The sequence below is a fragment of the Canis aureus genome, chromosome 23 (assembly GCF_053574225.1).
Source record: "Canis aureus isolate CA01 chromosome 23, VMU_Caureus_v.1.0, whole genome shotgun sequence".
NCBI lineage: Eukaryota > Metazoa > Chordata > Mammalia > Carnivora > Canidae > Canis > Canis aureus.
This window is the reverse complement of record NC_135633.1, coordinates 21964786-22082822: the sequence shown is the minus strand read 5'-3', so window position 1 is coordinate 22082822 and position 118037 is coordinate 21964786. Positions and strand designations below refer to the sequence as shown.

General features: G+C 37.6%; 9 protein-coding genes and 1 pseudogene across 14 annotated transcripts; 5 read left to right on the top strand and 5 right to left on the bottom strand.

Annotated features, from left to right (window-relative positions):
- Positions 1-3993: 3993 nt before the first annotated feature.
- On the bottom strand, positions 3994-69684 carry LOC144294780 (olfactory receptor 52E8-like). Of its 6 annotated transcripts, none has more exons than XM_077866732.1 (4): positions 69368-69684; positions 20219-20372; positions 6266-6298; positions 3994-6171 (listed from the first exon to the last, which is right to left on the bottom strand). In XM_077866732.1, exon 4 carries the CDS (start codon positions 5236-5238, stop codon positions 4300-4302), a length of 939 nt encoding a protein of 312 aa, XP_077722858.1. In that variant the 5' UTR covers positions 5239-6171; positions 6266-6298; positions 20219-20372; positions 69368-69684; the 3' UTR covers positions 3994-4299. The 6 variants fall into 6 exon arrangements, 5 of the variants coding, with proteins under 5 accessions (XP_077722858.1, XP_077722860.1, XP_077722857.1 ...); XM_077866734.1 differs by having other exon boundaries at positions 20297-20372; XM_077866731.1 differs by lacking the exon at positions 69368-69684 and adding an exon at positions 67086-67142.
- Positions 15603-16891, bottom strand: LOC144295340 (olfactory receptor 52E8-like). Its single transcript, XM_077867723.1, has one exon. The coding sequence runs from the start codon at positions 16779-16781 to the stop codon at positions 15828-15830; it is 954 nt and encodes a 317-aa protein (XP_077723849.1). The 5' UTR covers positions 16782-16891; the 3' UTR covers positions 15603-15827.
- On the bottom strand, positions 26335-27279 carry LOC144295339 (olfactory receptor 52E8). Its single transcript, XM_077867722.1, has one exon. It carries the CDS (start codon positions 27274-27276, stop codon positions 26335-26337), a length of 942 nt encoding a protein of 313 aa, XP_077723848.1. The 5' UTR covers positions 27277-27279.
- On the bottom strand, positions 39227-40233 carry LOC144295338 (olfactory receptor 52E4-like). The gene is given in 1 exon segment (XM_077867721.1): positions 39227-40233. A coding segment is annotated over 1 exon segment (936 nt). The 5' UTR covers positions 40163-40233.
- LOC144295336 (olfactory receptor 52E8-like) lies at positions 44906-52451 on the top strand. The gene is made up of 3 exons (XM_077867719.1): positions 44906-45814; positions 49381-49487; positions 52426-52451. Exons 1-2 carry the CDS (start codon positions 44906-44908, stop codon positions 49399-49401), a joined length of 930 nt encoding a protein of 309 aa, XP_077723845.1. The 3' UTR covers positions 49402-49487; positions 52426-52451.
- On the top strand, positions 52503-53470 carry LOC144295337 (olfactory receptor 52E4). The gene has a single exon (XM_077867720.1). It carries the CDS (start codon positions 52503-52505, stop codon positions 53436-53438), a length of 936 nt encoding a protein of 311 aa, XP_077723846.1. The 3' UTR covers positions 53439-53470.
- LOC144294779 (olfactory receptor 52E5) lies at positions 65344-66285 on the top strand. Its single transcript, XM_077866730.1, has one exon. The coding sequence runs from the start codon at positions 65344-65346 to the stop codon at positions 66283-66285; it is 942 nt and encodes a 313-aa protein (XP_077722856.1).
- Positions 69685-82600: 12916 nt separating the features above from the next.
- On the top strand, positions 82601-83554 carry LOC144295335 (olfactory receptor 56A4). The gene has a single exon (XM_077867718.1). The coding sequence runs from the start codon at positions 82613-82615 to the stop codon at positions 83552-83554; it is 942 nt and encodes a 313-aa protein (XP_077723844.1). The 5' UTR covers positions 82601-82612.
- Positions 83555-90282: 6728 nt separating this feature from the next.
- On the bottom strand, positions 90283-91241 carry LOC144295334 (olfactory receptor 56A3-like; annotated as a pseudogene).
- A 15282-nt stretch (positions 91242-106523) lies between these two features.
- On the top strand, positions 106524-107483 carry LOC144295333 (olfactory receptor 56A3-like). The gene has a single exon (XM_077867716.1). The coding sequence runs from the start codon at positions 106524-106526 to the stop codon at positions 107481-107483; it is 960 nt and encodes a 319-aa protein (XP_077723842.1).
- The last annotated feature ends 10554 nt before the right edge of the window (positions 107484-118037 follow it).

Genomic DNA, 118037 nt, shown 5'->3' with positions numbered 1-118037 from the left:
CCCTTGCCACCTCCCCTTAGTTTGTTTCCCAGAGTTAGGAGTCTCTCATGTAACTCTTAAGGAAAAAAAAATTTTATTTATTAAGTTTTTGTTTTAATTCCAGTATAGTTAACATTTAGTGTTATATTAGTTTCAGGTGTACAGTATAGTGTTTCAAAACTTCCATACATCACCTGGTGCAATTCACAAATGCACTCCTTAATGCCCATCATCTATTCCATCCATCCTCCCCCACCTCCCTTCTGGTATCCATCAATTTGTTCTTTACAGTTAAGAGTCTGTTTCTTGGTTTCTCTCTCTCTCTCTCTCTCTCTCTCTCTGTCTCTCTCATGAATAAATAAATAAAATCTTTTTAAAAATTCTATATGTAGAGAATCCTAAAATTGCCACCAAAAACTACTATAACTGATAACTGAATTCAGTAAGATAGATTGGTAAGAAAGAAGTAATGTTTTCATTATTTTCGAATGATATAATACTATGCATAGAAAACCCTTAAAGATTCCACCAAAAATCTACTATAACTGATAGCTGAATTCAGTAAGATAGCAAAATCAGCATACAAAAATCTGTTGCATTTCTATATACTAATAATGAAGCACCAGAAAGTGAAATTAAGAAAACAATTTCATTTTTAACTGCACCAAAAAATGATAAAGTACATAGGAATACACCTAACCAAAGAATTTAAAGACGTATACTCTGAAAACTATGAAACAGTGATGAAAGAAATTAAAGGTGACACAAAGAAATGAAAAAGCATTACATGCTCATGGATTGGAGGAACAAATATTGTTAAAATATCCATTTTTTTTTCTCTTGCACTCTTGGTGGCTCAGGAAAAACAATTGCTCTAATTAATTTCTATTGTAAGTTTACTAGTAACTAGACATCCTGGTAAGGATAAGTCACTGCTATTGGTTTATATGAATCTACTTTGACACTTCCGCCCTTGTAGTAACACTCTATTCTTGAAGTTTAAAAGATGCACGTGTATAGATGTAGGTAGATACATGTGTGTATATTTTATTCTACTTGACTTATTTGTTGTTTATACTCACAGTTTTCATTCTCATTGGTACATAGTATTTCACTGTTTGAATATATCACACTTTCTTTATACATTCTAGTATTAATGTACATTTGAGCTGTCTCAATTGCTTATTGTTACATATAGTGCTTCTATGATCATTGATGTACATGTCTTCCAGTGAATTTATGTAATACTTTTATTGGGTATTATTTTAGGAGTGGAAGTTTGGGATCATGGCATATGCACATGACTAGTTTTCTGTGATTCTGCCAATTTTCAAAACTTTTTTAAAGATTTTATTTATTCGAGAGAGAGAGAGAAAGAAAGGCAGAGAGAGAAGCAGGCTCCATGCAGGGAACCCAACGTCGGACTTGATCCTGGGTCTCCAGGACTGGGCCCTGGGCTGAAGGCAGAGCTAAACCACTGAGCCACCCGGGCCATCCCTAGTTTTCTAAATTGATTTTACCAATTTACCTTCTCACTAGCAATGTCTGAAGATTCTAGTTGCTCTGGATGTGTACTGCTACTTAACATTTCTAATTTTATCCATTCTGGTCATCCATAGTAGACCTAGTTGGTAACTTTAAATGCATTTACTTTATGTTTAAGGAAGTAGACCATCATTTTGTGTTCACTGGCATATCCTCCTTTATGAAATCCTATACAAGTCTTTTACTAATTTTTCTATGTGGTGATGTTCTTTTTCTTTTCTATCTATAGAGGAGTCCTCTATATATTCTTTATTTTTTTTCCTTTTTTTTTATTTTTTTTATTTTTTATTGGTGTTCAATTTACTAACATACAGAATAATACCCAGTGCCCGTCACCCATTCACTCCCACCCCCCGCCCTCCTCCCCTTCTACCACCCCTAGTTCGTTTATTCTTTAAAACAAGTCATCTGGTTTGCCTACTTTCTCTGTTAATAGTGTCTTTGATGAAAGATAATCTTAATTTGAACATACACTGACTAGTCAATATGTTCCCAATATTGTTAATATATCTGTATGTATGTGTGTCTTATTTTAGTATCTTTCCTTATTGTAAGGTTCTGAAGATATTCTCTCCTTTTTTTTCCTAGAGGCTCCATTGTTTTTTCCTTTCAAGCTTACACCTACAATTCATTTGGGAAGGATGTTTGTGTGATAAATATCAAGATTCATTATTTTTTCATGACTCTCCAATCAATCCAGTATCTTTTGTTGATACTATATTTTGTCATGGTAGTGCCATGTTATCTCTGCCATAATTCAAATAAATATGTATCTTGGGGTCTGTTTCTGGACTCTGCACAACCTCACTGGACTGGTTTTCTACAATTGAGTCAAAAGCAAACTATTCAATTACTTTAGCTTTGCTATTGGTCTTTATCGCCTTTCAGCAGGTCTTGTGTTCTGTCAGAATAAATCTTCTAACTTTGTTCTTCAGGAAAAACTTAGTTAATCTTAGCTAAGCATATATATTTGGGCTCTTTCTTGTCCATGAGTGTGATATCATTCCAGATACTCTTGATTATGCTGAGGTAACACCCATCGTCTCCCAAATTTCAGTGTGCTAAACAATCAAAGGTTTAATTCTTGTTTAGATTACACAACTAATAGAGATTTTGGGGTGGGGGAAAGATTCTATTGTAGTCACTCAAGGATCTATTCTGATGAAGGCACCAGAATTTTTAATAAAGCATATTAACAAAAGCCTTCAGGGTACACAAGAGTAGGGGGAGGGAAATGGAGAAGTACATAATCACTCTTAAATGGTTCCTCTCATAATATATATATGTCACTGATATAACAAGTCGCATGGCCAAGTGTAACTGCAAGAATTTGGACACATGTAATCCACTCATGTTCCTGGAAGATAAAGAAAGCTGGAAATATCAGTAAACACCAGTCATGTCTAACCTAGATGTGCCAAGCAAATATTTTTAACCTTTATCCTCTTATTACTAAAAAAAAAAAAAAATTGTAAGCTAGATGTCCTTCCTCAAAGGAAGAGAGGCACCCGAGTGTCTCACTCAGTTAAGTCCCTAACTCTTGACTTTGGCTGAAGTCATGATCTCAGGGTCTTGAGATGGAGCCACACGTCTGGGGTCCTCACCCAATGGAAAGTCTACCAGAGATTTTCTCTCCTTCTCCCTCTGCCCCTTCCCACCACGTGCATCCCTTCCCTCTCTCTAAGGAAAGAAATCAAAATGAAACAAACAAAAAATAAAACCTCCTTTATGACTAGGGCAATAATTTTCCATATGACTATTTTAGAAATTGAAAAAAAGTCAAATACAGTTCTAGTTTCATGTGGCTATTTTTAATATATTAGCCCAGCTTCTGAATATTTATTTAATATTATTACAAAGTTTCTATAAAGCGCCTCCCAAATATAGGTTAATATGTAATCCTATAGCATGATGTTCTTTGCCTTAGTAGCCTAACTGCCATCATTGGTTTCTTAGAATATTGGATCCTGTCTTTCCAACTGTCTATCACCAACCAGCCACGTATCATTCAGCACATGCAGAAGTTAATAAATATTCACTTAATGAATGTATCTTTCATAATCATGTACCATTATTTCCTGCTCTCTTTATTTCATTTCTAAATGCATGCCTTCTATTTCTCTAGATGCCTGGGGCCAAAATATCAATCATACCTTTTTATGGAGAAGTTTTTCATCTACAGTTTATTTATATGAAAATACAAATATTAAGTGATTACATCATAGGATTCACATAAGAAATAGGTGTCTTACTGTAAGTAGATTATTTAGAACAGTAAATCATAGTAAGTTAAATAATGTCATTAGTGTTTTAGAATTCTGTCACCAAAATTATGTATAATCCTTGAACAAATTTCATTCTGTTGCTTTCATATTTCTTCTGGTGATTCAGAAACTAGTATAATTCTAAAACTACCTGACTTAAGAATCTATTCCTTTTTTTTTTAAGAATCTATTCCTAACAGCTGAATTTTCAGATGAATAATTTAGCAATACTCAGCATCAAACTCTCACTTGAAAGCTTGTGAATATAGTAATGACTTTATAGGACTACCTTGATTATCAAATAGTATAAGTATAAGCATTTTGTAAAAGATGCAATACTTAAAAATTGTAATATTATCACCAATAAATTTATTATTATCTGTAAACTCAATGGATTACAGAGAAAGAAATGTTCATATTCACCTTTGCTACTTCTATCTTTTAAAATGATAACCCCCTTCTAATGAGTGAATGGAGCAAATATGAACTGTAATTCTAGGACTACCAATGGTTAAATGTCTTTAAAAAAAATCCTCAAAACCCGCTCTCTAATCTGCTTGGTCCTGACCCCGTAGATTGCAGGATTGAGAGCTGGTGGAACAACGATGTATAGATTGGCTAAAAAAATGTGGATATACTGGGGGATGTTGTGGCCAAAACGATGTGTCAAGAAAGAGAAAAATGCTGGAGTAAAAAAGGCTGAAATAACACCAATGTGGGAGCCACAGGTGTTGAGAGCTTTGAGTCGAGCTTCCTTGGAGGGCAAGCAGAAGACAGCATGGAGGATCCTGACATAGGAAAGAGTAATAAGAAGCACATCCAATAATAAAATAGACATATCCCCAAGACCAAATATTATGTTGACTTTGATGCTGGCACAAGCCAGACGGGCAATGCCCATGTGTTCACAATAGGTATGAGGGATGATGTGGTGCCCACAGAAGGGCAGCCTCAGGAGGAGAAACACCAGTGGGATCACCATGCAAAGACTCCTCAGAATAGCAATGCCTGCAATGATGATGATGATTCTGTTGGTGAGGATCATGGTGTACCGAAGAGGTTTACAAATGGCAATGTAGCGGTCAAAGGCCATGGCCACCAACACAATGCTCTCCATGGCAGTGAAGAAATGGATGAAGAACATCTGGGAAAGACAGCTTTCAAAAGATATATCTCTGAGGCTGAACCAGAAGATGCCCAACATTTTGGGGATGGTGGCTGTGGATAAGCCCAGGTCAATGGAGTCCAATATGGCCAGAAAGTAGTACATGGGCTCATGGAGATTATGCTCAGTCAGGATCACAAATAGGACAGCAGTATTCCCCAGGAGTGCAACAAGATACACAAAGAAAAAGGGAAATCCGATCCAGAAATGCACATCTTCTAGCCCTGGTATACCCAAGAGTAGGAATGAAGAAGGGTGAAATTGGGTATCATTAAGAGTGGACATTGTCTCTGTTATTGTTGGTGACTGGATATAACCATGTTAGATGTCAACTTCCCATTAGTGACTCTTGCTCCAATTTCATCTTTTTCCTGACTCTTGGTTAAATGCAAAATGAGTGTGCAGTATTCATTTTCTCCCATTTCTTCCAATATTATCAAAACTTATCTGTCATCCTTAGCAGAACATCAGAGGGCTCTAGGAATAGAGCAAGTCTCTCTATTCCTCAGATCATTCCCCTATATTAAAGATTGAACAAGAGAGGGAAGAAGAATATCCATCTATCAGGTAGATATTCAAGGCAGGGTTTTGTTCTTTGTATTTCATGGAGTTACAGGCACTGCATTTAATTTATATGAAAAATGCTTTACTATATGTAATTCAACCCATTCTCTTATTGGGGAATTTGAGGACTATTAATGTGAGTTTTGTGTGTGCTTATGTATATGTATGTTATACATATATATGTATATGTGTGTGTTTGTGCATATACCTCTCTTTGATTCTGAAACAGAGACAACAAATTTAGTTTTGTTTACTCATGCACCTGAAACTATTGTATGTGTAATACAAATTCTCAGGGAAAAAAAAGTTTAAGTGAAAGTCAGAGGAAAGTCATAAAAACAACCAGCACTCAAGTGAACTAGATTGTAAGATTGTAGAATTGTAGATTGATATTTACATCCAAAGAAGGAAACCAATCTCATTCCCACCCCTAATTTTCTGGGAGCATTAACCTCCTATGAGTATGTATCCTCCTGAGTGCTTCAACAGCCACATTTCCAAATCAGTTAACCAATAGTCATTTATTCATTCCGTAAGTTTGTGTATACTGATATATTCCATCAATATATATTGACATATCCTCAAATATTTGCCAGGTAGAGTGATGTGACTGGGCCCCAGCCTCTCCTCCTGGGGACCATGATTTCTACCTTCCTGAAACAAATTGTACAAGACAATCATTTTCTCAATTCCACATCATGTTACTCATTACTTTACCATATTCCACGGCCTCCACCTACCCACTTACCTTGCCCCACATACATAAATACCATTTCATGTCCTGTAAATGATAAAAGGAGAAATGATTATTCCAGTGTTTTTCAACCAGTGGTCATTTTCTCCCTAGGGTATACTTGTTAATGTCTGGAAATATCTCTGACTGTCAGAATTTGAGGGAAGTGTTACCAGTATCTATTGGGTAGGTGCCAGAAATGCTGCTAAACATCCCACAGTTCATGGAACAGCCCCCACTCCCAGAACAAAGAATGATATGCCCCCAAATATCAATAGTGCCAAAGTTGAGAAACTCTACTGTGCACCTTTTCATCTTATCCATCCCTAATTCCCAGTCCCATGGTATATGCTACTCCGAAATAACCAGAACTACCCACGTGCTATCCCATGACTCAGCTACCTTTTCACCTTGGTTTTGGACCCTATTCAAGATAAGACAAGACAAAATGAAACAAACTCTACCAGCATTCATAGTTATCCTTCATGATGTTTCATCCATGAATTTCACTGTTAAAAAACATACCTGTTTATCTAATTTATTAGGCCTGGAAATGTGTCAGTTACCAAGGAAATGTGGTCATTGATCTCTTAATATTCACATTAGTTTCCTAGTATATAAGGTAAGAAAAAGTAGCTGAGATGATACAGAATTTCATTCTGCATGTCACCTGGGGCTGCATGGATGAGACTAAAAAGGCAAAGAGATATATATACTCATAGGAATATCTGTGACCATGATTGTTTATGAGTATAAAATTTGGTAATGCCCAAATCTTGTTTGTGTATTCTCTTTACCTTTTTCCCTATATTTATGCATTTCCTGCATTTATCTGTATTATGTCCTTACTTTCCTTCCCTCTCCCTATTCTGGGTAAGCCTGAACTCATTTCCCATTTCTCATGCTATTTCCCACAGCCCTAACCAAGGACAACACAGCCTTACCTAGCTTTCCAAATGTCTCTGAGAGGATGGACTTTGGAAACATTGTCCGACATTTCTCTGGATCCACACTTTCCTATGCAAGGAGTAGGCATTTATATTGATGCAGCTGCCCTGCTTCCAGTGGGATCCGGCTGTAGTCTCCCCTGTTTCTTAGCATCAACTGTGATATTCACTGGAGGGTTCTAAAAGACCTCCCCATCCTCACTGGAACTACAGGGCAAGAACCATCTACTCTTTCCTTTCAATTGAGATTCTGTATCTTTTCTGCTTTCAAAATTAAAAGTCTAAGCTCCTGATTAATACTTGAGCTGTCAAGATGTTTATCAGCTACCTTCGCCAATGTTATATTCCATCAGTCTGCCCTTGCTCTTTTGGTTCTACATCATCTGTGTTATAGCCTAAATCGATGTTTCTATAATTCCTTTGCCCCACTCCTCATGACCTATTCTTGTGAAAGACAAGATAAAGCAAAAATATATGAGGAGACAAGATCCTGTAAAGAAGGAAGCTCAAAAGTTGAGCTAAACTTCTTACTTATCATTACCCCCACTAATTGTTTAATGATTACAGGAGCAAGGAAAGGGACTGATGATCAGGGTAGAGGAAAGCCACTCAGACACAAGGAAATTTACAGAGCTTAGCTCCATATAAGAGTGTTAGCTGAGCCCATCTATCCACTTTCCTAGCCTGGACCCCAGACATCAAAGTGAAGAGACTAGTTTAGGGTGACCTACTCCACCTATTGAAGTTCTTTAAAACAACTTTATCCATTTCAGCTACCCTAACTTATACTCTTAACTTTTGTAGAGAAAATAAAGAACTTTCCTCAGTATGTTTTTTTTTAATTCCTGAACTATACAATATGTGAGCCTCGGTGTCCATCGAAAGATGAGTGGATAAAGAAGATGTGTTTTATGTATACAATGGAATATTACTCAGCCATTGGAAATGACAAATACCCACCATTTGCTTCAACGTGAGTGGAACTGGAGGGTATTATGCTGAGTGAAATGAGTCAATCAGAGAAGGACAAACATTATATGCTCTCATTCATTTGGGGAATATAAATAATAGTGAAAGGAAATAGAAGGGAAGGGAGAAGAAATGGGTAGGAAATATCAGAGAGGGAGACAGAACATGAAGACTCCTAACTCTGGGAAATGAACTAGGGGTGGTGGAAGGGGAGGAGGGTGGGGGTGGGGGTGACTGGGTGACGGGCACTGAGGGGGGCACTTGACGGGATGAGCACTGGGTGCTATTCTGTATGTTGGCAAATTGAACACCAATAAAAAATAAATTTATTATTAAAAATATGTGAACATAATAAAATATATATCTGTTGACTGTATACCATTAAGTTTCAGGATGATACATACAAAAGAATAGAAAACCAGAAGAAACTTGGCTACCTTAAACCTGGTTCCATCTTATTAAAACCTAAAACATGTGTCATTGATTTGACAGCTGTGCATAGAGATGAAGACTGATGGGCATTTCTTTTTTTAATTTTTATTTATTTATGATAGGCACACAGTGAGAGAGAGAGAGAGGCAGAGACACAGGCAGAGGGAGAAGCAGGCTCCATGCACCGGGAGCCCGACGTGGTATTCCATCCCGGATCTCCAGGATCGCGCCCTGGGCCAAAGGCAGGTGCTAAACCGCTGAGCCACCCAGGGATCCCAAGACTGATGGGCCTTAATAGGACTGCCAATGGGGGCAGAAGAAAGGTGAGGAAGACAGAATTGCAAGCTAAGGTAAAAAGGATCTTTTCTATATAGAGATATAAAATTTGGCCAAGCTATTGCATTCAATAACTGGAAAAAAATACTTAAAATGAACTGGTGGATTTGGCCAAAGAGATTTCCAGGCAGGGTGTCAGAAGTACTAGGTAGTTTCTTTTAGCTATGTATAATAAAATTTGGATAGATAAAGAAGAGTTAAAGATTAGATTATTTGGCTTTCAAACAAAATTTAGAGAAAATAGAGATGTACTGCTTTTTAAAATCAAGTCTATTTCCATTCTCATCTTCTCTTCACTGCAAACCATTCTCAAAACAAGAAACAGCTCCAAGGCAAAGATCATACCAAGACTGTGACTATAAAATCTTTAAGATCTCAAAGACTTAAGGTACTTTCTCATACATCATTTCTGACAGAATGTTAAGGGCATGCCTCACAGACTCTATTAATCTAAAGCTACTAAGAATCTTAATGACATTACTCCTAAGGAAGCCTCACAGAAGGAGTGAAGTAGAGAAAGATGTATCTTAAAGGGAATTCTAACTGTGGCTTTTGTTTAATAGTCCAGATTTGTAAACTGACACATAAGAAACCCCACAAAACTTTAAGGAACTTATATCAGCTTGGAATGAAAGAGACAGATACAATACAAAAGGAAAAGAAGACTTTGAACAACTTAATTTTGACAGGCAAGAAGGAAGTGGAGAACAATTGCCAAGGGGCAATATAACCTGCTTTCTATTAAAAAGGAAGTATGTCTCCCTCTGCCTGCCTCTCTCTCTCTCTCTCTCTCTCTCTCTCTGCCTCTCATGAATAAATAAATAAAATCTTTAAAAAAAAAAAAAAAAAAAAGGGCAGCCCCGGTGGCCCAGCAGTTTAGCACCGCCTTCAGCCCAGGGTGTGATCCTGGAGACCCGGGATTGAGTCCCAAGTTGGGCTCCCTGCATGGAGCCTGCTTCTCCCTCTGCCTGTGTCTCTGTCTCTGTGTGTGTGTGTGTGTGCCTCTCATGAATAAATAAATAAAACATATAAATAAATGAATAAATAAATAAATAAATAAATAAATAAATAATAAAAAGTATGACTTAGGTGGTAGAACCAAGACTACAGAAGGCAAAACCAAGAGCAATAGGGATCACTTCCAGAGCAATAATCAGCAATTATGTTCTCCATGGCCATGGGCCAATGATCACTGTGTCCCTCTCATTTTCCTCTTTTGAATTGAAATGTCTTGTATACTTGTGCTGCGCCTGTTTCATTATTTTATGTTGGATGTGTGTGGGCCAGGATACTTTCTGCATGAGATCAGAGGTCTCTATACAAAGATAAATCATACTCAATGAAACAAACACACAGTCTCATGTGCACCTGAAACTGATTTAGATAGTGAGATAATGTCTCTTGAGACTAAGCATTAGAGTATAACAGGATAGGAACTTCTGTATGTATGTTTGATTTACATGAAGGAGGAAGGTAAATAAATGTAGGCAGAATAAATGTGATATTATTTTTAATTTTTTTAATTGTGGGAAAATATACATAAAGTTTACCATTAGTGACATTTAGAGCATATATAATGTTTTGCTACCATCACCACTATCTAGTTCCAGAGTATTTTTATCACTTCAAAGGAAAACCCTATATTCATGAAGCAACCACTGCACATTTCCCCCTTTCCTCAGACCCTGGAAACCATCAATTTGCTTTCTGTCACTGTGGATTTCCCCAGCCTGAGTTTCATACAACCTGCAGCCTTTTGTACGTGACTTCTTTCACTTTCCATAATGTTTTAAGTTTCAGACATGTAGCAGCATGTGCCAGTATTTCATTGTTTTTATGGAGGAATATTATTCAATTCTATGGTTATGCTACATGTTGTTTATCCATTCCTTAAAGGATGAACACTTGAGTTGCTTCCACTTTTCATCTAATGTAAAACATCTATGTATACAATGGAATATTACTCAGCCATTAGAAATGACAAATACATTTGCTTCAACGTGGGTGGAATTGGAGGGTATTATGCTGAGTGAAATGAGTCAATCGGAGAAAGACAAACATTATATGCTCTCATTCATTTGGGGAATATAAATAATAGTGAAAGGGAATAGAAGGGAAGGGAGAAGAAATGGGTAGGAAATATCAGAAAGGGAGACAGAACATGAAGACTCCTAACTCTGGGAAATGAACTAGGGGTGGTGGAAGGAGAGGAGGGTGGGGGGTGGGGGTGACTGGGTGACGGGCACTGAGGGGGGCACTTGAAGGGATGAGCACTGGGTGTTATTCTGTACGTTGGCAAATTGAACACCAATAAAAAATAAATTTATTAAAATAAATTAATGTGCCATTAAAAATGGTAGCATAGGAGTTTTTGTTTGGACACCTATTTTCACTTCTTCCAAGTATATATCTAGGAATAGAATTATTGGGTCATATATAAGTCTAGTTTTGAATTTTAGAGGAACCACTCATTTGTTTTCTACAGCACTTGCACTATTTTATGTTTCAAACAAAAATATATGAGGAATCCCATTTCACATTCTCATCAATACTTGCTTGTCTTTTAAAAAATTATTACAGCTTTCATTGTATGTATTATGATATCTCATGAATTTGATTTGCATTTCACTAATGACTAATGCTGTGGAGCACATTTTCAAGGGCATGTTGGCCATTTACATTATCTATTTAAAGAAATGTCTACTCAAGTTCCTTGCCCATTTTCTGATTGAGTTGTGTTTGATTGTTGACTTGTTTGTATATTCTGGGTACTATACCCTTTTTAAATATATGGTTTGCAAACATTTTTTTCCCATTTTACAGGTTCTTTTTTCACTCTTGAGGTGTCACTTGATGCACTTTTTAAATTTTGATGAGGTCCAATTTATCAATTTTTCTCTTGTTACATAATTGGTATTATACCTAAATAATTATTGCCAAATTCAAGGTCACAAAGATTTACTCCTTTGTATTCTTCCAATATTTTCATATTTATTGTTTTTGTATTTAAACCTTTGATTCATTTTCATTCCCTTTGTGTGTGTATGTGTGTGATATGAGGCAAAGATCCAACTTAATTCTTTTGCAGTGGATATCTGGCTGTTCCATTGTCATTTCATTTTTTTTATTTTTTCAAGATTTTCTTTATTTGAGAGAGAGAGAGAGTGAGCACAAATTGGAGGGAGGGAGGCAGAGGAAGAAACAGACTCCCCACTGAGCAGGGAGCTGAATGCAGGGCTGGATCCCAGGATCATGAGATCATGATCTGAGCCTATGGCAAACACAAACAACTGAACCACCCAGGCACTCCTCCATTACTATTTTTAAAGAAACTTTTTGTTCCTCTTTTGAATAGTCATGAACATAGATATTTGACTATATATACTTGAGTTTATTTCTTGAATTTCATCCCTATTCCATTTATCTATATGTCTATCCTTATGCCAGCATCATAGTGTATTAATTACCATAACTTTGTAAGAGGTATGAGTCTTTTAACCTTGGTGGGGTTTTTTAAGATCATTTTGACTATTTGGCAATCCTTGAAATTTAGTATGAATTTTAAGATCTAGGTTTCTATTTCTGCAAAGTCTATTGAAATTTTAATAACAATTGCATTAAATCTATAGAATGCCATGGAGAATATTAACCATATTATTAACCATATTATTAACCATAATATTAACCATTAACCATTAGCCATTTTAACAATATAAAGTCTTCAATCTATGGACAAAGGATGTATTTTCATTTACTTAGTTCTTTCAAAATATCATCAATGTTTTATAATTTTTGTTGTGCAAATTTTGTTTAAATGTGTTTCTGGGTATGTTATTCTTTTAAGATAGTATAAAAAGAATTGTTTTAACTTACTTTTCATATTTTTCATTGAGAGTTTATAGAAATATATTGTTGTTGTGTGTTTCCTTTTTTCCCTGCAACTTTGCTGAATATTTTATTATAAATAAATATGAAAATATTAATATATTCATTAAGTCCAGTAGTTTTTTTTATGTGTATTGCTAATTCCTCTGGTTAGAACTTTCAATACTGTGTTGAATACCAAGAATGAGAACAGGAAGTATTGTCCTATTCCTTATTTTAGGGGAAAACTGTTCAGTCTTTTATCATTAAATATAATGTTAGTGTGGATTTTTCAAAAATGTCCTTTGTGGTGAGAAGTTCTCTTCCATTCCTAATTTGCTGAGTGTTTTATTTTGAAAGAGTAGCTTGTATTCTTTAAAAAGTATTGACACTTCACTCATCAAAAAGTGTGGTTTTTCTGTGTGTTTGAGGAGGCAAGTGGCTATTTAAAACAGTACAGTATGGTCAAAGTAGTGCTATATAATTTCCCAGAATTGGTTTTAATAGACCATGCAACTCCCATCTTATACTGCTGGGACGACTATTTGTTAGGGCCTTTGTAAGAAGCTTGATCCTAAGACCACCATACTGGAAAAATCACATGCAGATTCCAGATAAGGGTCCGAGGTCAGTCCTTCAGCTATGCCTAGAAACTAGACATGAAAGTAGAAATTAGTTGAATGCCCACTAGTTACAGCCACCAGTCATACGGGTCACTCTCAGCAATTTGAATGATTATACCTCAGGTCTTAAACATTATGAAGCAGAGAAAAGTAGTTTTTGCTTAACCTTTCTAAATTTCCAGTCAATAAAATTTATGAGATGAATTAGTTTGTTTTATGCCTTCATGCCTCTAAACAACAAGTTGACAAAACAGTAATAAATAATCAAGCCACTTACATTTAACTAGAATTTAACATGAGCAAGGAGATAGAAAATGACATAGAAGCAATATTTTAAAGGATTTCTGCTCTTTATATTTTTTATAAAACTGCAGAAAGACATAATTTCATCTAAAAAGAAATACATTTCACTATACAAAAGCTTTTTATTTTGATGCAACATTTTGTTTTTGCTTTTGTTTCTCTTCTCTTAAGAGACATACCTAGAAAAATGCTGCTATAGCCAATGTCAAAGAAATTATTGCATATGTTATGGTTTCAAGTCTCACATTTACGTGTTTATCCATTTTGAGTTTAAAAGAAACCATGAACAAAACAAAAAGCAACCTACTGGATGAGAGAATATATTTGCAAATGACATATCCAATAAGGAGTTAATATCCAAAATATAAAGAATTTATGCAATTCAACACCAAAAATAATCCAATTAAAAAATGGATAGAAGACACAAGTACATTTCTAAAAAGAGGAAGATATACAAATAGGCAACAACCACGTGAAAAGATGCTCACTATAACTAATCATCAGAAAAATTCAAAGGAAAACCACAATGAGATGTCACCTCACACCTGCCACAATGGTTAGAATAAAAAAGACAAGAAATACAAGTGTTAGCAAGGATGTAAGGAAAAAGAAACCTTCATGCATTGTTGATGGGAATGTAAATTGGTGCAGCCATGTGGAAAACAGCACAGAGTTTTCTCAAAAAATTAAAAATAGAAATACCATATGATACAATAATTCCACTACTGGGTATTTACCCAAAGAAAATGAAAACATTAATTTGAAAATATATATGTATCCCTATGTTTATTGAGTATTATTTACAATAACCAAGATATGGAAGTGTTAAATCACTATATTGTATACCTGAAACTAATATTAGACTGTATGTTAACTAATCATAATTTAAGTAAAAACTTATAAACATATAAATAAAATAAATTTACCAAAAAAAATGATACAAGGTTTTGTAAACTTTTGTGTAGTAACATGTGGGAGTAGCCTTATGCTTACCTCTGTAAAACTGCAGTGTGTATTAAAAAAGAAGAAAAAAGGGCATCTGGGTGACTCAGTGGTTGAGCCCCTGCCTTCGACTCAGGTTGTGATCCCAGGGTCCTGTGATTGAGTCCCGACTGGGCTCTCCACTGGGAGCCCGCTTCTCCCTTTGCCTATTTTTCTGTCTCTCTCTGTGTCTCTCATGAATAAACAAATAAAATCTTTTAAAAAATAAAAAAGTCCAGAAACAAACAAACAAACAAAAACTTAAAGTAAAAATATAAAGCATGACACAAAAATGGTGAAAATACATCATAAAGAAAGAAAACCATTGTCAACTTTGTTCTATAGAAATAGTTTCTGAGATAGAGAGGTTCATGTAGAAGATAAACTGAGAAGTATTCTCAGTAAGTAGACCTTTAAGGAAGTTTGTATTGGACAGAGAGAGGGGTTGACATTCAACACTATAGTTTTAATATGCGTTATCCATAGTGATGAATTATAAAGATCATTTATATGCTCCTAATGACTAGTTATTTAGGTTTTAACAAATGTATGTATGCTACTTTTCTATTTTAATTAATTTGATTCTTCATAATTGAATTACAAGAATTCTTTATTTTTTATATAACCCCTTTATTGTACACATGAGGTATAAATATTTTCTCTCAGATTATGACTTCCTTTTTCATTTTATTACTAGTATCTCCTGAAGAAAAATATATATATTAAGTTTAGTGAAGTCTAATCAATCATTTAAATATATTTCTTGCTATTATTGTCATAAATATAAAATTTTATGTGAGAAATATTACAAATAATTTTAACACTGGATTTTATACTTTACCAGAGACCTAGTCCATTGCACGTTAATTTTTTCTATGATGTGAAGTAAGGATCTAAATTAACTTATTTTGCAAGTGGATATCAAATTTTCCCAATCTGATATCATCAATGATACATAACTTTAAATATAAAATTCCACTCAAAGATAATTAATGTTACTGGTCACAATATTCCCCCTCTCAATTCTTCCTCTTTTCTTTTGGGTTAGACATAAGGTAACTCTACTTTTTATAATGCAGGACACATGAAATATAACACAGACCTTCCAAGACCTCTGACTGATTAGCTCTCTGTCCTAAAGAAAACCCTCAGGACTCGCTCCCTGATCTGCTTGGTCCTGACCCCATAAATTACAGGATTGAAAGCTGGTGGAACAACTACATACAGATTAGCCAAGAAAATGTGAATATATTGAGGAATATTGTGGCCAAATCGATGTGTCAAGAAAGAGAAAAAGGCTGGAGTGAAAAAGGCTAAGATAACACCAATGTGGGAGCCACAGGTGTTGAGAGCTTTGAGTCGAGCCTCCCTGGAGGGCAAACAGAAGACAGCATGGAGGATCCTGACATAGGAGAGAATTATAAGGAGCACATCCAATAATAAGAGAGAAATGTTGCCAAGGCCAAATAGAATGTTGACTTTGATGCTGGCACAAGCCAGACGGGCAATGCCCATGTGTTCACAATAGGTATGAGGGATGATATGGTGCCCACAGAAGGGCAGCCTCAGGAGGAGAAACACCAGTGGGATCACCATGCAAAGACTCCTCAGAATAGCAATGCCTGCAATGATGATGATGATTTTGCTGGTGAGGATCATGGTGTACCGAAGAGGTTTACAAATGGCAATGTAGCGGTCAAAGGCCATGGCCACCAACACAATGCTCTCCATGGCAGTGAAGAAATGGATGAAGAACATCTGGGAAAGACAGCTTTCAAAAGATATATCTCTGAGGCTGAACCAGAAGATGCCCAACATTTTGGGGATGGTGGCTGTGGACAAGCCCAGGTCAATGGAGTCCAACATGGCTAGAAAGTAGTACATGGGCTCATGGAGACTATGCTCAGTCTGGATCACAAACAGGACAGCAGTATTCCCCAGGAGTGCAACAAGATACACAAAGAAAAAGGGAAATCCGATCCAGAACTGCACATCTTCTAGTTCTGGGATACCCAGGAGGAGGAACGAAGAGGGATGGAACTGGGTATCATTAGGTGTAGCCATTCTTTCTGGCATAACTTTTGCACAATTCTGTTGTGCATATAATCATTGACTTCTCATTGGTGAATTCTTCTCCTCTTTTCCCTTTATTCAGATTCCTGGTAAAATGTAAAACAGCAAGGTAACCTTTCTTTGTTTCTACTCAGAATTAACATAAACTATTTTCCTCATATTCTGCTAGCCCCACTTAAGTGTAAAACAGCCTCAGAATCAACCTGACTCTGCAGCCACTTCCCATACTAGAAAATGTTAGACATGAAGAAGGAATAGGAGAAAACCATCTCTCTGCTATACAGAAGTTCATAATCAGAAATTTATATAAAATCAGGTTGGAAAATAAAGTTCCAGGCTCTGCATATCTGGTACTTTTAAACACACTTAAAGTGCATGGTGATTTTTTTTAGTATTTATAATCTCAACTATTCCCTTATTAGGTACATGCAAACAATAAAGGTAAAATTTATTTTACCTTATTTATTTTACCAGGGCAGCAGCTCTTCCAGCCCATGGGTCCTGTCACCATGCTTTAGTAAAACCACTATTTTTCACCAAAGACATCTCAAGAATTCTTTCTTGGTCATTGGCTCCAGACCTCACCTATATTCCAAAACTTCATCATATGGACTCTTCAGTGCTCATTATCTCTTACTTACTTTTAGAGCTGCATAAAATACAAACAAAAAATAAAATAGACCATATCCCATATCCCTAGAAAATCAATTTATTCCACTTATAATTGTGGATTTTCCAAAAGATTTTTTAAATATTTATTTGAGAGAGAGAGAGAGGAAGGGGCAGAGGAAGAGAATCCTCAAGCAGACTCCTGCTGAGTGCAGAGCCTGATGACTTGGGCTTGATCTCATAACCGTGAGAGATCATGATCTGAGCCAAAACCAAGAGTCGGATGTTTAACCAACTGAGCCCCCCAAAAGATTCCTTGTAAATAGACCTTCTTTTCTTCAGAGAAAACATCATTTCTAAGTCTACAAATATTTCTGAAAGCACCCAGTCACTTAATTCTACAACTGTGTACATATCTATTATTTCAACGTTTATTTATATAACCTACAGCCTGGATTGTGTTCAGAAAGAAGACTAGATTCCAGTCCTTCCTCTCTGATTTTTTTTTCTTTAATCATGAGAGACACAGAGAGAGAGAGGCAGAGACACAGACAGAGGGAGAAGGGAAGAAGACACAGACAGAGGGCCCCATGCGGGAAGCCGGACGTGGGACTCTACCCCCGGGGTCTCAGAATCATGCCCTGGGCCAAAGGCAGTGCTAAACCACTGAGCCACCAAGGCTGCCCTTCCTCTGTAAATTCTTAATTCTAAGGCCCTCCCTGTAATTCTCCAGCAGTCATTTCCTCAACCTTAAATCTTCTTTTTCTACCATATTCCATTTATCTCCACCACAGTCCACATAAATGCTTCCTTCCTTGTCACATATCTGAAGAGGGTGAGAAGAGATAATATGGATGCTCTCATTTAATCTCTACTAAACCCTTAATCTCATGGTCATCATTCCCTTTATAACCTTAATCTTGGGTTCTGTTTTTACAAAAGTATCCCTTAAGTCCATGCTTCATAAATAACTTCACAAATTTTTGCATTCAAATATATATTTGATATTCTTTAGTTACTTAGTACTTTTTAGAAGAAATATAGTAGTCCCTTTCCCTTTTGCTATCATATTTGACACTTATAGATGGATTCAGAAACAATAGCTAAATGGATACAGGATATATCAGTGCATTTTATTCCTCATTGGCTTTGCAGTCATATTGGTTTTGCCTATGAGACTTTAGTTGGTCATAGGTATACACATATTTAGGAAAACTATTTTATTTATTTAGAAAATCATGAGTGTAGTCCTGGGAAGTCATGAGTGTGATTGTGCTTTACATCTTCATACTTTGACCTGACTTCCATCTATCTATACATATTTGGCATAGCCCTTTACCCATCTCTTCCACTGTATTCCACACTTTAATCTTGATATGACTTACCTTGATGTCTAAATCTCTAAGAAGCAACACTTTGTAACACCACATGGTGTCTTTGCGGAGCACACTACTTAATATGCTGAAGAGAAAGTATTTATGTTTTTATTAAAGCCCTGCTTCCCTTGTGATAGGTATTATTGTATCTTTGAGACTTTAACATGGTTTAATTAATAGCCACTAGGGAATCTCTTTTGCAAACTCTTTATCTCTACATTGAGACTACAGGACAAGATTTTTCCATTGATTCTGTATTTTCCTAATTAATCAATCCTTTTGCCAAGATGATATAATTGTATGATTTCTTCTTTCAAAATTACATTTTCTGCTGAGTGAAATAAGTCAATTGGAGAAGGACAAACATTATATGGTCTCATTCATTTGGGGAATATAAAAAATAGTGAAAGGGAATAAAGGGGAAAGGAGAAAAAATGAGTGGGAAATCTCAGAAAGGGAGACAGAACATGAAAGACTCCTAACTCTGGGAAACGAAGTAGGGGTGGTGGAAGGGGAGGTGGGCGGGGGATGGGGGTGACTGGGTGATGGGCACTGAGGTGGGCACTTGATGGGATGAGCACTGGGTGTTATTCTATATGTTGGCAAATTGAACACCAATAAAAAATAAATTTATTTAAAAAAAAGAAAGAAAAGTTACATTTTCAAAGCCACTATTAGAAATCTAGTTTATTAGCCTTGATCTTTTCTTATATTCTTCATTATCATGTCCACCAATCCTTTCTCTCTCTCCTCCTCAGTTCATCAGTCTCTCTCTTTCCTTTGCTCTCTCACTCCTCCTTATAATAATATTCATGCTTTTACCATTTAAACAATCTCCCTGATACAGTTACTCCATTGGATGAAACTCTGCTAATCTATTCATCCTCTTCCTTCTTTATTCACATAACCCAGTCTAAACTTCTTCGGATGGCCAGTTGGCCTTTGAAGTGTTCTTCAAAGCCACCTCCCACCACTCACTCCTTCCTTCATTTCATTCTAGCCACAGGATACTTGGTACCTTTCCTCAAATATTATTAGGTCATTTTCATCCCAGTTTTTTTTTTCTTTTCTGTTTACACAACCTGGAACACCCTTTTCTAATGCTTTCAAAAGTCTTATTCTCTCTTTTCATTCAATTTGTCCTCAAATACACCTGCCTCAAAGAAGCCCTTCATGAAATTTGTATTTAGAACTCTATTTCTTTACTTAGCCTGCTAATTTTGCTAGAATACATTTGTACCTATGTAAGACTATATTTTATTCATTCCTTTTTTTCTTATTCTCACAAGGTTATTGGTTCCTAGAAGGCAGAGACCATGAATATCATCATAGTTGTATGCTCAGTCACTAGAGGAGTATCTGGAACATAGCGATAACAAAATAATATTCCTCAATGAATAAATAATAAAACAATGCCAAAGAGGGGAATGTTAACATATTGGAATATACTCTTACTACTTGCTGTCTTCTCAATGTTTTAATGGGACACCTATTCTCATAACTGAGTATGAAATGATCCTTTATTCTTCTCACTCTTTTTCGTGACTTCTCTTGCATGTCACAATATTGATCACTCTCTCCTTCATAATATTGCATCCTCACCAAATTTCTGAAAGGAAATTTTATAAGATGGACAGTGTTAAGGAGATAGATGGTGGTGTTGGTTGCAAAACATTAAAAATGTATTTAGTAACACTAAATTGTACACTTAAAAATGGTTATGTGCATTTTTCCAAAATAAAAATGAAGGGATAAAAGGTAAGAAGTATGAGACAGTGAGAGCCATAGTCATCTCAGTGTTCATTGGGGGACACGCACCACAAAGAAGCCACATGGCCATTGAAAAGCCTCATGCACTCTCAAGCTCTTGGTCCATATGTACTTTCCTTGCCTTGTGAGTATATCTAGGAAACAGCTAACATTGTTAGCCCTTCTCAGGGGGAGTGGACTAGAGAGAGCAAAATAAGTTGCTCAAAATAAAAGCTGTCACATTAATAAACAAACTTGGCTTTTATAAGAAGCAGATAACCATGTCCAGAATCAGGTGCAGCTAAAATGAGCTTTACAAAGAAGTCACACTGTCACTTTATCATTAATCAAATCTAGCATCATTAATAAGGGAATAATGAAATTTTCTGTATATCCTAATGTAACTCAATATTGAGCTCAGAGCACCACTTATAGAGTATTCTTAATAAGAGCTCCTTAATCCATATATAATAAAAAATATAAAAAATGATTTAATACACAGAAAACTACCTAGTGCCTTCAACAATTTCACATAGATACACAAAGACACATACATATACAGAGGCACATATAGAGGAATAATGGCTATATTGCAAAAATATGTTTTATAGATAAGTCTACTAAAGTATTTAGGGGTGCAGTATCATAATATTATTTACTTTAAAATGTTTCAGAAATTACATGCATATTCACATGTGCATGTGTGAAACATACATGTGAAAATACTAATAACTCTTGAATGTGGGTATATGGTTGTTTGACTCCCTATTTTTCAACTCTGTATGTATGACAAATGTTTTATAAAACATTTTTATTTAAAAAAAGATTTTAATTATTTATTCATGAGAGACACATAGAAAGGCAGAGACACAAGCAGAGGGAGAAGCAGGTTCCCTGTGGGGAGCCTAATATGGGACTTGACACCAGGACCTTGGGATCATGACCTGAGCCAAAGGCAGATGCTCAACCACTGAGCCACCCAAGTGTCCTTTTTTTCTTTTTAAAGATTTTGTTTATTTATTCATGAGAGACATACACAGAGAGAAGCAGAGACATAGGCAGAGGGAGATATAAAACATTTTTAAATGACAAAGCACTACTAATTTTTTTTGAGATACTGAGAAAATAAAATAAGAAAAATTATGGTGTATTAGTAGACCTGTTATGAAACAACGGAATCAAGTTAACAATTATTAAAAGGAAGAGACATAAGATACATAAAAATCAAGAATATCCACTTCAAAATATAACTTCAAAAACATTTGAAGCAAAAAGTAATCAACAGACAGAATGACTAAAACAAGTGTGGATGAGTATGCTGAGAAAGGGGAACACTCTTGCAGTGTGGTGGGAATGCAAACTGGTTCAACCACTCTGGAAAACAGTATGGTGGTTCCTTAAAAAGTTAAAAATAGAGGGCACCGGAATGGCAGAGTCGGTTGAGCATCTGACTCTTGGTTTTTGGCTCAGGTCTTGATTTGAGGGTCATGAGATCCTGCCCTAGATTGGATCTTAAGACTTTCCCTCTTTCTCTGCCCCTCCCTCTGGGCATGTGCTCTCTCTCTCCCTCTTTCCCTCTTGCTCTAAAATAAATAAATAAATCTTTTTTAAAAAATTAAAACTTGGACTACCTTACAATCCAGCAATTGCACTACTGGGTATTTAACCTAAAGAATACAAAAATACAAAAAATAAATTAATTTAAAAAAAGAATACAAAAATACTAATTCAAAGGGATACATACATCCTGATGTTTATAGCAGCATTATCAACAATAGCCAAATTGTGGAAAGAGCACAAGTGTCCCTTAACAAATGAATGGATACAATGGAATATTACCCATAAAAAAGAATGAAATCTTGCATTTATAACAACATGGATGGAGCTAGAGAACATAATGCTACGTTAAATAAGAGAGACAAACACCATATGATTTCACTTATATGTGGAATTTAAGAAATAAAACAAAGGGGAAAAAGAAAAAGAGGCAAACCAAGAAATGGACTTTTAACTACAGAGAACAGATTGATGGTTAACAGAGGGGAGGTAGGTGAGGGAGTTGGGTTAAATGGGTGATGGAGATTAAGGAGTGCACTTGTGATGAGTACCGGTTGATATATGGAATTGCTGAATCTCTATATTGTACACCTGAAACTACTATTACACTGTATGGTAAATAATGAATTTAAATAAAAACTTAAATCAATAAATAACAAATTTAAAACAAAATAGATGAAAAATAATAAATATGAAATTCACCTTAATGAAATCAAAAATACAAAATAATCTGCGGATTGAGATTAAATATACAAAGTATTATAAAAAATGAAGATCTCAGAAATATGTTTTTCTTACTTCCTTTCTTCCACCCATTTCTATACAACTAATCTCTTCTTGCACTCTAAAATTCACTTGAAGATATAAAATAATGTCAATTTCTGAGGAAGAAGAGCTTTATGTTCATCTTCAGAGACACTGTAGTGAGGAGACAGATGATTGTTTTAGATGAAAGCACAAAATGCAAAGGATAAGGTACCTGATCTCACATAAATAAATAATTAAGGAATTTCTTCACAGTCAGGGGTTTCCCAAATAGAAAAACACTGCCAGAATTCTGGAACTGACATAGTAATTCAGGCTCAAGTATCTGAGTATCAATCCCTCTCTAGCCAAAATAATTTTCTAAAATTTAGGTCAAATTACCTTTGCTCTCTGCTTAAAGGGATTGTTAGGCCTATATCATCCACAGGGATAGGTACAGTTCAAATTTATCAGCTTTGCTTGTAAAGGTATCTATCCTTTGGCCAATGCCAGCATCTAAAAACTCAACTGAGAGAATTTATCTTTTACATCAATCGATCCATTAGAAAAATCCTTGAATCTGCAGTGTTATTTCATGTTTCCTCAGCCTGGAGCACCCCTATCCTGCCAAACTTTCTCTGTTCCTCATTACCACCATTAGAATGTTTAGTGACCATTTATTTATAATTTTACCAGAATGGTCATAATGTCCAAGAATGCTTCTCAATGACTCCTAATAAACTCTCCCCCCCCATTAATAAATGTTGTGTCCCAATAAATCCCATGGGTTTAGAATTATTTTGGAGAAATAATTCATTCAGAGAAAAATCTTGTTCGTCACAATTTAGATGTGCTGGTTGAATGGCTGAGACATAATTAATATACATTCAATCCACACCAGTCAATTTAAACACCATCTGCTCTTTCTATGAACACATCAACAGAATCATTCTTAAAGACACACATAAGCACTCATACACGTACAGAGAACACACATTTTTAAACTGTTATAACTAGCAATTCTGAGAGAGAAAGACAAAACAAAACCAGAGGAAGATACAGAGACAAAAACAATAATGAAAATGTATTTGGGATCTCTGGGACTTTTCTCTGAATGTGATTGAGAAAGAATACGTATCTACCAATTCACTCTTGCAATCCTTTTTATTTATCCATTTTACTTTTCACCAGGTGATTTCTTTCTCTTTTTTTAATAATAAATTTATTTTTTATTGGTGTTCAATTTACCAACATACAGAATAACACCCAGGGCTCATCCCGTCAAGTGCCCCCCTCAGTGCCCGTCACCCAGTCACCCCCACCCCCCACCCACCTCCCCTTCCACCACCCCTACTTCGTTTCCCAGAGTTAGGAATCTCTCATGTTCTGTCTCCCTTTCTAATATTTCCCACCCATTTCTTCTCCCTTCCCCTCTATTCCCTTTCACTATTATTTATATTCCCCAAATGAATGAGACCATATAATGTTTGTCCTTCTCCGATTGACTTATTTCACTCAGCATAATACCCTCCAGTTCCGTCCACGTCGAAGCAAATGGTGGGTATTTGTCATTTCTAATGGCTGAATAATATTCCATTGTATACATAAACCACATCTTTATCCATTCACTATCCACATGCCTTGATAACTCTTCTCTCTGTACCCTCCCCCACCAGGCTGAGCTCTATCTTTCTCCAAATTCCTCTGTAGCTGCCACTTCCACATAGGTTCCTTTGGAGTAGACTCAGTCACATTACCATGGTCTGAGAATATTCTCTAAGAATGGAACCATCAAGTACTTCTACAATCTCCCAGCCTAAACTTCATCAATAACTGCCTGTTCTGTGTCACTGAGCCAGCTCTAAGGAGAGAAGATTCACATAACACTTAGAGCCAAAAGAGTGAGGTGCCATGTCATCACTCCCTGAAACCTACCACAGGAAAAGGACAGAAACTGAGCCTAAATACTCAGAAGTCTTTGGACAGAGGACAGGATGCAATGATCTAAAAATGCCTTCTAGTCTCCCCGTTCCTCACACTAGCCTCAGCATTGGTCTCTGCCAATTCCATTAGTGTTTATCTTACTTCCCCCTCAGGTAGCCAATTTGTGATTTGGAATTTTTGACAACTGTACCAAGTCTGGTTTGGCACACATTACTATTAAGGACACTCAAAAGCAAAGAGACATAAATGAAGCTGTTTTTTCAACTTCCCATTTGTGAATTAAAGCCTTGGGGCTTCTGTGCTTCCAGGGCAGAGAGTGCTCTATTATTTTATAGTGTCTATGGTTAGAAGGCACAGATATTTCTGCATAGTGCATCCTGCTTTCATCTGGTCATCTAATAATTGACATAATGACTGACTGCTCCAGGAGATCACTGAATCATAGTTGAATTAAGTATTTTACTTTATATATTCCTCAGCATGCCACCAGTATAGTCTACTGCCTGTTTCTTTATCTTAACTATATAAAAGGCATAGAAAGTAGATATAAAGAGCATTTACTCAAGATATTCTTAAAACAGTCTTCCTCCAAAATCTTACAGCCTTCCATGAATGGAACAGTTAATGACCACACCTTTCAAAAAGTTTATTTCTCTGAAATTTTTATTTCTCTAAACTAATTCAGAACTAACTTTCCTAATATAAGTACTTAAAGACAATAGATTGTGTCCTTACCTGTTTTAATGTTTTAAAATAGACACATGCAGCATTCCAAAATTTAATATAGATGGATAGATACATATAATGATTATATTAACTAAATATCATTTATAGAAATAGTTCAATAAATTAAATATATTAATTTAAGAATGCATAAGCCAGTCTAAGTCCCCATTATTTTCTTTTTCTTTTATTTAATTTCTAAATTCATGATTATGCTGGCTTCCCTATATACATGAGGAAAATGATATAACTACTGAGGATTGTAGTGAGCACTATATGCATATACGTTTATAAAATAATGACATCTACCTCTATATATACTGCATTCACAATGCATAGGTATGTTATATTAGTGTAAGATATTATTATTTTTTATACTTCTAGCTACCACATTACTTCTTTATAACCTATTAGATATTATCAATGGTAACCTACATTTTGTTCAATTAATAAACCCCTTGAAATATAGGAGGGTTGCAACTTGAAAACATCCCTTTGGCTTATATGACAACTTCCTACTAATGATGGAATGAATTTGAATAAATCACTTATGGTTTTTAAACATAAATATATTCATCTCAAAAGTGGAGGAAGTGCTATATATTTTAAAGTACTATCTTGAGAATCCAACAATATAAATGGAAATACTTATAAACTAGATTTGTATAAATTTTAATATCATCACCAACATTCTATTATTACTATTAAAGAAAGTTTCAGTTTCTGGATAAATAATATTATTGGTCTTAATATTCCCCTATAATTCATCTCTTTCCTACTGGGTTAGAATTAAGGTAACTTTACTTTTTATAATGCAGGACACATGAAATATAACACAGACCTTCCAAGACTGATTAGCTATCTGTCCTAAAGAAAACCCTCAGGACTCGCTCCCTGATCTGCTTGGTCCTGACCCCATAAATTACAGGATTGAAAGCTGGTGGAACAACTACATACAGATTAGCCAAGAAAATGTGAATATATTGAGGAATATTGTGGCCAAATCGATGTGTCAAGAAAGAGAAAAAGGCTGGAGTGAAAAAGGCTAAGATAACACCAATGTGGGAGCCACAGGTGTTGAGAGCTTTGAGTCGAGCCTCCCTGGAGGGCAAACAGAAGACAGCATGGAGGATCCTGACATAGGAGAGAATTATAAGGAGCACATCCAATAATAAGAGAGAAATGTTGCCAAGGCCAAATAGAATGTTGACTTTGATGCTGGCACAAGCCAGACGGGCAATGCCCATGTGTTCACAATAGGTATGAGGGATGATATGGTGCCCACAGAAGGGCAGCCTCAGGAGGAGAAACACCAGTGGGATCACCATGCAAAGACTCCTCAGAATAGCAATGCCTGCAATGATGATGATGATTTTGCTGGTGAGGATCATGGTGTACCGAAGAGGTTTACAAATGGCAATGTAGCGGTCAAAGGCCATGGCCACCAACACAATGCTCTCCATGGCAGTGAAGAAATGGATGAAGAACATCTGGGAAAGACAGCTTTCAAAAGATATATCTCTGAGGCTGAACCAGAAGATGCCCAACATTTTGGGGATGGTGGCTGTGGACAAGCCCAGGTCAATGGAGTCCAACATGGCCAGAAAGTAGTACATGGGCTCATGGAGACTATGCTCAGTCTGGATCACAAACAGGACAGCAGCATTCCCCAGGAGTGCAACAAGATACACAAAGAAAAAGGGAAATCCGATCCAGAAATGCACATCTTCTAGCCCTGGAATACCCAGGAGAAGGAAGGAAGAGGGATGGAACTGGGTGTCATTAGGAGTAGCCATTCTTTCTGGCGAACTTTTGCACAATTCTGTTGTGCATATAATTATTGACTTCTCATTAGTGAATTCTTCTCCTCTTATTCCTTTGACCAGATTATGGCAAAATGCAAAAGAACATTTTGATCTTCTCTCATTCTAATTCAGAAAGGAATTAAGTAATTATTTTAGTCAATGATACCATATTATATACTTCAAAATTGCTCAAAGACTATATCTTAAATGTTCTCACCAAAACAAGCAATTGATAATTAAGTGATATGATAGGAGTGATAGCTAAATCTATGGTTGTAATCATACTGCAATATATAAATCCATTGAATCAACACACTATGCACCTTGAATTTACATAGTTTTTTTATGTCAATTATATTTCAATTTTTTTAAGAATGAAAGGAGATTAAAGACACTTCACTTTGTGCTCTTCTCTCCTGAGCATCACACATTACCAGGAACAAAACCAGTCTTAATCTGCTGCCACTATCCCTAATAAGAAAAACAACATAAAGACAAGAGGGCAGAAGAACATCCTCTGTACAGTTGAAATTCAAACTCTGGAGTGTAATCAGAAATAAACAGGAAAGGTTAAATTCCATAGATTATGTATTTGATCGAGTCCACATATTTTTACTTAATGTAGATAGTGCTTTCTTTGGTAATTATAGTCCCAATCATTCCCCTATTTGGGAATCTAAAAACCCCAAAATGTAGTGTACATGATTCTGTGTTTATGTGTGCATATGTGTGTTTATACATTTTATGGGTGCTTGTGAATATTAGGTGGTCTAGTTTTTAGAGCAGAAGAAACCATTTGTTTGTTCATATGCTTGAAAAAAATTCTACCACATAAAAGTTCTTAATTTAAGAAATTCATAAAAGAGGAACTAATTAAGAAGAGACAGGACAGCAAATAATTTCAATGTCATATTTTAGAAAACAACTCAGTTGTTCTTGAAAAAAAGTTACCTATTGGATTTAAAAAATAAACAATGACTAAGAGGAGATATTTGACAAAAAGTATTTTGTAATGATGATGAAACTAAATTGAGAGATTATTTTGATCTAGAAAAACTTATCATAAGTAAAAGTATCCAATAAATAACATGTCTAGATATAGGCCATCTGGGGGAAGGAAGATGAAATATTCCGGGCTTTCAAATTATCTCTCCCATATATCCATGGGGGGAGATCAGGAGCATCTTAGACATCCTAAAATTCAATTTCTACCAAGATTCTACCCTGCCACTCATGTCTTTACAGATGTCTCCCTTAAAGTAACATTGAAAGAGGAAGTATCAAGTGATTTTGTTTTATAGCACTCATTCAGAATATGTGGGAATTCTGAATTTATTTATAGTAAATTAAAAATTTTAAACAAACAAGGAAGAGTTTCATTACTTCACAGTTTATTTGGGAAAAACTAGTCATATAGAAAATTTAGAACTGATTGTGACGTGTCTAACTGCAGAAAGCTTTGATTCAACTTTAGGATTACTTGGGTGTTGGTATAAGTCAGAAATGACAGACATCCATTACAGACAAATGCATATAAAGGTCAGTACATTCTATTTTAAACCCATGCCAAGATAAATACCTTTCTAACTGCACCTAATTGAAATCTATGAAGAGTAGTAAAGAAAGAGAGAGAGAGAGAGAGAGAGAGAATTTCAAAATTGGGGAAGTTTTCTCAGGAAATAGATATCTGTATGTGTATACATGTGTAAGTAAACTTAGGGCTAGGGAGGAGATAATTGAAGTTCTCAATTTTGTAATGTGTAACTATCAGAGGCAGTTTTCTGTCTTCCATTAGTGGAGAATATACAGGTTAAGTGAAGAAGTGTTCTTCACAGTTTATTCCAACAAATATTTAGGAGATCCTTTATGCACCATCATTGATTAGGAAACTTGTCACAAGCCCTCAAGGAGGCCATTAAGTGGTAAGGGAGATAAAATTCTAAAGATGAAATTTAAAAATTGGATAGCAAGTGCTATGTTAGAAGTGTGTACAGAATGTTGTGGGTGTGGAGGTGGACCAAGAAAAATTCCATAAAGAAGATTAGACTAATGCTAAGACTCACAGAACAATTATTCAGCTAACAAAGAACATAAATTTTGTTCTAGATGGGGTGAAGAGCAAGGAGAAAGTGGAAATACAACCAGAGTGGCCAGTGGAGGCACAAAAAAAGGAATCTGTTATCATCTTGATGACCTTTTCCAGAAATTCAGTAGGTTGATGAGCAAACTCTGAATTGGAGTCCTGGGGCTCCCTACAATAGAAACTAAGAATATAAAATAGGGCTACATCCCTAGGAAAACCTATCCCAAGTATTTCGTTAGATTTTCTAGGAAAGCTTGAAAATTAGTCCTTCTGAGAAAACCTCATTTTCAGTCAGTAAACATTGATCAAAGCAACCAATCACTTATCATTCTGTAACTATTTCATTATCTATCCATATATCTTCCAATCTCTCCCGGATTTAGAAATAAGACTCCATCTCAGTCCCTCATTTAACCTCTTAACTCTAAGGTACTACATGGCATTATATCCACCTAACCAGCAGCCATTTCCTCCATGTGTCATCTTCTTACTTGATGTTATTCCATCAAGCTCCACCACATCCTAGTATCCACATTTTACCATTTCCTGGAATTGTCAGCAGAAGGAGGAGAGATGGTGGACACCTGCTTCCCTATCCTTGCCTAATCTTGTAGTCTCGTGGCCATCCTGCTTTCCTGCATCTTATCCTTCTTTCCTTAGACACTTCATTTTCCTAGGTGTTATTTTCAAAAAAAAAAAAAGTCTATCCTTCAGGGCCATTCTTCATTATTCACTTATTCACCAATTTATTAATTCAAAAACACTTATTAGTTACCTTTACTATACCTGACAGAGCTTTAGTCAATTTAATCATGATATGACTTACATTGGTCTCTAAATCTCTAAGTAACATTCCAAGGTATCTTCTTAGGACATGTCTCTTATTATGCTGAATAGAAGATATTTATATTTTTCTTACAGCCCTACTTCCTCTGGGGTTGGGATAAATAATATCCTGGAGATCTACTCCCAGAGGACTGTAATTATTTGACCTGCCTGGCAGTTGCAGGAAGCATCCCCTTAGAGGGTGCATATTTATTTGACCTGAATTGAAGCTCTTTTCCTATGAACAGTCTTTTCCCTGGGCTATTAGTCAAAAAGAAGAAATAGAAATTATTTAACACTGCAGCTTCCTGAAGCAAAAATATTAGTTCGAGCTAAAAGGAGATTGACTTAAAAGGAAAAGGTGGGGAATGAATTGATCTACAGGGTTTTTCGAAGTTCTGAAATATTCCTAAACAATAAAGCCATGAACATGTACATGACTATGCGCATGCCCAGGAAGAAATCCCTAATCTGTCATCTTTGGGTGACTGAGGAAATAATATTAAAATGCAGAATGCAGTTCATTACGATAGAAAATATCTGGTATACTCAAGAAGTCATTTCTCTCTCTCTCTCTCTCTCTCTCTCACACACACACACACACACACACACATCACGGGATGGGTGAGGTTGTTGTTACTTTGCAGATTGTACATATTTTTAATTTAAAAAATTATACAAAAATATTCCTATGAATATAGATTTTAAAATCTTCAACAAACTACAGCAAACCAAATGCAACAGCGTAATAAAAGGATAATCTAGCTTGGTTTATCACAAAAATGCAAGGTGATTCAAGATAAGAGAATCAATAAATATATTACCTAACATTAACGGTATAAAGGAAAAAGAAACATGACTCTCTCAATGATGCAGAAAGAACATTTGATAAAATCTAGAAACCTTTCATAATAAAATTCCTCAACAAACTAAGAATATAAGGAAATTCCTCGACATGAAAAAGGGTATTCATTGGGGAGGAAAAAACCAGAAAACTATAGTTTGTATCATACTCAATGGTGAAAGACTAAAAACATTCTCCCTAAGTTCATACACAAGAATGCTTCCTTTCAACATTGCTATCTAAAAATTTTCTGGGAGTTCTAACTACAGCAATTAGGCAAGAAAAACTCATTAAAATATAAAAGGAAAGAGTAAACTATCTCTACTCGTGATATAATCTTATGTAAAGGATTTTATTAAAGCTAATAAATGAATTCAGCAAAGTTACACAATACAATTTCAACATACAAGAATCAGATATATTTCCATATACTAGCAATGAATAATCTAAAAAAACAGATTAAGAATAAAATTCCATTTACAACAGCAATTAAAAATAATAACATACATACTTATGAAAATTGAAACCAAGGAAGTATATGTTTTTTGGTCTTGGGTTTTTTTTTAAGATTTTATTTATTTATTCATGGCAGACACACAGAGAGAGGCAGAGACATAGGCAGAGGAAGAAGCAGGCTGCCTACAAGGAGAATGATGAGGGACTCCATCCCAGGACCCAGATCACTCCCTGAGCCCAAGGCAGATGCTCAACCACTGAGCCATCCAGATATTCTGTAAGTATGATATTTATATATTAAAAGCTATAAAACCCTGCTATAGGAGGAAACTGTATTCTCTAGCTATATCCAGAGTTTAGGAATAGGACTATATTTTGGAAATCTACAGGATTAATAAATTACACTGAGATTATTCTGAGTTTAATACCAAGACTGCCTTTGTGTTTAAATCATATAATGATCCTAATTTCCTTTTCCAAACTTTCCAAAATCTTGAATATAAATTGTAGCAAACAAGGGAAATTTTAGGTATAATTCAATTGGAACTAGACACAGAACTCATACAATTATTCAAATTTAATATGACTTAGCTTCAAGTGAGAAAATAATATTATGTATCCTTAATCCTAAACTGTAGTCTCTTACATTCCTCGATCCAAAAGGCTGAATATATTGGATAGAGTGAGGAATAGAAAGAAAGAAAGAAAGAAAGAAAGAAAGAAAGAAAGAAAGAGAAAAAGAAAGAGAAAAAGAGGGAGAAAAAAACGGAAAGAGGAAAATTGGAAGAATCATATTACAAAGAAAAAGGGAGCAAGAATGCCAATAAGAACAAGATGGGAACATTTAAATAAAAATGAGGAATGATATTTTTAAAAATGAGTAATAGAGGGGAGGGGCAAGATGGCGGAAGAGTAGGGTCCCCAAATCACCTGTCTCCACCAAATTACCTAGAAAACCTTCCAATCATCCTGAAAATCTATGAATTCGGCCTAAGAATTAAAGAGAGACCAGCTGGAATGCAACAGTGAGAAGAGTTCGCGCATCTATCAAGGTAGGAAGACGGGGAAAAAGAAATAAAGGAACAAAGGCCTCCAAGGGGGAGGGGCCCCGCGAGGAGCCGGGCTGAGGCCGGGGCGAGTGTCCCCAGGACAGGAGAGCCCCGTCCCGGAGGAGCAGGAGCTGCACCGACCTTCCCGGGCGGAAAGGGGCTCGCGGGGAGGTGGAGCAGGACCCAGGAGGGCGGGGATGCCCTCGGGCTCCCGGGGACAGTAACAGCAACTGCGCACCCAGGAGAGTGCGCCGAGCTCCCTAAGGGCTGCAGCGCGCACGGCGGGACCCGGCGGGACCCGGAGCAGCTGAAGGGGCTCGGGCGGCGGCTCCGCGGAGGGGGCTGCGCGGCCCCGGGAGCAGCTCGGAGGGGCTCGGGCAGAGGAAGAGGCTCCGTGCGGAGGGGGCTGCGCGGTTCCAGGAGCAGCTCGGAGGGGCTCGGGCAGAAGAAGAGGCTCCGTGCGGAGGGGGCTGCGCGGTTCCAGGAGCAGCTCAGAGGGGCTCGGGCGGCGGCTCCGCGGAGGGGGCTGCGGCCCGGGAGCGCGAATCCACCAGCGCAGGCTCCGGAGCACAGGGCGCCGGGACACAGCCCAGGATCCCGCCTCCCCCTGGACAGGCAGAGGCCGGAAGGGCCCAGGACAGCAAGGACGCTCCTGCCCCAGCTGAGCAGATCAGCAGCCCCGCCCGGAGCCTCCAGGCCCTGCAGACGGAGTTCCTGCCGGAGCTGAATCCAGGTTTCCAGAGCTGCCCCGCCACTGGGGCTGTTCCTCCTGCGGCCTCACGGGGTAAACAACCCCCACTGAGCCCTGCACCAGGCAGGGGCACAGCAGCTCCCCCAACTGCTAACACCTGAAAATCAGCACAACAGGCCCCTCCCCCAGAACACCAGCTAGACGGACAACTTCCAGGAGAAGCCAAGGGACTTAAAGAACACAGAATCAGAAGATACTCCCCGGTGGTTCTTCCTTTTTTTTTTTTTTTGTTTTGTTTTGTTTTGTTTTGCTTTTTGATTTGTTTCCTTCCCCCACCCCCTTTTTTTCTCCTTTCTTTTTCTTTATCTTTTTCTTCTCTTTTTTTTTCTTTTCGTTTTTTTTTCTTCCCTTTTTTTCTCTTTCTCTTTTCTTTCCTTCTTTCTCTCCTCTCTTTTTCTCTTTTTCCCAATACAACTTGCTTTTGGCCACTCTTCACTGAGCAAAATGACTAGAAGGAAAACCTCACCTCAAAAGAAAGAATCAGAAACAGTCCTCTCTCCCACAGAGTTACAAAATCTGGATTACAATTCAATGTCAGAAAGCCAATTCAGAAGCACTATTATACAGCTACTGGTGGCTCTAGAAAAAAGTATAAAGGACTCAAGAGACTTCATGACTGCAGAATTTAGAGCTAATCAGGCAGAAATTAAAAATCAATTGAATGAGATGCAATCCAAACTAGAAGTCCTAACGACGAGGGTTAACGAGGTGGAAGAACGAGTGAGTGGCATAGAAGACAAGTTGATAGCAAAGAGGGAAACTGAGGAAAAAAGAGACAAACAATTAAAAGACCATGAGGATAGATTAAGGGAAATAAACGACAGCCTGAGAAAGAAAAACCTACGTTTAATTGGGGTTCCCGAGGGCGCCGAAAGGGACAGAGGGCCAGAATATGTATTTGAACAAATTCTACCTGAAAACTTTCCTAATCTGGGAAGGGAAACAGGCATTCAGATCCAGGAAATAGAGAGATCCCCCCCTAAAATCAATAAAAACCGTTCAACACCTCGACATTTAATAGTGAAGCTTGCAAATTCCAAAGATAAAGAGATGATCCTTAAAGCAGCAAGAGACAAGAAATCCCTGACTTTTATGGGGAGGAGTATTAAGGTAACAGCAGACCTCTCCACAGAGACCTGGCAGGCCAGAAAGGGCTGGCAGGATATATTCAGGGTCCTAAATGAGAAGAACATGCAACCAAGAATACTTTATCCAGCAAGGCTCTCATTCAAAATGGAAGGAGAGATAAAGAGCTTCCAAGACAGGCAGCAACTAAAAGAATATGTGACCTCCAAACCAGCTCTGCAAGAAATTTTAAGGGGGACTCTTAAAATTCCCCTTTAAGAAGAAGTTCAGTGGAACAGTCCACAAAAACAAGGACTGAATAGATATCATGATGACAATAAACTCATATCTCTCAATAGTAACTCTGAATGTGAACGGGCTTAATGACCCCATCAAAAGGCGCAGGGTTTCAGACTGGATAAAAAAGCAGGACCCATCTATTTGCTGTCTACAAGAGACTCATTTTAGACAGAAGGACACCTACAGCCTGAAAATAAAAGGTTGGAGAACCATTTACCATTCGAATGGTCCTCAAAAGAAAGCAGGGGTAGCCATCCTTATATCAGATAAACTAAAATTTACCCCAAAGACTGTAGTGAGAGATGAAGAGGGACACTATATCATACTTCAAGGATCTATTCAACAAGAGGACTTAACAATCCTCAATATATATGCCCCGAATGTGGGAGCTGCCAAATATATAAATCAATTATTAACCAAAGTGAAGAAATACTTAGATAATAATACACTTATACTTGGTGACTTCAATCTAGCTCTTTCTATACTCGATAGGTCTTCTAAGCACAACATCTCCAAAGAAACGAGAGCTTTAAATGATACACTGGACCAGATGGATTTCACAGATATCTACAGAACTTTACATCCAAACTCAACTGAATACACATTCTTCTCAAGCGCACATGGAACTTTCTCCAGAATAGACCACATATTGGGTCACAAATCGGGTCTGAACCGATACCAAAAGATTGGGATTGTCCCCTGCATATTCTCAGACCATAATGCCTTGAAATTAGAACTAAATCACAACAAGAAGTTTGGAAGGACCTCAAACACGTGGAGGTTAAGGACCATCCTGCTAAAAGATAAAAGGGTCAACCAGGAAATTAAGGAAGAATTAAAAAGATTCATGGAAACTAATGAGAATGAAGATACAACCGTTCAAAATCTTTGGGATGCAGCAAAAGCAGTCCTAAGGGGGAAATACATCGCAATACAAGCATCCATTCAAAAACTGGAAATAACTCAAATACAAAAGCTAACCTTACACATAAAGGAGCTAGAGAAAAAACAGCAAATAGATCCTACACCCAAGAGAAGAAGGGAGTTAATAAAGATTCGAGCAGAACTCAACGAAATCGAGACCAGAAGAACTGTGGAACAGATCAACAAAACCAGGAGTTGGTTCTTTGAAAGAATTAACAAGATAGATAAACCATTAGCCAGCCTTATTAAAAAGAAGAGAGAGAAGACTCAAATTAATAAAATCATGAATGAGAAAGGAGAGATCACTACCAACACCAAGGAAATACAAACAATTTTAAAAACATATTATGAACAGCTATACGCCAATAAATTAGGCAATCTAGAAGAAATGGACGCATTCCTGGAAAGCCACAAACTACCAAAACTGGAACAGGAAGAAATAGAAAACCTGAACAGGCCAATAACCAGGGAGGAAATTGAAGCAGTCATCAAAAACCTCCCAAGACACAAGAGTCCAGGGCCAGATGGCTTCCCAGGGGAATTCTATCAAACATTTAAAGAAGAAATCATACCTATTCTCCTAAAGCTGTTTGGAAAGATAGAAAGAGATGGAGTACTTCCAAATTCGTTCTATGAGGCCAGCATCACCTTAATTCCAAAACCAGACAAAGACCCCACCAAAAAGGAGAATTACAGACCAATATCCCTGATGAACATGGATGCAAAAATTCTCAACAAGATACTGGCCAATAGGATCCAACAATACATTAAAAAAATTATTCACCATGACCAAGTAGGATTTATCCCTGGGACACAAGGCTGGTTCAACACCCGTAAAACAATCAATGTGATTCATCATATCAGCAAGAGAAAAACCAAGAACCATATGATCCTCTCATTAGATGCAGAGAAAGCATTTGACATAATACAGCATCCATTCCTGATCAAAACTCTTCAGAGTGTAGGGATAGAGGGAACATTCCTCGACATCTTAAAAGCCATCTATGAAAAGCCCACAGCAAATATCATTCTCAATGGGGAAGCACTGGGAGCCTTTCCCCTAAGATCAGGAACAAGACAGGGATGTCCACTCTCACCACTGCTGTTCAACATAGTCCTGGAAGTCCTAGCCTCAGCAATCAGACAACAAAAAGACATTAAAGGCATTCAAATTGGCAAAGAAGAAGTCAAACTCTCCCTCTTCGCCGATGACATGATACTCTACATAGAAAACCCAAAAGTCTCCACCCCAAGATTGCTAGAACTCATACAGCAATTCGGTAGCATGGCAGGATACAAAATCAATGCCCAGAAGTCAGTGGCATTTCTATACCCTAACAATGAGACTGAAGAAAGAGAAATTAAGGAGTCAATCCCATTTACAATTGCACCCAAAAGCATAAGATACCTAGGAATAAACCTAACCAAAAATGTAAAGGATCTATACCCTCAAAACTATAGAACACTCCTGAAAGAAATTGAGGAAGACACAAAGAGATGGAAAAATGTTCCATGCTCATGGATTGGCAAAATTAATATTGTGAAAATGTCAATGTTACCCAGGACAATATACACGTTTAATGCAATCCCTATCAAAATACCATGGACTTTCTTCAGAGAGTTAGAACAAATTATTTTAAGATTTGTGTGGAATCAGAAAAGACCCCGAATAGCCAGGGGAATTTTAAAAAAGAAAACCATATGTGGGGGCATCACAATGCCAGATTTCAGGTTGTACTACAAAGCTGTGGTCATCAAGACAGTGTGGCACTGGCACAAAAACAGACACACAGATCAGTGGAACAGAATAGAGAATCCAGAAGTGGACCCTGAACTTTATGGGCAACTAATATTCGATAAAGGAGGAAACACTATCCATTGGAAGAAAGACAGTCTCTTCAATAAATGGTGCTGGGAAAATTGGACATCCACATGCAGAAGAATGAAACTGACCACTCTCTTGCACCATACACAAAGATAAACTCAAGATGGATGAAAGATCTAAATGTGAGACAAGATTCCATCAAAATCCTAGAGAAGAACACAGGCAACACCCTTTTTGAACTCGGCCATAGTAACTTCTTGCAAGATACATCCACGAAGGCAAAAGAAACAAAAGTAAAAATGAACTATTGGGACTTCATCAAGATAAGAAGCTTTTGCACAGCAAAGGATACAGTCAACAAAACTCAAAGACAACCTACAGAATGGGAGAAGATATTTGCAAATGACATATCAGATAAAGGGCTAGTTTCCAAGATCTATAAAGAACTTATTAAACTCAACACCAAAGAAACAAACAATCCAATCATGAAATGGGCAAAAGACATGAACAGAAATCTCACAGAGGAAGACATAGACATGGCCAACATGCACATGAGAAAATGCTCTGCATCACTTGCCATCAGGGAAATACAAATCAAAACCACAATGAGATCCCACCTCACACCAGTGAGAATGGGGAAAATTAACAAGGCAGGAAACAACAAATGTTGGAGAGGATGTGGAGAAAAGGGAACCCTCATACACTGTTGGTGGGAATGTGAACTGGTGCAGCCACTCTGGAAAACTGTGTGGAGGTTCCTCAAACAGTTAAAAATATACCTGCCCTACGACCCAGCAATTGCACTGTTGGGGATTTACCCCAAAGATACAGATGCAGTGAAACGCCGGGACACCTGCACCCCGATGTTTATAGCAGCAATGGCCACGATAGCCAAACTGTGGAAGGAGCCTCGGTGTCCAACGAAAGATGAATGGATAAAGAAGATGTGGTTTATGTATACAATGGAATATTACTCAGCTATTAGAAATGACAAATACCCACCATTTGCTTCAACGTGGATGGAACTGGAGGGTATTATGCTGAGTGAAGTAAGCCAGTCGGAGAAGGACAAACATTATATGTTCTCATTCATTTGGGGAATATAAATAATAGTGAAAGGGAATATAAAGGAAGGGGGAAGAAATGTGTGGGAAATATCAGAAAGGGAGACAGAACGTAAAGACTGCTAACTCTGGGAAACGAACTAGGGGTGTTGGAAGGGGAGGAGGGCGGGGGGTGGGAATGAATGGGTGACGGGCACTGGGGGTTATTCTGTATGTTAGTAAATTGAACACCAATAAAAATAAATAAATAAATAAATGAGTAATAACTCTAAAGAAAGAAGACAAAACTTGAGGACTAATATACAGAATACAAATCTATAGAACAGATGCTCTAATTTAAATTAAACATCGTCACTGAGCCAAGGCTTACACTTTATTTTTTTTCACCTGAAAAATGACATTATTAGATCAGGGTTCCTACAGGGTCTAAACTTACCTAAAGAAGAGACACATGGAAAAATGAGAGAGTTCTCACCCTTTCTCACCAGTCATTCTACTCCCAAACCTCTGCTGCCTCCAGGACATCTTCCTTTCCCATCAGTGCTTTGCCTTTGTCTGGTTTCATGGGGTGGGTGAGCAAAATGGGCAGCAGAGGTAGCTTTGGCTTGTCTCCCAACTCTAAATGAATTTCCAATAAAAAATAAAAATATGGCTGCTACTGTCTACTCTAACAGGAAATCTAAAACAGGGGTGAGGTGAGACTATTAAAATGTGGGTGGTAGGTGGCTATGCCTTCCAATGTTGACGAAGAGCTCTTATTTCTGTACAAATATCTTCACAACTGTCTCTCGGATCTGCTTGGTCCTGACTCCATAGATGACTGGGTTGAGGACAGGTGGGACAACCACATATAGATTAGCTAAAAGGATATGGATATAGCGGGGGATGTTTCGACCAAAACGGTGTGTTATGAAAGAAAAAAATGCCGGTGTGTAAAAGCACAGCATGACACAGACATGAGAACCACAGGTATTGAGAGCCTTTAGTCGGGCATCCCGAGAAGGAAGGCGGAAAACAGCTTGAAGGATAAGCACATAGGACGAAGCAATCAGGATCACATCCACAATGATATTGGAAATCACCATGAGCCCATAGATAATGTTGACCTTGATGGGTGCACAGGCCAACCGGGCAAGACCCATGTGCTCACAGGACGTATGAGGGATGACGTGATGCCCACAGAAGGGCAGCCTCAGAATGAGAAACACAAATGGAGTCACCAGAATTAAGTTTCTTCCAACAACAACAGAGGCGAGGATGCCGATTGTTTTATTGGTGAGGATCATGGTGTAGTGGAGAGGGTTGCAGATGGCAACAAAGCGATCATAAGCCATGGCCACCAGGAGAACAGTCTCCATGCCTGTGAACATGTGGATGAAGAACATCTGAGTAAGGCAGCCCCTGAAGCTGATCTCTTGGAGGTTGAACCAGAAGATGCTCAGCATTTTGGGGATGGTGGACGTGGACAGACCCAGATCGATCATAGACAACATGGCCAGGAAGTAGAACATGGGCTGGTGGAGACTGTGTTCAGTCTTGATTGCAAACAGGATTTAGATGTTCCCCACGAGGGCAATCAGATACACAACACAGAATGGGAAAGCAATCCAGATGTGGACAGTTTCCAGCCCTGGGATTCCTAACAGGTGAAAGAAGGGGGGATGGAACTGAGTGTCATTGATGGAAGTCATTCTCCTAGCAAGTGTCACTGAATTCCCATTAAGGTGTAGGGAATCTCAGTCTCTTTATGGTCTTTTCTTATCAAGGTCCTAGAAAGTGAAAAAAATTTTAAATTTTAATTGGTATGCTAGAGGTAATGGCGGGAGTGGTTGATTACAAACATTAGAGAGTCCCTTCTTTCCAGAAGGTAATTGAATAACTTTCTTAATACACATTATTGTTCTGAGATTCTTCATGGTGATATTATCTGTACCTTAGATTTATCATAATATGAGACCTTTGAAGGAACCGAGAGTATTTCACATTGTAGTACATACCTATTTTCATTCAATTCGATGTCCTCCATGATGGTCTTCTGTATGAAATATTCAGTTATGATCTCTACATCTCTTGTCTTTTCGTATTAGTGTGCACTGCTATCATATAATACACATTTTTTCTTTCGTTTAATCTTTACTATCTTTTTATTTTTCCCAATTTTTTCTAATTTTATTGTGATAGAATATACATAACATAAAATTTACTATCTTAACCATTTTTTAATTTAAATGGAATTAATAAAAATATAATGTATATTTGTTTCAGAGGTAGAGATCAGTGATTCATCAGATTTATATAATATCTAATGCTCATTACATATCTTAACCATTTTTAAGTATAAGTTTCAGTAATATTAAGGACATTCATATTGTTGTACAACCAATACCACTATCTACAGAACTTTTTCATTTGGCAAAAGCTGAAAATCTTTACCCATTTACAATAATTCCTCACCATCTCTAGTCACTACCATTCTACTTTTTTTTTTTTTAATCTCCTCTTTTGACTCATGTGCCAGGCTCTGCTAACCAGCATTCTACTTCCTATTACTATGAGTTTGGCTTTTTTTTTTTTAATATTCCATAAAAACTGAGATCTTCAAATAGTTGTCTTTATGTGACTTATTTAACTTTAGTATGATGTCCTTACGTTCATCTATATTGTTACAATGGCAAGATTTCCTTCTTTTTTAAGGCTGGTTAATATTCCATTGTATATGTAGACCACATTTTGAAAATTTCTATCCCTAAGTAGGAATTTAAGATAAGTTGGTAAAAGTGGATGTTAATCTGTGAAGTTTACCATATGAAGTTCTTTTTCAATAACTTTTGACTTCTGTAACTGTTAAGAGAAATGTGACAGTAGATCTGATCTGGTGCCTAGGGGTGGAAGAATGAGAATTAATTTCTTAATGGACACAGGATTTCCTTCTGAAGTGATGAAATTTTATAGAAATAGATAGTGGTAACAGTTGTACAGTGATATAAATGTACTAAGTGCCACTGAATTTTAAACTTTAAAATGGCTAAAATGGTAACTTTTATGCATATTTTACAATAAAGAAGAACTGCTGGTTATATATATATACATAGATAGGTAGATGATAGATGATAGATAGATAGATAGATAGATAGATAGATGATAACCAACAAAGTCCAAAGAATTAGTCTAAGCGTTTCATAGAATAAAGCCAGAGAATAAGGAAAAAGGAAGGAGAAAAAGAGAAAATACTACCTATCATAAATATATATATTTTTAAAATTTTATTTATTTACTTATTCATGAGAGACATAGAGAAAGGCGAGACACAGGCAGAGAGAGAAGCGGGTTCCATGAAGGGAGCCTGATATGGGATTCATTTCTGGGACTTCAGGATCATGCCCTGGGCCAAAGGCAGGCGCTCAACAGCTGAGCCACACAGGCACCCCTATCTACCATAATTATGTGAAATAACAAGAACTGGCAGTTGACTGAGTAGCAGACAGCAAGGTTCACTGAGATTTCCCTAGACTGTCTCAGCTGGTGTCATGACCAAAGGGAATTTCTACTCATTTTGATTTCAATTTCTCAGACTCTCTGGCACCTGGAGATTTCATTATAAATTCGCTTAACACACACAACAACATTTTGTTAATACCTCTTACTGCATATTGAAAGTATATATATACATATGTAAATTTCAGTAACTGAATTGAGTTGCCAAATGACTCCCTAAGATAGAAGATAGGGAACTTGGTAAGTGTTTGTGATCAGTGAGTTTGCAATGTATGCTTAAAATAGTGAAAGGGAATAAAGGGGAAAAGAGAAAAAGTGAGTGGGAAATATCAGAAAGGGAGACAGAACATGAGAGACTCCTAACTCTGGGAAACGAACAAGGGGTTGTAGAAAGGGAGGTGGGCGGGGGGTAGGGGTGACTGGGTGATGGGCACTGAGGGGGGCACTTGATGGGATGAGCACTGCATGTTATTCTATATGTTGGCAAATTGAACACCAATAAAAATGAATTTTTAAAAAGACTGGAATTGGTTTCACAGAAATTGAGTTAAGACCTAGAGAATTGAGGTCGGGAATAAAGTGGCACAGATCACTGGTCTGGGCAGAGGTAGGAAGAAGACTAAAATAGCAAAAAGTTGGAGAGGAAATATCTGCTAGCACCTACATTGTTTCAGGCACATTAAACCTCATCTAGCAAGAACAGAATCAGGATTGCATCCATGCCACAACGCCAGTGATATTAAATGCTATCTACTTTTGCCTCTTTTTTCTATCCATATTGCCTTGATAGTGACTGAGACGTAGAGAAAAAAAAAAAAAAAAAAAAAAACAAGCCAGAGTAGGCAAGTAAGGATAGAGTAATGAGCTTGAATTCCTTTATAGTTAGACTGACTCTACACATTAATATAAAAAAGGATAAAATATGGTTATCAGCTGTTGATCTCTCTCTATGCTTTGTATTTCAAAAAGATTAAACTGAATTCAAACTTCATTATTGCGAGACCTGACTTTATGACTGTTACCATGACCCAAGATAAGCCAGGAGGTAGAAAGCATAGCTACAGCAAAACCAAAAATATCTTTGGAACTAAATGAGTAGATGTAGAGTAAGTAATTTTGCCTTATTCAAAGAGGGGTTTGGCTTTTGTTCTTGGCTTCTAGAAAGTAATCTTGTCATATCTGATAGGAATTTAGGGTGGGGGGGTGGTCAAACCAGATCTTTTTTTTTTTAAGATTTATTTATTTATTTTTTATTTATTTATTTATGATAGAGAGAGAGAGAGAGAGAGAGAGAGAGAGGCAGAGACATAGGCAGAAGGAGAAGCAGGCTCCATGCCGAGACCCCGAGGCAGGACTCCATCCCGGAACTCCAGGATCGCGCCCTGGGCCAAAGGCAGGTGCTAAACCGCTGAGCCACCCAGGGATCCCCCAAACCAGATCTTAACATAAGAGCTAGCCATGCCATAAATACTAACAATATAACTTTAGGTGAGGACTTTGGGTCATGTGGTATCATTTAATCTGAAGATTAAGTTCAACCATCTGCGCAATCAATCATGTATGCTTAATGAAGCTCCAGTAAAACTCTGGACACCAAAGCTCAGGTGAGCTTCCTGGTTGACAGTATGACTCTATACATATTGTCACACATTAATGCCAGGAGGTAACTCATCCTGATTCCATGGGGGAGGACAAAGGATGCTTCATATTTATAAACTTCACACTCTGTCCTCAGTATCTCTTCCTTTGTTTGATTTTAATCTTTCTCTAGAATAAACTGTAACCATGAGTATAATAGCTTTCAGTGAGTTCTGTGACTCCTTTTAGTAGATTATTAAACTTGGGGGTAGTTTGGGAACCTTCCTGAACTTGCAGTTATAAACTCACTTATCAGAAATAAGGACAGTATCAAGAACTATGCCCTCACACTGCTGTGTAACCAGCTCCAGGCAGCAGATGAGATCTGATATCACATCTACCTCTCAATAGTTATAGAGGCCAACAGGTTCTTCAGAAAGAATTTCATCTGAGGAAGATTATCATTCCTCCTTGCCAATTTATCTTAACTTCCTACTTGGAAATACCTTAATTTTAGATATCTGGACCCTAAGAATTGTGTGGATCTGCCACTAGATTCTCAGTTCTGTTCCATTGTCTCTTTTTCTTTTTCTTATTTTTTTAACAGTAACACAGTCATAATCATCATAGTTTTATAGACAATCTCAATAGTTGATTTGCAAATATTCCAAATTCTTCTTTGAATTAGTTTGGTTATTCTAGGTCCTTTATTTCCCTTCTTATTTTTCTTTCTCCCACTTTTCACTACTTCCACTAACAAATTTGCAAAGGCAGGTCCACATCAGTGTTACAAAGCTTAGTTTCACCTAATTTCACATCTTGATTCTGCTGCTTAATAGCTTAGTAAGAAATAGGAAGTTAAAGGACTTATCAAAACCTCTCTATTCCATAAACCAGATACCAGCAGAACTTGTGCCATGGAACTGTGGGGGAGAACTAAATGAGATAATATATACAAATAATGACAACAATGTTTGAAAAATCATTGGTACACAATTAATGATAGCCATGATTAGTGTGGTGGTTATTATTATTTTCAATTTTTTTATCTCCTAGTAGTTTTTATTTAGTGCACTTAATTCTTCTAAACCTATAATTTCACGAAAGACACAATGTTAGCTTCTACATGACACATTAGGCTCTTATGGTGCTGGTCAGGAGTGATACTGGGATTATTTATGAAGTGCTGAAAAGGGGAAAAGAATCAAAGGCCTTTAGAAAAACTTATTCCCAAAATCAATCCTTTGTTAGGAAATATTTTTATTTTCAATTTTTATAGATCTCAGTTCAACGTGGATGAATTGTCCAATGGGAAACAGCGACTACTTTTAAAAATCATTCCATCATCAGCCCACAAAAGAATGTCTTCTCTCAATGTCACTGAATTCCACCCTTCTTCATTCCTATTGTTGGGGATTCCAGGGTTGGAAATTGCACAAATCTGGCTTGGATTTCCCTTCTGTGCTGTGTATCTGATCGCCCTTATTGGAAATGTTATCATTCTGTTTGTTATCTGGACTGATCATAGCCTTCACCAACCCATGTTCTACTTTCTGGCCATGCTGTCAGTGATTGACCTAAGTCTCTCTACAACTACCATCCCCAAGATGCTGGGTATCTTCTGGTTCAACCTTCAGGAGCTATGCTTTGGGTGCTGTGTTGCTCAAGTCTTTTTTGTCCACTTTTTTACAGTCATGGAGAGCATTGTACTTCTTGCCATGGGTTTTGATCGCTATGTGGCTATTTGCAACCCCCTCAGGTACAACATGATCCTCACCAACAGAGTCATTGGTGTGATTGCTGTGGTGGTGGTTCTAAGAAGCGTATTCATGATTGCTCCCATCATTTTTCTCCTCCTGAGGCTGCCTTACTGTGGACATAGAATCATCCCTCATACCTATTGTGAGCACATGGGAGTGGCACGTCTAGCTTGTGCCAGCATTAATGCCAATGTCTACTATGGTCTTGGGAATATTTCTATCTTGTTTCTGGATGTGTTTCTCATCATTATCTCTTATTTTAAGATCTTATATGCTGTCTTCCACCTCTCCTCCCAAGATGCTCGCCTGAAGGCTCTGAATACCTGTAGTTCCCATATTTGTGTCATCTTTGCCTTCTTTGGTCCAGCTCTCTTTTCCTTTCTTACTCACCGCTTTGGTCATAATGTCCCCCAGTATATCCACATACTCCTGGCTAATCTCTATGTAGTCATACCCCCTGCCCTTAACCCAGTCATTTATGGCATCAGGACCAAGCAGATCCAGGAGCGGGTACAGAGTTTCTTTGTTGAAAAAAAGATTGAATGAGGGGTAATTCATTCGGGTTATGAAGGTATAAGGTCTGAAAAGACTAACATTCATAATAAAATTAATATAAATTTCTTTCACCAAAATTCACTTTGTGTGTATCAGAAAAGCATATTGTCTGTAGTTGTTGGAGGCATGTATGTTTCTGTGTGTCTGAATGTGTACTTGGAATGATATCCTCCATTGACCACTGAGATAGAATACTACATACAAGAGTAAATTTCAAGAACTTTGATTCACTGAAATAACCTTCTGTTAAAACTGTATGGTGTTCTAGATCTCTTACAATTAATAATAAGATTCCCTTCATAGAGGTGTTCAACTAGAGATCACATAGCCAATGACAAGTATCGAGTGAAATGCAAAAAGTTTCTATAAATAATAAAGTACTGCCTAAAAATAAGTAATACAATTTTTACTAAATCTTCTGCAAGAAAAAGATGGAAAACTAGATCTTTTGGTGTTTTTCTCCCCTTTCTCTGCTCTCAAATTCCTGATTCTATGAAGTTCCTTATAACCCTAATCCCTATATTATACACACTGATTCTTGAACCGACAAATTTAATACTGTATCATTTGGATAGCTCTTCTTGGAGTTAAAAAAATGCTTATAGAACAAATGAAAATTGTAAAAGGGAATATTTTTCAACAACTAATAAAGCCACTTAGTTAAAAATATGGACAATAAAAAGAGACAATGTTACTTAACAATTGGAGCCATATTTTGGAAAGTTTAAAAGATGCATTCAGTGGCCTGAATTTATTGTATAGAAAATAGCGTGGAGTCTATGAAGTGGTGAGTAAAATGATTGTGTGGAATTTTAGAACATCTTATCTCACACTAGATATAGAAATGATAAGATATCAACAATTAGTGAAACACAAAGTTAATTTTTAGATATTTTTATGATTCAGGAAGAACTAGCATTTGGATAGTGGTAATGCGAACAAAGAGGAGGTATCTGGTGTGATAAAGGAGAGATACAGAGGGTACCCTTTAGCTACAAAGTAGCAAGAGACAGCAAGGATGAATACCTATTAATCTGTTCTTAATGGGATGGCTTTGGTTGAGCATTGAAATATGTAAGAAGAAAAAAGAAAATTATTCATAAGCATCAAAAATGCAAATATAAGAAAGGGGATGGAAAAAGAAATTGAATTGTAAAGAATCTTAGAAAACTTGTAATGGTAAAAAGTGAATACAACAGGCTTCTAAAATGGATGAAGTCAGTAGAAACAGTGCATTCTTGGTTTTCAAAAATGGCAACAGAAAAAAAATGGTAAATAAGATACAATAAAGTCAAATTTAACTTCAAAAGTTACCATATAATCACTTCACCAAATTCTATGACATTCTTCGTGATTTTTGTTAATTTAATATATAAAACAAATGTTTCTAAAGTATATTATTAATGATGATCATTCAATCTGAGTGTGAAGCGTTAATATTGAGGTAGCAGTAGAAGTCATAAGAACTAACACATCCACAAGTTTTTATAATCATCCATTTAATTACACATGTATGATTTAGTTTCATATTCTTTATCCCTTAAAGTAATGAGGTACCAAATATCCCTTGACATAGAAGTGGAAACTCTCTGGTCACTCCCTAGTATAAAACTAATGGAATATTATCCTGCCTTAAAAAAAGAAGGAAATCCTAATTCTGCTGCTGAAACCAATATTGCACTGCATATTAACTAAAATTTAATTTAAAAAAATAAGGTAATCCTGCCATTACAAGAACATGGGTGAACCTGAAGACATCAAGCCAAAGTGAAATAAGCCAGTGAGATAAAAATAAATATTACATGATCTCAGGTTTATGTGGAATGTTTTCAATCCAAACTCATAGTAACAGAGTAAGAGGGTGATTACCAGAGGCCAGGACATTCGGGAAAAGAAGAGATAAAAAAATTAAAAGTAGAATGGTAGTTGACAAAGGATGGAGTGAGGGAGCTATGGAGAATTATTTTTGAATGGATACAGAGTTTTAGTCTTTGCAAAATGAAAAAGTTCTGGAGATAAGTGGTGGTTATAGATGCACAAAAATATAAATGTACTTAATACTACTGAACTGTGCACTTAAAAATGGTTGAGATAGTAAATTTTATGTTATGTGTATTCAACCACAAAAAAAAAGTGGAAAAAAAAAAAACGGGAAAGGGATGGAACACAAAACCCAAGGGGAAAAATGTATACATTATAATAGCAGTACACACTGGTATAAAAATAAGAGACCTAGCAATAGTATCTGGATGGTTTGTACAGAAGGCCATTGTGGGAATCTGGAGAAAGTTGAAGAAAAGTGGAAATGAGCAGTAGTTATTTCCTAAGTAGGATTTTTGGTCACCTAAGACAGTGTAATGTTTTGGAGAGTCATGAAGTAGAATTATCGTTTGGTTGTACATTCACTGAAGTACTTTGGCAACAATGGTGTCTATACTTTATCATATAAAGCCCAGAGTATATAATGGAGAAGCAGAGAGCATAAAAATAAAGTAGAAATTAGTCAGATTTGATCCAGAAAGATAAATGTTGATACAGAGGGGAGGATGGATACCATGAGCGAGTGACCAGAAAGAGGCTAAGGAGTAAGCTTTTCATTCATCAAAAAGAGAAGCAATGCAAGGGAGAACATATCAGATCTAACCATAATTCTTTTGGATCACAGATATTATCTTCCCTCCTAATCACTCAGAATTATCTGAACTTCAAAGATAAAAAACTATTTTTCTAATGTATTCAATTGCCAATCAGTCTTTTCCTGTCTATATTCAGAAAATTCCTGAGATATGGCATGCCCTGGTACTAGCAAGTCTATTCCATCATCACCCATGGCAAGAGACTTCAAGAAAACTAGACTTTGAGTTCTAGTTAAATTCTGTTTTCTCAGGATAATATGGAGTTTCCTTCACCTCCTGCCAAAAGAACTAAAACACATGAAAGCCCCTATCCAAAGTTTACTATTAGTTATAGGTCACCAGGAGATTCTTGTCAAATTGGAAGAAAGTTGAAACTATTTTCTACAGGTATGACCTCTTAAAAAATAATAATAATAAGAGTTGCTGCCACGGAGTGTAATGTATCTATTTTAGGGGCTCTCATCTTTTAATACAACAATTATAACCCCAGAATGCAGGGATTCACACATTTATGTTAAAGCAGAAGAGTCACTACTGACAATTTCCTAAGAAGTCACACTTTGAAGACTTAATGGTGTAAACTTAATATTTTCATGGCTTCTGAGAGGAACAGAAACAATATTATCTCCCATACAGACTCCCCTTCAGGATATTTCCCTTCCTAACAGCTCAGGAGACATGATCTCCCCTGAGCTAGGAGTTATATCTGGTCTGGTGATCTATCTCTGCAGATGCAGTAGGGAGGAACAAAGAGTTAGGTGGGCTTAATGACCCATGAGTCCAAGTTTATGCCCAGAGGACTCTGAAGGAAAAGCTCAGGGATTCTGGGACATGCCTAGACTTAAGGATATCCTTCTCATTATAAAGATTTTCTCCATGTGACAGGATGGAGCCCCTGAGGCTTGAAGGGGCTCAGGTCACCATGTGTAAGCACCTGGGATCATGCTGTGATACTGCTTCAAGCAAAGGCTGAAAGAGGAAATATTAGAAAGGTAAGGATACATGAACAGGGGAGATGAGATACTATAGTCAGGAGAAGCAGAGGTAAATGAGGATAGAAAGGGAGAATGACCTCTCCCCTACTTAGGCATTACCAAAGCCCCATGGTCTATTCTCTTCACAAAAGAACACTACAGAGGACATGGGATTGATTGGAATAAACATCAGAAATTGAGCACAGAGATACACCAATAGGTAATATGCAGAATTTCTCTCTTGTCTCTGTCTCCCTATTTCTCTTTCTCCCTGTTTCTCTCACCCACACATAGTACACCCCTCACAGCCAGAAAGCCACATATAGTTTTACAGTAGCATTACCACATCTTCTATCACCAAAGAATGAAGATTGCTCTGGCTACCAAACTGTTGGCAGGGAAGCAGATCCAACAACTAGGCTTGCTGTGGTTCATAGGAAGCATAAGGAGGCTATTGCAGGCCACTATCATATGTTTGAGGTTAGATGTAGAGGTGTAACTGATGTCACAGCCAAATAGATGATATAGACATTACGCACTTGGTCTGCATTATCATCTCATTTTTTCTTCCTGGGTTAGAGATTGTCAATTCTAATTTGGCTACTTCGTGGACCTACTACTTTATGGTAGCATATCCAAGCCCCTTTTTATTGGAGCCCAATGCATCTGTTAGCTCAGCCATATCCAATTCTTCCCTCTAATTTTCTGCCAAGTTGCCCATTCATTTATCACAGTGCCTAAAAAGAAGGTATCCACTCCCATCCACTGCTTGATTCCACCCAGCTCAAGAAATCTGTAAGAATGAGAGAGAACACAGTTTGCTTTCAAACTGAACTTCATCAGTTTATGTGTGCATAAAGTTTATGTGTATGTAAAGAATTCTAGATATAAGTCTAAATATGAAACCCTGTGCTACTCATTCACTTTGGGATATCCTGTACCATCTTCTTTCATCTTACCTTATAACCACCATGAGTTATTTATAAATAATAAATTCTTTACAATTAAGTAAGTTACTTGTGCTAATAGGTGACATTTTTAGCAGTTTAGAGTTAAAAGAAAAATTGGGGAAGGATTAATAATTTAAATAACTACTATTATTTAATATATCCTAAAAGCTGGTCATTTACATGCTTTGGTCTTATTTGTGCTTAAAACAAATCACATTAGATAGAACTTATTCACCCAATTTTACAGAAAAAAAAGTCTGATCTAGAGAGTAAAGGAATTTGTCCAAGGATCTCCAGTTAGTAGATGGTATAGCAAGATTTCAAGACATGTTTTAATGAATCTAAACTCCATATAAGTCATCTATAATATTGTAGTATTAGAGTCAAAGAAAAGAAGAACCAGTAGGATAAAAGAAAAATCACAATTTCAATAAACTGAGAGTTTGTGAGCACTAAAAGGGAAAGATCTCTAACATTATCAATTGGGCTTTTAAAGTTGGCTCTGGGTCTGGGCTTTTTGTCAATGTGCACATCTAGAAAAAGATGAACCTATTTCCGTGTTCACCAGGAATAATCCTTGAGCTTATTGCCCCCACATTATCTACCATTATTTGTGGCACATAGCTGCAACAGAAAGAGGGTAAGTTTTCTGATCAAAATTGTGAGAGGGTAGTTGTCCTGTTGAACTCTATTGTCAGAAAAGAGTCCCCTCTGTCACTCCCCTGGAGATCTCCCCCTCAGCTGGCAAAGAGTTCCTGTAAAACAGCCACCCTGAAGATGGGGCTAACTGCAGACTGTATCTCATGATATGTCCTTCTAGCTACTCCCTCATACTTTTCTAAGCTCCAGCAACCACAGCCCTCTGATTTCTCAATCTTGCATCCTCCCCTAAACACTAGCAAACATTGTTTTCTCCCTATATACAAACAATTTTCTGCCCATCATCTTTGGGGACAAGAAATGCTCCTCTTACTCACATAGAACAGGGGGTTATTAACTACTTGTTACTATTCTGCAATAACTAGCCAGCAGAGTTCTGTACAACCACATATATGAAATAATTAGTTTTAATAACTCTCCTGCTCTCTCTCTCTCTCTCTCTCTCTCACACACACACACACACACACACACACTCACACCCATGCTTTCCCACATACACACAATAAACATACACAAATCCTGATTCTATTCAACAGCTGAATTCTGAAAAACTTGGAACCATACCCTCCTGTGGCACTGTTGGAGATATTTTCATAACATCTTCATTTAATTTGTCTTTGAAATTTGATCTTATTAAATTATTACACTTATTTGATCTATTCATACCTGAAGCTAAGTGCAACTTTAGGACAAGGTGTAATTTTTATGCTCCTTATTCGTGTTATATGTTGTAAGGAAGATGAACATAATTTACCTGATAAGCAAGTGGCCATTTATTAGAAGAATATCAGGGAACAGCAGAGTAAACTGGAGCCTGAAAGTGTACAATGGCAAACCAAGCCATTCTATAAGAATAGGAAGCATCAAAAACAACAATGGTCTTATAGTAGAGATAGAATGAGGGAAATTCAAAGAAAGACCATCATATTATCCTCCCTTATGTCACATAACTGTATAGGAACCATGATGCAAATCCCTACATATATTAGATCAAAAGACAGACAATGGTGTAAGTCAGTCACTCTCATTTCGACTTTGGATTCTTTAACAATTTATATAGCAATGTCCCAAAAGTAACATTAGACTATTTTGAAAAGAAATGGAAGAGAATAGCAAACAGATAAGCACACACAACTGTGCAAAATACTCTTGGTTCCTTCAAAGATCTCATATTATGATAAATCTAAGGTACAGATAATATCACCATGAAGAATCTCAGAACAATAATGTGTATTAAGAAAGTTATTCAATTACCTTCTGGAAAGAAGGGACTCTCTAATGTTTGTAATCAACCACTCCCGCCATTACCTCTAGCATACCAATTAAAAATTTTTTTCACTTTCTAGGACCTTGATAAGAAAAGACCATAAAGAGACTGAGATCCCTACATCTTAACGGGAATTCAGTGACACTTGCTAGGAGAATGACTTCCATCAATGACACTCAGTTCCATCCCCCCTTCTTTCACCTGCTAGGAATCCCAGGGCTGGAAACTGTCCACATCTGGATTGCTTTCCCATTCTGTATTGTGTATCTGATTGCCCTCGTGGGGAACATCACCATCCTGTTTGCAATCAAGACTGAACACAGTCTCCACCAGCCCATGTTCTACTTCCTGGCCATGTTGTCTATGATCGATCTGGGTCTGTCCACGTCTACCATCCCCAAAATGCTGAGCATCTTCTGGTTCAACCTCCAAGAGATCAGCTTCAGGGGCTGCCTTACTCAGATGTTCTTCATCCACATGTTCACAGGCATGGAGACTGTTCTCCTGGTGGCCATGGCTTATGACCGCTTTGTTGCCATCTGCAACCCTCTCCAGTACACCATGATCCTCACCAATAAAACAATCGGCATCCTCGCCTCTGTTGTTGTTGGAAGAAATTTAATTCTGGTGACTCCATTTGTGTTTCTCATTCTGAGGCTGCCCTTCTGTGGGCATCACGTCATCCCTCATACGTACTGTGAGCACATGGGTCTTGCCTGGTTGGCCTGTGCACCCATCAAGGTCAACATTATCTATGGGCTCATGGTGATTTCCAATATCATTGTGGATGTGATCCTGATTGCTTCGTCCTATGTGCTTATCCTTCAAGCTGTTTTCCGCCTTCCTTCTCGGGATGCCCGACTAAAGGCTCTCAATACCTGTGGTTCTCATGTCTGTGTCATGCTGTGCTTTTACACACCGGCATTTTTTTCTTTCATGACACACCGTTTTGGTCGAAACATCCCCCGCTATATCCATATCCTTTTAGCTAATCTATATGTGGTTGTCCCACCTGCCCTCAACCCAGTCATCTATGGAGTCAGGACCAAGCAGATCCGAGAGACAGTTGTGAAGATATTTGTACAGAAATAAGAGCTCTGTGTCAACATTGGAAGGCATAGCCACCTACCACCCACATTTTAATAGTCTCACCTCACCCCTGTTTTAGATTTCCTGTTAGACAGTAGCAGCCATATTTTTATTTTTTATTGGAATTTCATTTAGAGTTGGGAGATAAGCCAAAGCTACCTCTGCTGCCCACTCTGTTCCCATGAAACCCCATGAAACCAGACAAAGGCAAAGCACTGATGGAAAGGGAAGATGTCCTGGAGGCAGCAATGGTTTGGGAGTAGAATGACTGTTGAGAAAGGGTGAGAACTCTCCCATTTCTCCATGTGTCTCTTCTTTAGGTAATTTTAGACCCTGAAGAAAACCTGATCTAATAATGTCATTTTGCAGGTGAAAAAATAATAATAAAGTGTACGCCTTGGCTCAGTGACGATGTTTAATTTAAATTAGAGCATCTGTTCTATAGATTTGTATTCTGTATATTAGTCCTCAAGTTTTGTCTTCTTTCTTTAGAGTCATTACTCATTTTTAAAAATATCATTTCTTATTTTTATTTAAATGTTTCCATCTTGTTCTTATTGTCATTCTTGCTCCCTTTTTCTTTCTAATATGATTCCTCCCATCTCCTTTCTTTTCTCCTCTTTTTCCCTTTCTTCCTCCTTTTTATCATTCTTTTTTCTCTCCCTTTCTCTTTATCTCTATATCTCTCTACTTTGTCTTCACTATTTCTCCAATAAACTAAGCATCTATGAATTGTGGAATGTGAGAGACTACAGCTTAGGCATTAAGGATACGTGGTATTATTTTCTCACTTGAAGCAGGCATTTTAGATGTGAATAATTGTATGAATTCTGTGTCTAGTTCCAATTGAATTATACCTAACATTTCCATTCTATGCTACACTATTTACCTTCAGATATACAAAATTTCTTAAAATTTGGAAATCAGCATTTTTCTGTGGTTTAGGCACAAAAGCAGTCTTCCTATTAAGCTCATGTGGCTTGCTTCAAACTAGATGAAAGAAACACTGAACTTTAATGTATGACTGACCAGGGCAATCCCTCTAAGAAATCAGAAGTCTCCATCATATCCTCTGTTTTAGAACCACTCTCTACTTTTTCATGATGATAAACAAAATAGTCAAAAACACCCCAGGGTAAAATCAGAAAATCAAGGTAGATAGAACCAAGAATACAAAGAAAGCAACAATCAGACTGTTGCAATCTGTAAATTGGACAATTTCTCTGAATCTGGGTAGCTTTTGGCCTGAAATTTGACACTGGCAAAGCAAAATTCTCGTATTCTATAGTACCCTATGTGTGAATAAGTTGAGTCCTGTGAGTATGAATAAGTTGTTTTTTAGCCTATCTCATGGCTCTAAAATTTTATAGGAACAAAGTGTTTTAAAGTCAGAAAGAGGTTAAAATTCTTCTGATCTTTCCCCTTTATTTTACAAATAAGAAAACCAAGGTCCAAAGAATGGCAGGAACTAGTGTACATAAAATATATGCATATTTAACATTATTTTGATGTAACAAGAGTAGATTACTGATATAAAACTATTTGACAACAAACTCTTAGCTCTTGTAAGACATTTTTTTAGATTTTATTTATTTATTCATGAGAGACACACAGAGAGAGAGAGAGAGAGAGAGGCAGATACACAGGCAGAGGGAGAAGCAGGCTCCACGCAAGGAGCCTGATGTGGGACTCGATCCCAGGTCTCCAGGATCACACCCTGAGCTGCAGGCAGCACTAAACCGCTGTGGCCACTGGAGCTGCCCTTGTAAGACATTTAAGTCAAAAACATTTTATGTATGTACTTGAGGCTCAACCATTGGTCTCATGTGGAGATATGCAGAAAAGTGAGAGAGAGAAAGCAAGTAGCCTAGCACTGGTGTGGGTGATGAGAAAAAGGAGACTACAGAAACTCTAAGCACAGGAGCAAGTAGAAGAGTAACAGTGACTAAAGGTGGTTCAATCCTCGTTGGTGTGGTCCATCAGTGGTAAGTGGTAAGGACTGGCCAGTTCCCTGGTCATCCATATCCGTATCACATATAAGCATGCTAAAGACAGTGTTTTCTTCTGTAAATGATATGAAAGGCATGTATAAAGTAACTTTCTGGTTGAATCCATATATGATATTTAGAAAATTCAATGTAAAAGTAATAGTGCACACAATGTGGATTGGGATTCACAATAACGCTAGCCCTGAAATGGATCATGAGCAAACTACTTAGACCTTATTCAGCAGAGTCCCTGTCTTAGGCTCCCTTTCCAGGGGACTTCTGTGCTTTGGAGTAGCATCCTCAAAATTTTCTAAGTCTGCTTCTGGTACATAGAGGCTGTCTGGGAATAGCAATGCTGTCTGGGCAGGGTGTTCTGAGCCTAGACAAGACACATATGGACCCAGTCCTCAATTCTCCTCTTTGGAGAATTCTAGGATTCTCTTTTTCCTATATCCACCAGCTTATGAAATCAGCCATTTGCCCTAAGGAGCTTTGTGACCCACATCTACAGGATTGTCCTGAGATCTCATGGCTCAAACCTGGCTTGGTAAACAGCTGAGATTTTCCAGAGACCAAAGTTTTTCTTTTATGGAATTACATGAGATGGAGGCACCACAATAGTGCTGACATGATGACTCCCAGTCATCACTTATGTCAGACATAAGAGAAGTTCAGGGCTCTGGTTTAACCAATGGTCTTCTCCTGAATGTTGGGATGGACATACATGTTAAAGCTGCTCACTGACTCCCACTCATCTGTGTTCAACCTTTCATGCTGCCTCCCAGAACAAGCACCAGAGGATATCTGTGGGAGCAACAGATATCCTCTACCTCACTGCCTCCCCTACCTTGGTGTTGGTACCCAGAATGATAATCCCGTTTGCTCCACAGGCTCTATACCACCCATCAGGTATTCCTCCAGAATTGGTTGCACCTATCTATTCCAGAGGCTTTTGAGACCATTGTTCTGCAATGCCACCAAGTACTTTCAATCTGTCTTATTTTATCTCCAATTGATATGATGACATGCTTTCCTGGGTCAATGTTAGGTAATGTCAGATGAGATAGAGGTATTCCTTGTATGAATGGGAATGTTCTTCTCACTCTGCCCACATGCTTCACCCACACTCCAAGTTGGTGACACTGTGAAAGGCAACAATGCAATCAGAACGGAAAAGAGAAGTGATGAGGGCATAAATACTTCAGGTGGCTGAAAGATGCACTTTTCTACATTAATGTTATAAAATTAAAAAAAAAATTAACACAAACAGAAAAATATTACCATTCACATTTTCCTGAATGATCTGGTTAAGCCTAACATTTATGGTCATCATCAATGAAGGACAAAAAGAACCTTCAAGAGAGTCATTGGAAGTTGTTATTCACAAGTAATACAATGGATGATGTAGCATCTTAAGTAATGATGCAAACAGAATTAAATAAATGGAATTTGAAAATGCTAGAGGCAAAATAATCTATGGTTCTGAAGAGCCATGGCACTGTAAGTAATAATAGAGTTAGTACCTTCCTTCTGTGTCAGGGAAAATGAAATGGCCAGAAATGGCCTATTTGGGATTAAAAAAAAAAAAAAGATAGTTCATGGAATTGAAGAGAAAGAAGAAATTACCTGGAAACTACAAAGAATCCTCATTTTCAGTGATTGGACCACTACCAAATATGTAATTAATTCTTTACCCATTATCCTAAATCTTCACTGATAAATTATTATGTATTACATAAGATCGATGATTATTATAATACATTCATGGTCAGATTGTTAATATATTCAAGAACCCCACAAAAATGTTTGTCCAGGCACTGCATACAGGGTAGGGCAAGCCCTGCATACATTTTTACATCCAGCCTCAGTGTGTCCAATTTCTTTTTTTTTTTTTCCAATTTCTAACTTCCCTTCTCACTCTCGTGATCTATGTCAAAGTTATACTGTGCTGGACTTGGAGCATGGCCCCAGTTTTCTGAGAATAACATGTATGCAGTTTGAATATTGGTTTGTGTATGAAGCTGTGTATATGTATATATATGCACACATGCTTATTTTTGTGTTAAATATGGTATAAATTTACTAATATCTGTGAATATTAAATGCATTTACTCATAGGCTTAATAGTAAATATTTATGACATAAGAAGAAAAAATACACAAAAGATAAAATAATTGAGGAAATGAGAAAAATACAATTTCATATTTAATTATATTTTATTAGATTAAATGTTCCAAGACAATGCCATTTTCTATAAACTTTGCTCTCCTAGACACTCCACCCTCCTAGAGACTCCTCCTTGGGAATGCTTTATGCATCACTAGGTACTTTACAGAATACAGAAGCCAGTCTAGCTCATTAAATATTAATGCTGCTTATCTCTAACCCTGTTATCCACCAGCACCTTAGGAGAATACATAACCTCAAATAGAGAAGTAAACTTTCATGAAATTTAGTCCAGATATACTATCTTCTTAAATCTGTTCTAACAGTGGCCTACTAAGTGGTTTATCAATTTAAAACTCATAATACTTAGAGTATTAATATTATCCTGGTCCAAAAAAAAAACCCCAAAACAAACAAAATAAACATTGTAAAAAATGCTAGATGCCTGGAGACCCTTCCATATTCCACATGTCAAGTTTTAAGAAAATTCCCAACAGTTTTCCCAAGTAGTTTTGTGATTTTTATACTTCCATCAACAAATATGAGTTATATAAGGGCTCCGAATGCCACACATCCTTAGTTGGCAAACTTGGTCTGGGCCCCTTATATTATGACAAACTTTTGGCACGATGTAGGAAAATTATAAGGATAGTACAAGTGTGGGATATTTACAACTTATTCACCTGAAGACAAGAAGTGGCTCCTGGAATTTAGAGGCTCAGAGAGCATTATGAAGAATGCTACCTGATAGGAGTGGATTTATTTTGAGGAGTTCACTCAGCCCATAATGGCCAACAGGTCACCTGCAAGGAAAGAACTGGTGGAACCCAGAATATACTGACTTTATTTCTGTCCTATTCTCTGATGGTACTTTCTGTTTTTTTTTTTTTTTAACCCAACTAGATGCCAAAGGGCAAGGGATGATGTTGATGCAGTGCATACTTGTGAGTCCTCCATGATACGGAGTATGCATGGTCTTAGAAAGGCAAAGAGAAGACATCCAACACATTGGTCCACATAAATCAAGAGCTGGGGGAAAATTCTGAACAAAATCTTGAGAGCCTGAATTCTTATATATTCTCCTTTCAATTACTAATCTATATTTTTTTCAGTATAATATCTGTGATATTAGATACGGTCTCTTTTTCTTCCCAGGGTCCCCTTAAAAGAGATTTGGATTTCCTTTTAACCTTTTAATAAAACCCAGAGTTATCCAAAGTAATCCTGATTTTTAAAAAATAATGTGGCCTAATACACTTTGAAATCAAATCTAATATGTTTGCCTTGAAGGTTAGAATTTAAAAAAATAAGAATGAAATAATCATGTAATTGCCGCCCACATGCTATGTTTGTGTTCCTAGGTATTCTTACATGATTTAAGAACCACAGTGAAATTTAAAGTGTAAGTAGAAAGCCATTAAGCCTCTGACTGGCTAGTAATCTGGGACCTGTTTGATGATGGCATTTGCTAGAGGATGTAGTTTGCAGATCATCCGTAACCAGAAGGTATCTCTAACCAGAAAACATAAAGCTCTATCCTCAGGGATATGGAAATTTTCTATCCCATACTTTAGGTCCAGAGACATGGCTCACTGAGAGAGGCCTTTCCCTGGAGACTAGTTCTTGTATAACTCCTTGGCTCTGGCTACTGGGAACTCAATCACAAGCAGCTTGCAGTCTGTGGCATCCAGTTCTTGGCAAACAATTTCTCAGATGCTGAGCAGAGGTAGGTGAGTTAGTCCCTGTTTATGCTGGAAAAGAGTTCACAATGGCAGTAACAAAGTGGTCCATGGGACAAGAGAGCTCTGGTGGCTCAGTCACAGTCTCTGTAGCTGGGGCCATCTCCAACTGGTACAGCAAGAGAGAGAGAGGGGAGGTGTGTTGAAAACAACTTGGATTCATAGCTGCACATCAGTCACTCACACAAAAATACACAGCAAAACTCTCACAGTGATGAATAACAAACTGACATCTATGAACCCAAGAACCTATATCTAGATACAGACATATAACAAGGAATGTCACATGCAAACACAAAGGAAAATACCAATGATAACTCTCATTATCTGGCCCAAATGAAGCCTTTTCTTCTCTACGTCCTTCTATTTTGTTATCTCAGAGGGGAACCTCTTATACTGGCAACAGACATCCTAGCGGGAAGAGGTTACAACACATCTGAGAAAAAGGAACAGACAGGTTGAAAGATGAGAAGCCTGGGAACCTGATACAGAAATTATTTAATCCTGTGGCAAAGAATAGAAGCTAGTCCCTGGAAGAAATACAACAGTATAGCAGAAAGTTGAGTGCCTGAAAAGAAAGAAAGAAGTTCAGAAAGCGAGAGGAAGAAAGAACCTCAGAGAATTACTGTGAAGATAAACTTAGGAAATATGTATGGAAATGCTCATTAAACAGAAAAAAAATGATTAAGTACACAAAAAGGAAGGGTGACTGCATAAGTAATGATAACGGTTACAGTAGAGGCAGTGACCCAAACAGACAATAATTTTTGCCAACGGTAATAAGCTTATTGACCAGGAACATTCTGAATCCAGAGTATATTTAGAATGCAAAGCACATTTTTGAAAAGTTTCCCCATAAATACTAGTTTAAACAAATGGAAGGAAAACTATGACAGTAGAAACCTTGCATAAACCAAGAAGGAAAATACTGACATTAATAGAATTTAAACTCTGTGAAATTGGGTCTTCAGTTCAGTCCCTGCTGCATGCCCACATTTGGAGCAATGCGTGGTGGGTAGTAAGTACTCTATAAATGAATTAAATTTGTCAAATGAATTAAAGGATTCAGAACTGGGGACTTCTATAATAGATGAGGGCAGAGGGTATAGTAGTGGTAAGTTTGCTGATGATATTAAACATAGAAGGTGAAAAACTTAAAATGTAAGACATTGGGAGAAGTTATTAGAACATGTAACAGCCTATAAGATTTTAGAACCTTGATACACGAACTTAGTCTTTTATTACAAGAATAATACAACAAACACAACCCAGCTTGGTGAAATAATCATCGCCCTGCCCACTGTAGGTGCCACCAAGAAGAGTGAACAGAAGACTTCTCAAACTGTAAAGGAGCTCTCAATCCCTCTGCCATAGCCCTGCATAGAGCCCCTTTTAGGATGTGAATCACTGCTTCTCGATCACATTTTATTTAACAGGACTATATTGTTGAGATACACGTTTTTCAAAAGGAAAAGTATTGAGAGCCATTGGTGAAGAGATAAATTATAGAAAAAGTTACGTTAAAAGAGGATGGAAGTTTTAATCTACTCAGTTGCTGCAAAGGGGAAGAAAAATAAATTTGACAGCTGTTTCTGAAGATTAACCTTATTAAACTGTTATAAAGTCGATCAACTGCAATCTATCTCCATCACTAACAACATGGTACAGAATACCATCATTTCTAACCTGGAAGTCTGTGATAAATTTCTAATTGACCTGGCTACAAATGTACTTGCTGCCTTTTATTACACACTTTTGACAGTGAACCAGAGTGATTTTTTGAAATGCAAATCAGGTCATGTTACACTGTACTTTATAATCCTATAGTTTCTTCTCATTGTTTCTATTTTTATTTTTAATATTTTATTTATTTATTCATGAGAGACACACAGAGAGAGGCAGAGAGACCTAGCCAAAGGAAGAAGCAGGCTCACTGCAGGGAGCCTGATGTGGGACTCAATCCCCCGACCAGGGATCACGACCTGAGCCAAAGATAGACATTCAACCACTGAACCACCCAGGTGCCCCTCTTCTCATTGCTTCTAGAATGAAAAGAAAAACTCCTTAAAATTAACCACAAGCGTTTACATGATTACTCAGTTTTTGCCCCAGCTGTTCCCATTAACTAGAAATATTTTTCTATACTCATTCCTCACTTCCACTTATTATTACTGGACTCTTAGCCTTCAGCTATCAATTAACACTTCCTCAGGAAAACATTCTCCATGAACCCTGGCCAGGTTAAATAAGCTCTTAGTCTATAGTGACTCTTCTTGGAGCCTGACTGATACTTTGCACTTATTAAGTATATATGATAATATTTGTCTGTCTCAACAGACTACCTGAATCATGAGAGCAGAGCTTGGATTTGATTTTCACCATCCAATATTTTAAACACTAATACTAGGCATCTACTGGTTGCCCAATTATAGTTAACTGTGTTCAAATGGAGAATTGCTAGGAATTGATGACTAGATGTGAAGCAGGCAGGAATATGGAAAAGAGAAAGTATTAAAAATATCTTCAAGATTTCTTGCCTGGGATGTTGTGTACATAGCATCACTACCTAAAATTGAGGAAAATGGAACAGAAAAGTTTTCAGAGTAGAGAACTACAGAACCTGTTGGATAAGAAGGGCTTCAGTTATCCTGTAAAGTACTTGGAGATACATAGAGAATTGGGGAAGAAAATTTCTAGAAACATATTTTTGAGAATCACGAGGGAAAAAATGTGTTACTTGCAGTTAGGAAAGTGAACGGAATCATCCTTAAAAGGCACCTGGATGAGGAGAGACTACAGACAAGGACAGAATACTATTGAAAAGAAAGATGAAGAAAAGAAGTAAACACATTTCAAAGAGTATTCTGAGATTTAGAAGGAAAACAGAAGAGGTGTTCAAAATCCAAGAGAGAAGAGCATTTTATGAAGATGAGAAATATATTAGTAGATGAAGAATTTATCACTCCCTGTTTGTAGCCATGCCCTAACCAGTTATTATATTTAGTTATTTCTAGTCTTCATGCAATGGGAACATTGGAGTTATAAGGACTGCGTAAGATTCAGTATCAAGTCCAGAAAAAAAAAATCAGAACGTGCATTCTCAAAGAACAGTTAATTGCAGTGCATGAGATTTGTAAGACTTTCTGCAGTATGCTAAAATGTGTGTGTCTGTGTGTGTGTGTGTACATGTGCCTGCATTGGCAGTGGGGATTATGTCTGGTGAGTCTCCGAAGGATTGTTTTGTTGATCTAGGAATAAACATGAATTTTTTTTTGGAATAAACATGAATTTTATTCCAAGCCTCAGATAGTAGCAAATTAAAGCTTTGTTTCAACCACAGAAATATAGAGAATATTTGCAAAGGAAGAAAGAAGACAAAATGAGATGTGAAGTTCAAATGCAGAAAAATAATTAGGAAAAGACTATATTTCCCAAGGCTAAAGGATAAGATAAGGCCAAGGGAAAACAAAGGCACAATGCCATCTGTAATATCTACTATGGCATCCCTCCCGGGTTTGCTTTTTAGGACCTATCCACCTATTCCTCAGTTGCTGGAGATATCAGCTGCTGAGAATTCACATCTACATTCCTCCCTAGAAGGAAAATCTCATCCAAAATTGTGCCCCATCACACAGGGTGGCCCATGGCTAGTGACTAGACACCACAGGAACACAAATAACTAGCTTCCTTGCCTCTTTGTGGAATAACTTAGAAGGGCTATTCCAGCTCCAGAGCTTCCCATTGTATCACTGGAAGTATCGGATGCAATCTCATGAAAGGTCAGTTTCTCCTTTGAACTGATCCTACCTTATTGACTTTTTTATAAGTATATTTCTCTAGAGAACTCAAAATTCCTTCTGCACACCATGTTATATCTCAGTTCAGTTTCAACAGAATCAAATTAAAACACTATATATGATCATAGGAAAGATTGTCATTTCTACTCAATTTTAATTTGCTAATTAGGGCCTGTCACTAATTCATGATCACTACCTATCACTATATAAAGTATCATGATATGGGATGCCTGGGTGGCTCAGTGGTTGAGCATCTGCCTTTGGCTCAGGGCATGATCCTGGACTGGGATCAAGTCCCACATCAGGCTCCCTGTGAGGATCCTGCTTCTCCCTCTGCCTGTGTCTCTGCCCCTCTCTCTCTTTCTCTGTCTCTCATGAATAAATAAATACAATCTTTAAAAAAATAAAAATTAAAAAAATAAAGTATCATGATATCATGGAGATAAATCTGACACTGGTTTTGACCTCAAGGAAATTATACCCTAGTAGTTCATGTCTACCAGTTTTTCAAGCTGGAGTGAGATCAGAATCACCTGGAGGGTTTATTAGCAAATTATTGGGCCCCATCCACCCCCAGAGTTATTGGTTTAGTGAATCTGGAGTAGCGTCTAAGAATTTGCATTTATAACAAATTACGAGATGATGCTCATACTCCTGGCCTAGGAAACATTTTGAGAACTACTAATAACCAATGATAGCTAACATAACAGAGAGATAAATAGACCTACAAAAATAATAAATAATCCTGGAATAAGCCACTTAGAGAAAGCGCTGATGATGGTATGTCATTAAATCTGGGCTAAGAACTATTTTGTTGATTGGAGCTGGTAGGGAAGATTTCCTCATCAGAAGAAATAAGAAGAATGACATGGAGAAGAAAGTATGCAGAAAGTCTGAAGTTCGGTTTGACCGAAGCATAGAGGTAAGATTACATAAATAGGTCAGAATTCGTGTTTAAGAGTCTTTGGTGCCATTTTATAAAATATTGGCTTTTTTCACATAGGTAGGGCACTCTTGCTAGTTTTATTCTTATGAATCAGAGTTGACAAACTTACTCTAAAGGGAGAGCGAATACAAATTTTTAGCTTTGCTGGCCAGAAGGTCTTGAATACAGATGCTCAGTTCTGCCATTGTAAAGTGGAAACAGCCATAGAAAATATGCCAATTAATGGGAATGCTTATGTTAAAAAAAAATCTTCATTTACACTCAAAGGAACATCAAGGCAAAACATACAGCACTGTCTTAGATGTAGCACTACCTAAACTCAACAAGCCCAGTCACTGTAGGTATTCCACCCACGGACCAGAGCACCCCATAGAATACATCCTATAACAGCAAAGCTTGTAATGGTTGCACTCATTTGAAAATCACACAGGCTCCACCATGTCACAGATTGCATGCATGGCACAGGGCCAGTTACAACCCAGACTCAATCACAAGGCACACCAGACAGATGCCATTATTATAGTAAAAAAAGTCTGCTGCTAACTTCAACACATTAGCTTCTATCACTCTTATCAGGGAAACTAACTACAGCACTAATATAGCCTACACTCCTCCTAAATTGAGGTAAGTATCTGGTCTTGGTAATTCTCTAAATTTAAGAAAGATAGACATATTGTCAGTATTCAGGCAGCATGAAGGATTATCCATTAATATTATGCAGCATGAAGAAGGCAGGAAAGAAGGTTAAAAATCACCAAAGGCTCTTAACAATATCTAAGAACAACCGTGTTAAACTGCCTAGGAATGGGAACGTAATATAACCTAGTAAGTGATAAGACGTGGTAGTTCGAGGAGGGATATTATTTTGGTAGAATCACATAATGGTCTCCCAATACGTCTAAATTTCTTAATTCCATTACTTAGCTCAGACCAAAACACCAGGTATCCAGTCCTCCACCTTTATGGTAAATATACTTTATCTATTCCTTAGATACTGAAAGGGAGAAAAATGTGAGACATGTAGGAATTTGCTATATTTGAAAATGTTCTACGTGGTTTTCTATGTAGATGAGGCAAATACTTTGAAGTGAGTGTCTTTTTAATTGTGCCTCATATTGCCTCTCTAGGTCTCCACTGCTATATTATGGAATTAAAGAATGGATTTTCTGTTTCTTCAGAAAACAGACAACATGCTATAAAAAAGATTAGGGTCTTTCCCTGGAAGCCAGAAAACTCCTGCAAGAAATGTGTCTATAACCAATTCCTAGCAATATGCTGCATTCCAACAATACACAGTTCCATCCTCCCTCCTTCCTTCTGGTGGGGATTCCAGGGCTAGAAGATGTGCACATCTGGATTGGCTTCCCCTTTTTTGCAGTGTATCTGATAGCCCTTCTGGGGAACATCACTATCCTGTTCGTGATCCAGATGGAACATAGCCTCCACCAACCCATGTTTTACTTCCTGGCCATGTTGGCCTGCACTGACCTTGGCTTGTCCACAGCCACCATCCCCAAGATGCTGGGCATTTTCTGGTTCAATCTCAGGGAGATTGGGTTTGGTGCTTGCATCACACAGATGTACACTATCCATATATGTACCGGCCTGGAGTCTGTGGTGCTGACAGTTATGGCCATAGATCGATATATTGCCATCTGCAACCCCTTGAGATATAGCATGATCCTTACCAATAAGGTGATAGCTATCCTGAGCATAGTCATCATAGTCAGGACTTTGGTGTTTGTGACTCCATTCATATTTCTCATCCTGAGATTGCCTTTCTGTGGTGTCCGGGTTATCCTTCATACCTACTGTGAACATATGGGCTTGGCAAAGTTGGCTTGTGCCAATATTAGGGTCAATGTTGTGTATGGATTGATTGCTTTCTCAGTGGGATACATTGATCTATCTGTGATTGGATTCTCCTACGTCCAAATCCTCCGAGCAGTCTTCCACCTCCCCTCCTGGGATGCCCGGCTCAAGGCACTCAACACATGTGGCTCGCATGTCTGTGTCATGTTAGCTTTCTACCTGCCAGCCCTCTTCTCCTTCATGACACATCGCTTTGGCCACAACATTCCTCATTACATCCACATTCTTCTGGCCAATCTGTACGTGGTTGTTCCCCCTGCTCTTAACCCTGTTATCTATGGGGTCAGGACAAAACAGATAAGAGAGCGTGTACTAAGGATACTTATCCCTAAAGCCTATTGACATTTAGATCTAGGAGGATTTTCCATGACAATTAAGGGAAATAATAATATAAAAGTAGAAGTAAACATTGGAAATATTTTTGTAAGACTTCAGCACTCCCACACAGGCCAATCACCTATATTTCCCCCACTCTTCCTATTTGTACACCCACTAGAAAGCATAGTTCAAAGCTTCCCAAACTATTTCTCTACTTTACCACAAGAAAAATACAAAACAAAACAAAAAACACTCACATTTAAACCACATTGATATTACAAAATTTTTAGAGAGAAAAAGGTTGGCAAAAAAGTGTGGCCCCAGTAAAAAGCCTTGAATAATTTCCTTTATATGGAGTTTCTCTTCATTCACATGTCAGAAGGGAAAGTTCATGTCTTAAAATGATGTGGGATTTCATCAATATCAAGCAAGATACAGTGGCAAGAGAAATTAACTGGAAGTCGTAAGATCTACATTTAAATTCAAGACCTGGCCCTGATTAGAAGATATGCCTGAAAATTTCATTTAGAGCTCTTTGAAATTCAGTATTCTTGCCAATAAAATGCTGTAAAGCAATACTAGTCTGGCACTGTGAACTCAAAAAAAAAAAAAAAAAACCTGTTGAAAAAATCTTTGCAGTTTGTAAAACATGAAAAGATTTGGAAAAAAATAAACAAATGTATTTCTAGCATGGTTGTTACTTCTACCATATGTAGGTTTAGCCTACTAAAACCCATTCTAATATATAGTCTCTGTTATGAAGTGAGGGCACCAGCTCCAGATTACCCCATTGCTTGGTGTTCTTTACAACCCTCAACCCTTACCTTAGTAAGAGGGTCTGTTCATCAGGAGGCTAGAAAGCCCAAAGAATTAAAAGGGCCCAATCTAGAATCCTCTTACACTATTAGTGGTAATGAGAACTGGTGGTCACTCTGGAAAGCAGTATGTCAGGTTCCTCAAAAAGCTAAAAGTAGAACTACCCTACCCAACAATTGCACTGCTAGACATTTACACAAAGGACACAAAAATACTGATAAGAAGGAGCACATGTGCCCCAATAGTTACAGCAGCATTATCAACAGCCGCCAAATTGTGGAGTGAGCCCAAATGTCCATAAACTGATGAATGGATAAAGATGTGGTGTTCAAATATATATACACACACACACACATATAAAATATGGAATATTATTCAGCAATCAAAAAGAATGAGATCTTGCCATTTGCAATGACATGGATGGAGCTAGAGTGTATTACACTAAGCAAAATAAGTCAAAGAAAGACAAATACTGTATTATTTCACTCCTATGTGGAATTTAAGAAACAAAACAGATGAGCATACGGGAAGGGAAAAAAGAGAGAGGGAAGCAAATCATAAGAGACTCTTAACTATAGAGAACAAACTGAGAATTGATGGAGGGAGGTGGGTAGGGGATGCCCTAAATGGGTGATAGGTGCTAAGGAGGGCACTTGTGTAATATGTGTTACATGCAAGTGATGAATCACTAAAGTCTACTCCAGAAATCAATATTACACTATATGTTAACAGAACTTAAATAAAAATTGATAAGTAAAAAAACAAACAAACTATTTTGGTAAATAATAACAATAATAAAAGAGGGCTCTATCTGGACTTGAGGCCTCAGGGAAATCCCATCGCCTACAGTTCTTATTAGAGTGAGCTTTAAGACAGCTATAATAGAGCCACACTCAGTAAGAGCAGAAAAGGAGAAATGACATCCGCTTGCCTACATGAAGGGGCTCTCAATACCCTCATGCTTGGCTCTCATTTCCTCAAGCCAAAGCCATAGGTGCGACTCAGCATTTGTCATTTTCCACAAAAGAATTTTCTCACAGGCTCCCCTCCATCTCACAGCTGCTGGAAGAGTTTATCTACCACCACCTTCGTCCTGTCCCTCAGAAGACAGAAGGGCCAACTTCAACACTGATGACCTAAATGATAGTAATAATCTCAATGTCCTTACATACTGATAACAGTGATAGTAATGACAAAGAAAACAAAAGCTCACATGTTTTGAACACTTGCAGTATAATAGTATCTGGGCATGATAACATTAATTTTCATAAGACCCTTGTGTGAATGATTATAAAAATTAATTTTAAAAACATCTAACAGAAAGGATGCAATTCATAGGAATAAGATACATATTGTTAGGTGATATTGCCCAGCATTTCGTCTACTCCGTTGGTCTCTCAAGGAGTGCTTTCCCTACCTCTGCTATGCTTCTCCCAGGTGCAAATCCAGAAGGGACTCAAAGAAGAATTCCTGTTAGTCATATTCAGACCTTAATTCCTCCACCAGGTTTCTCTAGATCAGTGCAAACGGCTACTATAATTATGAGAAGCTTGATTCAAACTACAGGTACATGGTTATAGAAACTACAACTTGTTATTGGGGTTTTATAAGGGATGTAGGGTCCAGTACACCTTTTGTCATTCTCCGTAGTGATGAACACAGCCTCTGGCACATCAGGGGGCTCAGCAAACATCCCCTTGTTTATGATATTGAAGTGGCTAAGAGAAGAGTTAACCAACTGCATCTACAATGCATCTTTAGTTCCCAGTAGTAGATCCCTAAATAAAGAATGGACAAAACATATACTCGAGTTTCACGTTAAGAGGATGACAGTTTCTCACAGAATTGTCAAGCCCAGTGCAGGTGGCTCAAGGAACTGGGCACAGTGGTCCTAAGATAGGCTTTAGGGTGAGTCCTCTTACACGTAAAGGGGAGAGAGGAACAGAATTACCCAAAGAACCAGCTCATGAGGGACAGACACAACTTTGCCACAAAGTTCTTATAGCAAAAAAACAAAACAAAACAAACAAAAAACAAAAAAGAAAAAACAAAGCAAAACAAAACAAAAGTCCTTTTTGTACAGTCCTTGGACATACCTTGTTAGTAGAATGAAGTAGTATAAACTAAAGCCATTTCAAATTGGTAGAGTACAGATGTTTTGTCAGTTTAATAGAGAAACTCTGTGGAGTCATTTTGCTACCACAGGCTGACTATGATCCAGTTGTACTGGAAGGGAGTGTATTAAAAACCTGAAAAGGAGGAAGAGAAAAGCCAACCACCAGCCACTCACCTCACTGCCTGGTTTGCAGGTTAGTCACATTAGAAGGGGAATCTGCATAAGGAACACAGCCTTTGAGAAAGAGATCTATACCATTTGAACCAAAAACTACTATTGAACACTGCCACTCAGGATCAGTGAAGATTTAAATCAAGATCCAGTAGCAAGAGAGAGCAAAAATTAAATATCTGGAGGAAAAGGGGAGTCTGTGCTGGTGACCAATGCTCAAAACAAAGACCTAAATATTGTTGAAAAAACAAAACTACATTTTACATATAGAATAAAGTAGTGTTTGGGAGCCTCTTAATACATAGTCATCCTGATATGCTAATTCTAAACCTTTTAGTGTTAACAATGAGAGCTGTGACCTCAGAGGCCCAGTGTGGGACATCAAAATTCTGTAACCTTGGAGTCTACACAGCCTAGAGTTAGTCAGGAGAAAAAGAAAAAAGAAGAAAGAAAAAACCTTCCTAGCTACAAGTCAACACTGCTCTCTTGTGGCTACTAACAGGAATAGAAATACTGGGATGAATTCAGTTCTCAATCTCTTCATGGTGTTTGAAGGGGGACTAACAACTCTGTGTTACGAAAATTCCTGGGACCTCCAACACTTAGGGGACGTTTAGTGAGTGGCTTCAGGAAGAAGACATTGTGCTTCCAGCTCATTAGGCACGTGGGGATTTGAATGATTAATTTAAAACTTAAAAGAGATATAACAATTATTCTGTGATTTTCTCTTTGTCAATAATATCTAAGATCAATATCAAATCAATGACATGGGCCAGGTATTCATATTTACCCATATATCTATATTTAATAAGATATTACATTAGCACTATTTGTAATAATAACATTTACTAATATCTTTATCTACTCAACTGAAATTATCAAGTGCTTTACTCATGATCAGCACAGAATGAATGAGCATACATAACTACCAAGAGGTAAACTACTTTTAGAATGATTGTAGTCAAAACAGACCGTGAATTATTATTATTTTTGCAAATTGGGCAACTGAGGAAAAAAGATGAATTACTAATGGTTATTCAGCTACCAGGGACCAGAGATTGGAAAGAAAAATCAGGCATGTTTGCTGATTTAATCCATTTTTCCTAGCACATTGTCTAAGGATTGAGCTACATTTTTGTACTTCACCTGAACAGCTTTGTAGCTTTCTGAAGTTTTTCATACTCCAGATTATAGATAGCAGAGGTAGTGCACATCAAAATCCATCATACACTGAATTACTCAAAGCAAGTAAAGTTAGTTACTATAACAAAGATACCACAGTAACTTAACATAATAAAAGTTTACAACTGCTTCATATCCTATTCCAGTGCATGGGGGTTTTGCTTCATGTCAACACTGAGGGGTGCAAGCCTCTTCCATATGTGGATCCTCCATGTATTAAGCCCTTATGGATCTCCACAGGTATTTCTGAATCTGGCTGTCATGAGATGGAAGGGAGACAATGTTCAGGATCTTGTAGGAGGTTTTAGTGGCTCAATCGGGAAGAGATTTACATCACTTTTTCTGTCGTTCCTTTGGCCACACTGCTCACATAGATCCAGCTTCCTGTAAGTGAGGCTGAGTCACTGAATGTTCATTTCTTAAGAGAAATGATATGAGAGACTCTCACATGTAAAATATACTTACACTCTTCTTAAGGGAGACCAGCCAGGCTCTCATGTAGTCACTGTATGCAGCACAAAGCCCAAGATCTCAAGCAGTGAGTGTCTTCTGCATCAGGTTCCGACGTGATTCCTCGTGGTCCAATCCTTTTTCTCCTCTCACTGCATAGATAATGGTGGAACAGACACCGCTACAGGTCATTAGAATTCCCATTTGGAAATAAGGCATATAATTCATTCAGTAGGAACTTGTCCATGGTAAGGCTGGAATACTTTGGGAGCAGGTGCTACCACAATTTTATCCACTGAAGTGGTGGAAGTTCTCTGACTAGACATTGGTTATGTTCTCTGGGAGGAACTTGCCATTGTTTCTATAACCTCTTGTGCTGCCTTTGCAGGATTGTGTCTTCTTCATTGTCCCTCATGACATTATGCCATGCATGTGGCTTCTTTTGCATTACTGCATTTGGACTGGGCTTCCAGCTGATAAAATATTAAAATCAATCATTGTTTTAATTCTTTGTTTAAGGATTTATTTATTATTTTTATTTGAGAGAGAAAGAGAGAGTTGTAGAGGGGCCGGGCAGTGGGAAAGGGATAGAGAAACTAAAGCAGACTATGCACCAAGACAGGGGCCCACGTAGGGCTCAATTCCATGACTCCGAGATCACAACCTGATCCAAAATCAAGGGTTGGTTCCTCAACCAACTGTGCCACCCACGTGCCCCAATAATTGTTTTAATTATTAATCAAAAAACTTCTTTAAAAGCCAGGCTCAAGTGTTTTTGGCAATACACAGTCTCAAAAACCAGATTTCTAAAAAAAAAAAAAAAAAAAAAAAACAGATTTCTGACCTGTTTGTATCAGGGCATTTCCAAGCACTAGTAATTACAAGCACATATTTTCTTAAACATAATTTTAAATTTTTCTTTCATTTCTCTTGTCTTTTCCAGTTCACCCTGCCACTCCTTTTCAGGTAATGGTGTCTATCTAAGGCAGTGGATTTGAGTAAGACAACTATACACATAATCTACTCTTATCAGTGCTGGTTGCTATGAGTCTGTGTTTTTCAAAAATAATGTAAAACATTCTCTTAAACTTTGATCTCCCAAGCAGTAGGATAAGTCTTCAAAACTCTGTATATATGGACTTTCTCTACTATCATTAATTTCTACTTGAACACCTGCCAACTTTATGCTAAGCTCATCTATTTATCATAATAACTTTGTTTTTGTTTTTGTTTGTTCAATTTTTTTCATAATAACTTGTAAATGGAATCAATAATTGCAAACACACACAATTACTTTAAGTTGTTCCAACCATTTCCTCTAGATTTACTATTTAGTAGACTTATCAGATCTCCTTGTGCCGTGATTTTTCTAACATTGTTATCAATTTTCTCAGTGTCTGTGGTGTTAGGATAACTTGATGGCTGTTGAAACAAACAATTCCAATTTGTCAGTGGTTAATATGTACAATTTAATTTTTTGATGACATCCATCCAATGCATTTAGGAGAGGCTGTCCTCCATGCTGTCTTTCAGGGACCTAGCTTCTTCAATTGTGTGGTTCCACCATTTCTAGGGCTTCATATCTTCAGTGGATTAAGTGCAACTGGCAAACGTAGAGGGGGAGAGAGTATAGAGGACTTCAAGTAGACTGTAAATATTGTACCTAGAAGGGGTGTGTGTCATCTCCTTGGCCAGACTCCGTCTTATAGCTCCACCTAACTATAGGTGAGCCTGGAAAATGTAAATTTATCTTGCATCTAAGATAGGAGAGAACTCTGTTTAGTAAACTTAACCTTGTCTGTGTCATTTGTACATACTGATTGTCAGCTGAACTCCAGGCTATACAGTGGGAAGAGTGAGAAGTGGTAGGAGACCTCTGGTAATTTTATGGTTCTCATCTCTCTGAGACACTGTCAACCAGATCCTGAACTGCTGCTTGTTTGCCTCCTCCAGGTGAACATTAAGTAGATCATCAGGTTTTGTTTTAGATTCCTAAGAGAGAAGAAAGGGGCCCTTTTGTGTCCCTTCCATGTTTTCCAACCATTCTTGTATCAGTGTTAATAATGGAGAGGGATATTGGTACACTGCATCTCAAGACTAGAAGCTCAGTGAATAGGTGCAGGGATTTGAACCCAGACCTGCTCCCTAGCCCAAGACTGTTTAAACATATTCTTAGAATCCTCTTTGACACTTGCTAGGATGGCATCGGGAACCTGACATGGGACTTAAATGAGTAGTGCACTATCTGCTCAGTCCTTGAATTTGTGCAGAGTTCTTCTGGTCTGTAAAGAGACATTGCTGTTAGGACACAGCAGGAAGAGGACCTGATGAGTTAATATTCCAGAGAAGGACTGACCTTGGTGGATTTCCTCCACAAAGTCACTGATATTATTGCCTTTACTTGGATGTTTATAATAGAATTAAGAACTGTGTCCTGTTTGAGAAAGAGGCTATGAGTTTCCTCAGACCCATTCTTGCTCCTGAAAAAGTAAATATTGATTTGTCTGTAGGTGGAGCCAAAAGAGGTCTGTTTATGGATCCATGTTCTGTGCTTCCTCAGAGCTAGGTGAGAGTGCATTCCTCGACTTTCCGGGTATGCTGCTGCCTTTGGAGGAGTCTAAAGAAGTTTGTATGCTATGTTTATCCAACCAACTACCCTCCACTATGACATATTTCTAAGACTGTAAGATTACATTTCTCAACATGTCTTTTTCCTGTTGTGGGGCAAATACTGCCTTGCTTAATATTACCACTTTCACTTTCTTTCTGCACCATGTTGTAATGATCATTGTACCTCATTCTTCCTGGTCCCCACACAGTGAAGGAATGATCCATGTGCCCAAACGCTCGTGAGAAAAAAACCTCTGATACTCACTTTTAGCAAAACGCATCTTGGATTTCAACTGTGAAAGTCAGATTTAGGTCTTGACAAGGCTGCTCAGCTGTTTGCATTGTGTATATAATTTTCAGTTTCACTGCCCCACAAAGATAAGACGATTATTTCACTGTGAGTTTTTACTCAATCATATACATAAAAACATTAACCATAGTCACTCAATATCTTTGTTCTTTTTCCTTCCTTATCTTCTGCCTACCTCTTTGCCTTTTACTCCTTTTTCCTTCCTCCCTTCCTTCCTTCCTTCCTTCCTTCCTTCCTTCCTTCCTTCCTTCCTTCCTTCCTTCCCTTTCTTCCTTCCTTCATTCTTCTTTCATCCTTCCTTTTTTCCTCTGCTCCTTTCTTTCTCTTTCCCATCTATGTTCTCCTCCATTTTCTCCTTCCTTCTATTCTTTTCACAAGAAGCTCAGGTAAGCTATTCTGCTCTAGATTGTGACACCAGGGCTTTAATCTACCTTTTCATAATTTTTTTCCTCCAAAGTGGGTCACCAATATAACAATTCAGGATCAATGATTGTTTCAGATAATCTCAGTACATGTTTTGAACTCAGGTAGATAAAGAACAGGTAACCAGCTTTATTACCTGTCCAGCTGGATCCAGAAGGAGAGAAGATAATTACACAAACAGAACTAACAAAGTTACAGAATTCAAAGACTTGTTTTTTATAAAATTTTCTCATGTTCCACACTGAAGGTTTATTCCTTATACAACATGAATAATTTAGTCTTGTTCTCTCTGTAAAAAACATTTCTGACTTCCATTTCATGGTAGACCATGTAGCCTAAAAAAAATCCTTACGTTGCTAAATAACAAAGTAAAATACAATAAACTTCCTCTCAAATGCATATGTTTAAAAGAAAGTAAGAAAATTTGAAAGTACATGAAAAGCAATTGGAGATGAAAAAAGACTGTTAAATAGGCCTGAATCTATGGCTGTAATGGGAACATTTATCAGTTTTTACAACAAAGGGCTTTGCATTTTAAATGATCATACAAATTAAGAACACAAAAGTTGGATACTCACAAGAGTAGGAGCAGAATTAAGACACACAGATCCCACAGCACCAGGAATCTTGAGGGGACATAACTTTAGTAAAGGAGTAGATAAGAAACACATACATGTGTGTGTGTGCGCGCGTGTACACACCCACACACACACACACATATTTTGTCCTGAACTAGATTTAGGAAGACTAAAACAAGTTTCCTTTATGTAGGTTTAATTTGGAACTTACAATATGTGCTGTGGGGAATGTGCAAGTGGATAAATTTATATAAAGTTTTGTTAGGATGGCCTTCAAGAATCCCACAAAAATAGCTCTATTGATCATGAGTTCACAATCAAAAATTATTAAACATGAGGAGAATCAACAGGATTATATATAAGAATTTTGAAAAATGAGGTTTTCAGATATAAATTACAATGATTACACTTAAAATGGTTATAGAAACAAAAATAGGCGTTAACAATACATGTAAAAAGAGCATTAACCTATCATGTTTATTTGAATGAAACAAAACCATAGCTTTAAGAAATTTTAAAAGTATAGTAACTAATTAAAAAAATAGATTACGCAAGATTGACACAACTGAGTTGACAATTTATAAAATGAAGCTGAAGTGGCAAGGCTTAACCTGAAAGCAGTCCAATTTGAAAGACAATAGAATATAAAATGGGTGAAAAATAAAGGCAATTGAATAAGGAAAGTCCAATATACACCAAACTGGATTTGCATAAAAAATATAGAAAATGGGGAAAGGAAAAAAAATACTCAAAGGGATCATGTCTGAATTATCTTCAGATTCAAAATGCTGAAATAATCATAAGCAGAATAACCTTTCAAAAAAATAATCTATACACTTTTGTTGACACTCCAACATTCCAAGGAAAAAAAGAGTAACGGTATAATTCTCAACAACAACAATAGGTGGGGCAGCCCGGGTGGCTCAGTGGTTTAGCGCCACCGCCAGCTATCACCTGGGCCTGATCCTGGAGACCTGGGATCGAGTCCCACATTGGGATCCCTGCATGGAGCCTGCTTCTCCCTCTGCCTGTGTCTCAGCCTCTCTCTCTCTCTCTCTCTCTCTCTCTCTCTGTGTGTCTCTCATGAATAAATAAATAAAATCTTAAAAAGAAAACCAATAGATAACAGAAAGTTGTGGAAATATACATATATATGTATATAGTGTTCTTTGTTTTTTTATACATTTATTTTTTATTGGTGTTCAATTTGCCAACATATAGAATAACACCCAGTGCTCAGCCCGTCAAGTGCCCCCCTCAGTGCACGTCACCCAGTCACCCCCACCCCCCGCCCACCTAACCCTTCCACCACCCCTAGTTCATTTCCCAGAGTTAGGAGTCTTTCATTCTGTCTCCCTTTCTGATATTTCAGTGTTCTTTATTTGTATGATCATTTAAAATGCAAAAAATATTATATGTTGTACATATTATATGTTAATGCATACTTATTATATGTTATATATAATGTATATATTATACATTATATGTATATAATGTATATATTATATATAACATTCAATTACTATATGTAAAAAAAAATTGTTGATATTCAAATCCTACCCAGCTAAATTTTCACTAATAAAAACCTGTTTGGAATAATAAAATAAATATTTATATTTTAAAGCACGAATGAGTTAAGGAGGAAGAGTCAAAATCTAAGAGAAGGTTAAAAAAAAAAAAAAGAAAGGAAAACCCAGAATTTAAAGCTTCTTCTACTCTGAGGACTTTGCCAATCCTGAAAAAAAGTCAGTAAGAAATGGAGTAAAAATTTGGCAATTTCCTGACAAGAGAAGATAAAAATTAAAGATCCATCATCCTTTGATGGCTGGGGGTCTTCCTCTGTGACCTCCTCCACAGAGTTATAGGGTTGAGGATAGTTTAGTCAGTTCTTCCCCACAGATGCATCCATATAAATTTCACCAAGGAAGATTCTCCTCACACAGTTTTCTTAACCTTCTCTTCCTAGAGTTTCTTTATTTAGATTCCCCTAGAACCTTTGATCTCTCCTGCCCTTACATTATTGACAATGCTGCAGTAAGCCTTTTACAATATATTCTCTTGGGAAATAGACCAGAGGGCCTCCAGGGCCCAAGTGCTTAACAAGGACACCAACTCCTGTGATGGGGAGTGGGGACCATAGTGGAGTCAGAGTTCATAAAACCAGCCTCAGAGATGCCAGTTCAGTGCTTTCTCCAGCAGCCAGAAACAGCAGCAGTGCAGCCTTCTAAAACTGGTGAGTTTCCAGCTGGACTCAGCAGGATGATTGTGAGGAAGGAGATAACGAGGAGGGGAGAAGAGTCCAGGAGCCTAGTATGTAAAGGAAAAGGAACTCTTTCAATAGGGCCTGGTGTACATGCCGACGCTGCCAACATGCTTAGATCAAGTAAAAGGCTGAGTGGCAGGGACCGACCTATGCTGTGATTTCATCAGAGATGGGGCTGAGTCATTTTGTGTCCATCCAGGGTTTGCAAACTTCTGTAGACTTAAAGACCCCCCACCCATATCATGGCTGGGAGACCAAGGCCCTGTGACTGGCTGGATCAGATTCTTCCTTTCTACACTAGTCTGCACTATGAGCCAAGGTGATTGGTCTGTTTTCTTATGTGGGTATGAGTCTTCTGTCATATTTTATTTATTCAAGGCTTATCTGACCTTTCCAGACTGTCAATCATTGCCAGAGACCATGTTTGTTCAATAGCACTTAGAACAAGGTTAGCCCTTTATAAATGTCAGTCCCCCAGTACAAATGAATGGAACTGGATACTAAATATCAGAGCAATGCTCCAGACGGCCAATGAGTCCTCATTTCTCAGATTAGTCCTCAGTTTCCCTAAGGAGAATACAGACAGAGAGGAAGAATGGTCCCAGCTCTTGAGGAATTTACTAAAACTAAGCTGAAAATATGTAACCACCTGGGAGAAAATATCAGTGTTATAGGAGGTCTGAAACTGGTTCTTCTCTGTATCAGTTAAAAGATCCTTGGTAACATTCTGGACTCCAGTCTCTCTGCCCACTCATCTTTTCTCACCATGCCTCAGATACATCCTTCTTCTCTACCTGCATGGCCTTCCTTCAGATCTTCATCACTTTTCTTTTGGATTCCTCAGAACTCTCCAGAAGCCTCCCTCCCCTCTATGTAATTCTCTGTGTTCCATCTACAGCACATCATTTCCCCATTCAAATCCTCTGTGCTTCCCTTATAGTGCATACTCTACTACTCTCAGGGTGACCTCACATGACTACCTCTGTATACCTTAACCATGTCTGGTGACAGTCTACTCTCCTTCCTGCTTCCCCAAAGAACTAGGATCTACCATCCCCTAGCACCCCATCATACTGAACATCCACATAGAAGTTTCTTCTTTTACCATTGCCTACAAAGAGAGTCCCCTCCTCCTGGTGAATGTTGCCTCATTTTTGTATGCTTCTCTGATATTCTCAGCTTATCGTGTCTCTGGGCCTAACAGGATCTCTGTTTTTTGTTTGTTTGTTTGTTTGTTTGTTTGTTTGTTTTGTTTTGTTTGATTTCCTTTTTTTATTTTTTTATTGGAGTTCAGTTTGCCAACATATAGCATAACACCCAGTGTTCATCCCATCAAGTGCCCCCCTCAGTGCCTGTCACCCAGTCACCCCCACCCCCCACCCACCTCCCTTTCCACCACCCCTTGTTCGTTTCCCAGAGTTAGGAGCTCATGTTCTGTCTCCCTTTCTGATATTTCCTACCCATTTCTTCTCCCTTCCCTTCTATTCCCTTTCACTATTATTTATATTCCCCAAATGAATGAGACCATATAATGTTGTCCTTCTTTGATTGACTTATTTCACTCAGCATAATACCCCACAGGACTTCTGGAAATCATAGCCTTTGTCTCTCTGCAGCAACACCTAAAGTTAAATATCATTTATCTATTTCATAAATGAGGAGTGTATATATCATAGAGTGTAATAGTTCTCAGGGCCTTTAATGAGTATAAGAGCCGGGTTTCATTTCTGTCTGAAGCCAACTTCTCAACCATATAACATTGCTTTGTTCATCTGCACATTTGTATCTTTCCCACTGTTTGTTTCTTTTTTTTTTTCCACTGTTTGTTTCTAAGATGATCTTTATTACCACAACCGTATTGTGTCTTCCTCTATTAATTAGGATACCAATTTTTGCTATACATTTGTATGCTTAATTAACACCAGGTACAGGGAAGGCACCAACTCTTTTGTTTATTCGGTAGATCAGGTCATTCTCAGGATATAGAAGAGCTTATGGAAAGGACACAGCTTTTCCAAAAAAGTGGATATTTTTTTTTAAGGTACCCAGTGGATATGTTTTCTATCTTCTTATTTCACTATTTCATACTAAGAGTCATTTTCCTGATCACACATGTAAATGCATAAGAGATCTATCTCTACCCCATATTTAACCCATGAGTCTTTGGTTTGCTTGGAAATCTACAAAGGTAGAAAGATGTGTGTGTGTGTGTGTGTGTGTGTGTGTGTGTGTGTGTGTGTGTGAATAATCTGTATTTGTAAAACCTGGGATATTAAAAATGAAAGTCCTTGAATCAAATCAATACCTTCATTATCTTCTCTGGCAGTAGTCTCATACCTTCTCATGCACACATCACTCTCCTAGAGGAGACTTGTCAATGGGACAGGTGAGTAGGATCAGTGATTCCCAACTATACTAATTATTTGCCTCCTGGGCTCCTTCTCTTACTTAGTCTGCCATGACTCCCCAGCTCTTTTCTGCTTCTTTGGCTATGACAGCCTTTACTGTCATCCTCCTTAGTACTTGGCCATTCATTTCTTTGTTTAGCAGTGAGGGGGGAAAAGATAGTACCCACCACCACCACCCACCAAAGAAACCCTGGAAATTCATCAAAGCAGATTATAGATTATAGATTCCACATGCTAGGATAATTTGATTTGAGCCACAAGGAATCACAGACAATCCTGCTTACCAGGTAAAAAATTCCTACCTGGCAGCCCCGGTGGCGCAGCGGTTCAGCGCCACCTGCAGCCCGGGGTGTGATCCTGGGGACCCAGGATCGAGTCCCACATCGCGCTTCCTGCATGGAGCCTGCTTCTCCCTCTGCCTGTGTCTCTGCCTCTCTCTTCGCTATCTCTGAATGAATAAATAAATAAATCTTAAAAAAAAATAAATAAAAATTCCTACCTACATAGGTTTACATGCCAGAACTGACTTATTATCTAGCTTCCATTTTACCTTTGGTCAACTTCAACTATTTTGAATACTTTTCCTAAAGGTATCTAGCTCTATTTCTCAGTGATGTCTCTTATATGACAGTGATGATTCCATTAGCATTGCTTTTTAAAATTAATTTTATGGGACGCCTGGGCAGCTCAGTGGTCGAGCATCATTGATTTGGCTCAGGTCATGATCCCGGTGTCTGGGGATGGAGTCCCACATCAGGCTTCCTGTGAGAAGCCTGCTTCTCCCTCTGCCTGTGTCTCTGCCTCTCTCTGTGTGTCTCTCATGAATTAAATATATAAAATCTTTAATAAAAATTATTTTTTTTTATTTCAGTATACTTGACACAATGTCACATTAGTTTCAAGTGTACAAAATGATTCCACAAGTTTCACATTAGGCTATGTTCACTGCCTCTTTACCTTATTTCTTTTTAATCTTCATTTTGAGACTTGAACTTCCTATTGGACTCCAAGCATATTATATTTTGAATGATTGCTTGAAAACTCTACTTGTATATTTTACAAATATCTCCTGCATAACACTTCAAATGTAAATTCATATGCTTACTCTGAAAACCCTTTCCTTTTTTATTCCCTTTTCCTATTTTTCAGGAAATATTTCATTCTTTCTGTCACTCAAGTTCAAAAACATAAAGTCATCTCTAACACTGTGATGTGAAATTCAAGACCCTGCTTTATTCCATTTTCTTCTATCACTTGGCCCAATATGAGCAGCAAGTACATTTTGGGGCAATTTTTGAGTAATTAATCCTCAAATGTTTTTCTTTACTCATCCCCTACATGTAATTCTTACTGATTCTGATTTTGGAATGTCTGTCTACTCCATTGCTTCCTGTCCATCCTGAAACAAGGAATGGCTCTTGGTATAAAGGAAAGACCACTGTTCCAGGAGCAGGTAGATGTTTGATACAGTTTCAGCAACACAAGACAATTCAGAGGACTCTACCAACTCAGCCAGAGAATAGAGCAGGAAGTGGCCTCCAAAATGATTCATAGGTTTACATGCCTTACAGTTTTTGGCAGAGTAAACTGTTTAAGCCTGGACTCCCTCAGAGTGGGAAAGGAAAGGGTTAACAGTGCCTCAGTCAAGGCCCCATGATTAGAGTGGCTCAACTTTGGATGGAATTCTTGTGACTGGTTAGTTTGTTGCCACTATAGCAAGGGATTCCAAAGTCCTTCTAGAGTCCTACAAGCCAAGGAACCCACATGGGGGAGGTGGAGATAACACCACTCTACTCAATCCTCCAGACATGGAATAGTAGCTATTTTTAGGCCTAAACTCTTCATATTGCTGTGGCCTCCAGGCCTCTCTCAACTTCCTGCCCAGGCTAACAGGATATTTATCCTTCCTTCTAAGTTTCAAAATGTATTTTTCTTTTGGACCCCCTCAAAGACTTGTTTTTTTACTTAAAAAATAGTCATTGTTAAGTCATTTTAAAAAATAGTCATACAAATTTTTAAGTTTTTACTTAAATTCCAAATAGTTAACATACAGTATTATATTACTTTCAGGTGTATGCTACAGTGTTTCAACAATTCCATATATCACCCAGTGTTCATCACAAGTATATTCCTTAATCTCCATCACTTATCTAATCCAGTACTTGACAATTTTTAAACCCTCCTAGTGTACCCCTCAGTACTGACTGCCTCTGTCACCAGAATATAAAACGCAGGCTCATCTGAAAGGGCTAAATGAACAAAACTACTCTTTAAGCTTCCAAAGAAAAACAACGGCAAATAATCCAGTAAGAAAGAGATAAACATTATGCCCCAAAGTGAAATCCTCTTGAGGCTGGAGGAAATTATTGCTGTTGGGTGCAGTCAAGGATGTTGTACCTCTAATCCAATTATTTCCTGAATAAAAATATCTATGGAGTAGGGAGCTGAAGTCAGACTATGTCCATATCTATGGAGTAGGGGGCTTGGTTTTTCTAGGACCTCCACACAATCCGCTAAACATAGCTATTCCTTCTAAACTCTGAGGGAAGGTAGGGTCAGTTAATTGTGCTTGTTGAAGCTAAATAATGTGTAGAGACTGAAAACAGAGACTCTACAGTCAGACTCTTGTCACAGTCCTGGTCTCACCACTTACTGGTTATCAAATTTTGATTAAACTCTTCTGTCCCCCTTTTCCTGTACACTTTCATTATCTGTGAAATTAAGATAACTATTAATTACTCATAAACGGTTTTTTGTAAAGGATGAAATAAGGTAATCATTATAAAGCATTCAACTTAGAACTGGCACATAGTAAGTATTTGGTTAAATATCAGCAATGATTGATGATGATGATGATGACAATGATGGCAATAATAATGATGATTTGAAAATTTCATTAAACAGGTTTAGCGCCCCCAATGGAAACCCGAGTTTTGCTATATCTAGAACACATAGTCTTTTAAAATATATTTTGTCCTATATTTTTAGAAACTCTGTATTTCCAGTGTGATCAGGATACTTTACATGGCTTCATCCAGCAACTACTCCACTGCTCCAGTCTCTGAATTCCTCCTCATCTGCTTCCCTAACTACCAGAGTTGGCAGCATTGGCTGTCCCTGCCTCTCAGCCTCCTCTTCCTCCTGGCCATGGGGGCCAACGCCACCCTCTTGATCACTATCCTGCTGGAGGCCTCTCTGCACGAGCCCATGTACTACCTACTCAGCCTCCTCTCCCTGCTGGACATTGTGCTCTGCCTCACTGTCATCCCCAAGGTCCTGGCCATCTTCTGGTTTGATCTCAGGTCCATCAGCTTCTCAGCCTGCTTCCTCCAGATGTTCATCATGAACAGTTTTTTGACCATGGAGTCCTGCACATTCATGGTCATGGCCTATGACCGCTATGTGGCCATCTGCCACCCACTGAGGTACCCATCCATCATCACTGACCAATTTGTGGTTAGAGCTGCCATATTTATTGTGGCCAGGAATAGTATCTTTTCTCTTCCTGTTCCTGTTCTTTCTTCCAGGCTTAGATACTGTGCAGAAAACATTATCAAGAACTGCATCTGCACTAACCTGTCTGTGTCCAAACTCTCCTGTGATGACATCACCTTCAATCGGCTCTACCAGTTTGTGGCAGGCTGGACCCTACTGGGCTCTGACCTCATCCTTATTGTTTTGTCCTACTCCTTCATCCTGAAAGCTGTGCTAAGGATCAAGGCTGAGGGTGCTACAGCCAAGGCCCTAAGCACATGTGGTTCCCACTTCATCCTCATCCTCTTCTTCAGCACAGTCCTGTTGGTTCTGGTCATCACTAACCTGGCCAGGAAGAGAATTCCCCCAGATGTCCCCATCCTACTCAACATCCTGCACCACCTCATCCCCCCAGCTCTGAACCCCATTGTTTATGGTGTGAGAACTAAGGAGATCAACCAAGGAATCCAGAAGCTGCTGAGAAGGTTGTAAGAGGTAAAAGGATCATATCCACCTTTGGAATTATTAATAAAAGTCGGGAATTACTTTTATATTGGAAAGTAAATTTTACTTTTTAATCCCAGAATGAGTTCTGACTCTTTTATCTCAGACAACAATGAAAACATTCTGTGATTCCTTGTTTCCTATTACTTCAAAGGAAATCTTCCTTTCCTGGATTTTGTGGTCACTTGGGAATTTGCCTTGACTGATTCCTTATCTGAGAGTCCTGCCAAACCTTAGCCAGATGGAGCTCAATTGGAGTGGGAGTATTTGGCCACTAAAGAAGTAAACTTTATACTTAAAGAGATGTCTGCCCTCTGATTTACAAAGAGCATAGATCCCTCTCCTGCCTCCTCTTTCAGACATGACTTTTGTGTCATGAGGAGTTGGTTGGGCAGAAGTATATATGTTACCCCAGAACTTTGGCTTGGGTCAAGTGCTTTACTCTGGACAATCCCCATACACTCACGGCAGATGTGCCATCTTCTGGGTCCTCAGATCCTCATAGAGCCTGTTAAGATTTTCCATCTGTACAGTCTTATCTGGATGGCTCTTTCTCTTTTCTTTCTTTTCTTTTCTTTTCTTTTCTTTTCTTTTCTTTTCTTTTTCTTCTTTCTTTCTTTCTTTCTTTCTTTCTTTCTTTCTTTCTTTCTTTCTTTCTTTCTCTTTCCTTTTCTTTCTACTAAGATTCTTCAGTTTTGTTTTTGTTGTTGTTGTTTATTAAGAAGATTGACACTTTTTTAGGGCTTTTGCAGGGAAGGGGGAGGAGTTGTACTATATAATGTGTTATGTGTCCTTTTCCTCATTATCTTCAGCCTCATGACCCTGTAATCCTCACTTTATCCCATATGCCTCCTATAAGGAACTTAGAACTTCCCATCACATCACAGGCACACCTCTCCCAGACTCTACCATGTCCACTAACACCCCATTCTGGGCTGTGGCTGGTGTAGCTGTTGACAGTTTTCCAGGCATAGAAACTTTAGTGTTTGATTTTTCACAGATAAGTGCATTGAACTATCTTTCAATCCCCTCTTTAATTATGTCACACATTAGTTCTATGTTTCTGAGGATTATTTTCTAGTAGTAACTTAAGACTTCTCTTTTAAGAATTTGTGGTCCATCATTTTTCCAAACATCATTTGAATGACATTCCCCATTAGACTATCCTACTTTCTTTTGTACTGAAATTTGATTTTGATGAATGTCTTGTATTGAAATTAATATTTCTACAGTATTTCTCCTTATGTATCATTTTATCTTTTATTTTTCCAGTTTTGTTGAGATATAATTAATATTTAACATTGTTTAAAATATACAACATGATGATTTGATATATGTGTATTGCAAAATGATTACCATAATATGTTTAGTTAATATCCATCAATTCAGATGCTACAACTTTTTTCTTGTGATGAGAATTTTTTCTGGGGGGTGAGGGGAAGGAAGTCTTTATTTGGCACTAGATACCTGGTACTTGTCTGTTTTTGGAGGGTGCTACATTTCTGCATTTGTTTTTGAAGTGTTGGGTTTTGAAAGACCCTTCTTAGGGTCTATTATATCACATTTCATAACATTGATCTCATCAAAATATCAAGGAATTAAGTTGGCTGAGTTCTCTTTTTCTTTTATTTCTTCCAATTTCTCCTTTCCACAGAGTTACTTTTAATTGAATACCTACTATATGCCAGATACTTCTTATACATTCTTACTTTACCTATACATTTGCCCTGAGAAGTTTTTCTGTTGGCCCTAGATGAAGAAACTAAAGCTCATAGAAGTCAAATGATTCTAAGATTACAGCAATTAAGCCAAGGTAAATCCATGTTGCTTGGATTCCTGAAGCCTGAACTTTTTCCACACTACCATTCTCAACCTTGGCTGTGCGATAGCATAACCTAGTAAGTTACAAAAAACTCTTGAGTTACATTCCAAATTTCTCATATTCCCAGCCCAAGCTTAGTGTCTGGCACTTACTAAGCACATTAAAAATGTTAATTTGATGCCCATAAGTTTATGGCAGAAGTTAAGCTCAATATGGTTGCTGAGAAGAGACATGTCCTTGTTTCATGTGTCACCACATTTTTAAAAAATCACTTTGCTAATTTTACGTAATTGCTTTATTTAAAAAAAATTTTAACTTAAAATTTGACCACCTTTACCCATTTCCACAACCTCTCTACCTTGTATCTTTTGCAACCACAAGTCTGTTTTTTGTATTTGTGAAGTCTTAAATTTTCTATTCTACATATAAGTGAGTTCATGCAGTATTTGTCTTTCTCTAAGATGATAGATAGATAGATAGATAGATAGATAGATAGATAGATAGATAGAGCCTCAGATGGGACTACAGTCCTGGCGAAAAATTTAATGTAATATGAGGAGACCCTGAAGAAGAAAACCAAACTAAGCCATGACTTGACTTCTGACCCACAGAACTAAGCTCTAATTCAAAAAGCTAAAGAAAACAAAACAAATCAGAAAATTAAACCCCAAAAAGTAGAAGATAAAAAAGAATACAAATACAAAAAACAATAAAACAAAAAAATATATAATAGAAAATATCAGTCAGAAGTTATGTTTTGAAAAATAATAAGATATAAACTTTTAGAAACATAAAACATAAATTTTAATTTTTTAAAAATACATTTGAATTAGAGATATTTTAAATGTAATAAAACTATACTATGAATCCCTATGATAATTAATTTGACAGTTACATAATGTAAAAATTCCTTAATAAATACAACTTTTCAAAGATGGCAAAAGACAAAAAGAAAAAAAATCTGTGTTGTTCCATATCCATTAAAGATTAAAGCAAATTGAAAATTTTTCCATAGAAAAAACTCTGGGCCTAGATTACCTTCATGGTGAAATATTCTAAAGAGTGAGAGAAGAAATACATAAATGCTTTCAGAAAATAGGAACTGAGAGAATATTTTCCAATGTATTTTTGAGGTCATCATAAACCCAGCATCAAATACTGACAGGAATTACAAGAAAATTATAAACCACCATCTCTCATGAACATAGATATACAAATTTTAACGAAATATTTGAAATTGAGTATAAAACAACAAAAATTAATACATTATGAACAATGAGGTCTATTATGGGAATGAAAAGTCAACTGTAATCATTAAAAATTGATCTACATTTAATTCACCTCTTTAAACTTAAATAATGGATAGGGAAATATAAATTTCTCAGTAGATTCAAAAAAATCATGTAAAAAAATTCACCATCCATTGATAATGAAAATAATCTCAGGAATGTGCAAATAGAACGGAATTGCCTTATCTGTTAAAGGTTATCTTCCCAAAATCTATAGCCAATATCATACTCAGTGCTAAAAATAGTAAATGCTGAGAAAAAAAAAGGGGAAACATGTATAAAGATTGGAAAGGAAGAAGTAAATATGTCATTATTTGCAAATAATTTCATTCTTTGGATAGAAACATCCAAAAGTACCAATAAACAGAATATTTGAATTTATAAGTAAATTTAGTAAGTTTGCTACCTAGAAATTCGATACACAAAAATCGATTACAAGTCCCAACTAGAAACAAACAAAAAATGGAAAATGAAATGCATAAATTAATACCATTTTTAATTGCATCAAAAATACCAAATACCTCAGAATAAAGACGTCCCAGTTGTCTGCACTGAAATTAGAATATATTGGTGAGAAAAATAAATCAAGACTTAAAATAAATAAAAAAATATATCACTTTTGTGGACTAGAAGTTTCAGTAATGCAAATCTTTCCAAATTGGTATATAGATTAAATGCAATTCAAATAAAGATGTCAACAGATATTTTGGCAAGTTGATTTTCAATGCACAAGGTAATGCAAAGAACCTAAAAGAGAAGACATATGTGGTTACACACTTCAAGAATTTTTATGAAACTGCCTAATTAAGATAATGTGATATTGAAAGATAGACCAACTAACCAGAATGGGGAGTAGAAGAAAAAGCAAATGTTATATTTCAATCTGATTTATGACAAATATGATTTTGCAAGGAATCTCTTTTCAGTATATGCTCCTGGAGAAATTAGAAATCCAGATGATACTGATTCCTGTCCTGAAGGCCTTTTCCCTAGTTTTTTTTTTAATAATGAATTTATTTTTTATTGGTGTTCAATTTACCAACATACAGAATAACACCCAGTGCTCATCCCTTCAAGTGCTCCCCTCACTGCCCGTCACCCAGTCACCCCCACCCCCCGCCCTCCTCCCCTTCCATCACCCCTAGTTCATTTCCCAGAGTTAGGAGTCTTTATGTTCTGTCTCCCTTTCTGATGTTTCCCACACATTTCTTCTCCCTTCCCTTCTATTCCCTTTCACTATTATTTATATTCCCCAAATGAATGAGAACATACACTGTTTGTCCTTCTCCGATTGACTTACTTCACTCAGCATAATACCTTCCAGTTCCATCCATGTTGAAGCAAATGGTGGGTATTTCTCATTTCTAATGGCTGAGTAATATTCCATTGTATACATAGACCACATCTTCTTTACCCATTCATCTTTCGATGGACACCGAGGCTCCTTCCACAGTTTGGCTATTGTGGACATTGCTGCTAGAAACATTGGGATGCAGGTGTCCCGGCATTTCATTGCATCTGAATGTTTGGAGTAAATCCCCAGCAGTGCAATTGCTGGGTCGTAGGGCAGGTCTATTTTTAACTATTTTTAAAACATCATGATGAGCGCTGAGGAATGTGTATAATTGTTGAATCACAGTATTATACACCTGAAACTAATATGTATGTTAATTAAACTAAAACTTAGAAATAAATAAAAATAAAGACAACAAACACATTCTTTTAAAATTCTTTTATTAAAAAAATCATTTAAAACATTCTAGGTTCTTTAAGTCTATATTGTGACAAAGATAAGAACAGTTACTGTAGCTAGAGAAAGTCCTTGAATTTGCACCGTTGCCTTGGTAGAATTCAGTACAAACTGCTCTTGGGATATTTTCTTGGTGGGGAGTAACTGATGGGAACACATCAGCCAGAACAATATCTGCATAAGAAATGCTAGAGACCTTGTGTATTTAAGATGCCACATCTGGCACAGCAGTTGTTACTGAGGATACAACTTGGTAAAATTTACTTTTATCCACCTTTATCTACCATGAGCTATGGCTTATGCAGGGACTATACTATGAATTTAAATAGACATGTGTTTGCAGACCACCACCTTATACCCCTTTAGTTTCTATGCCAGTTCATCACAGGATGCAGAATTGGATGTGATTCACTATATTGACCATGATGAGGGAAGTTGTTCTTTTTTGGTTCAGGGGCAATGCAGGATGCATGGATGAGTAAGTTATTGCTGTGGACAGCTGGGGCTCATTCCCATTGGCAACAAATAAGAGACTGATTTAAAAAAATGTGCTATCTATGTTTATGTTTTAATAGCTAACAGAATTCTCAGAACACAAGGTGTGCTTAGAAACTACCCGGTTTGGGGAGCATGGGTTGCTCAATCAGTTAAGGGATCTAGTCCTACATCAGGTTCCCTGCTCAGTGGGGAGTCTGCTTCTGCCTCTCCCTCTGCCTCCTCCCCCTGCACAGGCTCTCTCTCTCTGTGTCTCTCCCTCTCTCTCTCTTTCAAATAAATAAAGAAAATCTCTATGAAAAGAGAAAAAAAAACCTGTTCAATTTGGAGTGCCTCGCTGGCTCAGTTGGTTAAAGCTTCTGACTCTTGGTTTCTGCTCAGGTCATGATCTCATGGGTGGTGAGAACCAATCCCTGTCTGGCTCCAGGCTCAACAGAGTCTACTTAAAGGCTCCCTGCTAAGCATGGAGCCTGACTTGAGGCTGAATCCCAGGGTACCAGGATTATGACCTGAGCCAAGGGAAGACTCTTAATCAACTGAGCCACCCAGGTGTTCCCAAATAAATCTTTTTAAAAAGGAAGCTGTCTGATTAATACAAAACTATGCTCAGATATTATATTTTTGATACTTAGATTCATTACTGGATCTTATATTACAATCCTTACAATCTGTATTTAATTCATTACTAGAGCTATGTGTGCATACCGTAAACTATGACACCTTGGATCCAAAAGATATATGTCCAAAGCACAAAGCCACTTTGGAGGAGAATTTAGGAGTCTCATAAGTCTAATGAAACTCATTGATAATTGTTGCACAGTAAGAAATCCATGTGAAGTCCCTGTCCTCTTGCAATGCACATTTTGAAAGACCACCCAATTGCAAAACCAATAATAGGTCACAAGCAAACTTCCAACATTCACTGACTGAAATTTCACTCTTAGTTCTTTGTCTCCAATATACTCGCTTCTGTGGAAAAAAGAATAAGAACCCGTTACTCGCTATGCAACTCTACCCAAAAATATCTGTACTTGTATATTCAAGAATATAAAGACATGACATATTAACAGCTGTATATTCAGAAATATGGATTTCTCACTTTAGAACCTACCTAGGAAATTCCAGTTTCTTTTAAAATATGATCGTATGGATGGGAGAAAGCAAAAGGGGTCAGGGATAGTTTTAAAGGAGAAATAAGAGGAAGCAAAACTAACTATTAAACCTTAAGTTTTATTAAAGAAGACAATATCACATGTACCCACTTTGAATTATAACTCATAGACATGACTTTCAGCCCACTCACCCATTATTGAGTCAAAACTCATCCTGTATTAGGAATGCAGAGATCTAGTTGTCCTCACTACCATCCCTTCTTCAGTAATCTCTGGATTCCTTGTTTGATCTCCTGGGTGCGCACTCCATAAACAATGGGGTTCAAGGCTGCAGGGATGACATGGTGGAGGACATTGAGCAAGACTGGAACATCTTGCTCAATGGTGGAGACACCTTCTTTGTCACCATATGAGTGAGCACAAAGACCAGAAGGACGGTGCTGAAGAAGAGGATAAGGATGAAGTGAGAACCACATGTGCTCAGGGCTTTGGCCATAGCACCCTCCGCCTTTAATCCCATCACAGTTTGAAGTATGAGGCTGTAAGAGATGAAGATGAGGACGAGGTCAGATCCTAGCAGTGTCCAGCCTCCAGCAAACTGGTAGAGGCGATTGATGGTGACATCATCACAGGAGAGCTTGGAGACAGACATATTGGCACAGATGCAATTCTCAATGACATTTCTCCCACAATAATGGAGTCTGGATGAGAGAATGGGGATAGGCAATGTAGAAATAGCATTCCTGGCCAAAATAAAAATGGCAGCCTTCGCTACAAATTGTTCTGTGATGATGGATGGGTACCTCAGTGGGTGGCAGATGGCCACATAGCGGTCATAGGCCATGACCATGAATGTGCAGGACTCCATGGCATAGAAGAAATTCATGATGAACATCTGTAAGAAGCAGGCATCAAAGCTGATGGACTTGAGGTCAAACCAAAAGATGGCCAGGACCTCGGGGATGACAGTGAGGCAAAGAACAATGTCCAGGAGGGAGAGGAGGCTGAGCAGGTAGTATAGGGGCTGGTGTAGAGAGGCCTCCAGCCAGATGGTGATCAGGAGAACACCATTGGCCCCCATGGCCACGAGGAACAAGAGGCCGAGGGGCAGGGATAACCAGAGCTGCCAAGTGGGGGACCTGACAAAACAATTCAGGAGAAACTCTGAAGCCCCAGTGGAGATGGTGCCATTTTGGTGTGCTGTCATATTTTGCCAAATATTTCTACAGTTTTCTTTCAGTGATCTGTAAAATTAGGATAAAAATTAGCTAGTAACATGATACATGAATTTAGACTAATTGGCTTTGCTTAGCTGACGTGTGAGTTCTAGAAGATCATCCAGAGCCATGTGAATTCATCTGTTTATCCTTTGTGTGGTGTTCCCGGGTCATTCCTATCACTTTAAGCAGTATAGAGGACTCGAGAATGGTTTATTTATAGATGTTTGATTCATTCAAGTTTCACTCTTAATTGAATTGCTATTTCTTTACAGTAGGGTTCAGATGTGGAAGAAATAAAAGGATCAAACCAGTGAATATGTGAAAACACCTGTGTCCTGTGTGACCACAGTGATGTAGAAATGAATATCTTATCTGGCATTTTGTTTTATATGTTTTTAGGTTTCTCTCTCTTACCTCCAATCACGCATGTTCCTGCAATTCTTGGACAGTTTTCTAGAAATCTGGAATCTCCCCTTTTCTTACACATACAACTATGACTCCTGCTTTCCCTACTCGGAGTACAATTGTCTTTCTGTTTTCTTTTATGTTGTGTCTCTTATTCTTGATGATGATGATGATGATGATGATAATGATGATGATTGTAGGGACCGCCTAACTCCAGAAATTCAGACAGGACTTGAAACAGCTCTCTCAAATAAGGTTTAGGACATTAATGAGTGCAACCCGTCACAGGTACCTCAGTGACTTTCCGGGCATAGTTTTCTGTTTTTACAGCATAGTTTTTAGAAATTCTCTAGATTGACCTTATTCTGAAGAACTGTTTGCTGACTCCACCGACCCCAACTGTCAGCTCTGTCTTCAGCCTCTAATGTTATTTAGATGAAATTTAATTCTTCCCCCATGATTCATGCATTTATGTACAGATTCTTTGCTCTACAGCCCTGACACTTTAATATGTACAGTTGACAACTCCAAATCATCTAGGGGTGCCTGGGTGGCTCAATAAGCTAAACATCTGACATCATTTCAGTTCTTGATCTCAGGGTCCTGGGATGTAGCCCAGGTCTGGCTTCCTGATCAGTGACGAGTCTGCTTCTCCCTCTCCCTCTATCTCCACCCAACACCCACCACCACTTGCATGCACACTCTCTCCTTCTCTCTCTCAAATATATAAAAAAAAATCCTAAAAACAGAAAAGAAAGAAAACTCCAAATCATCTAAATTAAGCTCCACAAGATGTACTTTCCAGGCTCCCTACTTTAATCTCCTATGGACAAATTTCTGCTTCTCTGCATCTCCTTCTTCACCACCCAGCAAAAGATCAGGAAAAGGCAAAAGGCAAAAAGGGCAGGTCCCAGAACACAGATTCTCACATGTGCTTCCTGACCTGGGACAGGAGGCAGTCTCTACTACCCCATCTTCCAAGTACTTCAGCTGTACTGACTCAGGAATGGAATGGAGCACAGATCTGGACTGAAGAGAGAGATGTTCCCCATGTTCTGGCTAATCTTGGTATAGTTGCCTCTCAGGCACCCTCTTACCAGACTCACCTACAGAGGATGTGAGCAGGGGGGCTGGCCCCAACAATACTGGAGTTCTGGTTAGTTTTTCAAGTATCTGGTGTAGTTATAGCTCCAGGGCTTGAGGGACATAGGCATCTGGGAACTTTTTGCCATCCCTACTCTTTGGGATTAAAATGTCCTCCTGGGACAGACAGGCAGGCAGGTGTGAGAAGGAAATTATTTTCTTTCTCTCTAAAAGTGAGGAGCTCTGTTAATCTAGCCCAACATTAACTGTGTGCTCTGTAGGCAGCTAGTCTCCTGGATGTAGGGGTGCTACATCCATTTCCTGGATGTAAGGGTGTTATATCCATCTGTCCATCCACATTCACACTCCTTTGCACATGCACACTCAGTGCCTTCCATGGGTCCAATAAGCTCATTCAGAAGTTCTCATGAGCTTCCTGCACGTAATCGTTTGATAAACCCTCCCAAAAAATGCTATGTAATGCACTGATGTTAATTATCATGATTTTTATGATGGCATCATAATGATAATAATGCTAGAGTAACTTGAAAAACATATTAATGAGAAAATGCAGTATGTTTTTAAAAGAGAAAATGTTGGGCAGCCCCGGTGGCGCAGCGTTTTGGCGCCGCCTGCAGCCTGGGGTGTGATCCTGGAGACCTGGGATGGAGTCCCACATCAGGCTCCTGGCATGGAGCTTGCTTCTCCCTCTGCCTGTGTCTCTGCTTCTCTCTCTGTTTCTATGAATAAATAAGTAAAATCTTAAAAAAAAATAAAAGATTAAATGTTATAGTAATTTTTTGTATATGGAAGATTTTTTAAATGGGCTATATTTACAACTGTATACTTCAAAACACAATTTGTTTCTTTTTCATTTTCATTTTGAACCTCATGTGAATTATTCATATCCTTCAAATTATGGGAGCAAGCATCATCAGTTTCTTTAGATTTTTTAGTTTTCATTATTTTTGAGAGGATGAAAGAGGAACCCTCTTGCACTGTTGGTGGGAATGTGAACTGGTGCAGCCACTCTGGAAAACTGTGTGGAGGTTCCTCAAAGAGTTAAAAATAGACCTTCCCTACGACCCAGCAATTGCACTGTTGGGGATTTACCCCAAAGATACAGATGCAGTGAAACGCCGGGACACCTGCACCCCGATGTTTCTAGCAGCAATGGCCACAATAGCCAACCTGTGGAAGGGGCCTCGGTGTCCATCGAAAGATGAGTGGATAAAGAAGATGTGGTGATTCGATTGTGTATACAGTTATGCTCTGCTAACCACAGGTGGAGCTACCGTCTATCACCACAAACTGCTATTACAGTACCATTGAGTATAATCCCTGTGCTGTGCCATCATCATCAGTTTCTTTATTGCTATTTTTATTTTTCTGTCTTTGTCATATCCCAACATTATTCCTATTTCTTTTCTCTGTAGAAAAGTGAAAAATCCAGTGTTTTTAATATATGTGTAATTAATCATAAGTTTGCTAACATAACTACATGTCCACCTATGAAAGAGTGATCTGGATATTGAATTTTATAAATGATATTGGATCATAAATCAGACGTTATCTTAGTTTTCACTCAACACTAAATTTTTTTTAACACTAAATTTTTTTTAAATAAATTTATTTTTTATTGGTGTTCAATTTGCCAACATACAGAATAACACCCAGTGCTCACCCCGTCAAGTGCCCCCCTCAGTGCCTGTCACCCAGTCATACCGACCCCCGGCCCACCTCCCCTTACACCACCCCCAGTTCGTTTCCCAGAGTTAGGAGTCTTCATGTTCTGTCTCCCTTTCTGATATTTCCTACCCATTTCTTCTCCCTTCCCCTATTATTTTTTCCCTAAATGAATGCAACCATATAAAGCTTGTCCTTCTCCAATTGACTTATTTCACTCAGCGTAATGCCCTACTGTTCCATCCACGTTGAAGCAAATAGTGGGTATTTGTCGTTTCTAATGGCTGAGTAATATTCCATTTGTATACATAAACCACATCTTCTTCATCCATTCATCTTTCGATGGACACCGAGGCTCTTTCCACAGTTTGGCTATTGACTCAACACTAAATCGTAACAACCATTCCTGTTGCTCTGTGTATGTCATTTTTTTTATTGCTATTCAATTTCCATGATATGCATTTTCTATTTTATGTGAGTAGACAACACACAAATACCTATAATCCATTGTAAATAAAAATACTATTATTGTCAATATCCTCGGATATTTATCTTCTAGTCCTAAAATAGGAGTGTGTGTAGGAGTGGGAATTTTTAAACTCACGGTGCATAAAAATGTTTAATTCCATAGAAATTACCAAATCTATTTCCAAAATATTAATAAAATAATTTGTTAGCATAACTATAAAATTTTTATAGTTTCTTCATTTTTCACATTCCTCATACCGTTTGATGCTATCTTTTTTTAAGTTTGGTGGAAATAACATAATATCTTTTTATTTTTGTTTGATTTTCTCCTCATAACTGAATGGTGTTCATATAACTGAGTGGTGTTAGCCATTTGTGATTTTCAAGCTGTGATTTATATCTTGATACCCTTTGCCTGTTTTTTCTACTAATTTTTGTTTTTCTTGCATATTTTTCAAAATCTGTGCATATTTTAAGTCTTAGAGTCCCTTTTTGACTAGATATTATTAGTATTCCTCTAGCCAGTCATATATCTGTGAATTTTAGTGTACACTTTCCATTATTCAATGGAAATTCTTCAATTTGTTTAAGTCAAATTTCTGTTTTACTATGAATAAATTTTCTTTGGGGATCCTATTTAAGGAACATTCCACAAGATCACAAAAGTGCTTTTATTTTCATTTATTTTAAATTTTTTGAAACTGTGTGTTATATTTCATACTGATTTCTTATTTCTCTCTTCCATTTCAACTCTTTACTTATTTAAATACCAGTTAAGTAACAATAGATAATATTGGTTTCGAGAGTCAATTTAGTGATTCCATCATTTACATACAACACTCCGCCGTCATCACAAGTGGTCATCACAAGTGTCCTCCTTAATGCCCATAACCCATTTAAACCCTCAGAACCCTCAGTTTGTTCTCTATGTGAAGTCATGTGGTATTTGTCTTTCTCTGACTGACTTACTTCACATAATACACTCTAGCTCATCCACATCATTGCAAAAGGCAAGATTTCATTCTTTTTTATGGCTGAGGAATATTCCATTGCATATATATATCTTCTTCATCCATTTAGCAGTCAGTGGACATTTGGGCTTTATACATAATTTGGCTACTGTTGATAATGCTGCTATAAACATTGGGATGCATGTACCCCTTTGAACCAGTATTTTTGTATTCTTTGGGTAAATACCTAGTAGTGCAATTCCTGGATCATAGGGTAGTTCTATTTTTTAACTTTTTAGGAGCCTCCTCACTGTTCTCCAGAGGGTTCTCTTTACTTTGCATTCCTGTAAAAAATACAAGAGGGTTCCTTTTTGTCCACATCATTGCCAAACAATGTTGTTCGTATTGTTGATTTTAGGTTTGCACATATTTCGAAAATATATTGCTTAATATTATATTTTAGCACTCTTTAAATGCTTTAAAAGTCCATTTTCCAATTGTTAATTAATTTTTAATTATTAATATTTGCTTCTAATATATAGAAATAAATGTGATATTTATATGTTGACCATGTATCCCTGTACCTTTCCGTATTTACTTTTTAGTATGTATAGTTATTTTAATTGACCTTGTAGGATTTTCCACATTAAATTAAATTCCACATTAAATTTTCCAATTAAATCTTTTTTAAAAACACTTCTTTAAAAATTTACTTTTTAATGATAAACCAACTTGCAACCCAAAAATTGATCATGATTTATTATCCGTAGTATATATTTTGGAGGATTCAATTTTCCAATAATTTTTAAAGTGCTTTGTGTCTTTATTCCTTTATTTTTTTAAAAAATGATTTTATTTACTTATTTATGAGAGACACAGAGAGGCAGAAACATAGGCAGAGGGAGAAGCAGGCTCCCTGGGGAGAGCCCAGTGCTAGACTCCATCTCAGGACCCAGGATCACACCTCAAGCCTAAGGCAAACAACCACTGAGCCACGCAGGCATCCCATGTGTCCTTATTTCTGAGGGACATTGATCAGTGGTTTCTATAGCACCCCAAAATTCCTCTTCTTTGAAACTGACCACACCTGTCTCTAATGGTTCAATGCCTACCACTCCCTCTACACAATTACACTCTCTACTAAAGGTTCCTTATAATATTTGCAAAGAACTATATATCAGGCACCACGTTTAGTCCTGTATATGTGACCTCACTTAACATACACCATAAACGTGAGGTAGATGATGCTATAATTATTTTTCCAGGGGAGGAAAAGGATGCACAGAAAGATAAAACAACTGTCAAATGATTCATGTATGGCAAGTAATGAGGCCAAAGTTCTAACCAGCTAGTCTAACCTGAGCATCAGTATATTAACTACCACTCTACATTCATTTATGAAAACACAAGACCATGTCTTTCCTCTTTGTCAAGTCTGTTGGGCACATAGGAGATGCTCCATAGATATTTACTGCATGAAGGATATATCCATCACACATTTTTCACTAGTAATTTCAATCACAATTCTTAGTTTCAAGCAATGATACATAATTGTAGGTGTGTTGAGTAAATAAATAAATAAATAAATAAATAAATAAATAAAACCTAAAAGAGAAATAATGGCTCAAAGAATCACTGGGAAGATTAAAAAATAAAACACAAACAAAGCAGAGGACAAAACTTCTGTAAATTTAGTCCAGAGAACTAGTTCTATGCTGCACGGTTACTGCAACTACTGCTAAACTCTGGATGATTTTTTTGCATAAAGCCCTCTTTTGTTTTTATTTCAGATGGTTTTGAAACATTCACCAGATAATTGCATGTTATGAAATAGTGACCACTGTGAACAATAATAATGATTTAACATCTCAGCAGCTTTCAGAGACAGAAGGGAGAAGGTCATGGGGAATTTTTCTTTAATACTTACAGAGTTTTAGTTTTGCAAGATGAAAAGAATTCTAGAGGTAGATGTTTATGCTCACTCAGCAATACGAATGTGCTTAATACCAATAAACTGTATATTAAAATGGTTTTCATAATAAATTTTGTGTCATCTCTATTCCACCACAATAAATATTTGGAAAAAGAAAAATAATTTTAGAAGTTAATATAAATAGTTCAGGATTATTTTAGTAGTATTTAAGTTTGCCATCTTCAAAATTTCTATCAAGTTCAACCTAAAGAATTGTTAAAGTCATCTTGACTATTGTCTTCATTCTATGTTTTAATAAAATGTATATTGCAGTATATCTTAATGAATTAATTATTAAAAGGTATTTTTTCTTTTTTAAAAGATTTACTTATTTATTTTAAAAAGAGAGAGAGCATGGGAGACAGAATTGGAGAGGAGCAGAATGAGAGAGAGAAGAGAGAGAATCTCAAGTAGATTCCCCACTGAGTGCAGAGCCTGATGGGGGACATGATCCCATGACCATGAGATTGTGACCTGGGCTGAAATCAAGAGCTGGATGCTTAACTGACTGAGCCACCTAGGTGACCTAAAAAATGTTTTTTTTTCTCTAAAAACCAATAAACTTAATGTGTTTTTACTTGAGAACTCTTTATTCACATGGGATGGAATTCATTGGCAAGTCAGAGCACGCAGTAGGCACAAACAACAAACAAATTTTTACTAATGTGTGCACATTGTTAGCAACTAGGCACAAATTCTGACATGTATTTTTTGTATTTATACTCATAGCATGGCCTTTCATAAGTTTTTACACATATCTCAAACAATGTGTATGGATTTCTATTAATAATAGCAAAACGTTTGAATGCATAGCTCTTGCTCCCAGTAAGCAGTTTTTGAGGATCTGATATGTGTAGGTGAAATTGAATCAATACCTACATCATCTCATTGACTCTCCCAAGATGCTTGAAGATGACATTATTATTCTCATTTCATAGCTGATGAATTTGACATTCAGAAAGAATAGGCACCTTGCCCAATATTACACAAGAAACTGATGATGGAGATTGGATTTAAACTCAGGCGGTCTGACTCCAAAGGCTATCTTCCAATACATTCTTCCTTTGCAACTGGCAAATCACATGTTTTCCCTTTTTCTCTCTTGCATGAGCTGAGATGAGCTGTCTTCTCAGTCTCTCCTTCTTACTATGGGTACTGATGTAACTGAAGTTACATAACACTCTATTCCTATTTTAAACTTCTCTGTGGCAGCAGTAGGCTGCTTATAGATCCCAACATAACTAATGTACTTCTTTGACCCAGGCCTCTGCTTTTACTGCTCATAGGTCTAAAAGTTTCATTTTAGCCTCCAGTCTCCATGGCTTCTACTTTTCAAATAAGCTATGGTCCAGAAACTTCGAGAAGCCTTCCCCGGGGTAACACTTCCACCACTCTAGGTTGATTTGGGGCACCAAATCTGTGTCTCTAGACTTCCCATGTATGGATTATCATTTAACTCACCACATCCATTTGGAGTTATACCTTTACTTTTTGACTCAACACCAATTCTCATTCATTTCTGTATCACCAGCACCCAGCACTATGTCTGATACATATTACATACTCAAATATTTTATTAAATGAACGAATGTATAACCAGAAATAGTAAAATATAGCCCAGAGCACTATTGGAAAAATGGAATACACATTAAAACTATCAGGACTGTCAAGTAAAAGGTAAGGTTAGTCTAACATGTGGCATACGTATATCTCAAGGACAAGCAAGACTTACTCACTATCATTGAATTCTGCTATTTGGACTTTAGATGGTGATTCTCAACTAGTGTGGGATCTGTAATTTTAATGTTAGGGGTTTATTTCAAAACATTTTTCTTCAAAATGTATTTTAGGAAATGTACATATAAACATAATTTGTTAAAGCAAATTTAAGTTTTAAAAAGCTTTGAAGTGCCTGGGTGGCTCAGTCAGTTTAAGCCTCCAATTCTTAATTTGGACTCAGGATATGATCTTGAGGTCATGGAATTGAGCCCCATGTCAGGCTCTGTGCTCAGTGTGGAGTCTGCTTCACAGTCTTTTTCCTTCCCTCCTGCTTACTCTTTTACAAATAAATAAATAAGATATTTAAAAATTTTTTAAATTAAATTAAAATGTTTTAAAGTCCTTTTAAAACTGTAAAAGTCCTTTAAAAGTCTATTTGGTAATAGTGATCTACCCTCTTTTGGATTATTTTTGTTCCCAATGACTCCTTGTTCCATAGGCACTGATGATGATGATGCAGTGTTACTATAGAGTTCTGCTCTGGAATTACATCTATCTTCTTTCTAACCCTGTCTTCTCCAATTATTAGCTTTTTGAGGTCAATTTACTTAACTGCTTTGAGCATTAGTAGTCTAGTCCGTAAGCTAACTCAGAGCATTTTTGTGAAAATTAAGGGGGGAAAAAGTATGTGAATAACATAAAATATTCAAGAGGGGCATCTGGGTAGCTCAATTAGTTAAGGATCTGACGAGGTCATGAACTCAGAGTTGTGAAATCAAGCCCACCACAGAATATGCGCTGGGTGTGGAGCCTGCTTAAGATTCTCTCTCTCACTCCCCCCGTGCCTGCCTCTGTGGAACACATGCTCTTTCTTAAAAGAAAAAAAAATAGTATTCAATAAATGTTGGTAGAATAAGGCATTTTTTATATTGTCAATCCTTTATTCCTTCCTAGTAAATAATAAAACAGGGCCTGCTGGTGTTTTGAGATGTTATTGAACTGTACAGTGGGAACGTCTTAAAGGAACAGTTGGTAAGTCACAGGAGTTATTACAATGAGGAGAAACCCTCTGTTACTTTTTTTCTCTCTGGTTCATAGCAACATTGGCTTGTCATGCTGGAGTTTCCAGATGTCATGAAATCCTTCTCTTAGTCCATATGTTGACCATTCACTTGTGGCTACTACCTATTTCTCAGTCTTATTTCCCAAGTTATTCAGGAGGACATCTCTCAGCTACGTTGCTTCTGCCTTATCAAACTTATACCTTAGCTTTGCCTTTCCAATAGTTGTTTCCAGCCCACAACTCTCCATTCTTTGATAAATTTTTTAATTACTTGTTCAATTCTTTGTGGAGATGAGGCTAGAAGTATAAGTAAGAGCAGAAAAAAATTGCAACCTCTAACTATAGTTACTGAAGTCTGGGAAAATAAAAGTATTACGCTGCAGGAAACAAGCATTCTTGTTTAAGGCAGGGTGTAAAAGGATTGAATGGGAACTGAAGAATTTGTGCATCAGAATTCTAGAGGATTTTGTTAGTCATGTGAAGGCTAAGCACCATATATTGTTGAAGGGAAGTGAACAGCTCACCTTTCAAGTTTTATCTAATACTTGTTCCCCAGTGACATGTCGGTGCTAGAACAGTTGTTAGCCATATGTGGAAGACAGAATTCTGATGTTGAGATGACTTCCATAGAAAGCAGTAAATATTGGCAGCCCCCTGAGCCTCTTTCCAACATCAAGATCTCCTAAGGGATATGGAAAGGTTAATAAATAGTTTTTATGCTGAGAATAAACTCTCAGAAAACATTCAACAAAGCTTGCTTTTACAGGGAAGTATCATAATATGATAATTGAATAAAAAAATAATATGATACCATAAATGTTTAGATCACAAAAAATGTGCAATGGACTTTGTATTGGAAAGAGCATAGAAGAGAGGAAATGGTGATTACCTAAAGCTTCTAGGGACCCAAGTGTTCATTTGTTGCCCTGAAACTGACCTTGTTAGAGGGTTATGGGCATGAAAAGCACTCCAATCCCAACCACCCAACATGAATCAACTCAACACAATAAAAAGAAAGCCTATGTAATTTAAATTTCATTGAATTAAGTTTATCTTGGTTATCAACCAAATGAAAATAGCTCTACAGGCACTGGGATGTATGAGTTAAAAAAAAAAAAAAACTAGCTCTTAGGCATATACAGAATTGACTTTGGAGGGGTGGTGCATGGGAGGGTCATCCCCAAGAGGCAGGTAATAATATAAAAAAGATGAACCAAAGCTACCCCAGAGGTGCTTGTGACTGCTGGTGTCTGAAACATTTATTAAGATGGTGTGAACAAAGAAAATTATAAAAAGAAAATGAGAGTAAAACCAACAGTTGTAAGTAAAGGTGCTCCAAATAGTAGGCACCTGTTTGAGATCAAACAGCTTCTGACAGGAGCAGTTCTATGTAAAAGGCTCCAAGAAGATTAGCAGCAGGTATGTAATCATTTATTGTTGACTAATGGTTTTCTACACACATGCATGAAAAAATGCTGGCAAACCAAATTTTATAGTAATAGTAATTGTAATAATGTAATAACGACTACGTGCTTTGCTAACATGATCATATTTACTCCTCACAACAAATAACAAATGAGGAATATGAGGCAGAGATTTTAAGCAGCTTGTCAAGTGGCACAGCTGGGAGTTGAATTCTGCTCCCTCTGATCTCCAACCTTGGCCTGTTGGCCACAGGGGTGAGGAACAGTTAGAAAAAGTCATTACCACAACATCAACCATATCTTTGACCTGCCAGGCACTAAGAGGGTATATCATGAAGGAAGTTAGATATAAGCAATCCTCTTGGATTTTTGTATTAAGAGTGTCACTAGAAGAGGGCTCTTGAAAACATTTCTCAAAAGAACTACTGGTCATAAACAAAAATCAAGGAGGAGATCTGAGTGTCTCATACTTACTACAAAGTATCAATATAGGAGTACACATGATTGGTTTCAAGTATCTTATGCAAATTTTCTAACAATAAGTTTCTGGAAAATCAGAATTTGGTTCACTGACATTTTGCCTTGATCCTTCTTGCCCTAAGGTTTCACTTTTGTATCATTAACTACAGTTTCATTTCCTAAGGATCACATTCTACCCATTCAGCTGGTGTAGGATAATTAACTGTGAGCCTGTCCCTATGTCTTCAAGGGCAGTACTGCCTCTGGTTAAGGACTGCAGAATGTGAAGAGCTGAGAGGAAAGCACTTCCCCTGAAGGATAAGTAAATGCTGGGCTGCTGATTCTGGGCTCCTTCAGGGCCGGCAAGGCAGTCTTTCCCTGGGGAAGCAAAGAAGCTGAACTTCAGGCATAGACTCTCCTTTCTGAAAGCCAGAGCGTAGGAGATTCGGACAGAGCCAGGAATATCTTTCCAAAGCCAAGGTCACTGTCTCCATCCAGTAAGTTTGGCTCCAGCAGAGAATGGAGGTGCCATATTAGACACCTGACCAGAGCAAGGGTTGCAGTGGGACTAAAGCCAGGCTTGCAACTGTAAAAGCTACGGGGTTGAGGTTTGAAGATGGAAGGCTGAAGGGAGGTGAGAGAGAGGAATGACACAGGGCCAGATGGAGATGATTGTGCCAATGCTGAGCCAGACTTCCGTGCGCTCTGCAGAGAGGTCTGGACCAGATAGGGGTTCAAAGATCCGCAGCAGGGTATCACGGGGGATCAGATGTCTTGAACTTCCTTCATTGAACACTGTGGGAACACAAAGGAGAATGCAGGTTAGGAAGGGAAAGAAAGTTTCCAATCACACTTCTTGACTTGCCACTACTTGGAAATCTTTGCTAATCTGCCTTGTACTGCCTTTCTCATTCCCTAGAAGTACCTGCTCTGTTTTCTGTTCCGTCCTTTACTTCTTTTGTTTCCTTCCTCCTCTGTATTCTCCCTCTAATCTCTTCTGCTTTAATTTCAGTTTTTCTTCTCTGTTTCCATCTTCTGTCCACCATCTATTTTCTGTGCATGCATGCTTCTGTTCTCCTGAACCCTTCTACTTTCTCTCAGCCTATCCTTCATCTGAAAGGCCGACATTCACCCCCACTGTATCTTCCTCCAGATCAACAGAGCCCCTAAGGGAAGCAAGCTTAGAGCCCCAATTTCCACTCAATGACTTTCTCCATTCCCCTCATCATTATTTTTCACTTTTCATCCCTTTCTCTTGCCTCCAGGCCCCACTGACAGCTTTGGCATCAGACCCAATAATTTTTTGAGATTAACACAGATTTGTATCCACCTTCTACATACTCCAACATAGTACCCAAAAAGATTATTTAGAAAAGTCTCTGCATAGACGTGGCCCCTATTGACACCAAGAACAACAATCTTACAGGCTGAGACACTGAGAAAGGTCCCTTGTGCAATGGCCCCTTAGAAGTCATAATTGCTGCCCCAAGAAGGCTACCTGGAGTAGTGCACAAAATGGACATAGAGACCTTATTAACCTGGTTAAAGAAACCTAGCAAATGGGGAAACAAGGGCAGAATGGTACAATTACATGGAGTTAGGAGGAAAGCATGAAAGTGCTGTGACAGTAAGAGTACTCTTCAAAAAAGAGGCCAAGAATCCTGTGGTGACTTTGCAGCCCTTAAGCTGGAATTCTAGTACAGATGGCCCTACACACACCAATTTTTTTTTTCTTTTTAAGTAGGATCCACACCCAGCATGGAGCCCAAACCCATTTAAACTCACAAGATCAAGAACTGAGTTGAGATCAAGAGTCACACATAACACATAACAAATTGAGCCATTCAGGTGTCCTCACACCCATTCTGATTGTAATAATCATACTGATCTTTAAGATTGTCTCCTTGTCTCTCGTACTTGAAGTTAGACCATGATATCTAGGTGTGCATTTATTTTTATTTATCCCATTTCAGATTTATTGAAATTCCTGAATCTGGTTAGTGATGTATTTCATCTCTCCTGAAAAGTTCCGATTTCTCTGTCTCATTCTCTTTCTTTTTCAACCTGGAGTTTTGATTCTATGTGTTAGATATTCCCATTCCACCCACTATTGCTCTTATATCTTCTTCAGCATTTTCAGTCTGTTTTTATTTTCTTTCCATCTTCATTCTCAGTAGATTCTTCTGACCACTCTTCTGACAATTTACAGACTTTCCCATTAGCTGGCCCTAATCTACTGTTTAATTCATCACCGAATTCTTATTCTTTATATTCTTTTTTTTATTTCAAATATATCTGGTTTTTATTCAAATCTGCTTTGTTACTTTTTACAGATGCCAGTGCCCAGAGCAAAATATTAATTCGTGACTTCATTTTCTTAATCCTAAGAAAATAAAAAACCTGAGAACAACTCTGTCTATTCAAAATCCCATGCTCTTGCTCTTAACTACACATTTGCATTATCAGTGTTTCCTTGGGAAGTTCATTCTAAAAAACGTCTTAAGTTCTATAATCTAGCTTACTAATTATCCTTTGGAAGTGTGGCTAACTTACCCCTAAGTCTATATCTTGTCTTGTTAATTTTAACTATTATATATAATATTTTGTTTCTAGGATATAGGACTGATTCTTCTTTGGTATGTATTTATTTCTTTGTGTTTATTTTCAAGCTTTTTTTAACTTAAAACTTAACTAAAATAATGTTTTTCAATATTCTTTATCAAATAACTACAGTGTTTTAAGTTTCTGTAGCAGAGATTTGGCTGACACTCTCGAGGCCCTCCACTTATAATTTTTTTCTCTTTAAATAAATTGTCTTTTTACTACAAGCAACTCAATTTCTTCAGCTGTTTCTGTGTTAAAATTTTTTGAGGCATGAGATGAAAGTTTCTTCCTCAAGAAAGGAGTTGGGTTTGTTTCTGTTATTTTCTGAAACGGCTACCAATCCAGGGTGATTTCAAATTCTTTTCTGAGACAAACAGTGTGAACTCAGCCTGCAAAGTCACATGAGGACCAGCCTATGGTTCAGTAATTATGGGGAAGTTTTCTCTCACATAACAAGCTTTGAGGTAGTCAGTTGTATATGAAGTTCCAGGTGAAAGTGAGAAATCAAGGTAAAGAAATGGGTTCATTTTTAGTGCACAATGTTTTATTCAGGATGTACTTTTGTAAAGTCCTATCTAATTGGGAAACCCCCTACTACATTCTCTACCTGCTTAAACCTAGATTTATCTTCTGTCCCTGGATTTTAGATTTTCAAGCTCCCCAGGTAATGGAGATGGGTGATTAAGTTCATGGAATGCTACAAGTGCCCTCAGGTTGAAAGCCAACACCAATATTTGATTTCAGTGTTTGGATTTCATTCAATCCTTAGCCTGAAAATTCTTTCTTTTTTACCTGCTCATAGGTGTATTCAAGACAGTCAAATATAAAAATAGGCATAGGAACAGGTATATGTGTGGGTATGACTATGGGATTGGGCATTGATAAAGAGAGATTAGATACAGACATAATCATAGAAATGAATTGATGCATTTTCAATAGGACATTTGTTCTAGGTACCCCAGTTCATCATACCACTGGATACTATCACCATTTACTTCCTTAAAAGCTTCACTGTGGATCCCACCTAGCCCTTGGAATGCATTTCTGTACATTTTAAATTTTAAACTGAAATGTACTCTAAGATTTTGATCTTATGTGTCTCATTTAAGTAACATTTGTTGCTTAAATTATTTTTGATTCATTAAATATTAATCAGATCAACAAACTGAAAAGACAGATTCACACAAGAAAAAATGTGAGATGAAAAGTAGATGAAAGAACAAAAGAACAATGATGGAGCCATTATATATTCAATAATTGTCTATTAGCCACCTCTTATGTGTCAAAAAAAATGTTCTATGCACAGGGCTGTAGAGTAGATGTTACCCTCATAGATTTTACAATCTATGTCCATAGTCCTCAGAGTCTATGATGGACTAACTCCTTATCTCTTCTTCAGCTACTCAAAGACATCTGCCTCAGTAAAATCACTGCTAATGCTACCTTATAACAGCAGCTGCCTCTCTACTGAAGTCTCAGACTTCATCCTGAATTGCTTTGTCAGGTCTCCCAGCTGGCAGCACTGGCTATCTCTGCCCCTCAGCATCCTCTTCCTCGTGGCCATGGGGGCCAATGCCGTCCTCCTGATCACTATACAGCTAGAGGCCTCTCTGCACGAGCCCATGTACTACTTGCTTGGCCTCCTTTCCCTGTTGGACATCGTGCTCTGCCTCACTGTCATCCCCAAGGTCCTGGCTATCTTCTGGTTTGATCTCAGGTCCATCAGCTTCTCTGCCTGCTTCCTCCAGATGTTCATCATGAATAGCTTCCTGCCCATGGAATCATGCACCTTCCTGGCCATGGCCTATGACCGCTATGTCGCCATCTGCAAGCCTCTGTACTACCCAACCATCATCACTGACCAGTTTGTGGTAAAGGCTGTTCTCTTCATCGTGGCCCGGAGCACATTTCTTACTACACCTACTCCCATCCTTTCGGCCCGGCTGCATTACTGTGGAAAAAATATAATTGAGAACTGTATCTGTGCCAACCTCTCTGTGTCCAAGCTCTCCTGTGATAATGTTACCCTTAACAAAATATACCAGTTAATTGTGGCCTGGACTCTGCTGAGCTGTGACCTCATCCTCATCTTCCTCTCCTATATCCTCATCCTAAAAACTGTTCTTAGACTCAAGGCAAAAGGGGCAGCTGCCAAAGCTCTGAGCACATGCGGCTCTCACTTCATACTCATCCTCTTCTTTAGCACCATCCTGCTGGTTTTGGTTTTTACCCACATTGCCAAAAAAAAAGTTTCCCCTGAGATTCCCATCTTACTTAATGTCCTACACCATGTAATTCCTGCAGCTCTCAATCCCATTGTTTATGGGATACGAACCCAGGAGATTAAAGACGGAATTAGGAAGTTACTGAGGAGGGTAGCAGAGAGATGCAAGTAATTGTACTCTAGCTTGACTTCTCTCAACCACCAATGTTCAAAATCACTGCTGGAAGGCAGGGACTTGGAGATAAAATTACAGTCCTAATCCTCTCTCTGGACATGCCTGAAGATATGAACTGTATGGTTTCCCTCTTACTGCCCCCAGCCATGATGCTGAAGACTGAGCATTACATCTCATTGTCTGCTCCTGATTAAATCCCTTTAGACTCAGTGTGATAGAAAATAAATACTTATTTAAAGATGTGTGGCTGATAGGAAGAAGCATCGGTATTTACTGACAGTGCATTGACTTTAGAAAGGTAAAATGAGATTAAAAAGCAACTGTTAAAAAATATTGACAGTAACCATTATGCTTTAACCTTTTCCTCAGGCATTCAAACATATTTACTGAAATTTATGTTATATCCAGCACAGAACTAGAAAATGAGACTCTAACATACATAAATCTTGATCCCATTATTCTAATAGGCCTGGTGGAAAACCCAAAAACATGTAAAATCAATGTAGAAGGGTTAGGTTAAAACTCATCAATAAGCCCAGAGGAGAGAGGAATTTGTTTGTGTAGGTGGGATTCCTTGCATATCGGATCTCCTCCTTCAGTCCCTTAGTCAGAGCTGCCTCCCTAACAGCTTCTCAAAAACATGAACCACTGTCTCTGGGACTTTTTGCTTGTTGTTCCTCCGACCACTTAGCTCGTTCGCTCCTTGGGTCTCCCTGACTACAGTATTTAAAAATAGTGTTCAACAATATTCCCCCAAAGCACAGATGATATTCTAACACTTTCTCTGTTTCCCTGTTCTGCACAGCATCAATCACTATATACTGACTGTATATTTTGCTCATCTATTTATTTAGTCAGCCCGCATGCACTGAGTGGTATATTTTGCTCATCTATTTATTAAGTCAGCCTACATTCACTAAAATATAAGGAGCAGAAGGGCAAGAACTTTTGCCTGATGTGCTCATTGTTGTATTTCCAGTGTCCAAACAGTGCTAGGTGTACAGGAGAGACCATAAATGCTTGTGAAATCAATGACTGAATACAAGTTGAATAAATGATTAAATGTATGCTAGTTACTAAGAATATAATTCAGATACGGTCCTTGTTCTCTGTGTTCTTACATTGCATATTAAGAGTGAGGGAGACTATATCTCATGCAAGAATCCATGGTCTGAAATCTGAAGACTGTATAGAATATTGCCTTGGGACAGATGGAGGCTTAGAGGTAAGATCAGAAGTACATTTTTAGGTACTGTGTTTGAATACTCATGAGAAACACAAGTATAAGTATATAGTAAGCACAGGTTACTACACACGGGTTTAACACTCAAATAAGATGTACACTTGAGAATTGACGACAGATCATACTTGAAGCAATGGAGTAGGTGGAAGGGCCTAAGGAAATAATAAATAAGAAGAAGAGAAGGAAGCCCAGCAAAAGCCCTGCTGAATCCCTATATCATCCCTACTTCTGCTGTGCGGACATTAGCATGGAGATTACAAAAAGATGTAGTGGTCAGGTTAAAGGGAACAAAAATACGAGAGTCGCAAGAAGAAAGCCCTCAATGGGTGCCTAGGTGGCTCAGCCTATTAAAAGGGTGCCTTCAGCTGAGGTCAATATCTTGGGTCCTGGCATCAAGCCCTGTGTCAGGCTCCATGCTCAGTGGGGAGCTTACTTCTCCCTCTCTCTCTGACCCTCACCCCTACTTGTGCTCTCCCTCTCTCAAATAAATAAATAAATAAAATATTTTTAAAAAAGCACTTCAAAATGACTGTGATCACTTAAGAAGTTATGATTACCTTCATCCAAGGCCACCTGTAGTTTTCTATATAAGTAACTTCATGTTTAAAAGACATTGAAAATGGATGGGCCTATGTGGCCCATTATAAAACATAAACCATATAAATGAATAGTTTAAACAGGTAAAGAAGAAATTCTTACATATGTTTTTACTGTCCTCTTAGCGCACATAAAGATATTTGCTGTGTTAAAGAAACATCTCTTGACAAAAGAGGGAGATAAAATATATTTTAAAAGGAATTGTTGCAAGTTTCCAAATCTGTTAAAAATTATAAACCTTTAGCTCCAAGAAGCTCAAGAGACCCAAGATTAAGAAACTTGAGAATATACCAGAGTACATCATAAACCAATTGTTCAGAAGTAATGATAAAGAAAAAAATTGTAAAATCCAGAAATAAAGACACATTACATACAAAGGGATTAAATTAAGCACAACAGCAGATTTCAGAAACGATGCAAGTGAAATGACAGTAAAGGAATATTTATATAAAAACTGGGGTAAAATGTACACAAAACTCATCACCAGTAGACTCACACTACAACGTTTTCAAAGATTCTTTTGAAAGGGAAATTATCAATGTGACAATGGATCTACACAAAGGATTGAAGAGCATCAGAATATATTACAACATGGGTAAATAAATAATTGTCAATATTTAAATGTATTTTAAAATAACTGTCTGTAACAAATGTGGTTTCTAAAATGTATGACAATAATAAATAGCACAAGCCAAGAGGGAAGAAATGAAACCATATCATTGTAAAACCTCACATTATATGTGAAATGATATGCTGTCACTTGAAGGAGTACTCTAATTAGTTACAGAGGTGTACTGTATATACGCAGGGAAAAAGAAACAATCACTAAAACGATATACTTAAACACATCCGTAAATCAAAGTAAGTACATATAGACTAAACATCCAATTAAGCCAAAGCTTGTCAGATTGAATGAATAAGAAAGACCTAATAAATGCTGCCAACACACAAAATGCACATCAAATATAAACACAAACAGGGAAAAGTAAAAGAAAAAAAAAAAAACGGAAAACTACACCATATCAACACTTCACAAAGAAAACTGGAATACCTAAAACAATGTCAAAAAAGATGAGTTTGAAAGCCAAGAACAACACTAGAATATGCATTATGCATTTTTTTTAACCAAAATAGACTATGCTCTGGGACATAAAGATAAGCCCAGGACACCTGAATAGATTCATACAAAGTATATTCCCTCACCACAGTGAAATTAAATTAAATATCAACTATAAAGTGATGTCTGAAAATATTCCCAAACATTTGAAAATTAACCAATACACTCCTTTTTTTAATTTTTATTTATGATAGTCACAGAGAGAGAGAGAGAGAGAGAGAGAGAGGCAGAGACACAGGCAGGAGAAGCAGGCTCCATGCACCGGGAGCCTGACGTGGGATTCGATCCTGGGTCTCCGGGATCGCGACCTGGGCCAAAGGCAGGCGCCAAACCGCTGCGCCACCCAGGGATCCCTAACCAATACACTCCTAAACAATTCATGAGAAAAAGAAATCAAAATGGAGAGTGGAAAGTATTGTAAACAGAAAAAAAATTGAAATACAACAACACATCAAAATTCTTGAAATGCTGTCAAAGCAATTTAGTTGAACCTTGAACAACAAATGCATTAGGGGTACTGACCCACTACAAAGTCAAAAATCCATGTGTAACGTTGGATCCTCAGAAAACTTAACTAATAGCCTGCTACTCACTGACACACCAATAACCAGATAGTTGGCTAACTCACATTTGGTATATTTATTATATAATGAACTGTTACAATAAAGCAACCTAAGAAAAGAAAATTTTAAGAAAATCATTACCCCAGGAACATATGCATATACAGGATATAAAATAAGAAAATAATAACACTATTGAATAAGGCAATGAGGGCAGCCCAGGTGGCTCAGTGGTTTAGCACCGCCTTCAGCCCAGGGTCTGATCCTGGGGGTCCCTGGATCGAGTCCCATGTGAGGGTCCCTGCATAGATCCTGCTTCTCCCTCTGCCGATGTCTCTGCCTCTCTCTCTCTCTCTCCCTCTCTGTGTCTCTTATGAATGAATAAATAAAATCTTTAAAAAAAGAAAAGGGAATGAATTGAACAACCATATCATAACAATTAGAACTAATGTGCCAGAAAGAATAACAATTAAGGATAAATTAGGAAGACTTAGCATATAAGCAGAAAGTACTTGTTAGATAAACAAAAGCATTAAAATCCTCAAAAATTTAATAAATACTGGAGAGAATAGGTTGGATATTCAGTTATAATGAAGAACCAAATGTTTCAAAAAATAAAACAGTTGCAAAGAGAAGGAGTTAAGATGGTGAAGGAGTAGAGGGACCCTAAGCTTATGTTGTCCCTCAAACACAGCTAGATAGTTATCAAATCACTCTGAACACCCAAGAAACTAATGAGAGGTCAGAGAACAAAAATTGGAAGTCTACACATCAAAAAGTGACCACCTTTTGGAAGGTAGGAGGGGCACAGATAGTTGAATTAGGGGAGATACAGCTGTGAACATGTCTATAGGGAAGGGGACTGCCTACTAAGTTACCACAAGATCCAGGAGTGAGAGCATGGTCAGAGGATACCTTGAGTCACAAGAATATCAGTTGGCACCAACTTGTTGCACTGTTTCTAGGCATAGGAAGAGGAAAGACAGTTGGGAGCAATGGGGTTTGGTGACAGTTTTCTCGTCTGTGTTGCCATAAACTGTGAACCACTGTGCAGTGAAGTAAAGGCTTCCCTGGGACTAGCCAGCAAATGGTAAAATCACAGGAAGACCATTCCCAAGAACAGTGAGGGGGTCCCTAAAATTTAGAGTTTTGAACCTCAGTCATACACCTGGGATAAAGAAGCTCAGTCACAGGGAGGGTGAATCCAGCATTCAGACAGAAACTAGGAACACAAGAGGGGTGACTGACTGCTCTTCTGTGAGTGCTCTCTGAAGAGTGTGTTGAGCAGGGCATCAAGAATTTCAGCTCCAGGGCTAGAGAGCAGAGTGCTGCCATATTCATCCTGCCCATCAGCATTGAAAGACCTCAGGGAATGAAATGGCACCACATCATGGAGGGAAGCCACTCACATCAAGACCACCTCCATGTGCCCTGGAGGCATACTTTCACTGAAACAAGTTATCTTGAAAATCAGCAAAACAGCCCTCTCCACCAGAAGACCAGCACAAACAACTCACTCATACCAGGTCTACTGAACACAGTGCTGCAAAGCTTTGGCTCTAGGGGAAACAGGATATAGATTCCTTTTTAGTTTTACTCTTCATTTTATTGCTATTATTATTTGTTCATTTATTTTTATCTTCAAATCATTTTTATTTTTAATTTTTAAAAATTTTTGTGTTTAAGTATTTTTGACATATATTTTTCTTATTTTTATTTTCATAACATATATATAATATTATATATAGAATCATATATATACACATTTATATAATATATATGTGTATATATATATGTGTATATATATTCTTTAACAAATTCTTTAACAAACAGATGAAAATACATCCAAGAATTAGAGGTTTTGTTTTGTTTGGGGGAGGGTTCCTTTGTTTTTTTTCCTTTGTGTTTTCTTTCGTTTTTTGTTGTTGTTGTTGTTGTTTTGTTTTGTTTTTTTTTTTCTTCTTGTCTTTTCTAGACAAAATAACAAGACAGAGAAATTCACCACAAAAGAAAGATTGGGAAGTAAAACTCAAGGCCAGTGATTTAATCAATATAGACATAAGCAAGATGTCTCAACAAGAATTTAAAACAACGATTATAAGGATAGTAGCTGGGCTTAAAAACAGCATAGAAGACACAAGAGAATCCCTTACTGGAATAATCTCTTACTGGTGAGTTAAAAGAACAAAAATACAGTCAGGCCACAATTCAAACTGCTAAAACTAAGGTGCAAACCCAAATGGAGGCCATAAAGAAAAAAGGATAGATGAAGCACAGGAGTGAATCAGTGGTATAAAGATAAAATAATAGAAAATAATAAAGCCGAAAGGGAGAGGGAAGGAAAAGTAGTGGACCATAGAGGTTGCCTTAGGGAACTCAGCAACTTATTAAGACATAATAATATTCATATCATGGGAATCCCAAGAGATGTAAAGAGAGAAACTGGGGTAGAAGGTTTATTCTAACAAATTATAGTTGATAACGTCCTTAATCTGGGGAAAAATACAGACATCAAATCCAAAACCATGGAGAATTCCGATTAAATTCAACAAAACCCCAACATGTCAAAGTTAAATCACAGTCATATCCACAAACTATACAGAAAAGCGAAAGGACCCAGAAAGCAGCAAGGGGAAACAATGCTCTTAAACTATAAGGGAACAGATTAGGCTTCCAGCAGATCTGTCCATAGAAACAGGCAGGCCATAAGAGAATGGAAGGAAATATTCAATATATCGAATGGAAAAATACCCAGCCAAGTATTCTTTATCCACAGAGACTATCATTCAGAATACAAGGAGAGATAAAGTTTCTCAAACAAAAACTAAAGGAATTCATAAACTAGTCCTGCAAGAAATTTTAAAAGCAACTTTTTGGAGTGAAGAGAAAGACCAACAGTACCAAAAACTAAAAAAAAAAAAATAAAAAAAAATAAAAAAGGACCAGAGGGGGTGGGTGTCTGGGTGGCTCAGTCAGTTAAGCATCTCCTTTGGCTCAGGTCATGATCTCAGGGTCCTGGGATTGAGCCCCTCATCAGGCTCCCTGCTCAGCCCTGAGTCTGCTCCTCCCTCTCCTTCTCCCTCTGTGATCTCTCTCACAGTTTCTCAAATAAATAAATAAAATCTTAAAAATAGATAGATTATAGGTAGATAGAACCAGAGAACATCAACAGAAATATTCACTCCACAGGGAATACAAGGGCACTAAATTCACATCTTTCAATAATTACTCTGAATGTAAATGGACACTAAATGCTCTAATCAAAAGACACAGGGTATCAGAATCAGAATATCAAAAAATAATATCCATCTATATAGTATCTACAAGAAACTCATTTTAGACCTAAGGACACTGCAGATTGAAAGTGAGGGGATGGAAAACCATCTATTATACAAATTGACATTTGAAAAAGCCAAAGTAGCCATGCTTATAACAGACAAACTAGATTTTAAAACTAAGATTAGGGCAGCCCTGGTGGCTCAGCAGTTTAGTGTCGCCTTCAGCCCAGGGCCTGAACCTGGAGACCTGGGATCCAGTCCCACATCAGGCTCCCTATAAGGAGCCTGCTTCTTCCTCTGCCGGTGTCTCTGCCTCTCTCTCTCTCTCTCTCTCTCTGTGTCTCGTGAGGAAATAAAAATAAAATCTTTAAAAAATAATCAATCAATAAATAAAGATTGTAGCAAGAGATGAAGAGGTGCATATATCATAATTAAGGAGTCTATCCATCAAGAAGATCTAACAGCTGTAAATATTGATACACCCAGCATGGGAACACCCAAATGTATAAAACAATAACAAAAATAAAGAAACTCAGGGATAATAATACAATAAAAGTAGGGGACTTCAACACCGCACTTACAACAATGAATAGGTAATCTAAGCACAAAATCAACAAGGAAACAGTAGATTTGAATGACACACTGTATGCAATGGATTTAATGATATATTCAGAACATTTAATCCTAAAGTAGCAAAATAAACATTCTTTTTGAGTGCACATGGAACATTTTTCAGAATAGATCACATACTGGGTCACAAACCAGCCCTCAATGAGTACAAAAATATCAATATCATACCATGCATATTTTCACACTACAATGCTATGAAACTTGAAATCAATCATAAGAAAAAATCTGAAAAGACTTCAAATACATGGAGGTTAAAGAACATCCTGCTAAAGAATGAGTGGGTCAGCCAGAAAATCAAAGATTTAAAAAAAAATACATGGAAGCAAATGAAAATGAAAACATGACAGTTCAAAACCTTTGGGATGAAGCAAAGGTGGTCCTAGGTGGGAAGTACATCGCAATGCAAGCTATCCTCAAGACACAAGAAAAGTCTGAAATATGCAACCTAACTTTACACCTAAAGGAGCTCGAAACACAGCAAGTAAAGCATAAACGCAGCAGGGGAAAAGAAATATTAAAGATCGATAAATAATAAGGTTGATAAACCCCTAGCCAGACTTACCAAAAAGAAAAGAGAAAGGACCCAAATAGACAAAATCATGAATGAAAGAGGAGAGATCACAACCAACACCGCAGAAATGCAAAGAGATTTGTATTGAATATGACAATACTATAAGCAATTATATGCCAACAAACTGGGCAACCTGGAAGAAATGGGAAAATTCCCAGAAACTTATAAACTAACAAAACCAAATTGGAAGAAATAGAAAACTTTAACAGGCTGACATCCAGCAACGATATTGAATCAGTAATCAAAAATCTCCCAACAAACATAAGTCCTGGGCCAAATGACTTCAAATGAGCCAGACATACACAGAAAAGATAATAGCTTTTCTTCTCTACTGTTACAAAAAAACAGAATGGAAGGCAATTTCCAAACTCATTCTATGAAGTCAACATTACCATCATTCCAAAACAAGAGACCACAATATCTTATGCTTCTGGGTGTAATTGCAAATAGGATTGATTCCTCAATTTCTCTTTTTTCAGTTTCATTGTTAGTGTATAGAAATGCCACTGATTTCTGGGTATTGGTTTTGTATCCTGCCACACTGCCGAATTGCGGTATGAGTTCTAGCAATCTTGGGGTGGAGTCTTTTGGTTGTCTATGTACAGTGTCATGTTGTCTGTAAAGAGGGAGAGATTGACTTCTTCTTTGACAATTTGAATGCCCTTGTTTCTTTGGTTGTCTGATTGCTGAGGCGAGGACTTCTAGTATATGTTGAATAGCAGTGGTGAGAGTGGAGATGCCTGTCATATTCTTAACCTTAGGGAAAGGCTCCCAGTGTTTCCCCCATTGAAAATGATATTTGTTGCGGGCTTTTCATAGATGGCTGGTAATATGCTGAGGAATGTTCCCTGATCCCTACACTCTGAAGAAATTTGATCAGGAATGGATGCTGTATGTTGTCAAATGCTTTCTCTGCATCACAGGATGCAGAATTGGTTGTGATTCACAATATTGACCATGATGAAGGAAGTTGTTCTTTTTTGGTTCAGGGGCAATGCAGGATGCATGGATGAGTAAGTTATTGCTGTGGACAGCTGGAGCTCTTTCCCATTGGCAACAAATAAGAGACTGATTTTAAAAAAATGTGCTATCTATGTTTATGTTTTAATAGCTAACAGAATTCTCAGAACACAAGGTGTGCTTAGAAACTACCCGGTTTGGGGAGCATGGGTTGCTCAATCAGTCAAGTGTGTGCCTTTGGCTCAGGTCATGATCCCAGGGTCCTGGGATCTAGTCCTACATCAGGTTCCCTGCTCAGTGGGGAGTCTGCTTCTGCCTCTCCCTCTCCCTCCTCCCCCTGCACAGGCTCTCTCTCTCTGTCTCTCCCTCTCTCTCTCTTTCAAATAAATAAAGAAAATCTCTATGAAAAGAAAAAAATAAACTGTCCAATTTGAAGTGCCTCGCTGGCTCAGTTGGTTAAAGCTTCTGACTCTTGGTTTCTGCTCAGGTCATGATCTCATGGGTGGTGAGAACCAATCCCTGTCTGGCTCCAGGCTCAACAGAGTCTACTTAAAGGCTCCCTGCTGAGCATGGAGCCTGATGAGGCTGAAACCCAGGGTACCAGGATTATGACCTGAGCCAAGGGAAGACTCTTAATCAACTGAGCCACCCAGGTGTTCCCAAATAAATCTTTTTAAAAAGGAAGCTGTCTGATTAATACAAAACTATGCTCAGATATTATGTTTGTGATACTTAGATTTATTACTGGATCATATATTACAATCCTTACAATCTGTATTTAACTCATTACTAGAGCTATGTGTGCATATAGTAAACTATGACACCTTGGATCCAAAAGATATATGTCCAAAGCACAAAGGCATTGGGGAGGAGAATTTAGGAGTCTCATAAATCTAATGAAACTCATTGATAATTGTTGCACAGTAAGAAATCCATGTGAAGTTCCTGTCCTCTTGCAAAGCACATTTTCAAAGACCATCCAATTGCAAAACCAATAATAGGTCACAAGCAAACTTCCAACATTCAGGACTGAAATTTCACTCTTAGTTCTTTGTCTCCAATATACTCGCTTCTGTGGAAAAAAGAATAAGAACCCGTTACTCGCTATGCAACTCTACCCAAAAATATCTGTAGCTGTATATTCAAGAATATAAAGACATGACATATTAACAGCTGTATATTCAGAAATATGGATTTCTCACCTTAGAACCTACCTAGGAAATTCCAGTTTCTTTTAAAATATGATCGTATGGATGGGAGAAAGCAAAAGGGGTCAGGGATAGTTTTAAAAGAGAAATAAGAGAAAGCAAAACTAACTATTAAACCTTAAGTTTTCCTTCTCCGACTGACTTACTTCACTCAGCATAATACCCTCCAGTTCCATCCACGTTGAAGCAAATGGTGGGTATTTTGGGGAATATAAATAATAGTGAAAGGGAATATAAGGGAAGGGAGAAGAAATGTGTGGAAAATATCAGAAAGGGGGACAGAACGTAAAGACTGCTAACTCTGGGAAACGAACTAGGGGTGGTAGAAGGGGAGGAGGGCGGGGGGTGGGAGTGAATGGGTGACGGGCACTGGGGGTTATTCTGTAT

Bases quoted from the DNA above. Each gene is read 5' to 3' on its own strand.
- LOC144295336 (XM_077867719.1), top strand. From the start codon at position 44,906: ATGTCTTCTCTCAATGTCACTGAATTCCACCCTTCTTCATTCCTATTG. The intron at 45,815-49,380 runs GTACAGAGTTTC...TCCATGTGACAG, and splicing joins CCAAGCAGATCCAGGAGCGG to GATGGAGCCCCTGAGGCTTG.
- LOC144295333 (XM_077867716.1), top strand. From the start codon at position 106,524: ATGCTACCTTATAACAGCAGCTGCCTCTCTACTGAAGTCTCAGACTTC.
- LOC144295337 (XM_077867720.1), top strand. From the start codon at position 52,503: ATGACTTCCATCAATGACACTCAGTTCCATCCCCCCTTCTTTCACCTG.
- LOC144294779 (XM_077866730.1), top strand. From the start codon at position 65,344: ATGCTGCATTCCAACAATACACAGTTCCATCCTCCCTCCTTCCTTCTG.
- LOC144295340 (XM_077867723.1), bottom strand. From the start codon at position 16,781: ATGCCAGAAAGAATGGCTACACCTAATGATACCCAGTTCCATCCCTCT.
- LOC144295335 (XM_077867718.1), top strand. From the start codon at position 82,613: ATGGCTTCATCCAGCAACTACTCCACTGCTCCAGTCTCTGAATTCCTC.
- LOC144295339 (XM_077867722.1), bottom strand. From the start codon at position 27,276: ATGGCTACTCCTAATGACACCCAGTTCCATCCCTCTTCCTTCCTTCTC.
- LOC144294780 (XM_077866732.1), bottom strand. From the start codon at position 5,238: ATGTCCACTCTTAATGATACCCAATTTCACCCTTCTTCATTCCTACTC.